Source organism: Acomys russatus, chromosome 19, assembly GCF_903995435.1.
Source record: "Acomys russatus chromosome 19, mAcoRus1.1, whole genome shotgun sequence".
Lineage (NCBI taxonomy): Eukaryota > Metazoa > Chordata > Mammalia > Rodentia > Muridae > Acomys > Acomys russatus.
The window spans coordinates 65,597,207-65,736,463 of NC_067155.1; the positions used below are offsets into that span (position 1 = coordinate 65,597,207).

At 47.8% G+C, this 139,257-nt stretch overlaps 7 protein-coding genes and 1 non-coding gene across 17 annotated transcripts in view; 5 read left to right on the forward strand and 3 right to left on the reverse strand.

The window, feature by feature from the left end:
- Fbrsl1 (fibrosin like 1) overlaps window positions 1–8,462 on the forward strand; it is a 77,190-nt gene extending 68,728 nt beyond the window's left edge. For all 5 annotated transcript variants that reach the window (XM_051161760.1, XM_051161756.1, XM_051161759.1 and 2 more), the window contains 4 exons: window positions 1,811–1,888; window positions 2,099–2,182; window positions 2,353–2,557; window positions 6,825–8,462. In XM_051161760.1, the coding sequence (XP_051017717.1) occupies window positions 1,811–1,888; window positions 2,099–2,182; window positions 2,353–2,557; window positions 6,825–7,674 (1,217 nt within the window). In that variant the 3' untranslated portion in view covers window positions 7,675–8,462. The remainder of the gene's footprint in view (window positions 1–1,810; window positions 1,889–2,098; window positions 2,183–2,352; window positions 2,558–6,824) is intronic.
- Window positions 8,463–15,508: 7,046 nt separating this feature from the next.
- Lrcol1 (leucine rich colipase like 1) lies at window positions 15,509–17,513 on the reverse strand. The gene is made up of 4 exons (XM_051162453.1): window positions 17,413–17,513; window positions 16,171–16,296; window positions 15,871–15,996; window positions 15,509–15,755 (listed from the first exon to the last, which is right to left on the reverse strand). Exons 1-4 carry the CDS (start codon window positions 17,494–17,496, stop codon window positions 15,516–15,518), a joined length of 576 nt encoding a protein of 191 aa, XP_051018410.1. The 5' UTR covers window positions 17,497–17,513; the 3' UTR covers window positions 15,509–15,515.
- Window positions 17,514–22,896: 5,383 nt separating this feature from the next.
- Window positions 22,897–25,982, forward strand: P2rx2 (purinergic receptor P2X 2). 2 transcript variants are annotated; one of them, XM_051161973.1, is made up of 10 exons: window positions 22,897–23,098; window positions 23,234–23,369; window positions 23,465–23,536; window positions 23,609–23,859; window positions 23,995–24,075; window positions 24,169–24,307; window positions 24,597–24,727; window positions 24,889–24,982; window positions 25,104–25,169; window positions 25,240–25,982. In XM_051161973.1, the coding sequence occupies exons 1-10, from the start codon at window positions 22,923–22,925 to the stop codon at window positions 25,627–25,629; spliced, it is 1,536 nt and encodes a 511-aa protein (XP_051017930.1). In that variant the 5' UTR covers window positions 22,897–22,922; the 3' UTR covers window positions 25,630–25,982. The 2 variants fall into 2 exon arrangements, with proteins under 2 accessions (XP_051017930.1, XP_051017931.1); XM_051161974.1 differs by lacking the exon at window positions 23,465–23,536 and having other exon boundaries at window positions 22,923–23,030; window positions 23,763–23,859.
- Window positions 25,983–28,338: 2,356 nt separating this feature from the next.
- Pole (DNA polymerase epsilon, catalytic subunit) lies at window positions 28,339–74,290 on the reverse strand. The gene is made up of 48 exons (XM_051161763.1): window positions 74,160–74,290; window positions 73,612–73,692; window positions 72,767–72,811; window positions 72,537–72,629; window positions 72,141–72,295; window positions 69,987–70,128; window positions 69,590–69,670; window positions 68,926–69,033; window positions 68,338–68,448; window positions 68,049–68,134; window positions 67,709–67,828; window positions 65,808–65,940; window positions 65,496–65,609; window positions 65,052–65,264; window positions 64,605–64,712; window positions 64,095–64,223; window positions 63,912–64,014; window positions 63,677–63,823; window positions 63,250–63,395; window positions 61,180–61,328; window positions 60,240–60,332; window positions 59,957–60,101; window positions 56,861–57,018; window positions 56,312–56,507; window positions 53,826–54,040; window positions 52,447–52,549; window positions 51,181–51,261; window positions 50,963–51,085; window positions 46,454–46,663; window positions 46,051–46,260; window positions 45,662–45,805; window positions 41,474–41,614; window positions 41,064–41,217; window positions 40,881–40,987; window positions 40,583–40,759; window positions 40,271–40,494; window positions 39,878–40,098; window positions 39,225–39,429; window positions 37,251–37,424; window positions 36,093–36,218; window positions 34,461–34,593; window positions 33,066–33,237; window positions 31,663–31,794; window positions 31,341–31,534; window positions 29,965–30,165; window positions 29,537–29,662; window positions 28,745–28,834; window positions 28,339–28,658 (listed from the first exon to the last, which is right to left on the reverse strand). The coding sequence occupies exons 1-48, from the start codon at window positions 74,232–74,234 to the stop codon at window positions 28,545–28,547; spliced, it is 6,708 nt and encodes a 2,235-aa protein (XP_051017720.1). The 5' UTR covers window positions 74,235–74,290; the 3' UTR covers window positions 28,339–28,544.
- A 4,179-nt stretch (window positions 74,291–78,469) lies between these two features.
- Pxmp2 (peroxisomal membrane protein 2) lies at window positions 78,470–92,582 on the forward strand. 3 transcript variants are annotated; one of them, XM_051161765.1, is made up of 5 exons: window positions 78,470–78,662; window positions 81,685–81,795; window positions 84,727–84,905; window positions 88,601–88,720; window positions 92,368–92,582. In XM_051161765.1, exons 2-5 carry the CDS (start codon window positions 81,792–81,794, stop codon window positions 92,434–92,436), a joined length of 372 nt encoding a protein of 123 aa, XP_051017722.1. In that variant the 5' UTR covers window positions 78,470–78,662; window positions 81,685–81,791; the 3' UTR covers window positions 92,437–92,582. The 3 variants fall into 3 exon arrangements, with proteins under 3 accessions (XP_051017722.1, XP_051017721.1, XP_051017723.1); XM_051161764.1 differs by having other exon boundaries at window positions 78,475–78,662; window positions 84,743–84,905; XM_051161766.1 differs by lacking the exon at window positions 78,470–78,662 and adding an exon at window positions 80,821–80,954.
- On the forward strand, window positions 81,077–81,140 carry LOC127204090 (U7 small nuclear RNA). Its single transcript, XR_007832442.1, has one exon. It is a non-coding gene; the product is annotated as a U7 small nuclear RNA (small nuclear RNA).
- Window positions 92,583–95,834: 3,252 nt separating the features above from the next.
- Pgam5 (PGAM family member 5, mitochondrial serine/threonine protein phosphatase) lies at window positions 95,835–104,566 on the forward strand. 2 transcript variants are annotated; one of them, XM_051161768.1, is made up of 6 exons: window positions 95,835–96,081; window positions 98,645–98,823; window positions 99,865–99,990; window positions 100,073–100,161; window positions 100,256–100,389; window positions 103,996–104,566. In XM_051161768.1, the coding sequence occupies exons 1-6, from the start codon at window positions 95,894–95,896 to the stop codon at window positions 104,144–104,146; spliced, it is 867 nt and encodes a 288-aa protein (XP_051017725.1). In that variant the 5' UTR covers window positions 95,835–95,893; the 3' UTR covers window positions 104,147–104,566. The 2 variants fall into 2 exon arrangements, with proteins under 2 accessions (XP_051017725.1, XP_051017726.1); XM_051161769.1 differs by having other exon boundaries at window positions 100,259–100,389.
- Window positions 104,567–109,824: 5,258 nt separating this feature from the next.
- Window positions 109,825–134,630, reverse strand: Ankle2 (ankyrin repeat and LEM domain containing 2). Of its 2 annotated transcripts, none has more exons than XM_051161771.1 (13): window positions 134,248–134,630; window positions 129,473–129,946; window positions 127,970–128,176; window positions 126,692–126,885; window positions 126,424–126,612; window positions 122,984–123,106; window positions 121,069–121,135; window positions 118,043–118,215; window positions 116,006–116,112; window positions 115,318–115,508; window positions 111,976–112,606; window positions 110,938–111,069; window positions 109,825–110,587 (listed from the first exon to the last, which is right to left on the reverse strand). In XM_051161771.1, exons 1-13 carry the CDS (start codon window positions 134,432–134,434, stop codon window positions 110,380–110,382), a joined length of 2,883 nt encoding a protein of 960 aa, XP_051017728.1. In that variant the 5' UTR covers window positions 134,435–134,630; the 3' UTR covers window positions 109,825–110,379. The 2 variants fall into 2 exon arrangements, with proteins under 2 accessions (XP_051017728.1, XP_051017727.1); XM_051161770.1 differs by having other exon boundaries at window positions 126,692–126,888; window positions 134,248–134,629.
- Window positions 134,631–139,257: the final 4,627 nt, after the last annotated feature.

Consider the following 139,257-nt stretch of genomic DNA (forward strand, 5'->3'; position numbering starts at 1 on the left):
CATGCACGTGTGTGCACAGACCCACACAGACGTCCCTCTGCAGGGTCCCTCTTCTTCCACATGCAGGTCTCAGGTCTGTCACCTCAGAGCCCCAGCTACCCCAGCACTCTTCCTGCTTGGTGCCCACTTGTAGATAGATGGATCAGGGCAAGTACGTTTTCACCTTTGTTCGTTAGTTCGCTAGGATGGCAAAGCTGGCCAGGTGGCCAGAACTGGCTTCAGTGTGGTGGCTTTTCCCCACCCCTGGCTTTGGCATCCTGATGGCCTCTGCACTGTGACCCCTCAGATCTAGACCCTCAACGCAGAGGTGTTCCTGTTATTTCACAGCCTAGCCCGAGCCCCAGACATGCTTGCTCTGCACAGTGTCGCCCAGCAGCTGGCCTGCCCTCTGTCCTTCAGGCCCTGACTTAATGGTCACTGCCTTCTCCCACTTTTCGAAGTTCTCCGTCTTTTTAAACCTTCTTAGTGTTTACCAGACACTGGATATTTTTACTGGGATTGAGTTGAAACTATGCAGGAAAGAAAATTTGCCTGGTGTGGTGGCACACGCCTTTAATCCCAGCACTTGGGAGGCAGAGGCAGGTGGATCACTGTGAGTTCGAGGCCTGTTTGGTCTACAAGTGAGTCCAGGATGGCCAAGGCTACACAGAGACCCTGTCTTGAAAAACCAAAAAAATAAAAAAAGAAAGAAATGTACTCCTTTCTGGTGTATATTATCTGTTCTGAACTCCATACTCTTGGTAAGTAATGCAAGGGCACTCAGCCCCCATGCCCTGTGCAACAGTGATAATGACTAATGGCTGGCCCTGTCTCCTTTCAGAGACAGAAGCCGCTCACACTGCCTAACCCTGCGTCTTTCTCTCCACTAATCTTTGCCAGAGAAAGGCCAGCTTCATCAAAATTCGAAAAAGGGCTCTCGGGCGTCTACTTCCCTGGCCTTCGTTTCTTTGCTGTCCTCCTTCTGACAGAGTTGGAGCGTAGAGGGTCAGAGTTCAGAGTTTTCCCTAATGCTTCAAACGCTGCCCATTTCCCTAGCTGTACCTTTAGCCCTGGTGCAGTGGCTTTCCATTGCTTTGAGGGGCTGGTTTTGTTTGTTTTTTGTTTTTGTTTTTGTTTTGTTGTTTTTTTGAGGGGCTGGTTTTGATTTCTATCCCCAGTTGAGAAGGCAGGTTGATTTGCTCGTTAGAGCCTCAGGGCAGACCTAGAGCTCTGATCCTGGAGTGGGTAGCTTGTTGTTATCCATCCACAGTGGGGGGGCCCTACGTCTTAGAATATGTGCCCGCCCCCCTGTCCCATGCTAATGGGTTCTTGACAGATGGCGGTGCTGGGTCTCCCTAGTCACGCTCCTCAGCAGCACCTGCAGCTGCGCACCACACTTGGTTCTGGATGTGGTTGTTGGAGATGCCAGGACAGGTACCCCGATGAGCCTGCAGCCTGGGCCCTGTGTTTAGAGACTCCAAGACCATTGCCTCCCTTGGGCCGTCGGCATCATCCTTAGCTGCAGTCTGAAACCCTGGGGTAGCATCACTTACTCGGGCTCCTCTGTCTCTGCTCACATCTTGGCTTCTTCCTCTGGGAGAGCTCTACCACAGTGGGTATCACAGCCCCTGCCCATCCTGGGCCCCCAAGATCTGGGGAGCAGACTGAACTCCAGCCTCATGATCTAGCCGTATACCTGCACAGTAATGTGGGAGAGAGAATGGGAGATTCGGGCTCCCATTGTAAACTAGGGTGCTCCACCTGCAACCCACCACTAGAGGAAGGAGGTCCCAGGTCTGTGGCTCTGTCAAACTGGCTACCGTCTACCCAGGTGCCACTCATCCAACCGCCAACCCATTTGGACCCTCAGCTCATCCTGGCAGCCTCCTGGCCGCTGGTCATCTGACAGGTAGGTGGCCCAGACGCCTGGGTGGCATCTTCCACAGACCTTAAGGCCAGAGAGATGTGAGTGGGTGGGAAGGCGGTCTCACAACCTCTCAGACCAGTGTGGGTGGCTCCTGCCCCGACTAGCAGTTCCTGGGCCACCCTGTAGGTCTGGGGCAGGGTAGGAGACTGGTAGATTCCTGACCCCTTTTTGCCCTCCCCTTGCCCCCTGCAGACCCTTTCAGCAGATCCAGCACCTTTGGAGGCCTGGGGAGCCTGGGCAGCCACGCTTTTGGAGGCCTGGGCAGCCATGCACTGAGTGAGTGACTGGCCACATCCATTCCACAGCTCCTCGCCTTCCTGTCTGTCTTGCGCCCTGATCTCCCTCTAGGCTAAAGCTTCTCACAGCCTCTTAGGATTAGGCAGTGCACAGTGTCAGCGGCGTCTTGCCCAGCTCACACTCTGGCCCTCTGTCCTCTCCCACTTCAGCTCCAGGGAGCAGCATCTTTACCCCCAAGGAGGGCACAGCTTTGCTTGGCCTGCCCAGCCCCCGAGAGGCCTGGAACCGACTACACCGGGTGCCACCTTCCTTTCCTACCCCACCCCCGTGGCCCAAGCCACTAGATGCAGAGCACCTCTCGGCCCTGACCAACCACGACCGGGAGCCTGACAAGGGCCAGGCAGAGCGTGAGCGGTGAGTTCATCTGGCCCGAGGCCTCCCCACCTGGTCTGGGCTCTCACCCATCCAATCTGTTAGGTCAGGACTGATCAAAGCAATGACATGAAAACAAAAGAGGCTGAGCTCTACAGAAGCAGATTGTCCTGAAGTCTCCACTGCGGGGTGGAGACTGCGCGGAGAGGGCAGGGGTGGCGCTTGGAGGTTTTATGGGACAGAAAAGGGAAGGTGTGGGGCAGAAGATTCAGTCTCACAGCTGTAAACACCTCGGAGGTTGGTCTGTTGACCTCGTCAGGAGCTTCCTGCAGATGTTCTCAGCTTGCTCTTCACTCCAGACCCCAAGAGCAGCTACCGGGTGGTGGACAGCATGTCCTCTGCAGATTTGGCAGTCTATATTGAATGATAGCTGATCTGAGAAGTAAGGTTTATGAGAGCTGGCCAAACAGAGAGGTCAGTTCATTAAAGAAGGGCGAGTTGGAAGGCCCATTCGTCCCCTTTCAGAGGTCACCTGACTGCTTCGTAGCTGGCAGCAGGCTCGATGTAAAAGGGACAGCAGTTACGGTGCCTCAGAGAAGCATCAGTCTAAGGGGCAACACAGGACAGCCATTTGCTGACAGCATGCATCCTTGCAGTGTATTATCTGAGGGAGCAGCATCTATAACAAACAAACAAAAAAAAAAACACTGAAGCTAGGCGTGGTGGCACAGGCCTTTAATCCCCGCACTCAGGAGGCACGTTGCTGTGAGTTTGAGGCCAGCTTGGTCTACAGAGCGAGTCCAGGACAGGCAAGACTAACACAGAGAGACCCTGTCTCGAAAAACAAAAAAACAAAACAAACACAAAAGTGAGACTACTAGGACTGTGTGATTCTTATTTCGAGGAAGAGAGCAGGCAAGAAAAGCATCTTTCTCACAGGTGCTCTTTGTCACTGTAGTCAGTTACAAGACGTGAGGCCACTGGGTCTGTGGAACGGCTTCAGACATTTGTCATTGGCCAGCATAAGTTCAGAATCAGCCATCAGAGAGGCAGTGGGACATCTGTGAGTTCAAGGCCAGCCTGCTCTACAAGGTGAGTCCAGGACAGCTAGGGCTACACAGAGAAACCTTGCCTCAAGAAACAAAAACAAAACAAAACCTTGGGAAACATTAGGAGACAAAGTGGAGTTTTTTTGTTTTGTTTTGTTTTTAGGAGACAAAGTTAATGACAAAATTTTTTAACGTAAGTTTTGCTTAGTAAGGTAAATGTAACTGTCTGAACCACGTACCAGGGCTCTGTAGAAGGGTAAGGCACCTGTAATCAGCTGCCTACTGCGTCAGACTCCAACATAAGGAAAAAGCACTTGGAACATGTGTAAGAGAAGGAAATTAAAGTCAGTATCAATTGTCAATTTATTGGGTCCCTTTAGTCAGGGTGGTTAGAGAAGAGATAATGTTCCATAGTTGGTAAACACAAATTTTAGATTTGACCTCAGTATTTAAGAAGATAGGCTGTAGTTGGTCTTTGCTACTTTGTGGTTTCTTCTTTTTCCCCACTCTTTATCCCCCCTTCAGCCTCTATCACCATTGTCCACGTTCCCACCATTGTCCACGTTCCCACCATTGTTCACGTTCCCACCACGTGGCCCAGGAAGTCCCACGTAAAGCATTCAACCACTTTTCTAGTCCAAAGTCCTAAAGGCTTCATACTTCTCGAACAAACGGCATGGTCAGGCCTGTTATGTCAGTACCCACTCCTGATACCAACTTCCATCATAGTCATTATCCTGTTGCTGTGAAGAGACACCGTGACTGTGGCAACTCTTATAAAAGAAAGCATTTCATTGAGGATTTGTCTGTGGCTTCACAGGGCCAGTCCATTGTCACGGCAGGGCGCTTGGTAGCAGGCATGGTAGGGAGAGGTGAGAACTGCATCTTGATCCACAAGCAGAGAGACAGACTGACAGACTGGGCCTGGCATGGGCTTTTCAAACCTCAAAGCCCAGCCCAATTACACTTCCTCCAACAAAGCCACATCTGTATGAGCTTATGGGGGGGTCATTCTTATTCAGACCACACTGTCAAAACTAAAACAAAACATTGTTATCATATATAATTGTGTATAACTATACATAATTTCTGTTTGTATATAGCTACATATTAAAATTATATGTGAATACATTATTGAACAGCTGATGTTAATACCAAAGATGAGAAAGACAAATGACCCAAATAATCATCATGGGCAAATTAATTAAATCAACCTTTTTTTCTAATTTGTATACACAGTCTGTCTCCAAGGTGGAGTTTGTAAGGTCAGCATTGGACATGGGCAAGATAAGGTTTTTACAGCTCAGGAGTTGGGGTTTCCAAATGGGTGATTTGGCCAGCAAAATAGAGATTTAGGGAAGCAGAACGCAGCAGGTGGCCGTAACAACCTTCATCCTAAAACAAATGCAGTACAGAACCACTTGCAGTCAAGGCTACAGGTGGGGCATGCGCAGTCTTTGAGAAGCAGTTTTGTTGTTGTTTTTTGAGACAGGGTTTCTCTGTGTATCCCTGGCTGTCCTGGACTCACTTTGTAGACCAGGCTGGCCTTGAACTCACAGCGATTCGCCTGCCTCTCCCTCCTGAGTGCTGGGATTGAAGGCGTGCGCCAGCACCCAGCTTGAGAAGCAGGTTTAATCATAAACAGGAATGAACCTACTTTGTCTTGATAGCTTTCAAGCCAAGATGGAAGCAGGCCGGTTCGTCAGTTACCTCTGTAGCTTATCATAAAAGAAGGGCACTGATCTCCATAGGACTCCGTAGTGCCAATGAGTTTTATGGACGCTGCTGTTTTTATTGATGCTATGTGGTTACATTCACCAAGATGGTGGCAAGGTCACATGGTTGCTTCCACCTTAATGAAGTCACCAGCTAAAATGGCAGCAAACTACATTTCTATTCAAGGTGAGCTCAGCTCCATGATAAAGTGAGCCACCCCCCCACACACACACACACACAAATCCCTATAGGAACCACCATCTCACAGGTCAAATCTGGATCATTACAGCCTTTACTTTAAGAGGACACTTGAGGGGCTGGAGAGAGAGCTCTTTGAAAGGACCCGAGTTCAATTCCCAGTACCCATATGGCAGCTCATAACTGTCTGTAACTCTAAGATCTGACACCCTCACACCAATGCACATAAATTAAAAAAAAAAAAAGACACTTGAGCCAGGCGTGGTGGCGCATGCCTTTAATCCCAGCACTTGGGAGGCAGAGGCAGGCAGATCTTTGTGAGTTTGAGGCCAGCCTGGTCTACAAAGTGAGTCCAAGACAGCCAGGGCCACACAGAGAAACCCTGTCTCTAAAAAACAAACAAACAAAAAAAGAGTTGGTGTGAATGGGTACAGGAGGCAATGGTACCTATGGCCTACACAGCAGGCCCAGAATAGCAAAACAAACAGGCAAGAGTGTCCTAGTCTCAGCTTGAGGAAGCAGGGCCCATAGGTAGCTAGGATCACATAAGGGCGAGAGGAGGGTGCCCCTTGGAATTGGGGCATAGCCCAGTGGCAGTGTGCTTGCCTGGCTGTGTGCTTGCCTGCTGTGTGCTTGCTTGCCTGGCTGTGTGCTTGCCTGCTGTGTGCTTGTACCACAAAAGTAAAGAGCCCCCCACCATTGAAGGTGAGGTGGAAGGTCCACAGGAGGCATTTCTAGTCTGATCTGATCCATGCTAGTCCTGCAGCAGGCACAACCCTTCTGAGGATGCTGTGGTCCCTTAGGGAGCGGGAGGCTCTGGCCTGACCCCAGGCCTAAGGAGCAGAGTCTGATGTCTAGTGAGAATAGAGCTGGCCCCCATGACAGACTCAGCTGGGTGAGAAGTGAGACCTGGGCCTGCTCCAGACAGACTTCCCCACAGAATTCGAGTCTGTCCCAGCCTCTCCTTAGCTGGACTCACAGGCCTGCATGTTAGGCTGGTGCTGAGGGAGGGGTTTTAGGCAGATGCCCATCTGTGGCTACACCAGAGGAAAGCAGCTGTATGCTCAGGGTTGCTAAGAATGCTCAAGTTCTGAGCTGGGGATTTCAGGGTCGGACACCCATTGCTGCCTTGTTTCCCAGCCGCTCACCCCATGTGGGAGAAAAAAAAAAACACCCAGTAAGTTGTCACAAGTGTGCCCACAGCTGGGGTGCTTCTAACACTGGACAAGCTCAGGATACAAAGAGGCTCCACACAGTATGAAGCTCGAGGTCACAGGAACTTGACACACAGCTTTCTGGGAGCCATAGCTGCTGTAGGTGATGATGGCTTTATCCTGTTGTTCTAGGGATGTCCTGGAGAAGACGCGCCTGCTGAGGCACGGCTCACCTGCGGCACCAGTGGGCCACCCCATCAGCAGCCTCCTGCCGCGGGGCCCCGGTGAGCTGGGCCGCCCTGGGCTTCTCACAGAGCGTGAGGCCGAGACCCGGGTCAAGGAGAGCAACTCACCCAGCAAAGAGGATGTCGCCAAACTGGCTGCGCGACCGCCATCGCCCTACTGCAAGGCAGCCCTGGGCGACTGCCTGCGCCTGGCGGGCCTGCTAGGTCGGGAGTCCGGGAAGCAGACGCCTGAGCGGCCCCAGGGCGACGTAAAGGTCAAAGAAGAGCGCAGGGAGGACGAGACACCACCGGAGTTCACAGGCGTCAGTGTGCACTCGGCAGCCACAAATCCGGGCCTGGGCACCTCCGGCTTCCTGTGGGATGCGCCGCGGGGCTTGGACACCTACCGGGGCCTGGAACTGCCGCGGCGCTCCTTCCCAGCCCCGCAGCCCGCCGCGGGCCCCGCTTCCTTCGAACTCTGTGAGCGCGCCTACCGCGAGCGCGAGCCTCACGACTACAGCCCGGAGCGCGCGCGGGAGGCGCGCCGGGAGGAGCAGGAGCGCGCGCGCGCGCCCGACGCGGACCCCGCGCCGCTACCCGCCCTGCACTACCCGCGCCTGGCCTCGGGCGCGCTGCACGGTGCGCTCCTGGCGCGTACCCCGCCGGCCGCCGCACTCGGGGCGCCTCCGCCGCTCGTGGCTGCAGGCGGGGTCCCCACGCCACCCGCGCGCCCCAGAACCACGCCGCTGGCACTCGCGCCCAGTGAGGCGCGCGACTACTCGCCCGTGTGCAACCCGCCCGAGGTGGAGGCGCGGTAGTCCCTGCATAGCGAACTGGCTCACTTAAATTCCTGGCACCTGAGCACAGTTCCCCAAGTCCGGAGGCAGCCAGCTCGCTCCACGCTGCAGCCTGCACAGTGGAGGATTTTTCTCTTTTCTGGGGGTGACTTCATTTTCCGAGTTTGCGATTAGATCACTGGGAAAACTTTTAACTTTGTACCTTTCTCCCCTGACACACACACAAGTGACAAGCATTTTTAATGGTTTTGTATTTTTCTTAATTTTGTGCTCTAACGACATTTTAAAGATTAAAAAAAAATTTTTTTTTCTAAATTGGGATTTGCAGTTTGACTTCTCAAATCCCATTTGAGCCCCAGGGTTTGTCTTATTTATGGAAAGAAACGGTCTTTCTGTCCAGCGCACTGTGAGGCTCTGCACTCAGGCCCGGCTCTGGCCTTCCCTTGGTACTTGGAACCGAAGTTACAGATATATATTAAAATAATAATTAATATAGTGTACAAAACTTTGGGTTTTCTGCCTTATTCTATTATGCATAGATGTAAGAGGATTTCTTTGGTTTGTTTTTTAGGGGAAATTGTAAATATTCTGTTGATATAATTATAAAAAATTATTAAATTCTTAACCTGGACAGTCGGTCTATAACAAGTTTCTAGAAACCGCTCTGTTTATTTGTGTACGCGGTCACAAAAACCACTGGGACTGTCAGTTGTGAACACACATGTTAGTTTTAATGCAGCAACTACCCTTCAACTATGCAAGCCTGGGAGGCAGGACAGATGCTTAGGGTAGAAGGCTATCTGAGCTTCCTGTCAGAGTAGGTGGGCTCCCAGACAGCCATATTTCTGGTGTCTGCTTCAGGGCTCGCTGCCTCTAGTCCCAAGGACAACCCTGCACCCATGTGCTAACGTTAGTGCAGTGTTCTCCGAGTGTGTGAGCCAGACCAAGTCTAAAGGCTGGTTACAAGGAAAAGGTTAGTTTCCTCGCCTGTCTGGGTGTCGTCCACCCCACCACTAGCCTCTCGCCCTTCTTTGACTTTGCTTTTGCGTCCCTGCCCTCCCCAGCGTTCCCCGTGTTGTCAGCTGTCTTTTTTGGTTCCCTGACCACCACTTTTGTGCTGAGTCAACATTCAGCTCCGCTGTCTGCTTTGCTCAGTTCCTTCCAGCCCTGTTTCCGCTGTGGACTCCGGTTATTTTAAAGTCTGTTTTCCTGTCAATCAACACAGATAAATACAGCCTTGATTTGGATGAAATGTGGTCCAGTGTCTTGTGTGGCCCTGAGGCAGGTAACTCACTCCCGCATCCCCCCCTGGGGTATGGGGCTCTGGGCTTCAGAGTACCTCAAGAACATCCAGAGAGAGAGAGAGGGGGGGGGGGATTGGCATGAGACCTTGCTGCTTACCTCTCCCTCCGTTTGTTTCTCTTGGGGCTGTGCTTTTGAGGCACCTCTGCCACACACACCCCCATCTGCATGGACCCTCGCCATACTGGCTGCATTGCCCATACTACCAGGGTCTGCCAGGTTTCCCGCATAAAACCCATTTGTCAAGTCCCCACTTTTTGTACGCGGGTCTTGCAGCTGGTAGGTTACCACAGGGGGTTGGTTTCGCCCTCACTGTGTTCAGCACCACACAGACTTAGGCTAACCCTTTGTCTGGCAAATGAAAACGTAGACCGCCTGAAGAGGCAGTTTCCCACCATTGTGCAGGATAGTGCCACCTGCCCATACCCTGGACTTGGGGCAGTTGTCACTGTGTCCTTCCTGGGGCTGGAAGTGGAGTCTTAAATCAGGTCACCTTGCTGAATGGCAGGCCTGGGTGATAGGACACCAATGACAAACCAAAGTAGTATTCTACCAGAGTCCAACTTGGGGAACCAATGAGTTTATTGGCCTTACAGGACATGGTAGCCCTAAAAGCAGCTGCATCACAAGAAAATCACCCCAACATGAATGAAGACCCAGACGAACAACTTAGAGCTACATAGATGGTCTTTCCCTGCCTGTTTACCCCAGCGCCTCCCTAAAACACTAGGCCATGTTCAACTAGGGCAGAATTACATGCAGACGACCAACAAATGCGAGAGGAAGCACCTAGCACTGAAGGTCAGTGCCCCTCCCTGCCTCCCTCCCTCTTTGAGAAAACGTCAGTAGTCAACAAAACAGTTGTGGCTGCGCTGCACTTAGTGCTTTGCAGCCACACTGCCACCCGAGCCCTGGGACGAAGGCATCATTCAGTGAGGCTATGGGATGTGGCGCAGAGGGGAGCAGTCCCCTGGGTCCCCAGAAAGTCATGATCCAAATTGGTCTTTTAGACAAATCCCAGTGTACCTGGATTAGCCAGTGTTTCCTTGCCCCTTCCTCATCTTCCCCCCCCTCCCTGGTTTTTCGAGAGTGGGTTTCTCTGTGTAGCCTTGGCTGTCCTGGACTCACCCTGTAGACCAGGCTGGCCTTGAACTCACAAAGATCCTCCTGCCTCTGTCTCCCAAGTGCAAGCTGTGATTCGAAGTGGGGTCCTCTATAGGACAAGTTAGTGTTCTTAACTGCTGAGCCACAGCTCCAGTGCTTTTTTTGGTATTTTGTTTTTGTTTTGTTTTTTCTGAGATAGGGTTTCTCTCTATAGCCTTGGCTGTCCTAGACTTGCTTTGCTTTAGCAGGAGGTATCATGACTCCTGCCCATCCAAGACCAGCATTCTCTGCACTCTAGAAGGTAGCACTGCACTCTAGAAATGTCATACCTGAGGGCCAACACCACACTAATGAGGTGTTGGTACCAGGCAAGGACCCACAAGGAGCTTGCATGAACTTGGAGCCACTGCTCCTTTGCTCAGGGCTGAGGCACTGTGTCCCATGGCTGTCAATTCAGTACTCATCGGCCTTAGTCAAAGGACACACTTGACCTCCTGCCCAGTCCTAATGCTAAGTTCTGTGGCTTCTTGAAGTGGTTCTTCTGTAAGACCCTGGCAGCCTGGCGGCATCTGAACACAGCCCTATGAGCAGTCTCCAGTTCCACCTCAGGGTTCTGGCAGAAGATGTAAAAACAAGTCCTAAGGGGGGGGGGGGGGGGCACGGGACAGAAAGCCAGGCGGTGGTAGTGCATGCCTGTAATCTCAGCACTCAGGGAGGCAGAGATAGGTGGGTCGCTGTGAGTTCGAGGCCAGCCTGGTCTACAAAGCAAGTCCAGGACAGCCAAGGCTACACAGAGAAACCTTGTCTTGAAAAAACAGAACAAAAATTGAAAACAAAAGATTGGAAGCCTCTCACCCGTGCTCCAGCTGGAGTGACCTGGGGCTACAGGCTCTACTCACCTGTGAGAGGCTATCAAGACTGAGTAACTTGGCCTTTCAGCAGCTTTCTCCTCAAGCATTCTGCCTCCGTGCACCTGGTAAACTCACACACTCCTTTCCACTGTTTTGTGTAATTCACTGCTGCCTGGGATAGTTCCTCTCTCATCTAGTCAGTAAGTAGATTGTTCGTCCTCAGTTCCACCCTAGGTGAAGCCCTGAGCTAGCAGGAGGAGCCCTGGGCCCCCGCAGCACCCTCACCAGCCTTGCCTTCTCGCGGCCTGGGCTCTTGTGGTAACCCCAGGAGGACAAGCCAATGGTCCTGCTAAGCTGTGGTCTGGGATGCTAATTGTAGGACCTCAGTCTTTCCTGACATGAATAAAACATGGGCTGAGCAGCAGCCACCCCCATTTTCCACCACCATATTATTAAAGCCATAAAGCACTTCTGAGCTGGAATTGCTCTGGACGGGCTCTCCAGGGATCAGCGTCACCCATCCCCCTGTATCTTGAAACAGCCCACTTGTTTTTCCTTTCCATAGCCCAAGTTCCCCAGCCACCTTCACCCTGATCTCTGACTCTGGAGATCCAATGCCTGTGGCGACTTTGTTTTCAGGGGCTTCCAGCCAGGGACTCTGCAGCACTTGCATTTCTTTTGTTTGGCTTAAGCTGAAGCTTTTCAGCATGGAAAACAAGTGTTACAGAGCACATCTTCACAGAAAAGACTGGGCACGAGGGGCATCTGCTCCACCATTGTCTGTTTTGTTGTTTTTTTTTTTTTCCCTCTGAATCAGGTGCCAGGCTCTTTCCTGCCAAGGCATTTCTGCTCTGCAAAGGCCATATCGCCATCTGGTGGCTGTGTTTGGAACAGCACAGAGTCTTGAACTGGCTAGCATACACTAGAGGTAATTTCTAAAGAAAATACCTTGGGGCTCAAAAGATGGCTCAGAGATTAAGAGCACTGGTTGCTCTTCCAGAGGTCCTGGGTTCAATTCCCAGCAACCACATGGTGGCCCACAACCATCTGTAATGAGATCTAGGGTCCTCTTCTGGTGTGCATGCAAGCAGAGCACTGTGTATATGATAAATAAATCAATCTTTAAAAAACAAAAAAAGAGCCGGGCGTGGTGGCGCACGCCTTTAATCCCAGCACTTGGGAGGCAGAGGCAGCCGGATCACTGTGAGTTCGAGGCCAGCCTGGTCTACAAAGTGAAGACTCCATCACCAGATGATTACTATCCACAGTCAGCACCAGAGGCCCAGCCTGCTGACGGATTCTGCTGTATACTGTCCTTGACTGATCCTCATGGAAATCTGAAGGAGAGATAAACATGTTTTTTTTGTTTAGATCACAAGTGGGGGATGAGAAAAAGACTTGCAAGAGAGCAGGTGATGTTTATCCCCTTAGAAGTCGAACCACCATGTGGGGGAGATTGGTTGTTAACCAGCTGAAAAACATCCTTGAACAAATGCTGAGAGGAGGTATAAATGTGAGCCAAAAACAGGAGGCGGGGCCTGTGGAGACTTCGGATAATTCTGGCTGTTCATCGTAGAGAGAACCACTGGGGGAGGGCTTCGGGCCTCCGGCTCCGGCGGAGGCTCTGGGTTCCCGTTGCTCCAGGTTCCAGCAGAAGAAATCCTGCCGATTATGCCAGGAGAATCGTTCCTCAGAACTGATATCCTTATGGTTACGTTTGTATTCTTTAATCTTCTTTTCCTATTGTTTAGGTTAGTCGGGTTATAAGTGAGGTACTCTCGGTTAATAAGTTTGGGTTTTGTTTTTTTTTAATTTTTTAAATTTTTTATTTGTTTTTTTCAAGACAGGGTTTCTCTGTGTAGCCTTGGCTGTCCTGGACTCGCTTTGTAGACCAGGCTGGCCTCGAACTCACAATGATCCGCCTGCCTCTGCCTCCTGAGTGCTGGGATTAAAGGCATGCGTCACCATGCCCAGCAGTTAATAAGTTTGTAACAAAATATATTTGTTAAGAAAATTGAAAGCCGGGCGTGGTGGCGCACGCCTTTAATCCCAGCACTCGGGAGGCAGAGGCAGGCGGATCGCTGTGAGTTCAAGACCAGCCTGGTCTACAAAGTGAGTCCAGGATGGCCAAGGCTACACAGAGAAACCCTGTCTCGAAAAACCAAAAAAAAAAAAAAAAAAAAAAAAAAAAAGAAAATTGAGCCTACAGAAACCCATAAAGTCCTGAAACACACTTAAGCCTACAGTTGGCCTCCCATTTGGGTTGCTGTCATTCCCAGAAAAACCTGCTTTTTCGCCCTAACATTTATCTCTGCTTTGTTGTTGTTTTCAAACAAGGTGTCATGTATCCAAAGCTGGCTTCAAACTTATGTACCCAAGGCTGGCCTTGAGTGTCCTCTTCTGTCACTCTCCATGCATGTAGTTTGGCTTTGCTGGCAGTGATTCTGTCCCTGCTCCCCACAGCACTGGTTACAGAAATACAGCAGCCTTCACCTGGCTCTCTATGGGTGCTGGGATTTGAATTAGGGACTGTATTAGTCAGAGTTCTTCAGAGGAAAAGAACACAAGGTTTGGTTTTGTTTTTTAGTTTTTTTTGTTTGTTTGTTTTATTTTCGAGACAGGGTTTCTCTGTAGCCTTGGCTGTCCTGGACTCAATTTGTAGACCAGGCTGGCCTCGAACTCACAGAGATCCACCTGCCTCTGCCTCCCCAAGTGCTGGGATTACAGGCCTGCGCCACCACGCCTAGCTAAAAGTTGTCGTCTTTTGTGGTACTGGGGTCTGAATTTACAGACTTGTGCAGGCCAGGCTGGGCCACATCCTGTCCTTGAATCCTTTTCTGAAAGAAGGACACCAACATCTCAAACCCTTCTGGTGACCCGGGACTAGCTTGTGTTATAGTATGGCTGACAATTTGTTCAAGGCCAGCTTTGCCTTTGGGATGGCCAACTTGTGCTTATCTCTAGTGACAAAACACACGATCACAGCTTTGTCATGACCACTGCTCCGGGAGGGTGGAGCTGGCGCAGTGGCGCCCCTGAAAGTTCTGCACTAGCCTGACTCTGCGGAGGTAACCCTGAACTGTCCGTGAGCCAGCACTGTACAGAGCTGAGCAGATCCCAATGTGTGTCTTCAGGGTTTCTAAAGATTTTCATGCTTTTGTTACTGAAAAAAAAAAAAGAAAACATGAACTAGACAAGGTACTCCTCATCAATCAATAGTTTTTATTATGTGTAGTAGTTGAGCAGCAATCCTGTGATTGGTCCTGAGATGCTTCACGCTGTTGGACCCGGGGAGTTCAAATTAACAACAGGCAGCAGGTGTGCAGTTCACTTACTAGAAGAAAAACAAGAGAGAGAAAAGTCACATGCACTTGACACCTCCCCTTCCCTCCCTCGAACTGTCCCTTGAGGTCAGTTGTCCCAAGCTCAAAGCACACCCGGCAGTCTGGACTATCCTGGCAGGTACCATATTCCTAACCTTAGGAGCCAAAGAGTCCTGTGCAACAGATGCTACTGTGGTGTCTAACAACAAAATATGTGCTTAGCCCCACATAGCACCCATAGCACACACAGCCCCTGCACACAGTGAGGCTGCTGACTCCCACAAGGCCCCATTCTCCACAGCCCTTGTTCTGTGAGCTTTTGTCCTCCGGCTCCACTAAGGGCTGGAAGAAAGTAAAGGAGTTGGGAAGGAGAGAAGTTGGGAGAAGCTTTTCTGCCTGGCAGTCGTAATGGTCCCTTTACTTGGTAGACACCACAGACAGACAAACACAGACAGAGTGACAGACACAGAGCTATAGGGTGGGGAGAGAAAGATTGAACAAAAAACAGATATAAAGCTGGGCGTGGTGGCACACGCCTTTAGTCCCAGCACTCGGGAGGCAGAGGCAGGCAGATTGCTGTGAGTTTGAAGCCAGCCTGGTCTACAAAGTGAGTCCAGGATGGCCAAGGCTACACAGAGAAACCCACTCTCGAAAAACCAAAATAAATAAATAAATAAATAAATAGAAAACAGATATAGACACACATTCTTAAGCTGGGCGTGGTAGTGGCACACACACCTTTAATCCCAGCACTTGGAAGGCAGAGGCAGGTGGATCTCTGTGAGTTTGAGGCCAGCCTGGTCCACAGAGCGAGTCCAGGACAGCCAAGGCTACAAAGAGAAACCCTGTCTCAAAAAACCAAAACCAACCAAAAGATAGAGACACAGGTTCTTGTAGGTCTGAAGATTGATTCTGCTCCAGCCCCTGGTAGCTTCAACCAGCTTCCTGGTTTGCAAGTTTTTTTTTTAAAGATTTATTTATTTATTATTATGTATACAGTGCTCTGCCTGCATGTACATCTGCAGGCAGAGGAGGGCATCAGATCACATTATAGATGGTCGTGAGCCACCATGTGGTTGCTAGGAATCGAACTCATGACCTCTGGAAGAGCAGACAGTGCTCTTAACCACTGAGCCATCTCTCCAGCCCTGGTTTGCAAGTTTTAGTCCTTCCAGGTGGCGTCAACAAGCCTTTATCATTGTGTCCTGTGACTTCATACCCAAAGGACTCAGTGCCTGACAAAGGAAGCCCACAGTCGGCTCCAGCTGCCTCCCATGCTTCATCAACTGCGTATGGTCACTAACGACAGGCAGTCACTGCGCCCTCTATTGGTGGGATTTGGTTTCACACAACCCCCCACCCCAACTTCAGTAGGTGGGGGTTGAGGCGAGCCACTCACCACGGGCAGGCAGAGGGATAGGAGCCCCGTTCGCTTTGTACAGTGGGGAGGGCTGCTCTCACTCAGGGGAAGGCAGCATATGCTCCAGCACTCTGAGTGGCTTTGGCATTTGTCCCCTTCTGGCTGGAGAGACGGTCAGATGTCATCGAGCCCCTAGGGAGATCCTTCTTCCCCCTCCCCCACCAGAGACCCTGCCCCATGGCGCGGCCTTCACCTGTTCCCTTTGCCCCATCCTCACCTTGCGCCAAGGCACACACTGCAAGAAGATGGACTTTGCTGAGCAGAACCTGTTCAGGCTGTAGCCAGTCCGGATGCAGCAGTTGCTGCGGCACTCGGAGTGCTCTTCACAGAGGTGCCCGTTTGGCTGAGAGGGAGCAGAGGACCCGCACACTCTGCGACCAGGGACCCCTTCCCCCTTTTCTCTTCCTCCCCAGGGGCCTACTTCTCTAGCTCATCCAAAAGCAGGCAGGAGTGGGGCCGGAAGGTGCCACCTGCTGGTTTCTTCCCCTCCCTAGGTGTCACTAAGGGCCCCAGTCACCTTCCTCCAGGGCACACATTGCAAGAACATGGTCTGGGAGGTGCAGAATTTCTGTGGGTCCAAGCTGTTGACGACACAGCAGTCGCTCTGGCACTCTGAGTTGTGTTCGCACATCTCGCCGATTCCCTGAAACGTGGGTTCTGTTCACCTGCCCCAGGCCAGTTCAGCAAACCGAGTTCCCAGAGTTCCCGGCCTCTTGTTTAAACAGACACTGCCTCCCTCCACTCCGGCTTCCCATGTTAACCTCCCTCCAACTCAGAATACGTTGTCTGACCGGGAGAAAGAGGAAGACAGAGAGGAGAAACGGTAGGTGCCAGGGGATGGATGAGGAGTGAGGAGAGAGTGGAGGAGAGAACCAGGCAGAGGCGGGCGGGTGGGCGGATCTCTGCGTTTGAGGCTAGCCTGGTCTGCGGAGTGAGTTTCAGGACAGCCAAGGGTTGCAGAGAAATCTTGGGGAAAAAGCAAAAAAATAAAAAAATAAATAAAAATAAAAAATAAAAAGGGGGGAAAAAAGCAGTAGGCCAGGTTCAAAGAAGGTAAGCTGGGACACAGAGGACAAAGACAGCAGACAGATCCTGCATGGTCTGGCTCAACACCTTTGATGCCAGGATCTACATCGGGAGCTAGAAAAGGAAAAACGGGGGTTGGGGGGTTGGGGGAGTGGATTTCTACCCAAGGAGATGTTGTCTTGCTTTTTAAGACAAAATAGCATATTGGCTATAAGTTAAAAAGCAGGGTAACTACTAAACAGACTGAAAGCAGAGGTCAGTGTGGAGCCACACAAGGGCACACAGGAGAGAAGGAATCACAGATCAGCAGGACATAGCACGGGGTGATTTGTGGTGCATGCAAAGGCAACCAGGATGTCACACTGCACAGTAAGGAGCCATGGGAGACCCTAGGAGAGTTCTTGTCCCCTGCCTTCTGAAGCATTACCCCAACCTTGGGTGTCCTTGGGGAGTCCCTGGGAATGGGGGTGCGTAAGGGTTAGGCGCAGCAGTGGGGCACAGATTATCCTTGTACACGGCTGTATTCTCAAGTTCCTCCTCACTGGGTATGCCCAGATTACCCAGGCCCCTGTCACCTCTGCTTCCCCACCTTGCCGAAGTCCTGTGCGGACCAGACTCCGGCAGTCTGTCTCGCACCCCGTCACCCCTGCTTTCCCACCTTGCCGTAGTCCTGTGCGGACTAGACTCCGGCAGTCTGTCTCACAGGCAATGGGAGGGCATGGCCTGAGCTCACCTTGTAGGCTGAAATCACCTTTAACTTCTCTTTCTGGAATGTGGGCACAGCCCAGAGCAGCAGCAACAGCAGTGTCCACGCCATGACAAGTATCACACGATAGGCCTGCCAGGGTTTTATGGAGTAGGCCCTCCCCTTAGCATACAGCAAAATGTCCCCTGCCTTCCCCACTATTTTCTCTTATAAAGTGGCTTTTATAAATAATTAAATTTATTTTTATGAGCAGGTTTGGGTTTACAGGAAAAAAATGTAAGGCCTGGGACTGTGTCTGTCTGTAGACCGACTGCCTAGCATATACCACACCATGGGTTCGAACCCCAGTGCTGCATAAACACGGCATGATGGTGCATGGCCGTACTCTCAGTATGATGATCAGGGTTAATTTTTAGCTAAATAGCAACTTTGAGGCCAGCATGGACTATGTGAGGCTCTCTCAAAAAAACAAAAGAAATGTGTGCCACAAAGCTTTGATTCCATCACCTGGGAGGTGGAAATAGGAGGATCTCTGTAAATTCCAGACCAACCAGAGCTACATAGTAAGACTCTGCCTCAAAAATAAGAGAGCCGGGCATGGTGGCGCACACCTTTAATCCCAGCACTCGGGAGGCAGAGGCAGGCGGATCGCTGTGAGTTCGAGGTCAGCCTGGTCTACAAGGTGAGTCCAGGACAGCCAAGGCTACACAGAGAGACCCTGTCTTGAAAAACCAAAAATAAATAAGAGGCTAGAGAGATGGCTTGGTGGTTAAGAGCACTTGTTTTTACAGAGGGCCCGGGGTCAATTCCCTGCACTCACGTGGTAGCTCACAATCATTTGTAAATCTAGTTCCAGGGAATCCAACACTCTTTACTGACCTCCTTGGCTAACAGCATATACATGGATTCTGGCACACATCAAATAAAAATAAATAGAATAACCCTCCCAAAATTGTGATGAAAATAGATTATTAGTTCTTACATAAATATTTTCTTCCTCAGTCCTGTTTTCTCGTTAGTGATATGTCACACTAGTGGGGGTGGGAGTGGGGTGGTTTCATCAATGAACATACAGGGACACATACAAATTCAAGGTTTATAATGAGCCTCACACACTTGTCAGTCACATGTTGAAACATTTGGACACACAGAACTGCCTGCTGTTTCTGCACATCTTCCCTGCTGCCCACCAAGGCAATGGCTGGTTTATCTCTTTTCCTGTTTCTGTTGTTCAGCTTTTCCCAGAAGGCACAAGCTGGGACTACATCTTATGTCTTTTCAGAATTGTTTCCTTCAATTAGGTTAAGGATCTTCTGTGCCTTTTCCTGATTTGATCGCTCCCCCGCCCCTTCTGTTTGTTGTTTGTTTTTGAGACAGGGTTTTTCTGCATAGTCCTAGCTGTCCTGGACTCACTCTATAGACCAGGCTGGCTTTGAACTCAGAGATCTGCCTGCTTCTGCCTTTCCAGTGCTGGGGTTAAAGGTGTGTACCACTACCACCCTGCCAGCTCACTTCCTTTTAATGCTGGACTTTATTTATTCCACCCCCCCCCCAACAGAGTCTCTCTGTGTAGCCCTGGCTGTCCTGAACTTGCTTTGTAGACCAGGCTGGCCTCGAACTCACAGCGATCCGCCTGCCTTTGCCTTCTGAGTGCTGGGATTAAAGGAGTGCGCCACCACGCCCTGTTTAACATTGGTTCTTATAACATGATCAACCTTGTTTTTTGAGACAGGATCTCTCACTGAAACCTGGGCTGTCTCTGTCTTCCCAGCACTGAGATTACAAAACAATGCTAGCATGCCAGGCATGATGGTGCACACCTTTAATCCCAGCATTGCAGAGGCAGGTGGATCGCTGTGAGTTCGAGGCCAGCCTGGTCTACAAAGTGAGTCCAGGACAAGCAAGACTACACAGAGAAACCCTGTCTTGAAAAACCAAAATAAAAAAAGAAAAAGAAAAACAGGACAATGCTACCACACTGGGCTTCTCTCTCTCTCTTGTTTTTGGTGTTTTTTTTTTTTTTGTTTTTGGTGTTTTTTTTTTTTTTGTTTTTGGTGTTTTTTTTTTTTTTTTGGTTCTTTTGAGACAGGGTCTTTCTGTGTAGCCCTAGTTGTCTGGGGAACTCGCTCTGTAGCTCAGACTCAGAGATCTTGCCTGCCTCTGCCTCCCGAGAGCTGGGATTACAGGGGTGCGCCACCACAGCTGGCGCCATTTGTACTTCCTGTTAGTAATGGGAGACACCTCCACATTCCTCATGCTGACCGCTGGCCCCCCCCCCCTTCTCCCGTTCCCAGTCACTGCTTGTTGTGGAGTCTGCCAACCACAGGAATGGGACCGACTGCTAGTTATGATCTCATTTGAATTTCCAGATATGATTTTGTTTTTAAGTACTTCAATTGAACCCATAGAAAGCTATGTCATCTTTGTAGACCTGTCTGCCCTGTACTCCTTTGTAGAAAAGAGTCATCAACTCCACCGAGACAGATGGTAGAATGGTGCCAGGGCCTAGAAAGGCAGTGTTTACTGAGGAGATATGTTCTGTGGGGATGGAGGGCTTAGTGATGCCTTGTTTGTTTTTGTTTTTTGAGACAGGGTTTCTTTGTGTAGCCCTGGCTGTCCTGTACTCACTTTGTAGTCCAGGCTGGCCTTGAACTCAGAGATCTGCCTACCTCTGGCCCCCTGAGTGTTGGGATTAAAGGCATGCACCACTATGCCTGGCTTAGTGGTGACTCTTGAGATCAGGCCATGCCTACTCTAACTTATTTCATATTGTACAAAACGGGTTTTTCAGGCTTGTGTTGCCCCAGAAGAAGCCATTTTACAATGAACTTTTCACTGTTCATTGTAAAATGAGGGAAAAGGGATGATTGCAGCCGCTTGGTAGACACAGACACTATACTACCCCCTGTTTCCTTGTCAGGTGCCGCCCATCCAGGACAGACAACTATGACTTATTCCTGGGAGTAGAAAGGTAGTTTTTAGTACTGCTGAGTCCCCAGTGGCCCCTACCTCCTTGCCTCAGGTCCACTTGCTCGGCTGTGCAGAGTGAGACCAGCCACACTGCAGTTTCCAGAAGAGACGTCAGCCTTGAAGCAGAGGGTTATAGGTTAGCCAAGGAAATAGCCCTCTGGTCTCTGAGCTGTCGCTCTTCCTCTTGCCCCGCCCTCGCACAGGACCTCTGTGCACGGACAGGCCTACCACCACCATCTCCCTATTTCTTTGCTTCTGTTCCAAGTCAGGACTAACCACTAATAGCCGCCGAATACACGCCTGGTGGGTCATGTAGGACACTGGCTCCTTGTGGGCCACCCCTCCCCAGGACAAGAACTCCTTAGGCACCTAGAGTCCCCCTTCCCTGACTCCCAGGGTTCTCCTGTCAGGTGCTTGTGCCTGGTGCTGACTACGCCTCTGAATAATGGTCTCAGCTTGTTCCCATTTGCTGACACTTCTGTCTGATCTAGAATGTGTGGGCTGTTCTTTCATCTGAGATGTTTGCTTCTGTGTGTATGTAGGAGGGTGGGGTAGGGACCGAGGCCAGGGGCTCACACAGACATTCGGCAAGTGCACCACCACAGAGCTATCCTAAAGTATGACTCCTGCACTCCCTGTTACCATCCTCCTGTCTCGGCCTCCCAAGTGGTGGGATTACTAATTATCATGTAATCACCATGCTCATCTAGCCTTAGGCAAGTTAAATCAGGGTTTAGCTAAGAAAGGAGGACTCAGCTGGGCGTGGTGGCGCACGCCTTTAATCCCAGCACTCGGGAGGCAGAGGCAGGTGGATCGCTGTGAGTTCGAGGCCAGCCTGGTCTACAAAGTGAGTCCAGGATGGCCAAGGCTACACAGAGAAACCCTGTCTCGAAAAAAAAAAAAAAAAAAAAAAGGACTCACAAATCACTGCACCAAGATCAGTGGAGGTCCTTGGTGGAAAACAGGAGGGATATAGTCAGCTGGGTGACTTCAGGTCCTGTCTGGAAGGGATCTGGGCAATTTGCAGTCTGAGATGGGCTAAGACTCAGCCTTTTGGCTGGGCAGTGGTGGCACACGCCTGTAATCCCAGCACTCGGGAGGCAGAGGCAGAGGCAGGCTGATCTCTGGGAGTTCGAGGCCAGCCTCATCTACAAAGTCAGTTCCAGGACAGCCAGATCTACACAGAGAAACCCTGTCTTGGCGGGGGTGGGGTGGGATGACTACGCTGGCGGCAGGGCGTGGGGAAACGGGGATGGGACAGCTTTTGTTACAAAATATTCTCTAAAATTATGCATTCAGTTGTTTGTTCTTTTTTTTTTTTTTTTTTTTTTTTGGGTTTTCGAGACAGGGTTTCTCTGTGTTGCCTGGTTGTCCTGGACTTGCTTTTGTAGACCAGGCTGGCTTCGAACTCAGAGAGATCTGCTTGCTTCTGCCTCCCCGAGCACTGGGATTAAAGACGTGTACTACCATGCCTGGCCCCTGGGTAGGTATAAGTGTTGTGTTTCACAGAAAACTCATTGAGACACAAAGACTACTATGGGATAGAGTTTAGGACGGGGAACAGGAATAGCTGCTTCATGGGTACTTTGTTTTTCCAAGATAGTATTTCTCTGTGTAGCTCTGGCTGTCCTGGACTCTTTGTAGACCAGGCTGGCCTTGAACTCCCAGAGATCTGCCTGCTCTGCCTCCTGAGTGCTAGGATTAAAGGCGTGTGCCCAGCGGGTAGGGGCTTTATTTTGGGGGGTGCGGAACGTGTTTTGTGTTGCCCAGTGAAGGGAACTGCACAACATTCAGCAGGTACGAGGCTCATAGGACGGCCTATATGCTAATTGCATCTTATTTCCATAAAAGCTTAAAATCATCTCTCTGTGACATACTAAGATGTTTGGTATTTGCTTCAAATAACCTGGGCGGAGAGACCTAATCAGTTACTAGGAAACAATTTGGTTTGCAAGGGGTATGAGAGTGGGAAACGGAATTACAACACAATGCTGGGCAGTTTCGTGGAGAACTCGTGCCCTTGTGCGTCCGGGTGTGTGTGTGTGTGTGTGTGTGTGTGTGTGTGTGTGTGTGTGTGTGTGTGTGTGTGTGTGTGTGTGTGTGTGTGTGTGTGTGTGTGTGTGTGTGTGTGTGTGTGTGTGTGTGTGTGTGTGTGTGTGTGTGTGTGTGTGTGTGTGTGTGTGTAGGGGGGCGTGGGCGTCAGCCTCTCAGCGGGGGTCCTGTCCTGAGCCGCCTCAAGTGTGGAGCAGTCAAGAGAAGGGCTGCACTCTTCCCAGTGTGGAGCTTCTCTTGGGGCTCTCTGGGCGCCCACCGTGGGCTGGCATGGCCTCTCCGCCCTCCTTGTTAGCAAGCTGGAGCTGCGGGCCACCCACCACCAGGCTGCGCTCTGAGCGGCACCGGACGGCACTTGCAGCCTTCAGGCGGCTGGTATATACAACTCCATCAGCTTTGAAAAGGGACTACTACTGTCACAATGGGCGGGGAGCGAGGCCACACCCCCAGCCCGCCCAAGAGAGCTGCGAGGGAGAGGCGCTCCCGCAGCTCTGGTGGACCGAGCTCCTTGGGCCATGGCCGCTGCTCAGCCCCGGCTTTCCGCGGGAGCGGCCATGGTCCGGCGCCTGGCCCGGGGCTGCTGGTCTGCGTTCTGGGACTATGAGACACCCAAAGTGATCGTGGTGCGGAACCGGCGCCTGGGATTCGTGCACCGCACGGTGCAGCTGCTCATTCTGCTTTACTTCGTGTGGTGCGCGGGGCCAGGGCGCTGTGGGCAACGGGGCGGAAGGGGATCCTCAGCTGGGGGCATGCGCGGGCACCCATAGGGCCCCAGGAGAGGGACGTCCAGGGTTGCCTCCGGAGCCGGCACCGCCCTGTCCCACAGGTACGTGTTCATCGTGCAGAAAAGCTACCAGGACAGCGAGACCGGTCCGGAGAGCTCCATCATCACCAAAGTGAAGGGGATCACCATGTCGGAAAACAAAGTGTGGGACGTGGAGGAATACGTAAAGCCCCCGGAGGTGCGGCGCTTGCTGCCCCAGGCCTGATGCTCCTCCGCGGTGTGACTAGTCCCAGTGTGCTGACCGGCCCGCTGCGCCTTTATTTCTGCACCTAGGGGGGCAGTGTGGTCAGCATTATCACCAGGATCGAGGTCACCCCTTCCCAGACCCTGGGAAAATGCCCAGAGGTGAGGCGGGTCGAGGGTGGTCTGGGCAAGCCTGGGCCAGCTACAGAATCTGACTTACAGTCTCCGCTCTAGAGCATGAGGGTTCAGAGTTCCTCCTGCCATTCGGATGACGACTGCGTGGCCGGGCAGCTGGACATGCAAGGCAACGGTCAGTGTCCACCAGGGACAGCGGGGGAAGATGGGGTTAGCACTGACCTCAGCCGATTGACCAGTGTCTGCCCCGCAGGGATTCGGACAGGACACTGCGTACCCTATTACCACGGGGACTCCAAGACCTGCGAGGTGTCAGCCTGGTGCCCCGTGGAGGATGGAACTTCTGACAAGTATGCAGGCCCCATTGCCCGTCTCTTTTCTCTTTACTGATGGTCAGATTAGCTGGGACGAGGAGAGAGACTGTGTCCCCCACCTCCCCTGGGCTTTGAGGGAAGAAAGACTGAACCCTGTCTGTACCTTTGCAGCCATTTTCTGGGTAAAATGGCCCCAAACTTCACCATCCTCATCAAGAACAGCATCCACTACCCCAAGTTCAAGTTCTCCAAGTGAGTGTGAGGTACAGTACCTGGCCAGCGTTTCGGCTTGGGTTGGGAGGCAGGTATTTAGAACACAGGTCCGGGCCCTCTGTCACTCCTCAGGGGCAACATTGCAAGTCAGAAGAGAGACTACCTGAAGCACTGCACATTTGATCAGGACTCTGACCCCTACTGCCCCATCTTCCGGCTGGGCTTCATTGTGGAGCAGGCAGGGGAGAACTTCACAGAACTGGCACACAAGGTGAGAGGGCGGCATGGGTCAGTGAAGCTGCTTGCCAGCATTTGCCAACCAGCAAGGGCGACAGATGCACCTTCTCTGTCGTGGCCGGCTTTAGGCAGAAATGTGATCACCGTCCGTGCACGCAGCTGCTCAATTATTGACACCTGGTCCCACGGTTGGTGCCAGGGCTTCACCATGCCAAGCCAGACACTCGCTTCTTCCCTGGACCTTTGGCTCTGAGCTGAACCCTAACGTCCTTGGGGTTTTTCTGCTCTATGCGTCTCAACCCTCCCTGCTCACTTCTCTTCAGGGCGGTGTCATTGGAGTCATCATCAACTGGAACTGTGACCTGGACTTGTCTGAGTCAGAATGCAACCCCAAATACTCTTTCCGGAGGCTTGACCCCAAGTATGACCCTGCCTCCTCAGGCTACAACTTCAGGTACCTTGTTCTCTGAATGTCTGGGTCCATAACATAGACAGTGGTGTCCGCTTTGACTATAGTTCCCCCAAAGTGGCCTGAAGAGAGGAGGGTGAGCGTGCACAAACACCAGAGTCCTTAGTCTGACAGCTTGCACACTGCTTTGGTTCACTCAACCCTAGGTTTGCCAAGTATTACAAGATTAATGGCACCACCACCACTCGAACTCTCATCAAAGCTTACGGGATTCGAATAGATGTTATCGTGCACGGACAGGTACGCACTGCTGAGGGGCTCCACTTCAGCCTGACCCAGCCTAGTCCCGTGTCCCTTATAGCGTGCAGCCACGAGCAGCCCGTGCTGAAGGTCTAACTACAGGCAAGCCTGTTCTCTGCAGGCAGGGAAGTTCAGTCTCATTCCCACCATCATCAACCTGGCGACGGCTCTGACCTCCATCGGGGTGGTAAGAATCCGCTTGGGGGTCTGGGAGGGGTCGGTGTGTCTGATGTGCGCTCACCCTCTGCTGTCTGCAGGGCTCCTTTCTCTGTGACTGGATTCTGTTAACGTTCATGAACAAAGACAAGCTCTACAGCCACAAGAAGTTCGACAAGGTGCGTACTCCACGGCGTCCCTCCAGTAGATGGCCTGTGACCCTTGCCCTGGTCTTGGGCCAGGCCCCTCCCCCACGTAGTCCCTGCTCCCAGGATCAGCCAGCTAGCCCTCCATCAGGTGGAAGGCCAACTTTGGGAGAAGGGGCAGAGCTACCACTTGCTGACCAGCCTCCTCGGCCTTGCTCCATCTCTGCTCTGACTGAGCAGGTGGTGGACACTCTTGACCAACATATGGGACAAAGGCCTCCTGTCCCTGAGCCTTCCCAACAGGACTCTACATCCACGGACCCCAAAGGTTTGGCCCAACTCTGATCTCATCCTCACTAAGCTACAGACCTGGATCTGGGAGGGCAGAGACAGCTTCGGCTGCTTTGGCAGCTCTAGGGAAGATGTGTGCTCTTCAGTAACCAAGCATGCCCATGTGACTGGGAAACGAGACACCTGTGCAAGGGACAAGAGCCTTGCTCTAGCCTAGGCTCACACTCTTCCTCTCCCTAAGGCTTACGGGGAGAAGTGGGTCCCTGCCATCTCCTTTCCTAGCTGACCTCCTTATAGGACCCCTTATCCTTCCCTGCCCCTCTTGTGCTCTCTTCTGGGAGCCAACATCAGAGCTAAACTCTCCTTCCTTTAGAAGTCACAGCATGCTGAGTCCAATAAACCAGTGAAGAGCTTTCTGGCCTTGATTCTCTGAGAGTAACTGAGGGCTCAGGACGGGTAAGGCAGGAGTCAGGAACAGGGGTCCTGCATTCTGAGTTTGCCTAGTTCTAGGTCTGTTAGCCAGCCTGGGTATAAGAGTGCAGTCCCACCTACCAAAGGGCCCAGGCTATGTTCTGAATGTGATGGGGTGGGGACGGTGAACAGGTGAAGCGTAAAGCCAGTGCTAACGTCAGCGCCTGGGGGAATCTGGTTACTGCATCTTTGCTCTTACTGGAGTGACTCTGGCCAGGCAATGGGAGCCTGGATCTCCGTTCTCTGGTAGGCATGGCTGTGCTGGGTGCCACCAGAAAGCGTTCTAGCTCAGACCAGCACACTAGCAGTGGCCAATGAACTAGGAAGGAAAGCCGGGTTTGGTGGTGCACACCTTTAATCCCAGCACTCAGGAGGCAGAGGCAGGTGGATCTCTGTGAGTTCGAGGCCAGCCTGGTCTACAAAGTGAGCCCAGGATAGCCAAGGCTACACAGAGAAACCGTCTCAAAAAAGAACTAGGAAGGAGACCCTTCAGCCTCTGCCCACATTACCTGAGGATGATATGCTGGTGTGTGCCCCTAGTTGTCACACCAAGTGTTTATAGGGTGGTTGGAGGAGCACTAGCCTTGATACCTCCAGAGCCTTTCCTTCCTTGTCATGGCCTCCACAGGCCACAAAATGTTTTAACTCCGTGTTTGGCTTGTAAGATGTCCAATTCTAGTTCTAGACAAACTGCCCTTTCCAGCTGGGTCTCCACCTACAGCTCAGAACTCAGGGGTAGAGATGCAGTTCCCCCCCACCCCCAGACAAGGTTTCTCTGTGTAGCCTTGACTGTCCTGGACTCACTTTGTAGACTAGGCTGGCCTTGAACTCACAGCGATCCGCCTGCCTCTGCCTCCCGAGTGCTGGGATTAAAGGCGTGTGCCACCACGCCCGGCTCGAGGTGCAGTTTTTTGAGTCGCTGAACTGGCCTTTGAGTGAACCCAGGCTGTGTGGCATCTGTGGCTTACCCTGTACTGCTGCAGACTGGCTCTGCTGGGAGACGAGCCAATGCCTCTTGGGCCCAGAAATCCAGGAAGCTAAGTTAACCAGCTCCCTCCTCCCCCATCTCTCTAATTTGATTTATCTCCATTCAGAAGGTCCCAGAACTGCCAGCTCAATCCACATTCCAAACGGGGAGATGAAGTAGGTTCATGTTTCTCCCTACAGGCAGCCTGACCTCATCAGGGCCCAGACAAGTGCCTGATGGACAGATGTGAGATACTGAGCTTTCCTTTAGACACTGAGGCTCCCTGTACAAACACAAAATAGTAAAACTAATAGGTAGAAACTATAGTGGGCTGGAGAGGTGGCTAAGCAGTTAAGAGCACTTGCAGCTCTTTCAGAGGATCAGAATTTGGTTCCCAGCACCCAGACGGTGGCTTCCATAACTTCAGTTCCAGGGGACCCAGTGCTTCCTGCTGACCCCTGTGGGCACCAGGCATATATGTGGGCACATACATGTAAGTTCAGTAGTTCACTTGGCTGCTGCTCTGGTAAACTGGCCTGGGCCAGAAAGAGGCCGTAGACAAGGGCTGCAGGTAGCTCAGTGAGATGCATGAGTTCTCGTATTTCCTGAGACCAGTGAAAGGTTCTGCTCATCTAGCAGATGGGCCAATGTCAGTACAGAGCAGGAAGTGAGAACAGCTACCCACGTCATCACTTGCAGTGCTGAAGGGCATCATTATTAAAAAGGCTGGCGCCTAAGGGAGCCAGCTTCAGTGCTTTGGGTCTGCTGTCCTGAGGAAAAAGTGGTGACTGAGTACAAGCCCTCAACAGGTCCCCCTGAACCCTCGCACTTACTGCTTCCCCTCAGTTCCCTGTTCCTTCAACAGTGGAGCCCTAAATCTTACATGTGAGAAGGCATTCTTCTAAAATCTAGGTTTTATACAGGGTGTTAAAGCCTAGTAAGTTTAAAAGACACTTAAAACCCTTTTGCTTGTGGGCCTCAGGTGTCCTGGTGGATGGAGTAGGTTTTCTGCATAGACTAGGTACGTCAGAGATGTTCTACCTTTCAGGCCTCAAGACACGGGGTGACAGATAGCCCTCCTTCAGACTTTGCTCTGAAGAAAAAACCCAGGGTCTCCACATGTTTAGGACCAGGGTTTCCCAGAAAGCTGCCCAAATCCTACTGCCACGAAGCTCAGGAAAAGGCCCACTTGTCTGAAAATAAGGAAAACTGTCATGGTTAGAGTTTGCATTGGCTTCTGCATCTCCCCTTGCCGCCCCCCAACCTATTTCATGCTCAGACAGGAAGTAGGAGAAAGAACTTGTATGGAAGCAGAGAGCAGGAGCTTCAAAAACCTGTTTTATTCAGCAGCTGCCTGCTGAGGACAGGGCAATCCCTGTCCCTGCTTGTTGATGCCACCCTGAAGCTCGCTGAAGTACTCTGTTCTTCCTAGACTATGGTCCTGAGTTTGGAAAAGCCAGGTGCTCAGTGTTCAGCCATTTGGAGCAGGCATTAGGGTGTAGGTTACCAAGGTGTCTTCAGCCTAGACTTGTTAACAGTTTGATAAAGGGCTTGTCTGTAGCAGCCATTCTATGGTCTCCTGGAGGTATGACATGCTGTAGTGCTTGGCAATGTTCTGGAATATTCTAATCTGTTCCATGAAGACCTGTAAGAACAAAGAGACACAACGACTCTGGGTTCTACTCAAAAACAGGAGGCACAAATGACGCACAGTCTCTGAGAATGGCCCACCTCAGTGTGGACAGTGAGACCGAAGTCCCCTGCACAGCTGCAGTACACAGGCATGTGAGTCTCTTTCACGCCGCGACACTTTAGGCAGACCTGAAACAAAGCAGTGTCACTGATCTTGGCTCTGCCATCATGCTGGGTCTTTCTTGTTTGGTTGGTTTTTTGAGACAGGATTTCTCTGTTGTAGCCTTGGCTGTCCTCAAACTCACAGCGATCCCCCTGCCTCTGTCTCCCGAGTGCTGGGATCACAGGCGTGCGCCACTGTGCCTGGCATCATACCGGATCTTATCTTACCCTTACCAGCCTGGCTAAGGAGGGCTGTCAACTATTGGCAAATTTGTTTCCCTGTTGCAGTCACATCAGGACTCAGTTCCTTGATGAAATCCAAGATTTACTCAGATCTTGCCAGCTCCTTCCCTAAGATGCCCACCTTGCTGTGGGTATCCCTGACCTGGACTCCCAAGGCCTGGAGGGTTCCATGTGCCAGTTGGCTGTCCCAGTAGTGGCCCAGGAACATACCAAGGACTCTGCTCAGGTACTCGTAAACCACTGCCCAAGCTTTCTCTCTGCTCTTGTACCTAGCACGGACACGGTTTACTGTCTACTTCCTGTCACTGGATGATGGATGTGCCCACAGACGGTACCAACAGATGATGGTAGAATGAGTGTGCTATGTGCACGGATGAGGACTGACTCCCAGGGCAGTCCCTTGGAGACGAGGACCCAGGAATGATCTTGGCTCCCCTGAATATGCTGATAGTGTTTGGAAACTCCTGTGTGGACGGGGGAGCTCACCAGGTCCTGAAGTGTGAAGGCCATCAGCTTCCTCTGCAAGGCTTCCACCAAGGCTGACTCAATGGCAGCTGAGTCGTAGGGCGCCTGACAATTGGAGCAGAGCCACTGAGGCAGGATGGCCCCATCCTGGGAGAGTTGGGAGGAAGACTGAGAAGTCAGTGTAAGTGGTAGCCATGGTCCACCTGGGCAACAGCATAGAGGGATGGTGGAAAGTGAAGATGTCAGAAAGGAGTGCATTCCACACAGCCTGAGCCTTTCATTTGTGCTGATCTGACCTTTTCAAAACAATGTGCTAGCATGCTGCATGGGTGGCCTATTTTAATCCGTAAATGGCTTACTGGGGCAGTATACTACAGTCTGTACTACAGGTTGGGCTACATGTCCCAACCACTGGACATTTAGAGGTTCTGATCATTAGCTGAGCTCACCTGAGAGAGAGAGGAATCTTTGCACAGGTCCAGATCTCGGCAGAAATTACAGTTGTGGCAGATCACCTCAGGGAGCACGTAAGAATGGCAGGGGTCTCTGAATTGGGCCTCCTCAGAGAATTCGCCAACATCTATCAGGCGAAGTAGGTCTCTGTTCAGCTTATTCACCTGATTTGTAATGTTTGCATCCAGAGACAGCACCTGTGGGGACCACAGCCCATCGTGAAGTATAGCCCCTAGGCCTCTCGGCCAAATACCTCTTTTTAGCCCATTTCCCAGCATCACCTTAGCCCTTCTTCCCGGATGGAAGCCTCAGGCTTTCTACAGTGGCAACTCAGTGAGTGGAAACTTCACTGATGACTATATCAAACATTTAAAATAACATTGATTCTACACAGTATCTTCCAGAAACCAAAGAGGGGGAAAACACCCTAACCTGTCCCAGGAGGTCAGCATAACCCAATACTGAAACCAGGCGCAGGCTGGTAACTACCCTGAGAATGGACACATACACCCTCTACAAGCCCATCAATATGCCTCCGAGTGCTGGGACCAAAGGCATGTGTGACCACGCCTGGCCCTAGTATTATGTTTTAAAGATGCAGTCTTACTCGATAGCCTTGAAGATACAGGCTATCCTCAAACTGTGATCCCCCTGCCTGCCTCAGCCTTCCCTAGTGCTGGGACTGCAGGTATGAGTCGTCATGCTCAGTCCAACTAAACTTTGAACAGGTGTAAACACACCCTGGAACGGACACCCTAGAACCTTGTGCATACACTGTAAAGATGACTGAAAGTGGACCACAGATCCAAGTGCAGCCCATCCCAGCTTGTTTTCCGGCAAAGGTGGGTCAGTGACTGTCTAAAGTGTATTTGTGGAGAAGAAACATTCCCAGCTCAATATGTTAAAGCCCAGGGTGCAGACACTTGATATTTAGGGTTCAGCCTCAGAGCGAAGCACTGGGATGCTCAGATAGCACAATGGACAATAAGTGCTTTGAGCGGTGACCTGACATGGTCACTGGTAACATCATCTCACCATGCTGGCCTGCCTTTCCCAGAAAACAAGCTCCGTCACCTCATTTGGTCTCAGAGATGTGTTCTGGCTTGTCAAGCCCACTAGTGGGAGGAAACCCATGAACTCCTCCCTCTTCCACCTGCTGGAACTTTCCCAGCACCCTGCTCTCCTGATAGTGCCTAGTGGTGGCACATGTCTGCACCGACCAGTATCTTAGCGTTTACTGCCAGGCTTGGGATCTATCAGAGTCGGGTTTCTCATGCAATACCAAAGCTCAAATGCCTCATCAACGGTTGCATTTTATAGGGACACAGCCAACTCTGATGGAACGACTGAAGGACTTATGCATGGCCCTCACCTTGCACACATACTTGATGAATTCCAATGCAGGATTATTGAGCAGCAAGTGTGAACCAGGGAGGACAGGGAACATCTCTGAGGGCTCAGTGGAGTTACGAGAACCTGTGACTTTCTTCTGAATTTTCTGAGTTATGGTGAAGAAGCTCTGAGTGAGCTCGTTTGCCACGTACTCTTGAGAGAAACTGACCATCCCTGGGAAAAAGAGAGTGCTGAGGCGCAGGTTCGGCTGGCACTGGGCATCTCCCACCCATCTGTGCCCTCTGAGGCGTACAGGTCAGGCATGGCACACAGCAGTGTCCTCTTGACCAAGCACTGCTCACCAGGAAGGGCTCCAGCTGCCCCTTCAGCCTCCTGGGAGAACTGGCTGGCTCCTTTCCTCTTCACAGGGGTACTGCCTGGGACACTGTGTCTCAACTCATCCTTCATGCTGTGGTATACAGCCACGATGTACGCTGCAGAGAGAGGCAGACACAGGTCATAGCACCTGAGGCAGTGACGTGTTGGAGCCCTGTGGCTGCTGAGATGGTCAGACATACTCATCTGAAATGTCCTTGTTAGGGATAACTTATCTGCTGGCCTTGGATGAGCCCAAAGCCAAGTAGAGAATTGAATATAAGAAGGGACCTTGCAGCAGGGTGGTGGTAGTGCAAGTCTTTAATCCCAGCACTCAGGAGGCAGAGGCAGGCTCTGAATTCGAGGGCAGCCTGGTCTACACAGAGAAACCTTGTCCTGGAAAGAAACAAACTTGCTAATGCCTGAATTTATCCTTAGAATAGTGACTAAATAGGACAGACAAGGATAGTGTGTGAAAACGGATCCTTAACAGCAGAAGGGGACAGTACCGTAAAACCTAAGTCCACATTCCTGGAATATTTCTTTTTTATTCTTTCCAAGACAGGGTTTCTCTGTGTATAGCCTTGGCTATCCTGGACTAACTTTGTAGACTTGGCTGGCCTCGAGCTCACAGAGATCTGTTTGCCTCTGCCTCCCAAATGCTGGGATTAAAGGCGTGTGCCACCAGTGCCCGGCTTTCCTGGCATATTTTCCTTCCTTTTTTTTTTTTTAAAAAAAGTCTTTCTTTTTTGAGACAGGGTTTCTCTGCGTCACCCTGGCTGTCCTGGGCTCACTTTGTAGACCAGGCTGGCCTCAAGTCAGAGAGTCACCTGCCTCTGTCTCCTGTGTGCTGGAATTAAAGGCATCTATCACCACCGCTTAGCTAATCTGGAATATTTGAGACAACTTGGAAAGGTAAAGATTCAAAAGATAGTAGACAAAGACGTAAGCAACCACAAATAAAACCACTTGGTACAGACTGTGAGGTACGTAACAAGTCCTGTCTATCTGCTGACAGTTTAATGACAATGCTCATCACCTGCTGTCCTATTTAATGAATGGCACTGAAATATAAGTCTAGTTTTTGTTTACTTGAGTAACAAAGACAATAACCAGGTCTACAAATACTTTCAAGGTGTAAGAGTTTCCTAGTTAATGAAGCTCAGAGGCCAGCCTCGCTACTGTGTGTACATGCACACGGCGTTCCCAGGGATGTTAGCCAGGAATCTACTAGAAACAGAACTGGGAAAATACCTTTGGGATACCCTCAGGGGCAGCTGCTCAGGGGCTTGGAGAGGAGACAGAATTCTTCCAGTATCTGTCCGCAGGTCCCTCTGCAGCAGCCCCACTAAGCTGGACTTTCCAACTGCCCAGCTTTGGCCTGGCTCACCTGACACAATCATGAGGAAGTAGCTCTGGCAAGAGGCTGCCTGTGGCAAGAACTGCAGGATGTTCCAGTTGTTCTCTAGTAAGTCCTCAACCTCAGGTTCCTCCACATCCTCTTCGTCCTCGTCCCTTTCCCTGTCCTCATCTTCTGTTTCCTCCCTTGGCTGGGAGGCCTGCTGTAACAGAGGCAACACACACAGTAACAAGACCTGGGAGACAAGACTCCTCTCGCCTGTGTCTCCTGGACTCTCGTACTGCAAGACCAGTGCTGCAAGGAACATGTCAGTTACCAGAGTGACTGGGAACTGTGTTTTCCATTCACTCTTCAGAGGGCACTTTAAATTTATCCAACTCCCCCTCCCAATAGGGCTAAGCAACCAGAAATTCCCAGTGATCAGCTTCTTCCTCTGAACTTAATAGTTTCTCCTTTGGCTGGAAGTGGTCCATGCTCCGATGCTAAGGCAGAAAGTCACTGGAGATGAGGGTTTCAAGGCTAGCCCAAGCTACAGTTAGAATCCATCTCACAGAGTAGAACCTCCTCTTGCGATGGTGACAGCTTTCCCACAGGCCCAAGCTGACTGTGTGCCTGTGTTCCTCCCAGAGTGAATTTACTTCCACATCAGCTTATAGGAAAGGTTGAGGCTGACACTCCGCCATTATCCTGAGGGCCACATTCCCTTTCCTCCCCGAGTAAAGTCTATCTTCTAACCCCAACTCTAACTAGAAGTGCCCCTGTCTAGACCTTTGAGCCATGGTGCCTTAGGAAGCCTTTACTTTGCCTCCAGCTTCCAGTCTTCCGTGAGGGCCCCACGGAGAACAAAGGTCCCTTGCCTACCCCCGGGTACTATTCTAGCACAAGGTGATCACCCACGCCCCTCCCCCACATGGCTCTCGGTGGAGACCTCTGTAACCCCCCAGTGTGTCTCATACCTGTGCATCACCAAATCTACCTGGCAGCGCCTGGACCCTCCTCTTCACAGCCCTGTACTGGCACCCTTCCCCGGACGGACATTGCCTGCTCTGTCCCCCTGTGGTTTATTAGTCTCAGAGGCAAAGCAGATGTCAGAATTTCCATCTCTGCTAGTGCTGAATCTCACCCTGGGCAAACAGTGGGCGATGCCAGCTCTCTGTGAGCACCTGAAGCTATTGCCCAGACACTGTGTGCCTCAGTTACTTCACCCCCCAGGGTGTCGTGCTCTCTTGCCATGTGCACCTTTGTCAGGGTTTCCACAGCTTTCCCTGTCCCTCTTTTCCATGAGTTTGCAAGTTTCTTTGCCCTCTAGGGCCAACACTGTGCTCCTAACTTTCCTATAAGGTGGAGTCAGCTGTTTGCTACTACTGACGAGAAGCCCCAGGAAAGCAGCCCCTGCCACAGGGGTGAATGTGGAGCCAACCTCACCTGTCCACAGTGAATACTAGATGGGACTTTTCCTTTGATTCCACCATAGTTGGTCGGATCCATCCAGAGAAGGAGTTCCCAGCATCGAGAGAAAGAGATTGTCAGGGAGTGGAAGATCTCTTTTGAGTGGATGCTGCAAGAAGCCAGACAGACACCCTGAGGTGGCACAGCAGCTTCCCTTCCTTCCCTTGTAGCTATGGACTCTCTTTACTTACAAGCAAACTTCAGCTGGACTCAGTTCCTCAAACTCTAGGACACTGAAAGAGCTGCCTGTAAACAGCCACCCTGAGAGTGAAGGTGGCCAAGAGGGGAGCCAGGGCCACCATCTCCCCCTTAGGTCGGAGGCTGGTCCCTAGCAGCACCACTTGTTCCCAGCACTCTAAATTTCTTCACCATCAGCACTGGCAGCTTAGTTGCCCTAACTCTAACCCTAACCCTAACTTCTAACCCTAACCCCTAAACCACATTGGTACCTACGAGGAAGGAAGGAGACTCTAAACAGACCACTCTTCTTCTTTCTCTCTTCCTTCCTTCCAAAGATTTATTTGGGCTGGAGAGATGCTCAGCGGTTAAGAGCTGTCTGCTCTTTCAGAGGTCCTGAGTTCAATTCCCAGCAACCACATTGTGGCTCACAACCATCTATACTGGGATCTGATGCCCTCTTCTGGCAGGCAGGTGTACATGCAGATAAAGTATTCATATTCATAAATAACTTTTGTTGTTGTTTTGAGACAGGGTTTCTCTGTGTAGCCTTGGCTGTCCTGGACTCACTTTGTAGACCAGGCTGGCCTCCAACTCACACCCATCTGCCTGCCTCCCGAGTGCTGGGATTAAAGGTGTGCGCCACCATGCCTGGCCAAAAAAAAAAAAAAAAGACTTGTTTATTTACCTTAATGTATATAAATGTTTACTGTTAAGAATATTTATTGCAGCCAGGTGTGGTGGTGTACATCTGTAACCCCAGCATTCGGGGAGGCAGGGGCAGAAGCAGAGGCAGGAGGATTGCTGTGAGTTCGAGGCCAGCCTGGTCTACAAAGCGAGTCCAGGACAGCCAAGGCTATACAGAGAAACCCTGTCTCAAAACACCAAAAACCAAGAATGTTTATTGCTCTATCAGAACTGAGAGTCCTGTGACTCTATCTAGCTCCAAAGGGATCTGACTGATATCCTCTTCTACTCTGGGCACCCACATACACAGGTGTACATATGTACACACATGCACACACACATACTCTCTTTCTCCCTTTCTCTCTCTCAAAAAGCCAAACCAAACCCAAACCCTCAAGACCTGTCTTATTTATATTGGTGCCTCTGGGCCCAGATAGACTTGGGAATATGATTCATTCAGGCAGGCATCACTGCAACTAAGAGCTCTGCATGGCTGACAGCCTGGAATCGGAACACTCCCATGTGCCCATGTCCACACCTGTGAAAAGCAACAGCACTTTACAGAACTTATAAACAGCAGGTGGTATTCCTTGAATACTTTAGACTTGAACAACATGCTTTATATCTGAGTTGTCCACCATAGGTAAACCATATGTGGTAGCCACTCTTTCATGACCACTGTACTTGCCCCTTGGTGTGTGCTGTACCCATGGCGGCGGCATTACCAGGATGCCCTCCACTAACCTGCTGGTAATATAGTGCACATAGGCAAGGGCATCCTCTAGCCGCCGCTTCTTAGTACACAGGATGATGCGGTTGAAGTTGGCGTAGATGACTGACGACCCTAGGCGCTTGAACTCGGCAATGAGCCTGTGGAGCAAGGTCGTAATTAATAGAGGAGGTGCCCTGGTGCAAAATACAAAGAGAAACCATGAAGACGTCCATGGTGCCATGAAAGAAGCAGTCCCTCACTACACTTGGGACGAGCAACAAGAGCAGATTCAGGACCCAAAAGTAACAAAGAAGAGATTTGTTTCTGTTTTGTAAGGTGAGGCTTAGGAGCTCTTCTAGAGGTCCTGAGTTTAATTCCCAGCAACCACATGGTGGCTCATGACCATCTATAAGGGGATCTGATGCCCTCTTCTGGCCTGCAGGTGTACATGCAGATAGAGTACTCCTACATTAAAACAAACAAAACACCCTATGAAGTCCAGACTAGCTCTGGACTGGACATCGGTCTCAGTTTCCTGAATGTGCCACTTGTCCAGGGGACAGGTCATGACTGGGGTGTATCTGAATTTACAGTCACCAGGAATAAGCTACTTCTCAGCAACCATGTCTTCAAATTAATTTGTATTAAACTTGATGAAGACCCACTTCTTTGAGATGAGGATCTTCTGGTGGTCAGGGCACTTGAACTAGGCTCTACAAAGAGTCTCAACCACATATTCCTTTCTCTGCAGCCTGGTTAGGGTGGACATGATGACCCGGCCAATGTGAACTCTGGCCACTGAGCCTTAGGGCTTCCCAACGGCACCAGGTTTGGAATCTAGACTTCGGACAGCAGTGAAATCAGAAATTTGAATAACTGCCAGAGAATTGTCTCCAAGGTCCCTATAGGCAACAAGCAGGTGTATGTGCTGCTAAGGAGGCCACTGTTTGCAACCACTGCACACCATGCCCTATGGGAAACTTCACTCAGGCTCTTGTTTGGTTTTTTTGAGTCAGGGTTTCTTTGTGTGGCCTTAGCTGTCCTGGACTTTGCTCTGTAGACCAGGCTGGGCTTGACCTCAGAGATCTGCCTGCCTCTGCCACACTAGCAGCTAACCTGTCCTGGGCTTTACACATCCCAAAGGCACTGGCTTGTGGCCCTCTGCGCACAGCCCAGGGTGGAACACTCACTGTAAGAAGAGCTTCTTCATCATATTGTGTAGTGTCCGGTGCAAGGCTGGGTCATGGAGCAGAGAGCGCGGAGCCTGGAGCCAGCGGTAGAAGTGCATTACCTGGTTGTCAGCATAGATGTTGTGGTACTGTGTGATTTCCTTCACCCAGCCAACCACCATGCTCTTTAGGATCCTGAAAGACGGCAAAAGAGGAGGGCCCACATCATCACGGTCCCCTCTCATAATCCCTAATTGCCACTGTCTAAGTTTTGTCCTTCTTAAGACTTATTTTTAACTTTTTAAAACTTCTGTGTAGCTGTGAGGGATGCAGTGAGTACAGGTGCTCACAGAAGCCAGAAGGTGCCTGATATATTGGAGCTAGACTTACAGGTAGTTGTGAACTACTCAGCATGGGTTCTGGGAGCTAAGCTCACGTGCCTTGCAGTAGCAGTGTTTTTTTTAGACAGGGTCTCACTGTCAGAAGAGCTGGAATGGAAAGTGCTTCCTTCCATGTAAGGAACCAGGGACTGGCCTGATTTCCTAGACACAGGGAGACAGACACACGGGAGCTTCCTGGGGCCAATGTAATGTTCAGGTAGAATACAAAGAACTTTGGTCACGAAAGAGCCAGAGTATCAGAGACTTGATGCTGAGGTCACTTTTATGGCTTCCTGTACAAATGTCACTTTCATCAACTGGCAGTCTCTGCCATCTGAGTCTGACCCTCACCTGCTGCCACAACTCTGCTCTCAGCCCTCCTAGTCCAGTTCTTACTTCAGCAAACTCCTTTCTCCCTTCATCTGGAGGGACCAAGGCTGAAGCGTGTGTTCTAGAATCACAGACATGAAATGTCTGCCTCCTACTCAGCCACAGCAACACGTCCTACCTTCAGCTCCTCTGACCTTGGCTCTGCCATGTCTAGCACCACTCTGGAGGGCTGTGGGAATGCGGGCGGAGTGAAAGTGCCCTGTGTTTCTGGCACAAAGGAACTACTTTATATTATACACTGTTCCATCACCAGGAGCCAAGGCTGACCATATCTCTGACAGATGATACTGGCTCCTATGACTCACTAGGCTGGGTGCCCTGGGAATTTCCTGCAGATACACTGTTGATTACACTGAAAGCAATTATGTATCAAAAAGTTCTTTGTGAGAATAGCCCCTGGCCTCAGAAAGGTCTGATGGTAGCACTTGTACTGCCTACTAATAACTAGGTAGTGATGTGGGGACCCTGGATAGCATTATGGAAAACTCAAGGAAGGCACATCCCAAGAGTGCTGACTCTAAGGCTGGAGAAGGTACAGCAGCTAAGAGCATGTGCTGCTCCTGCACAGGACTGACTGGAGCTTGATCCCCAACATCCACACCTGGTTTACAACCTGCTATAACTCTAGTTCTAGGGGATCTGAATCCTCTGGCCTTTGTGGGCACCCAAACTGAAATGTACATGTGCCCCTGCCCAAAATAAATAGGATCTATGCCGGGCATGGTGGTGTACACTTTTAATCCTAGCATTTGAAGGCAGAGGCAGGTGAGTTTGAGGCCAGCCTGTTCGACAAAGTGAGTCCAGGACAGCCAGGGCGACACAGAAACCCTGTCTCGAAAAACCAATAAAATAAATCCTGGCACCTGGAAGGCAAAGGTATGTGGATCTCTCCCTTCCCTCCCTCCCTCCCTCTCTGTTTCTCTGTGTAGCCTTGGCTGTCCTGGACTCACTCTGTAGACCAGGCTGGCCTCAGAACTCACAGAGATCCTCCTGCCTCTGCCTCCTGAGTGCTGGGATTAAAGGCGTGTGCCACCACAGCCCGGCTCTATAAATTTGAGGCCAGTCTAGTGTACACACAGTGAGTTTCAGGCCATCCAGAGCTACACAGACCCTGTCAAAATATAAATATATATTGCTGACTCCTGACTTTAGCATTCTAAAGTAGAGGTTACCTTCTTCCTGCTGTCTTGTCTAGGAAGCTAGCACATTATGTGAGGGTAGATACCTGAAGGTGCTAGAGCAGAGGGCCGTCTCATCATAGCTTGCTGGGGTACTGGCAGCTTGGTTGCCTGTAACCATGTCCTCTAAGGAGGCTTGCTGGATCACATCGAAGCTGATGCCTACGCTGCCAGCCCCTTCCATGTCATTGACATGGTGGGACTGAAGGATGGTGTTGACTGCCAGATTTTGAATGTCCAGCTCCACACACACTGCAGAGAAACACAGTTTGACAGTTTGACCATGTGCCCTGGAAAACACTAGGCCTGAACCAGTCATTGCCACTTACAGGGCAGTCAATGCTGCCTAGCAAGTCAGGCATGCATGGTACATGACCTCTGACCAACATCTAACTTGCTGGTACCTGTTTAAGATTTGCCTTCGGAGCCAGGCGGTGGTGGCCATGCCTTTAATCCCAGCACTTGGGGAGGCAGAGCTGGGTGGATCTCTGCGAGTTTGAGGCTAGCATGGTCTACAAAGCGAGTCCAAGACAGCCAAGGCTACACAGAGAAACTTGGTCTCCAAAAACAAAACAAAACAGAAACAAAAAAGACTTGCCTTTGGGCTTATTCCACGTGGTTGAGCACTGAGCTCCACGTGCTAAGAAGGAGTCATTAAATGGTGGGGCAGAAGTGACCATCTTTCCCTTCTCTCACTCACCAGTGGAATAACAGCCAGAATTATTGATCTCTACAGTGGCTCGGTCATCAAACTCCATGATAAGGCGGTTGTCATCAGCTTCCTTCCCACCCAGGTCAGGCCGAGAGGTAGGGGACAGCCAAAGCAGGTGGTTATGGCGCTGGAGGTGGCGGGCAAAAAAGAGGTCTGAGCCAAAGGTGGAGATGTCTTCTGGCAGGTTCCCAACAGGAATGTGGAAGTACCTGTGCAGGGGTACAGGCTCAGCCCCAAGTATTCCAGCGTCACTCAGGGAGCATCACAGGGCCACACACTGTAGGCACCCAGCCTATGGCCTCATCTGCTCTCTTCTTGTGTGTGGTATTAGACCACAGTTTCTAACTAACTTCTACCACTGAACTATACCCAATTCCTCACCTGCTCATCTCAAAGGCCTGTGAAAGGCAAGTGTCTAAGTTGAGGTAGTGCCGGATCATTCGGCGAGCTCCATGGCGCTGCCAATCCAGGATTCCATAGCTGATCTTGTCAGCCACTCGGACGGGCACTAGTGGGAACTCTTCTAAGACAGGAATCTCACTGGCCAGTCTACACAGCTCCCAGCTGGACTGGACAGCAATGAGTGTGGGCCCACGGCGCTCTTCCTGAGTTTAGCAGAAGGCAGAAGAAAGGGCTCAGTGGAGAAAGCCTTGGGATGGAAGATTCCCACCATTAAACCCCGACTTCTCTTACTTTGTAGGCAAGCAGGAAACGCTGGATGGCTCTGCAGATGGTCTTCAGGTTAGTTTCAGCACGGACTTCAAAGGTGTGTTTTGGGGGAGGCAGGAGCTTGGGGCCAACCTTCTCCAGCAGCAGGCTATGTTCTGCTGAGTACAGAGCACTGAGGCTTGGCATTTGGTTGCTGCGTACCTAGGCAAACACCAGGTGTTAGGCCTACTGTATGTGTGTGTCAAGTGGGGTGGTCATGTCTTTCTTCACCATATCCTGCCCAACCCACATATTCTCACATGCCCCCGGCCCAAGAACTTACAGTATCCAACACAAACACAGATGCTCTCCGCTGGGAGGGGATAAAGACCCCAAAGAGTGCCTTGTGGCCCTGTGAGTGGTGGTACAGGTAGATGTGACGGATACTCCCTGTAGAACAAAGAAAACCGTTGCCTGAGATGCAGGGGAGGCAGGACAGGTGGTAAGGTTGTTGTTAAGGCTATACCTGGTTCCAAGTAGCTGAACTGGGCCAGAGAACGCATTTCTAGGTGCTCAAGGGAAAAGGTTTCAGCCTCCCAGCCGGAAAGGTGCCGCACCAGATGTTTGTTGACCACACACACACAGCCCAGCTTCATGAGGGCCCGGAATAACAACGGGACCTGGGAGAGTGGGTAGTATGCTGAGTCAAATGAAGACTCTAGAACCACAGCTCAGTCTGTGACCACATACGCAGCACGGCCTGTCCTTACCCCAGACAGACACGCTGCTGAAAGCCACTTTCCTATGGGCTGTCCCAACCCATGCCTGCCACTATCTACTCTCGCTGTTAACCACTGCCCCTGCCCGATTCCCCGTGGGGGATCTTCTCACCCAACTTCATCTTCACCAAGTGGCCAGTGCCAGGGAGACAGTCACCTGAGTCTCATACACGCCTTCAATGTCTGGTGCCGACAGCTCCGTGTTGATCTCGTTGATGTGCTCTTGGTACATGTCCTCTGGCACCGAGTACTCATAGAGATGGTAGGCGATGTTGGATCGAGGAAGAGCCCGATTTACCTGGTAACAATGTGGTGATGAGCCTTCCACACCTCTATAATGGACCTCCGACCAACTCCTAGGGCTTTCAGTACCTAAGACAGCCAGTTCACTTGCTCCAAAAATTATAACAAAAAGATCAAAGCATAATATTTCTCTCTCTCTTTTTCCCCCGAGACATGGTTTCTCTGTGTAGCCTTGGCTGTTCTGGACTCACTTTGTAGACCAGGCTGGCCTTGAACTCACAACAATCTGCCTGCCTCTGCCTCCTGAGTGCTGGGATTAAAGGTGTGCGCTACCATGCCTGGCTCAAAGCATAATCCCAAACAGTAACCTGAGGCTTCTAGAAAACCATAAATGCTTTCTTTTTTTCCTTTTTTAAAGATTATTTATTTTATGTGCATTGGTGCTTTGCCTGTAGGTATGTCTATACGAGGGTGCTGGATCCCTGGAAATGGAGTTACAGACAACTGTCAGCCACCATGTGGGTGCTGGGAATTGAACCCAGGTCCTCTGGAGGAGCAGGCAGTGCTCCTAAGCGCTAAGCCATCACTCCAGTCCCAGAAATGCTTTCTAGCTGAGGCATCATGAACATTTGTCTGAAGAACAATTTCCTAGTTCATTTTTGTTAGACTGCTCAGTTTTATTAATTGGAGGTCGCAGGCACTAAATCCCACAGAGAAACCATACTTTTTTGGCCAGAGAACAAGAAAGGAGATGATGGGGGAACCCTTACATGTTTACTGGTTGCATGTGTGGGAGCACGGAGAGGAGACACGCTGTGCATTAATCTTCACAAAAACAAACTATAGTCTCACTCCAAGCTGCAAATGCACAGACATGCTTGGAGGACCACAAAGATTTGAAAATGGATCTGACAATTTCTTTATACAAAGAAGGCAAGACTGAACTTGAGGTCAGGGCTAACTGGATTGGCTGCCTCAACATTCTCTGAAGGATTAAACAATTTTTAAAAATCCGTTTATCTATTTTGCGGTGTGTCTGCACGTGCGGGCAGGCATATTGAGGTCAGAAAACAAGAACTTGAAGGAATCAGTTTTCTCCTAACATGTGGGCTCAGATCATTAGACTTATTTACTCATTCACAATCATTTCACCAGCATAAATATTTTTTTCATATAAATGCCCACAATCAAATGCAAAATGTCCTCTATGGAATGAGCTTCATGATATAACAACCAGGGGAAAGAGTAATTCTCAAGGGAGAAGAGAGCCATCAAATGCTAGCCCTGAGATGACACACATCACAATTCATAAAAGCTTCATGGCAGCTACAGTTGTACCCTACCGTGAGCCAGCCAGACTAGATGGCTCATATACCTGTAATCCCGGCAGGGAGGCTGAGGAAAGACAGACAGCTGAGAGTAAAGTTGGCCTATGACATAAAACTGTTTCAATAAAATAAATTCCTGTGGAAAAGTGCTCGCTGTGCTCACATGAGATCTTGGATCTGGATGCCTTACACCATGTGAAAAGCTTGGAGTGCGTGTCTATGACCCCATTGCAGAGAGGTAGATGCAGGAAACCCTGAGGGATGGCCAGTCAGGTGCTCTTATAGAAACAGTGAGCTCTGGTTCATGTGCAAAGTGATTGACAAAGATGCCTGATGCTGACTTTTGGTTCCCACAAGTGGCGTGGGCGCATGCACGTGTACCCCCCAAACCCTAACCTATCACAGTATCTGAGCTCAGTAAAAGAATGAAGACAAAAGAAAATTATCAGTAAATGTGAAGATAAAACTATAGAATTTATTCAGTCAAAAAACAAACAAAACCTCAAAACCAGAGAAAAGGTTTTTTTTTTACAACCAAGTAGCCACCATGTACTGTCTTTCCTACTAAACACATGCATGAGGCCTCAGAATAAACAAGGTGGTCAGGGACCAAGAGAGCTCACATAGCACCACCTGGCAGGCAGCTCCCTGGCTTCTGCTCTGGCAAATCCTAATGGGTTACCTCACATGAAAGTAGGCAGACTCAAACTTTAGAGTGCAGTATGATTTCATAAGAGGGCATTCTAGCCGGGCGTGGTGGTGCACGCCTTTCATCCCTGCACTCGGGAGACAGACCGAAAAAGGACATTCTAAAAAGGTGATGCTATGGGGACAGAGGAAGTGTCAAAGGACGGGGTGAAGAGAAACCAGAGCACAGCGAGTTAAGGATGACAGAAGTGGTTTGTATCTTGAATGTCATGCAACCCCAACTACCATCACCCAAGCAGCATTATGTTAAAAAGACTGTACTTAAATGAACAAAACAAAGTCCGGAAAAATAAATACCAATCGTGAGAGTTGTTTCTTCAATAGCTAACTGGAAAACGGAGAGGTAGGAAATACAATTCCCAGCGCATCCTGCAGATTCCTTGATGATGCTGACAAGGACTTTCTATGTATACACTGCATGTGTAGCTCTTATCTGTTTTTATTTATTTTTTATTTTTTGAGACAGGGTCTCTCTGTGTAGCCTTGGCTGTCCTGGACTCACTTTGTAGACCAGGCTGGCCTCAAACTCACAGCAATTCACTAGCCCTGCCTCCCAAGTGCTGGGATTAAAGGCGTGCACCACCACGCCCAGCCTAGTTCTTTATTCCTTCTTTCTTTCTTTTCTTTTCTTTCAGTTTTTTGAGACAGGGATTCTCTGTGTAGCCTTGGCTGTCCTGGACTCACTTTGTAGACCAGGCTGGCCTCGAACTCACAGAGATCCACCAGCCTCTGCCTTCCGAGTGCTGGGATTAAAGGCGTGCGCCACCACACCTGGCTCCACAGTAACGGTTTTTTGTTTGCTTTTGAAATTGCTTGTATGTAACCCAGACTGGCCTTGAATTTAAGATCCTCTTGCCTTGGCATCCTGAGTGCTGAGCTAAAAGGCAAGGCCCATTCCACCCAGCCTCATAAGAAGATGCCCCTTAGGGACAGAGTACGCCGATTTGATCTCTAGCTTTGACAAAAACACTGAGGGCAATAATGTACATCTCCCCAGAAGGGAACAGATAGCCACAAAGGAAAAAGGTTCTGCAGTACAGACGTGCTCCTACACAGATAATCACCATACACAGCTCCACATGTATGGAAACCCAGTAGTCTCATGTGCCCATTACTCTGATGACCCCTGCCCACTTTCTAGGTGCATACTCCATCAAGTCAATGGGCTGGAATCAGGCCTCACATTTTCCACCTCCAATTATGCACCTCCCCCAGGTATCCCTTGTCTATAGCTAATGTCCAACTGTGAACAGATAATACCATAACCAGCTTTGGCCTGAGTTACTGAGACAAATGAGATGTCACATAGAGCCTTCCTCAAAATCTTCTAAGAATCTCTACAAACAACCACCTACCTAAAGTATGACTCCATTTCTGAGATGTTCTGAATAGCAAGTCCTCAGGCAGAAAATGGGATAGTGGTTGGCTGCCTGGGGCTGCAGGGGAAGGACAGAGGCAGCTGAGAAGTATAGGCTCCTTTTGGGGATGCTGAAGTCTGAAATTGTGACTACAGTCCTATTACCACAAATTCACCAGAAGCCAGTCAACTGTACTCTTGCAACGAGTAGGCTATATGGTAGGTGCACTTGCATCCCAGTAGTGTTCGTTGCCACAGCAGCACTTACACAGCCTGCTTGCAACTTCTACCCAACTCTCCTCTGCTCATCAGCTTGGTGCAAAGCAGCAGGCCCTGGCCCTGAACATCCAAACTCAGGCTTCAAGCAACTGTTCACAAGAACTGTTCACAATATCAATAAGGTATTTGGAGCTGGGCGTGGTGGCGCACGCCTTTAATCCCAGCACCCGGGAGGCAGAGGCAGACGGATCTCTGTGAGTTTGAGTCCAGCCTGGTCTACAAAGTGAGCCCAGGACAGCCAGGGCTACACAGAGAGACCCTGTCTCAGAAACAAAACAGAAGAACAACAACCACCCCCCGCCCAATGCTTTTTGGGGAATGGAGACAAGGCCAGCTCACCAGCTCAGTCCTTGGGCCTGCAAAGTCAGTGCTCCTGACCAATTCTCTGAGACACCTCAGAGGTGACACACAATCCCAGTGGCTTCCCTACCTTGCGATATGAAGGCCCATCCTCTGCTTTGGCTACCCGCTGGTTCACATAGAACACTCGAGGGATGTTCAGCTTGATGCAGTGCAAGTCGCTGCCGATGACAGCCCACAGGCGGAACAGCCCAGCCTGGCTGGTCTCACTGATCTGAGAGCAAATGCAGAACACATAGTACATAGCCACAGACCATACTGACACCTCCAACTAGGCACCTCCCAAGGAGCCTCCAGCCTTGCCCACATCCTAGTCTGTGCAGAGCCCCTGTGATGGGCAGAAGCTGAAGGCTTTTCTTATCTTCCACCCTATACTGCAGACTGGCTGCACACGCCCTCCTCTAGGCCCGTGCAGGGCTGCTCTCAATATCATGTCACCCCATGGATGAAGGCCAATACCTGTATAATCTGCCATGGAAGGTCCAGAATGCTGCGGGCAGTCCGTCGCAAAAAGCTCCCCAGCCCTGCGGCAGGCCCCTCTCGTATAGCCCCATGCCTTGGTACAGCTTCTGTTGACTCTAGACGTTGCTTCTTCCTGCGGGCCAGGCGCTGTTGGGCCTGCAGTTGCCACTTTTTCTTGTGGAACTGGAGCCAGACCAACCACTCTTCCTGGGACAGATGGCAATGCATCAACACCTTCCTCAAACAGCCTGCTTTTTATTCTTAAGCGTCAGCAGCTCTCGAACGCTCAGGCGTTTCTACAGCCAGGTTGCTCAGGGTTAGGACTTGCCTTAGGATCCTTGTACTATATAGCAGACCCCTAAGAGACAGAGAGCCATAGCAACTTCCCCTGAATTCTTACCTGGGTGGTTCCGAGGGAGGGAGGCTTCCCCAAGACCTCTTGCCAGGGCACACTCAGTACAGTATCCTGAGACTCCTCTTGGCTCTCCCAGACTCGCTTTCTCTTAGTGGCAACTGGGACTGCAGAGTGGTGTGGCTTTGTGAGTCCAAAGTCCTCGATGTCTGGTGTGCAGACACTCAGATTGTTTTCTGAAGCCTGGGCCATCACAATCTGGAAACATACAACCAAGGAACTTTTTTTTTTTTTGGAGACAGGGTTTCTCTGTGTAGCCTTGTCTATCCTGGACTCACTTTGTAGACCAGGCTGGCCTCGAACTCACAGCGATCCGCCTGCCTCTGCCTTCCGAGTGCTGGGATTAAAGGTGTACGCCACCACCGCCAGGCCACAACCAAGGATCTCAATCTGGTAAACTCTATCATAGAATTCTAAAACAGCACATCTCCCAAAAAGGGCTATTAACAGATTATCATACATTAAAAAAAAAAAAAAATTATCTTTAGTTATGTGTATTTATATGAGTGCAGTACCCTCAGAGGCCATAAGAGGGCACTGGATCCCCCTGGAGCTGGAGTTACAGGCAGTTCCTAATACCTGATGTAGGTATTAGGAACTCAGCTCAGGTCCTCTGCAAGAGCAGTTTAAGCTCTTAGCTGCTGAGCTGTCCTCCAGCCTGTTCTCCAGCCCCTTTTGGAGACAGGGTCTCACTATGTAGCTCTCACTGGCCTGGAACTGTCTATATAGCCAAGGAGGTCTTGAACTCCCAGGGCTGTGCCCGTCTGTGTCTAGAAGCACTAGAATTAGATAATGTGTCTTCATTCTTCTATGGAGGCTGACCATTCTAAGTTTCCCAGTTATTTATCAGAGTACGGCAGTTATTTCAAAAAGATGTATTTGTGAGCCTTTGTTACCAGGCTGTTTGTTTTGAGTCAGAGCTCAGGTTTTCTTTTCAAAAGATTTATTTATTATGTATACAGTGCACATTAGACCACATTACAGATGGTTGTGAGCCACCATGTGGTTGCTGGGAATTGAACTCAGGACCTCTGGAAGAGCAGTCAGTGCTTTTATGGCTGAGCCATCTCTCCAGGCCCCAGAGCTCAGGTTTTGCAGAGACCTGAACTCTTTTTGTAGACTAGACTGGCCTGGAACTCAGAGATCTGCCTGTCCGAGTGCTGAGATTAAAGGTGTGCGGCACCATGCTGCAATCAATTTTATAACGTAAACTAATGCACAGCTGTAATCTTAAATCAGGTGCTGTTCCATGCCCCTGACACTGATAATGTGCATGTATCATTTGCTGAAAGCTACAAATATGGGAGTTGAATGCAACTTCCTATAATCTATCTCAAAGACTGGAAGCATCCATGCATATTTATGGATACTGGTTGATAAACAATATTTGAGCTGGGCATGGTGGTGCACACACTTGGGAGGCAGAAGCAGGTAGATCTCTGAGTTTGGGGCCAGCTTGGTCTACAAAGTGAGTTCCAGGACAGCCAGGGCTACACAGAGAGACCTTTGTCTAGAAAAAACCAAACCAAACCAAAACACAAACAAACAAACAAACAAAAGATTTCTACAAAGTACTCCACCCATCCCCCATGTGATGCTTTCTATGCTGTTCACTAAATACAGCAAAACGCTCTTTAGGGACAGGTACGTGTACACATACAGACAGATACCATCCACACATAGACTCACACAGCCAACAGAGAAAAACAGGCAGACACAGGAACAAAACAAATTCAAAAGACAGAACTTAGGCCGGCACTGATTCAGACTCATACAGCAGACAGAGGATGGAGACACACGGAATATGAAAGAGAATTTAAATATGAATTAGATCTTGGTTAAATGACTCCAAGGGGAAATGCTTTTAACTGGGAGTTAATCACTAATGCTACAGTCTGAGCAAGAGCCAATGTTCTTACGTAGTAAACCATCTCCATCTCTCTAGCCCCTAATTACTGAGCATAAGGTTTTATTTAGGTATTAATGTAGCTACTTAAAAACCTAGTTAGAAGGCTAGAGATGGCTCTTTGAACCTCTGTGGCACCAGGTATGCTCATCATGCCCACACAGGCATTCAGGCAAAATATTTATACATATCAATTTGATAGTTTTACTAATTTGTGGTCTGTTCATTTATCAGTTAGGTTTATGTCAAAAATTTCCAAAATGATTGTGAATTTTTCTTTTATTTCAGCATTTTTTTTTTAATTTCAATACAATTTTTATTGCGTTCAAGGCTACATTGCTATAATTATGTATTCCTAGTGATCCAGATTTGAAACAGGACAGATCAGTGTCGTTAGGTACTTGCCTCCAAGGCTGACAAGTGGGCTCGATGTCCTTAGGACCCACACAGTGCAAGGAAAATGATTCCCCTGACCTTCACAAACACACCACACATATATACAGAAACGTAATAATAATAATTTAAAAGAGTCCTGCCAATGACAGGATGACTAAGATTTGCTGCCAGGCATGGTGGCACACCCCTTTAACCCTAGCACTTAGGAGGCAGGAGCAGGCAGATACTGAGTTCAAGGCCAGTGAGGTGCTATATAGTGACACCTTGTTTTAAAACCAACAAACAAGATTCCATAATATTGTTTGTTTTGAGACAGAGTTTCTCTGTATAGCTCTGGCTGTCTTAAAACTTGCTCTGTAGACCAGGCTGGCCTCAAACTAAGAGATCCACCTGCTTCTGCCTCCAAATGTCAGCATAAAAAACATATACCACCACATTTGGCTCAGTTTTTAAAGTGTGTATTTGAGGGCTGGAGAGATGGCTCAGAGGTTAAGAGCACTATCTGCTCTTCCAGAGGTCCTGAGTTCAATTCCCAGCACCCACATGGTGGCTCACAACCATCTATACTGGGATATAATGCCCTCTTCTGGCCTGCAGGTGTAAATGCAGAAAAAGCACTTATGTAAAAAAAAAAAAAAAAAAAAAAAAGTGTGTATTTGAGTGTCCATGTGTATTGGGGATTGAATCCAAGACACAAGACGCACACACCCACACCCATTTTAGGTTATTATATCCTAATAAGCCTATGACACTCTGGCTTATAGCTTACCTTTATTCTGTTCTGAGACAGTGTATTACGTGCTCCAGCTTGGCCTGAGCTCATATCCACCTGTCTCTGCCTCCTAACTACCAGAATGAGACACACTTCAAATTTTCTTATTTTCATTTTTTGGTTTTTCGAGACAGGATTTTCCTGTGGAGCCCTGTTGTCTTGGACTCACTTTGTAGACCAGGCTGGCCTTGAACTCACACAGCTCTGCCTGCCTCTGCCTCCTGAGTGAGTGCTGGGATTAAAGGTGTATGACATCACACCTGGCTACACTTCAAATTTTCAACACTTGATGTTTTTCTAGGGGAGGATGGCTCAGCAGTTAAGAGTTGGCTTTCCAGAGGACCTGGGTTCAATTACCAGCACATACATGTCAGCTCACAACCACTTGTTAACTCCAGTTTCAAGGAATCCAACTCCCTTTTCTTGCCTGTGTGTACTAAGCATGTAAGTATCTCATAAACACATATGCAGGCAAACACCCATACACATAAAATCTTTTTGTTTGTTTGTTCTTTTTTATTTTATGAGACAGGGTATCTCTGTGTAGCCTTGGCTATCCTGGACTCACTTTGTAGACCAGGTGGGCCTCGAACTCACAGTGATCTGCCAGCCTCTAACCTCCCAAGTGCTGGGATTAAAGTTGTGCGCCATCACGCCCGGCTCGTACATAAAATCTTTTTAAAAATGCTTTTTCCTCCTCTAATTTTAGTTACTTTTTATTTTTGTGTGCATGCCTGTGTGTACGTCATGTATATGCAGGGTCTGCAGAATCAAGAAACGGGTCTTGGATTCCCTGGAGCTGGAGTTTCAGGCAGGTGTTAGGGACAGAACTTGTGTCCAGGAAGGGCTTTCTTGGTTTTTTGAGGCAAGGTTTTCCAGGCTGGCCTCGACCTCAGACGCACTTGCATCTGCCTCTCGAGTGTTGGGATTAAAGGCATGTGCCTCAGTGCCCATCAGGAAGGTCTCTTAACAGATGAGCACCTCCATCTTCTTATCCATACTTTTCATTGTGCAGTCTTCAGTGTGTCTCCAGGAAATATTGCCATTTTGTTGAGAAGGCGTCAATTTTCTACAGTAGTGATGCAGGTCAGGTGACTATGTCTAATTTACATACCTCATTACTTATATGCAAATGAACTCTTCATACTAACTTGATTTCCCCCCACAATCTGCTTCTTATCATACAAAATGACACTGGAGGGCACTAATTAGCATGGTACCACAATGTACACTTTTTGAGATAAAGTCTCTTTAGAGGTAGTATCAGGAAATTATGGGCCAGATGTAGTGCATACAGGGAGTTTGAGGCAAGCCTAGTTTATACAGAGTTTTAGGATAGTCAAGGCTACACTGTCTCAAAACAAAAGAAATAAAGTGCACGGCTGGCAGCTTGCACACGTCGGTGGCCTGCCCTGTGCGTTACCTGTCTCTTTCCCTCGAGGACAAAGAGCTCGCTGATCTTCTTCTGCTTGAGGACATCACTCTTCTCTAGCAGCCTCTTGTGCAGCCAGTCTGGGTGTTTGACACGGGGGACTGGGTTCTTCACCTGAGCGGGATGGCACGCACCAGGAAGAAGTCTTATGTGGGTGTGTGGGTCTGTGGGTGTATGTGGGGTGGGGGTACCCCTGGCTTTTGTCTCACCTGCTGCAGAGCTGCAGGGATGGTGATGATTTTCTGGATGGCACTCCCCAGCCGCTCTATGTAGTAGTCCCAGTCCAGAATCTGGAGGCACAGAATATGAGAAGCAGCAATTGTCTACGTTGTTACAAGTCAACAAGTCCTAAACCCTTGTGTCCACTTCATCTTCAAGAAACTCCGTGGTCATTTTAGAGGTAGAAACTTGGCACAGAGCTTAATGAGACTATTGGAACAAGAAACAGGAGATGGCCAGGTGCAGAAGCACTAAGGGAGGCAGAGGCAGGAGGATCACTATGAGTTCAAAGCCAGCCTGGTTTACAAAGTGAGTTCAGGACAGCCAAGGCTACACAGAGAAACCCTGTATTGAAAAACAAACCAAGGGGCTGGAGAGAAGGCTCAGAGGTTAAGAGCACGGCCTGCTCTTCCATAAGTCTTCAGTTTAATTCCGGCCTGCTCTTCCATAAGTCTTCAGTTTAATTCCAGCAACCACATGGTGTCTCAAACCATTTAGAATGAGATCTGGTGCCCTCTTCTGATGTGCAGGAGTGCATGCAGGCAAAAACAGTGTATACATAATAAATAAATCTTAAAAAAAGAAAGAAAAAAAAAGGGGGTGGGGTGGGGAGGAAAACAAGAAGAAACAGTAGATGGCCAAGACAGGGTCGCAGCCTTATCCCATCTGAGAAGAGCAGCTTAACGGCTTCCCTAACATGAGCTCCTGGGGCCCTAGAACAATGGTTCTCAGCCCTAATGCTGTGACCCTTTAACACAGGTCTTTATGTTGTGTTGATGCCACAACCATAGCATTTTTATTTCTACTTAATAACTGTGATTTTGCTGTTATGAATTGTAATATAAATATCTATATTTTCTGTCTCAGGCGAACCCTGTGAAAGGGTCATCCGACCCCTCGTGGGTTGCAACGCCCAGGTGGAGAACCCTTGTCCTATATATAGGGTCTGTTTCTCTCCCTATCACATATCAGAAAAGAGAAAGTCATAAGTAAAGTTCTAATTGAGTCAGATGAAGCCCAAGTCAGGTAGATTCTGAATAGCTTTTTTTATATACCTTTAATAGTATAAAAAACCCTAGCAGGTGGAAATACGGCTCAGTAGACAGACACACTTGTCTCATGACCTGAGTTAGATTTCTGGCACCCACATGATGGAAGAGAACCAATTCCTGTTAAGTTATTCTCTCATCTCCACATGTATGCCATGAGACAGACAGAAGACACAAGCACGCAAGCACACACACATTGACACTCACTGTCCGAATATCAAAGTCTTGAAGTGATGAACTCTTTAGCCATTTCCGGAGAAAATGTTTCCTCACTGTAGGCTCTGCTTGGAAAATGGCAAGTGGAATGGCCCTAGGGTAGGAGAACAAGCAGAACTGTAAGCAATGCAAATCCCACCACAGCTTTATCAAATGTATATGCGGTAAAGACTCTGGCCAGACATGATCTTCAGTGCCATCTACTTTTCTGTAAAGGATATAATTTCATTTTTTTGGCTGAGTAAAACAACAGAATGAGAATATAGGTGACGCTGTTTATACGTATGTTTCTCTTCGCCCTTCTCCTTCTCCTTTGCTCTGTTTGGTCTTGCTCTTACTATGTCAACATAAAAGTAACTAAGACAGGGACAAAAGGGGCAAGGGCTAGTTAACATGATCAAAGCACGCTAAATACATGAAAGCGTCATAATGAAATCTCCTAATAATACAAATCACCGAGTAAGAAAAGGGCTGGAGCTGGATGCTTATCTTTCCACACTGGCCAACTCTTGACTTGTGGATTGTCTGATCATGTCTGAGGCACTTTCCTTTGGGTCCTTTATATCACTGATGCATTGAAATCTATTATTTTACTCTCTGGCCTGCATATGCTTCTGTCAAATTGGTTTTAGACCAAATTTCTTCTTTTCTTGACACTGGCTATTTTTCTTTACAAAAATATTTGCTGTTTTCTATAGGAAGGTGGTGTCAACATTTATCATGCACCCATTGCTTGTAATGAACCACCCAATACTCAGTGGGCGGAGGTGACTGATGCTGAAGTGTCCTATGTGCTCTCCCCTGGGGCTGACCACTTGTGGAGAGATGAGTGGCCTCCTCACAAGGGGCAGTAGGCACTCTTGGCGAGGCCTCCTCATGCACATGCCCTCTCAGCTCCTAGGAGGAAGAGGGCAAACGTTCAACCTCGCAACCCTTCTTGCCTCGTGCCATATGTACCTATTCCACTGGCCACAGAAGCACGAGCTGCCTGGGGTCTTTGGAAGCAGGTCAGGTACAGCTCTCCACAGAGAGTTAAAGTGTGTCAGAAGTACCCTGAGGTCACTGCAGAGACCACCACACTGGCTTCAGCGCCCCTGAAGGAACCACAGACTGGGGTCACTGGTTCTCAAGACTCCCGTGGGGTCACTTTGGATTTGAGGTTCTGTAACCCAAGTGTGACAAACCCTTTCTTCAGTGTGCACCAACCAAAGGAAGCCACATTTCCTGTTTAATTCATAGTCTCCTGGTAGGGAACAGGAACCGACCTAAGGGCCAGCCTGGTCTACATAGCAAGTCCAGGACAGCCAAGATAACACAGAGAAACCCTGTCTCAAAAAACAAACAAACAAACAAACAAACGAGGCTTTTACCTCTCAGTGACAGGAGACCCCTCTGGCTTTCGGGAGATGATATAGCGACAGCTCAGCCCAGCATCCTTGACCATCTGGTCTCCCAGGAACTCAGCCAGGCGCTTTGCTGTGCTGATGGATGTAGACTTCTGCTCCCCATAGTCCTCTAGCTTCCGAGACATGGAGCGGTTCTCAGAAATCAGCTCAAACAACTCAGAGTCAGGCATGTTAGCAGCCTAGAGAAAGAAAGAAGATGCCAGGAAGATGAAGGCCTTCTTTACTTTGATTCTTTAGGATTGTACCTATTTCTGCCCTGAAAAGCTGAAGGAAGGCTTTGGATTTCTAAAGGTAGAGTAATGTCATTAAAAAAAGAAGAAATGCTACCCTAGTAACCTTGGCTAGAGCCTAGCACTGCATTTAAGTGTGTGGGATAGAGCAGTGGCAGATGGCTCAGTGAGGGGCTGGAGAGATGGCTCAGAGGTTAAGAGTGATGGCTGCTCTTCTAGAGGTCCTGAGTTCAATTCCCAGCAACCACATGGTGGCTCACAACCATCTATAGTCATCTGGTGCTCTCTTCTGGCATTCAGGTGTCCATGCAGACACAACATTGTGTACATAATAAATAAATGAATTAAAAAAAAAAGATGGCTCAGTGAGTAAAAGTACTTACCACCAAGGCTGACAACCTGAGTTTTTTAATTTAAAATTTGTGTTGAAGTGTTTTGTCTGAATGCATTTCTGTGCATCCTTTGTGTGCCTTGTGCCCATGGAAATCAGAAGACGGTGTCAGCTCCCTTGAAACTAAAATTACAGATGACTGTGAGCTACCATGTGGTCGCAGGACTCAAATCCTGGTCCGTTAAATCACTGAGCCATCTCTTCCACTCCTGATGACCTGAATTTATCCTCAGGGTCCATATGATGTAAGAAGAAAACCATCTATTACAAGCTGCCCTGACTTCCACATGCACACTGTTACCTGAGTGCTGCCTCAAAATAAGTGTCTTAAAAAAAAAAAAAAAAGCACACAAAACTCTACCTTTTATCTTATTAAGTTATGCACAAACTATTAAGAAATATGTTATGAGCACTAACTGCCAAAGCCACACTGTGTGGGGAATAATTATGCCCAAGATAGAATATAAGATGACAGCCATCCAAAAGGACTGCAGTTCATGTGACATTGCTGGAACAATGGGATTCTGAAACTTCCTCACAGAGGGAAACGTGCAAGCCGACGAACTGATAAATGGCTCATAACAGACAGCAACGCAGTCAAATATCCCAAGGCAGAACTAAAGGCATGTTCGTTCGTACTGGCCCGTATTCCTTCCTTTTCTTTCTTTTGTAATGATGCAGATGAATTATAAAGATGATGTGTACAGCTGGATGTGGTGTGCACACCTGCAGGTGGATCTCTGTGAGTTCAAGGCTAGCCTAGTCTACATACCAAATTCCAGGACAGCCAGGCTACCCAGTGAGACTCTTATCTTAAAAAACAAAAACAAAACACAAAATTATCTGCACATTAAAAGACTTAAAAAAAAAAAAAAAAAAAAAAAAAAAAAAAAACAGGGCCGGCAAGATGGCTCAGTAGATAAATGTACTTGCCATCAAGTCTGAAGGCTTGCTAGTTCAATTCCCAGCACCTACACAGAGGAAGGAAAGAACTGACTTCCATAAGTTTTCCTGTAACTTCTACACATGCACATGTGTGCAAACACACACACACACACTTTTTAAAAGGTTTTTTTTTTTTTTTTTTCCAGACAGGGTTTTTCTGTGTAGCCTTGGCTGACCTAGACTCGCATTGTAGACCAGGCTGGCCTCAAACTCACAGCCATCTGCCTGCCTCTGCCTCCTGAGTGCTGAGATTAAAGATGTGTGCCACCACGCCTGGCCTTTAAAAGTTTTTTAGAAGGGATTTGGAGACACAGCTCAATAGTTACAGTTAAGAGCACTTGTTGCTCTTATAGAGGACCTGGGCTCAATTCATAGCAGCTTACAACTGCCTTGTAATTTTATTTCCAGGGTCTCTCATGCTGTCTTCTATCCTCTGAGGGCAGCAGATACACACATAGTGCACACATGTGCAGTCAAAACATACAGGAAACCAATAAAAACAAAAAATCCCAAAGACTTAAAAAAATAATTGGTTTGATAATTGCTAAGTTTTACTCTGGTGACCCCTTTTATTATCAGGCTCGCCCTCCACAAAGCTAGGAATTTTAGGGTACTGGAGCTAAGGAAGTCAGGGTTCACTAAAGTGACCCAGGTTCACTTTTTTTTTTTTTGTTATTGGTTTTTGACACAGGGTATCTCTAGCCTTGGCTGCCCTTGAACTCACAGTGATCCATCTGCCTCTGCTGGGATTAAAGGCAAGAGCCACCATGCCTGGCTCCCAGGTTCACTTGGTAACCTGGTTCTCCAAGAGGCTAGTATGCAAGTGCAATTCCTTGGAAGATGCTCACCCTGAGAACCAGCTGAGGAGGCAGGTGGCCGCTTACCTTGCTATAGAGTACATCTAGCCAGTAGTCAGCCACTTTGGCCACGGAGCCATACACCTCCTCTAGTGTGCTGCCCTTGAGGAAGGCCTCAAACACTGAGGACTGGAAGATTTTAATCAGCTGTAACTCCCCTCGGCGTTTCACCTCAAAACCTTTCAGCTCAGCCAAGGAACCATCTTCATTGAATACAGCATATCTGAAAAACAAGGGAGGCACCAGAAAGAAACAAACTCCAGGATGCTGTGTGCTTTGTCTCCCCTCTGCCTTCCTTCTTCATCCCCTAACCCTCGGGTCATCTTTGAGGCAGCAGCACCCCTTACCCCTTAGGCTAATGCTTTAGCAAACTGAAATACATTAAAAGGCCAGTGCTCACAGAACAGAACAGAGAAGGCTGGCACACCAGCATTCAGGCGCCTTTCCCTACAAGTAAATACAACAAACTCCACCCAGCTTGTTTTCATTTTGGCTCCAGGTCCATTTTCTCTAAGTCTTTAAGTTTTGTTCATCTACTCTGTTTCCTCTCCGAAACACAAGATTCCAAGATTCTACCTTTTCTTCAGCTTCTTTCCTTCTTCCTTGGAGGCTGGAAGGATCATAGCAAGGTATGGTCCATCAACTTCAAAAAAGATGCTATTCTCAGAGCGCGTGACATAGGTGAGAGAGGAAGGCTCTGCTAGTTCCTGGTACTGGTGGTTGGTAAAGCCTTCCTAAAAACAAGTAACAAGAAAGACTGTTGGGGGGGGGGGGGGCGGAGGCGATGGTCTGATGTATTTTGATGCTAATTAGTGCTTACCGGCTCTGTGACCAACTTTTTGTTTAATAAAAAGCCATTCTACCTGGGTAGGGCAAAGGAGATAGGTGGGGATAGGAGAGGAATTCTGGGAAGAAGGACTGCCAGGAGGAAGGAGACCCGAAGGGAAGAGAGGAAGGCCGCCAAGGGTTAGATGGAGGAGAAACACGTGGCTGGCGTGGATGGAGAATCCAGCCTAGATGAAGAACATGAGCAAGTATTTGGGATTATAGATAAAGAGGCAGCTTGATAGAAGTAATTGGAAACAGATGGCGTGGGACTGAGGCAGGGATCCCATGCCTGCCCCACTACGGAAGGTAGTTTAGAGCATTGATATCTGCCCTGCCCCAGGTTGACTAAGACTATTTTAAAATATAACAATTGTCTGTGTCTTGATTGACTGCTAGTCGGGCCTACTGATAATACATGTAATTTTTAAAAACAATAACTCCTAAGAGCTCACCCAGGAGGTCTCTCCTCAGAGAGGGCGGGCCAGCAAACAAGCTCTACCACGTAATGGACACAACTGGCGGCAGAAAAGCAGAAGTGTCTGACATATACAGCAACACTCTGAGTCTCAATTGTAATTTACAAGGTCTGGGTTGCATGTTCTATGTTTCCATATATATAGTCTTCTGGTGAAGGCAAAAAGATAGCATAAAACACATCAAGAGTTTCTGTGGAGGAGAGAGGCCCCTTAAAGGAATGTTTCCACTCCAGAGGTAAGACAGGGAAAATACAGGGTAAGGCTGGAGTTATCTACAGCACGAATAAGACAATGTTCTAAACACCAGAACCCAAAAGGAAACTGTGTGTTCTTGTGGCCAGCTAGGAACAAACTGAGCAAGAAAAGACATAAGGCTCACCCTAGGCATAAAGGACATAAGGCTCACCCTAGGCATAAGGACATAAGGCTCACCCTAGGCATAAGGACACAAGGCTCACCCTAGGCATAAAGGACATAAGGTTCACCCTAGGCATAAAGGACATAAGGCTCACCCTAGGCATAAAGGACATAAGGCTCACCCTAGGCATAAAGGACATAAGGCTCACCCTAGGCATAAAGGACATAAGGCTCACCCTAGGCATAAAGGACATAAGGCTCACCCTAAGCATAAAGGACATAAGGCTCACCCTAGGCATAAAGGACATAAGGCTCACCCTAAGCATAAAGGACATAAGGCTCACCCTAGGCATAAGGACATAAGGCTCACCCTAGGCATAAAGGACATAAGGCTCACCCTAGGCATAAGGACATAAGGCTCACCCTAGGCATAAAGGACATAAGGCTCACCCTAGGCATAAAGGACATAAGGCTCACCCTAGGCATAAGGACATAAGGCTCACCCTAGGCATAAAGGACATAAGGCTCACCCTAGGCATAAAGGACATAAGGCTCACCCTAGGCATAAAGGACATAAGGCTCACCCTAGGCATAAAGGACATAAGGCTCACCCTAGGCATAAAGGATGCCATGATGCATGCTGCTGTAAGTCAGTCAGTGAACAAGTAGGGGATGTGAATCAGAGGGAACCCCAGTGAGCAAGCAGAAGGAATGGGACAAACAGTAAACTGCCAAGAAGAAACACCAGCACAGGAAACCGACAATGGCACAAGTGACACTACCGATACGTGCAGAAGTCAGGAGTTATAAAGTTTAAGAACATTTCAAAACATGCCTTCATATAGTTAGTAACTGTGGTGGCTAGTCATCCTTGGGTGTTAGCAACGAACAGCATGTGAACAGGGAGTTAGGGAACATCCCTGTGGAGATGCCTGGCTGATATGGACAACCTGGTGATGGAGCTAATATCCCCAAAGATGAGGAAGTAATGATCAGGGATCACTCCCATGATATCCCTCCAAGGGTACCCAAATAACAGCCACATAACGAGACCTCCAAATTGACAGCAGAAAACACAATTCCAGATTAGCAAAGACCACGGCTCTGTCTAGGCCAAAGAGGGCACAGTGTGGGAACCTGGAGACTGGGATTCCAAATATATGTAGTTTAGTTATAGGCTATGTCAACATGCATTTCTTCATTTTGAGGACTATACTTTAGGCAGATATTAACATTAGAGAAAGGAGTCTGAAAGGTATAAACAAATTTTCTGCACTATTTGTGTGTGGTATATATCTGTATGTGTGCATGCGGAGGCCAGGTTGACACTAGATGTTTGCCTCGATTGGTCCCCCCCCCCCTTTTTGGAGAGAGGGTCTCTCTGTGTAGCCTTGGCTATCCTAGACTCACTTTGTAAACCAGGCTGGACTCGAACTCACAGAGATCCACCTGCTTTTGCCTCCCAAGTGCTGGGATTAAAGGTGTGCACCACCACGCCCAGCTTCCCCCCCTTTAAAAAATAATTATTTACTTATTTATTTATTTATTCATTTTGCATACAGAACTCTACCAGCAGAACAGGGTCTCCCACTGAACCGGAAGCTCATCAATTTGGTTAGGCTTGGTGGCCAGTGAGCCCCAGGCATTCACCTTCCTGTGTCTCGCAGCCAGCACTGGGACGGAGTGTGCACTACCATGCCCACCCTCTGTAGTACTATCTTTGAGACACTATATAAGTTTAAAATTGTTTTAAAATGTAAGTAACAGCAAAAGTAGTATGGTTCTGTGGAAGAAACTTTCTTTGCAACCTGACTCTAACAGTCTGACAATAACAGCTGAGGAAATTAGGAAAAAGAGCACCACAGATGCGGAGCACCACAGATGCAGAGCACCACAGATGCACAGGTTTTGTAGGGGCCAAAGATATCACCAGCTGAGGTATTTCCAAGTATCCACACTGGAGAAAGGCCAGAGTCATGTATTTGTGCTTTCTTGCTGCACACCTACTCACCTTGACCATGATGTTCAACATGGCACCAGGATAGGAGATGGTCAGTTTGGGTTTCTTCGCATTGGTTGTCTTGATGACGAAGTTTTCAGGAAAGCTATTGGGTAGGACGCACCATATTCCATCTGTGTCCAATTCTAAGGGCCTCCTTCAAGGAAAGGAGTAAAGTTCATCGATACAGAGCCATGGTCCTTAGAAGTCAGGGGTTGAATACTTCAAACATGATAATATCAAACCCAGTTCTACCATCTCCTGAGCCTTGCACCCGACACCAGGCCACACCTACCCGATCTGCTCAATCAGCTCTCTAGCTTGGGTGATGATGTTGGCTCCTGTGAAGCAGACAATACCAGCCATCTCCATGGAATACCAGCGAGCTCTGAGAAGGACAAGCAGTCATGGTGAGCATTGCTGACAGAAGACCCCCTCCACAGGGTGTCAAAGGAGGGGAGAGAGCCCCAGGAGAGATAGTAGAAGCAGCCAAACCACCAAGGTGAGACACATCAGTCCATAATTTCAGGGCAGGAGGACTCTCAATCCCACTACTCCGCCCCAGGCTCTTTTCCTTCTTGTCACAGCTCTTTACAGATCCTACCCCTTCTCTCTGCCTCCAGAGACTCTACGCCCACATCTGGACAGCTGTCCTTGGCCTCCAGCCTGTCGTCTGCCTCCTTCTCTGGGCTTAGACCTCTTCCCTGTTCTCTTTTCATTCTGACCCAGCAGCACTTAGCACATCGACTCTCAAAAAATAGGGCCAGGCGTGGTGGCGCACGCCTTTAATCCCAGCACTTGGGAGGCAGAGGCAGGAGGATCTCTGTGAGTTTGAGGCCAGCGTGGTCTACAGAGTGATTCCACAGAGAAACCCTGTCTCAGGGGAAAAAGAAAAGTCAAAATAAGACAGTTTTATCTCCAGCCACTGTGCTTTTAAATCAAAGTATATGGTTTAAAACATCTTTCTCAACACCTAGACCCTGAGCCAGTGTGAACCCTACTACAGTCAAGCCTGTCACCATTTTGTGAGCAGGAAGAACATTCCCACTCCTACCCATTACATCTTGCTCAGTCATTCCCTGTTCATAAGGCACGTGGCCCACACCCTTTGTGCATGACATAGCCGTGTGGCCCATACCCTTTGTGCATGACATAGCCGTGGCCCACACCCTTTGTGCATGACACAGCCGTGTGGCCCATACCCTTTGCCCATGACACAGCCCTGTGGCCCATACCCTTTGCGCATGACATAGCCGTAGAAGGAATTCAGGATGCACTTGTGAGCCAGCTGCAGCGAATCATATAGGATCTCCATGTTCTTGCAGCGCTTCACCTCTGAGGCATCGCCCACCTCTATAGCTGCTGAGAGCTTCTTCTTCCACACCTGAAAGCACACCGCAAAGCCTGAGGACCCTACAGCTTCCTTAATTTTAGTCCACAAATGTCAACAGCCTAAATTTTCAATATTAAGAACTTTCAAATATGGGGCTAGAGGTGACTCAGTGAGTCTTGCAGAAGACCTGAGTTTACTTCCCAGCACCTACATGATGGCTCACAGCCATATGTAACTCTAGTTCTGGGGGATCTGTTGCCCTCTGCTGACTTCATAGGCATCAGGTACCTAGGCAGACATACATGCAAGCAAAACATTCAAACACATAAAATAAAAATTTATCAAACAAAAAACAAAAGAATAACTTTCAAACCCAGAGAACTTGAGAAAGGTTAATGAATACCACCACTCCGTTTTTGACTGGTCAACTGTAACACCTTAGCACATCTTCATTCCACGTGCCGCTATCTACCATGCCTCCCATCAAGACTGTCATCTTGATTTAGAAACAAAGCCAGCCGGGAGGCAATGGCGCACACCTCTAATCCCAGCACTCAGAAGGCAGAAGCAGGCGGATCTCAGTGAATTTGAGGCCAGTCTGGTCTACAGAGCTAGTTCTGGGACATCCAAGGCTACATAAGAAAACCGTCTCAAAAACAAAACAACAAAAAAGGGAACAAAGCCAGCTAACTATGGGCTGAGATCTATGAACTATGAGACAAAATAAATCTTAAGTGATGTTAAGTATTTGGTCACAGCAATGAAAGTCTGAATAATATGGAAGATAAAGAACTTTGAAGAGTAGTGGCAGCTGCATAACAAATGCCACCCAACTGTACACACACCAATGCTAAACTTCATGGTCTGTATACCTCAGGGTATAAAATGAGAATAATGGTGAGGACTGTATCTGACAGTGCAGAGCACCAGGAACCACACAGCAGGGATCTCAGCAAACTAGCATCAAGCAAAGGGCTCTCAGGGTTTAACCAGTGAGCATGATAAACATAAAACTTTTACTTGTTAGCAGGAGAATTTTCAGTGTCTATTCTGGTAATAGAAATCTTCCTTTCTTTTCTTTTCTTTTTTTTTTTTTTTTTGAGACAGGGTTTCTCTGTGTAGCCTTGGCTGTCCTGGATTCACTTTGTAGACCAGGCTGGCCTCAAACTCACTGCGATTCATCTGCTTCTGCCTCCCGAGTGCTAGGATTAAAGGCGTGCACCACCATGCCCAGCCCAGCAATATTTCTTGTAAGAAGCCATTTAAAGCTCTGTACGAAGGGATGCTTTTATACCAAGAGATGAAATATGTGTATGAAAACATTCCCCATGGGGTTAGAGACGGTTTAGTGGTTATCAGCACTGGCTGCTCTTCCATAGTACCCAGGTTTGATTCCCAGCAGCTGTATGGTGGCTCACAAACTTCTCTACCGGGAGATCAGACACCCTCTTCTGATCTCCACAGGTACCAAGCACACAGTGGTGCATAAACATACATTCAGGCAAAACACCCATACACATACAATAATAAAATTGTTAAAAAAGAGAAAGGGAGAAAAGAAAAACTCATTTCCCTCTTCTTTCTAAATCACAGGGTTAAATCCAGTGTTTACAGTGGCCTTAGAGTCCGTAAGGACTACTTACCTGCTATGCTGGGGAAGTAGTCAACTCATGGGTGGATCTAGTTCAGTCAGACTTTTTCAGTTCAGCTAGTGGCTTTTGTAGGTGCAGCTCTACATAATTACTTCTGAAGCAATTGCTCAGCACTGATCCCAAGGGCTCAGGCCATGACAAACAATCTGCATCCTTTCTGGCCACGGATTCTTTAAGCTTATAAGACCACTGCACACTTACTAGCCAGATGTATATGGCCGCTCAGAGTCACAGCTACATACTACAGCTACAGACCCAGGTGTTTTCACAGAGCCAAACCAAGAACCTCTCACTTCAGACGCCATTCTATTTTGACCCACCTTGTGCAGTCCTTTGAATTCATACCGCCTGTCTCTGAAGGCCCGCACTGTGTCCACATAAAATGAGTTCTCCCGCTGGCAGATGGTGGTCAGCCGTTCTTCTACCTTGGTCACATGGATCTTCTTATAGGCTTTCCGGCAATAATCTAAAACAATTCAGAGTGTTTGGATGGTAGCTGGTAACAGAAAAGCAAGATGGGACACAGGGGTGCTACAGAGCTCACTTTCATAAGGTAACATAAAGGAAGGGAAAACCCAGATACACTGCTAATTATCACTGTAAAGGAGACCAGCACCTAAGGACTGATGACCTGACTCTGAGACAGTGACAAAAGGTTACTTCCTGGGCTTTGTAAGGAAAAAATAAGAAATGAACCCCCAAAGAAAGAACACAGCTTATCATGCTATGGCCTTGCCAGGTGCTCACCTGCCAGCCTCCGCTTCTCGTATTTAGCCTGTTCCTCACGGGACAGCTCGTGAAAGGCTCGTGCTGGCCCCTCTGGGAACAAAGCGGGGAACTTCTCTGACTCTAGCTGATGCTGGATTCGATGGTACTCACTGCGACTGGCTGGCACTGGGAAGGAAGTGAGGGGACAGATTTGCAAGATCAGAATCTAGGTCTGCCCTGCCCTGCTGAGCACCCTTTAGGGCCTGGCACTCACTGAATTCTCCCCTCCACTGCCAGGCCATCTTCCTTTGACAATTTGCTCCAGGCTTATTGAAGTCACAGGCAGCACAGGTGGCCTCATCCACTATGGCTGAAGGCTACAAAAGGAGGGGACGGTCAGAAAAAAAACTTGGCTCTGCAAAGAGAGATAGTTACGATGTAGGAAGTGAGGTCTCACCTGCAGGCGGTTTGTGAGGATTATGTTGGGATACATGGCCCCCACATCTAGATGGTAGATCAGAGGGCACTCAATTCTGTTAGGAACATCTTTTAGGGAGGTGAGCTTGGTCTTAATCTGCTCACACACCTATAGAGAAGGGAAAAGCAAAGGAATGTTGGTGCCCAAGAACTAGGTACGCTGGGTGGTGGTGGTGCACGCCTTAAATCCTCGCACTCGGGAGGCAGAGGCAGATGGATCTCTCTCTGAATTAGAGGCCAGCCTGGTCTAAGTCTAGAGTGATTTCTAGGAGATCCAGGGCTACAAAGAGAAACCATGTTTTGAAAAACAAAAAGGAAAGCAAAAACAACCCGCCTCCCCAAAAGAACCAGGTACAGTAAAGATGATAGAGACAGAATGGCAGGAGCAGAGGAAGTCTCACAGACCCACATCAAGAGCCTGAGATGCTTTAGGCATCCAAGAAAGAGCAGAGCCAAATATAGGCCAACCCCCTGCTTCAGAGGCGCCTACCTCTTGAAAGTTGGTGGCTTGTTCCACAGGCACCTTCTCCTCTTCTTCAATGGCATGGCGCAGCGTCTTCTCAACTCGTTGCAGCAGGAAATCAAAGGCTGCAGGATTCTAGTACAAGACACAAAAGGGCACAGGTCACATCTTTCAATTGGCTGCCATTGACACATGGCAGGGTGTGCCAGAGAATGCCCTGCAAGTGTGCTGTGCCTTAGAAAACACCTAGTGGAGGCTCATCTTATGTGAGGGGGGATGGGAACGGTACTGAGCCAGAGAAATCACCCTGACAGAAGTGGGAGAGATGAAGATGTGACTGTTTGTTTCAGGCCGTGGCTTCTTGGGTTTCACAACAGTACAAGAATGGGAAGAAGCAGAACCCCAGAAAACCTAGGGAGGAGGCACAGCATCCTAAGCCGGCAGAACCCCAGAAAACCTAGGGAGGAGGCATACCATCCTAAACCGGCAGGGGATATCACTCCGGAAGACACCAGACTCTAGTGCCTCCACATGGCCCCCTACGTAGGTCTCCGAATCCAGCACATGGCCATCATCTGTCAGCTTGTTGAACTCCTGCTCTTGCTTATTGGGGAAGATGATGTTGGCGTGGAAGGCCTGCACCATCAGCAAGGCTTCACACAATGTTCCAGAGCCTTTCCGCAGCACCTGCAAGGAAGATGCAGCAGCTGTGCATGCCTACCCTGAGTCTGTCAGAAGCCCTGACTCCAAAGCAGAGTCCCAGACCATCAGAAAGGCATCTGAGGCTGCCTGCCATGGAAAGGAAAACTTTGTAGTCAGTAACAGAAGCCCCTGCCTCCTGGGTCTCCAGTGAAGCCATACACACGAGTTCACTGTCAGTCTCCAGGACCCCCCCCCCCATACATCAGTGCCACTCACCTCATCAGGCTCCATGGGAATAATAGTGCACAGGGCAAAAATAAAAGGATGGACGTACTTCATGTACAGGTAGTACGTGGCAACAGCATCTGACACCGAGTAAGTGGCCAGAGTCTGGGGAGAGCATCAGAGAGCAAGACCATTAAAAACCACGGGTCAAAAAAAAGTCATGAAATATAGCAAGTAGCATTCAGGGAGAGGCAAGGCTGGGCCAGAGTGTGCAAGGCATCCACATCTCAGGTAACCCAGCCTCTCCAGGTGACAATGTCTATGACTTCAGGGATGCACAGAAGAGCAAATGGGCTTACGTGCCTGGGGCTGCTCAGTGGCCATGCGACACATGTCCTCAGGGTCCAGCTCTACAGGGTCATAGCCAAGTTTGGCCTTGGCAGCTGCCTTGAGATTATGGCTGCCCACAGGAAGGTAGCTGTCCCTCTTCACCCACCTGGCAAGAGGACAAATTCTAGAGATGATGGTAACTGAAAGGATGGCAGAACCAGACCCAGCACATGAAAATGCAGGTTTTGGAGACATTCAAGGAGCCGATGCCAAGATTCCTCATAGAACCTGAATCTCAGATGCATTCACAACGCACATGTAAACATCAGGGAGCTCTTTGTGCCCCTCACCTTACCCTCGCTTTCAGAAAGAACTCAGTCTCATATAGAGAAATGAAAAGGCAACACAGCAAGAATCCCATGGCCTCTCAAACCTTATTTCATAAACTACCTGGCCATCTTTCCTTTTACATTGTCCTTTCAGTATGAGCTCTCTCAAGAGCACCCTCTTGAGAAGATGTCCTCTAGGGCTGGGAAGATGTCTCAACAGGTAAGCCGTCTGCCATACAAGCGTTAAGGCCCTGAGTTCAGAGCCCTGACACCCATTTAAGAGTGAGGCGTAGTGGTTTGAGTCTGCAATGCCAATGCCAAAGGAGCGGAGACAAATGGCTCCCAGAGTCAGTGGTGAGCTGGTCTAGCCCAGGGAGCAAGTTCTAGGTTCAATGACAGTTCCCCTTGCTCAAAACATAAATAGAGAGCAATGGAGAAAGACAGCTGACACCAACCTCTGGCCTCTCCATGGGCACACATATGCACCTTCCCTCAGAAGAACCCCAACATGGAACCTAGCCCCACTTCCTACTTCTGCCTCCAAAGTCCACCTAGCACTTGACCAACACCTTCCCCAGGACTAGTGTCCAATGGCCACACCCAGTCTCTCTCTCATGAGCTCTGTACTGGCAGCTGTCCAGCTCTATGCAGACTCTCCATGGCCCCTCCTCTGTAGACTCTCAGGCCTGCTCCTCTCATTATACTTGTAACCTTGATAGTTCACCATCCACTAAGACTTAGAGTAAGAGCCGGGCACGTGGCACACGCAGAGCAGGCAGATCACTATGAGTTCAGGCCAGCCTGGTCAAGTCCAGGACATCCAAGGCTACACAGAGAAACCTTGACTTGGGGGGTGGGGGGAGGACTTAGAATGAGCCCCTAATTTAGGATTCAAGTCTCAATCAAGCCTATGGCTATAGGTGACACCATCTAGTCCTGGGTCCTTCAAGTGCACAAAGGCTTCCACACCAGCATGACTGCAACAGAACCCTCCCTCTCTTACCTTAAAATTACTCTTTTCCATTCCAGGTCAGCTGAGCAGAGCCTCTAGGCACCCATCCATCCTAAAGGCCCAGCCCATACCAGCAAGCCTGCGTGTAGGTCTTTCTTCCCCCACTGGCTTCGGTGGAGCTGCCACCTGCTACTCTATGACCCAGTCTCAACCTTTTGGCCTCCATCTAACAAACAACTGGGGAGGCCAATGGAACGCCTCTCTTTGCATTTGAGTACTCACATGGACCTGTGCTCCAGACACCATGACTTCAACACCTCTGATACCTACCTGTTTTCAGTCAGCAAGAAGCATACTGAGCTCACCTGGAAACCATACAGCCTGTGGGACCAGCCTGGCGCTTCACTGTGAGCTCATCTACATAACTTACCTCAGAACCTGCTTCTTTTTAGGTCACCTTTTTTCCCCACTCTGCAGGGTAGTGTTTAACATTCTTGTTGACTAAATGGAACACGAGGAACAAGCAGACAGCAAATCCTATGACCCAAAGCTACTTCCTGGCGGCCAATCATCTCACAGTAGACATGTCAAGGGCCTATACAAAAGCCCTTTATATATCACTGATGGGGACGTACTACACGGTGCATACATACCTGAGGCAGTCCATGTGGATGCACTGTGGTGCCTTATATTCCCCCTGGCTATCCTTCTGGAAGCCTATCTCCTGGTACATGCTCAGGCCATGGATTGCTGCCCTAGTTTCCACAAATGGCCTAACAACAAAAGAGACAAACAAAGGGGAAACATGAGTCCCCAGTTCTTCCTGTGAGCCTCCTGAACACAGGCAGACTGCTCCCAGGAGGCACTGCAGTGATGTGGATCCTGGTCACATGCACTTCTCTGTGAAAAGGAGAAAACACTGACACCACCAGGCAGAGCTGCTCCTCTCCCACCGCCCTAACACAGCTACCCACAACAGGACGCTGGACTCACCAGTCAAAAAAATCCCCGTTGTAGGTGACCATAATGGTAGGTTTGGTCTCCTGGATATGCTCAAACCATCTCTGAATCAGATGGACCTAAGTTCAACAAATCACAGAAGTGAGTGGGACCCTTTTCTCTGCTTTCAGCAACTTGCAAGTACTTTGCTAAACACTTAGAAGCAGCAGGCTCATGTCAGCCCACACGCCAGGACCGGCCTGGCCATGGAAGAGGCGCTCACTGAGCAACAGGCCCAGACTCACCTCACACCAAACCCAGGCAGCTTCTATAGTTTCTTTACCTCATCGGGTTCATTGAAGACACAAAAGGGACCTTCATACTCTGGCTTGGGGGTGAACTCAAAGTCTTCAATATCTTCTGAAACAATCTCCCTGTTAGTGATGAGGTAGCCCTGGTAAACGTTCATGAGCGGACAATGCAAGTTAGCCACCGAAAAGCTGAGACAGACTCCCAGCCCATCCACAACTTTCTCAAGAAACTATTTCAGAAAACTCCACAAAAACATACAGGTGATATGGGCAGTGTACTGTTTGCCTATAATCCCAGAACTCAGAACGCTGAGGCAGGAGGATCATCTAAGATATGAGGTCAAGCTGAACCACATAGCGAGACTCTGCCTCAAAAACAGTAACAGGCCTGGCGTGGTGGTACACGCCTTTAATCTCAGGCAGAGGCAGGCGGATCTCTGTAAGTTCGAGGCCAGTCAAGTCTTCAAAGTGAGTCCAGGACAGCCAGGGCTGTACACAGGAACCCTGTCTTGAAAAACCAAAAACCAAACCAAACCAAACCAAAACCCAACAACAAAAACACCAAAAAAACCAAACCCCCCGAAAGCATCTTAAGTTTCGCAAAAAGAGATTCTATTCACCTGGCCATCAATCATATAGGAAATCATCATGATCTGGTCTGTCTCAGCGTCAGGAAATTTGAGAGGCAGCTTGGTTGTCTCAATGTCAAATGCCAAAACCACAGGGTCCTAGAAAGACCAAATATATCATGAAGTCAGGTCTGGGCACATCCTTGACACCCATATTCAATCTGCATTCAACTATCAGCACCACAAACAAAGTAACCACACACATCCCCAAACAATAACAAACCACATGGTGAAGTTTTTTGGGGGTAAGAAAATGAAACACACGAGGAATAAAGCTCCTGGCAGGCCACTCCAGTCTCAGATTTCTGTAACATGCACTGTCTCCCGTCAACTTTAGGACAGCACTGCCAAGTGACTGCTGGGGCTGACATTTTCAAGAAAACCGAAACAAAGATTTTCCTAAGGACTAAAAGTGATGCCTGAACTAATATCTTTTACTTAAATATCTACCTTTCATCAATCACTTGGCTACCAAGTACCTAAATGGGTTCAAACCCAACCTAGTTCAAATACCGATGTTTGAGATTGACACACAAGTGCAATAATATGCTTTTAGGTTAGAGACTGATGAAAAAAGAAATCTACTCCCTAATTATTCTCAGAAAGCATTTAAAGAGGAAATAGATTTTAAGACTGAGGAAATGTAACAACTTACAGGTCGTTCAACAAGATCATCTCGTCGGGCAATTTCCACAGGAAAAGCATTTCCTCGAAATTTAACATTGTACCAATGAGCCTACAGAATAATGAAGCATACATTAACTAAAGAGTTCTCTATCCAGAAATTATTTCTTTAACACAAGTTTTTCATTACATTTACTTGTGTGTGTTTGTGTGTGTACGCGCGCGCTGTATAAATCAGTGAACAACCAGTAGAAGTTGGTTCTCTCCTTTCACCATGGAGGGCCTGGGGATCAAACTCAGATCATTAGACTTGGCAGCCTTTACCCAGCAAGCCATCTGGCTGGCTCCAGAAAAATCAGTTTTTGTGCAGATTTATCCACAGTGCCCCTGGCTCTTAGGAATGTAAGCAACAGCCATCTTCCACTTACCACATGGATTTTGAGGTCAATGGAGAGGCGGATGTGGTAGGGGACGTCATACTCCCGCATGTCCACTATGTTGTCCAGTTGGTCAGCTGTCTTCTTAGAGATCTCCTCATCATCAGTAATTATGTTGCCTCCTTGCAGAATACTGGTAAGTGAGCACAGAAAGCCACTATCTTAGCTATGATCAGCTAGGTATGGGGGAGTGAAGACGAGAGTCCAGACTGAGTGAACACAAAGGCAGCTGAGGAGGCTGTAAGGCCAAGCTAGTCTCTCAAAACATGGCCTTGGATACCACTCAGTCTGAGCAACAGGTAACAGAGAAAAGAGTTAAGGTATCCTGGAGATGTCCACATTTCACATGACAGAAGCTAAACTTTGCACTCTGCACAGTAGTCAGGACACGCCAGTGTAGCCGTTCCCAACACATCCTCTCTACTGGCAGGTTGCTTTGTGTAAAGCTGAAGAGAGCAGAGTTGGCCCCACAGAGACTGTAGACAGCTGCAGTGTTAACAAATGTAGCACACCTTTGCAGAACACCCCTTTCTAATTTACTAAGAAAACGAGGATGATAATAACTAGATCACGCTATAGGACCGAAGTTTTAATGAGATGTCATAAAGCACCCAGCTTAATGTCCAGTGAAGAACCCAGACAATGTCAACAACTTCTAGAAGTCTTCTATTCAGGTAGAAAATCTGTCACTGGGATAGCCACTCAACATTCTAACAGCTGGGAAGCTAAGGCACTACAGCTTTAAATGTAAGGCTGGCCCAGTCTACACAGTGAGTTCCAAGCCAAACTAAGCTATAGTGTGACACCCTGATGTCAACCAGCCAACCAGTCAGTAGACTCACCAACCAATTAAAGGAAAGTGACAGAGGAAAGCTCAGTGGTATGTACAAGGCTTTAAGTTCAATCCTCAGTAAAACACACACACACACACACACACACACACACACACACACACACACACACACACACACAGAGGCTGGGAGCTGGCTCAGCGGTTTAGAGTATTTGTTGGGATTGCAGGAGCCTGGGTTCAATTCTTAGCATATACATGGCTGCTCACAACCATCTGTAACTACATTTTGGAGCAAGACATGCATACATATGTACATACCCACAGGCAAAACATCCATACCTATAAAATAAATTAACCTAAATTTAGAAAAAAAAAGAGAGAAAGATAAAATAGTAGTCATCAAAGACTGCTCACAAGCCCCTACAGATTCAGTCACTAACTACATCTTAAAATATGCCCAAAAGCAGAGACGATTGGAGTTGGGGCATAGAGTGCAGAAGTGTCCAAAGTCTCAGACTGATTTCTGAGGGGAGTAGGTTTTTAAAAAAGATTTATTTATTATGTATGCAGTGCACATTAGATGACATAATAGATGGTTGTGAGCCACCATGTGGTTGCTGGGAATTGAACTCAGGACCTCTGGAAGAGCAGTCAGTGTTCTTACAGCTGAGCCATCTCTTCAGCCCAGGAGTAGGTCTTATTTTGATTTTTTTTTCTTTTTAGTGTGTGTGTAAACCACAGTGCACATGTGGAAGACATGAGGCCAACACTGTGTGTTGGTTCTTGTTTGCCTCTTATTGAGACAAGGTCTCTTTGTTGCATTGTTGCTGCACACACCAAGCTAGCTGGCTTGTAAGCTTGGAGGAATTCTCCTGTCTCTGCCTCTGATAGAAACACTGGGATTACATACACATTAGCTTTATGTGGGTTCTGGAGATTCAAAACCAGCCCATCCCCCCACCCCCCAAACAGGGCCTCTCTACATAGACCTGCTGGCTTCAAATTCAGAGATCTGTCTGCCTCTACCTCCTGAGTGCTGGTACTAGAGGCATGTGCTACTACACCTGGCTCTAAAATTGATCCTTTATCAAACGGTTGTGATCAGTGTTTCTGAAATCATGCAAACTTAATTACCTAAGTCTTGTTTTGTTCTTACCTTGCTTTTCTGTTATTAATGTGCCTAAACATTTAATAATAGCACTTGGTGTTCTGCACTTAAATTTCTCTATACGCTAAAGCACAAACCAGAATACAACCTTGGGAAGCCAGTCTCTATTTAACAGAAAGAATATATAAACTGTTTACACACAGCCAAACATTAGGGAATGTCCCTGACGAGCTCCTGCTGTCACCTGGAGAGCATTGCTGTGTACTCGTCGCTGGCATGGTCCCGCTCACGGTTCTTCTTCACAGCAGGGGAGATTTCCTTCCTCACCTTGACAAGGTCCTCCACACTGTGGAAGGACAGCTTGATATAGCTCCGCTTCAAGCCCACCAGGTGATTTGGCTATTAAGTGAAAGGATAAGCTGATGAGTTAGTGAGAACCAGGACAGTAAAGACTGTTAGGTGACCCGTTCAAGCCAAGCCCCCAGCTCACCTTTGCATATGGTAGCTGCAAGACCACAAGGCTCCTTAAAGAAGCTTCGGGAGCAGTTATCATTCCATTCTCCAGGAAACGACCCAACCTTCCCCGTTCCCGCACTGTCGCTGCTGACAGTGTGCACCAGTCTCGCCTGGGGATACTTACCAAGTCCAGATCTTCTTTGGGAACATTCTCTAACTTTGCAATTTTGCCCTGAAACTTCTTGGATAGAAAAGATGAAACTTCTCGATCACAACCCTAAATCAGGATCAGAATTAATGTATTTTCCATTAGTAAGGCCTGTCTTCTTATTTACCCATTTCAGTTCTGAAACTTCAGTTTAGAACAAGGAACAGGTAGGTCATCTGACCAGTTTCTACCAAGCACAGACTTACCTTTCTGGTCGCAATGTAGAAATATGGCTTATAGGGCAAGGCCACCTATAAAAATCACCAAAAGGGTGTGACAACAAAGAAAAAAGGGAGAGAAAGTGAAAAGAGGATTTAGATTGTCAACCTATGAGCAACCTAGATACAAGGTATCTTGGACCTTGATGGCTTTTTTTTATCTTTTAAGATTTATTTATTTTTATTTTATGTATATGGGTGTTTTGCACATATGTATGTCTGTATACCAAGTACATGCCGGACGCCCACAGACAACCTAAGAAGGCACTGAATTTCCTGGAACTGAAGTTACAGATAGCTTTTATACACAGCCTTGTAAGTGCTGGGAACTGAACCTGGGTCCTCTGGAAAAGCAGCCAGTGCTCTTAAACACTGGGCCATCTCTCCTGTCCCTTCGACAGCTCTCTAAGGATACATGAGCCGGCTGGCAGAGGTGGAGTACACATGCCTTTAATCCCAGAACTCTGGAGGCAGAGGCAGGCAGATGGATCTTTGTGGGTTTGAGGCCAGCCTGCTCTACAGAATGAGTTCCAGGACAGTCAAGGCTACAGAGAAACCCTGCCCCCACCCCCAGCCCAAGATATTGCATACGTGAAATTTGGAACTGCACATCTCTCAGGGGCAAGAACCCAAGAAACAACATTGTTGAACCTCCAGAGCTACCGTCCCTCAGGGTATCTTAACTGTGGCTGATGAACTTTGCAAGCATGTTCTCGATGAGTTGCAGCCACATGCTACAGCCCCTATTTCCTCCCTGACACAATGAATGAACACCCTCATTTAGACACCCTACTTGTCACAAATAGGTTTTAGCTTCTGTGTCGAGGGCTTACCTTAAATCTGCCTCCGTCATCTTGAATGAAGTAGTAATCCACTGCACTGACCAAGCGCTTGTCTTCGTCCAACACCTCCGTCTGTGGGAGCCATCGAACACGCACATGTCATCCTCTACATGGCCCAAGAGCTCTTTCCAGGCTACTTTTTTAGAAATTGAACACTCAGCCGGGTGTGGTGGTGCACACCTGTGATCCCAGCACTCGGCAGGCAGGAGGATCACTGTGATTCCCTGGTCTACAAAGTGAGTCCAAGACAGCCAAGGCTACACAGAGAAACCCCAGGGGAACCCTCCCTAAAAAACCCCCAACCCTGAATACTCTAAAGAGGAAATCCTTATACCCAGCCCTTTACTTTGCCCCTATATAAACACCACTGGCCTCCTTCATAAGAACTGCACTGTAATGGCTCCCCAGGGGGGTTTCTGAATTTTCTTTCAGTGTCTCCCTTCTCCCCTATCACCCATGCGGTAAACAAGGTTGATGTTTATAGGCACAGGTGCAGCCGTCCCTTAGAAGCAAAGGCTGAGCAGTGTTCAGGTACATACAGAGTGCATGTTGATAAGCCAGCCAGTCCTTTCTCCAGGCTCTTTCAGCCTCTCAAAACCAAACCGTAAGTCCATCTTATCTGTCCACTGGCTCCGCTCCAGACGCTTGAGTGCTGAGGAAGGGGGACCATCATCCCTGAGTGAAAAGGAGAATCAGGCTTCACCATTCAGACCCTTAACTTTCATCTATGCGCTTTGTTGTTTTGTTTTGTTTTTGAGACAGGGTCTCACTATGTAGACCAGGCTGGCCTCCAACTCACAGCAATCCATCTGCTTGTTTCCCAAGTGCTGGGATTAAAGGTGTGAGCTACCACACTTGATGTCTATGTGTTCCTGATACGGCATGGCATATGCATTCCTGAAAAAGCACCAAGGCTGGCAGAAAGCTCCATAGAAAACCAAACAAAACAAAAAGCCATTTCTAGGAGGCAACCCCAACCCCAACCCTGCTGGTTAAGGTAGAAGCCTGGCCTTGTCCGGACAGCCAGTCTGCACTCAGCCTATCAAGAACAGACTCCCCTTTTCAGCAGGGGGCCTTACCCCACCTACTCTGGCAATTCCAGATTTTTATAAGAGGCATCACATAGTGCTAAAATAAAATACAGGCCTCATTTTTCCTGATTAGAAGCGCAGGAAATTCCACAAAGTACCCCACCCCATGCTGAGATCTTAGCCTTCAAAAAAAAAAAAAAAAGCCTTTAATTATAACTCTGGCACCATGCCCTCACACGTAGGATAATTAAGCACTGTCTTCCTTCCCCATGTTACTGAGGCACTGTATCACTGTATGTAGATGAGGTACCCTGAGCCCTAGCGAATCAGACACATTCACTCTCATTGCCAGGGGTTTATAAATCCCTAATTCACAAGTAAAGTTGGTTTGACTTCTCACTCCACCATGGCCAGATGAGACCCCATTTCCTGCGGGGGGGGGGGCACGAAATGACATGGGAAGGGGGCAGGTGCTACTGGATGCCAGGTGACAATGGCAGAACTGCCTTTGCAGGAGATGGGGCCTGCCCAATCACTGTGCTGGGCCCTGGGGAAGCACTTGCTGGGCCTGCGCTTCCCATCTGCCAGCAGGTTTCAGGCATCTGCCCCCTTCCCCTGCCATGCCAGGGGAATCAAAATGCTAACAGTGATACCAGGTATGGGAATTCACTTTCCATGCTCCCCCCCCCCCCCCCCCCGAGGCTGGGAACCTGGCTCTGTGCCTAAAAAGCTCCACCTCTGAGAGACTGGTGGGACCTCTGATCTCAAGGCCCACCCTTTCCCGTGCAGAAGCAAGCAGCAGCTGGACCAACCTGCAGAGACCCCATCCCGGGCCACAGGACAGGGAACAACCACACAACCTGTTGACTTTATCACCTGAACAGTAGCAAACACCAGTCACACCAGGGTACTGATGCTTCTTGGGATACTAAAAGTGCAAGAAGCCCAAGAGTGCACTGCTGGGCTTTATGCCAGAGAAAAGAGAGCTCATTTCCCAGGGTGTGAACCACTCATTATGCCCAGCTCTTCACTGCTCTTTGAGACAGTCTCAGGCTGGCCTTGAACTCATGATCTTCTTGCCCTTGCCTCCTATAGGTGTGGGCAGGGACTACCACATGCTGCTTGGGTTAACCGCCGATTAAAAACACAAACCTTTTCTGACTTTGCTAGGGAAAAATAGCTTTAGTCTGCACCCAGACCTTTTTCAAAAGGAGGCTGAAGAGCCACTTTTGAGGTATTCCTATTTTTGGAGCACAGAACTCCCTGTCCATTAGACACCATTCTAGTGAGTGAGTTGGTGAAGACTAGAAAACCGTTCACTCAGACCCCATCTCCTAATATAGGACCCTCTAAGCTGTCTACTTTGCTTTTTATTCAGCCATAGTACAAAAATCTAAAAACAAAGGTGAAAGTAACAAAGAAAACTGTTTACATATTACCTCAGACAGTGTCAAAAGCACTGAGCATGCTTCTCAGTTCATTTCCATGACAGCACCTGTGAAGAGGGCCCTCCGCTTCCCCACTCAATGAAAAAGGAGACAGTTCTATCCAAAGTTCACACACTACCACCACAGGTACCTCCACATGCGTACCTCACAGGACTGATGCACCAATTAAGTGAACATACAGGACATATAGGATAAGCTAAGAACTATTACTTATCCTCACATCTAGGAGTGCATAGGCAGCAGAGATTGCGTTATTTTAAAAAACGAGGTCTTCGCTGGGCGTGGTGGCGCACGCCTTTAATCCCAGCACTCGGGAGGCAGAGGCAGGCGGATCACTGTGAGTTTGAGGCCAGCCTGGTCTACAAAGTGAGTCCAAGACAGCCAAGGCTACACAGAGAAACCTTGTCTCAAAAAAACTAAAAACAAAACAAAAAAACAAAAACAACAACAACAAAAAAGAGGTCTTCAAGTTGAAGTGGGATATATCTAGGAAGAATTAAGGAGAGGAGTAGGGGGTGAATGTTACCAAAGTCTTAAAAATTAACAAAAAAGTTATTTATTTATTACAACAACAGCTGTCCATCTGCTCTCCCTAGAGCATCATCAAGTACATGGCAAAGCTGAATGATTAAAGGCACATCCTTGGTTGGTAGAGTATGTGTTTGTCATATGTAAGGGTCTGTGTTACACTTACACACACACACACACACACACACACACCCCATCCCTAAATTGAAGTACAGCATGGATATAACAGTATAAGAGTACTGGCCACTTCCTGTGCCTTTTCATGGCATTACGGACATGAAGAAGTCAGCACAGTACATTATCACTGTTGAGAGTTACACTGAGGCTTTCCACGAGGCCCTAATGTATGGGAAAGGGATGGCTGCTTTTCTAAACCAGGAACGAGATTGACAGAACAAGCAATAGGCCAGCCCTGGGGGAGCTGTGGCTCCAGATCCTGAGAAATCAACTCTTTGCATTCTATGGCATAATGGTTACCAGAACCAAGGCTGCTATGTGCTCTGTCTGTGACACTCTGCTCCATTCCCCTCCCCGCAAACCTCTATGTAAGCCGCTGTACTTCAGGGCTTGAAGAAATGGCTCAGTGCTTAAGACCACTGGTTGCTCTTGCAGTGAACCTAGGTGTGATCCTCAGCACTTACAAGTAGCTCACGATCATCTGCACTCAAAGTCCCAGGAGAGCTGATGCCCTTTCCTGGCCTTCATGGCCTCTAGGCACACAGGTGGTACAGAATCTTAGAGACAAGCAAAGAGTTATGCACATAAAATAAAAAATTTTTAATGCTGTACTTCTTAATAAACCTGCGTGCATGAGCCAGCAGCTTGTGTGAGACTTCCTGATCTCGCACTTTCTTAATCTCATCCCCTGGTCACCAATATCTCAGGAACCTGTCACTGAAGAATTACCTGCTGCCCCAGGTCAATTACCACAGCAGCTATGCAGGTGCTGTACAGCAAACCCAGGGCTTCACATGCGAAAGGAAACCACTGTCACTGCTCAGCTCTGAAAGGGTCTCTGCTCAGTTAGTGCCCACACTCTGATACCTCTGACTTACAGCACATGCAACTGTGTCTGTCACTAGGCAGCGTTATCCATTTCATATATGATACACATACCAGTTTCCTTTGTCACTATAATCACTTGCTGATGCATGAGGGTTGGGGGCTTTCAGTGGGGCATTAAGTGATGCTTCTTTAATCCCAATAAATTGATTGAACTAGACAGAATCTTTGTCTGGTTCGCCCGTTCCCTCCTTCTTTATTGAGAACAGACATTCTCCCCTGGTAAAGTCACACAACAACAGGCACAAATATGTCTAGAGAAGCAGACTGGGCTACCGAGTGAGTTAGCGTCTCAATACAAGCACAGAAACACACAAGGGGAAGATGGGAGCCCGCCCGCCCGCCATAGCCACCGCACCGCGCGCAGGGCCCGCCACGGCTCCCGCCCAAGCTTGTCCCGGCCAGCGCCTTCGCCGCAGGACACCATGTCTCACCGGCTGCCTTCGCCGTCCGCGCCCGGCTCGGCGTGCCTCCTGCCACTGTTCCTGAGGACCATCGCGCCGGTCACAAGCCTCCTCGGGCTCCGGGGAGAATTTGGCGCGCTCTCACCTGCTCTCGCGAGACCTGAGCTCCAGCCAATGAGGAGGCGTGGCGTCCATGGCTGACGTAGACAGGGCCCGCCCCCGCCGCTGTCCAATCCTCCGCAGAGCGCGGAGGGTGGGTCTCAGGGACCGAGGGGAAATAATGTGGCGGGCGGCCACGCGCACGGAGGGACGGCCCGGCGCGCTGAGGGGCCTTGGCTGGGCAGGAAATGTCAGGCTGTCCCCGCCCTGGGCCGGGAGCCCTGGGCCCGGTGCCCCACTGGCTAGATGTTGGGTGGGCGCCCGGGGCGACTCCGAACCTGCACCGCGATGGCACCTGCCGCGTCAAGGCTGCGGGCGGAATCCGAGCTTGGGTCGCTTCCGAGGCGAGCGCTCGCCCAATACTTGCTGTTTCTAAAACTTTATCCGGTGCTCACCAAGGCAGTCAGCAGGTGGGCGCATACTGGGAAGAGGCGTGGAAATGAGGGGCGCTGACAGGGGACAGTAAGGGAGGGGGCGCCGGCAAGACCATGCTGCACCGTCGCAGCCTTATGGAGCAGCGGCTCTCCAATCCGCGGGGGTCGAGAACACTTGGAGGGGCCGAACGACCGTTTCACAGGGGTCGCATATCAGATGTTCTGTATACCAGATATTTACGTTACAGTTCATAACAGTAACAAAATGGCAGTTTAGAAGTAGCAATGAAAATAGTTTTATGGGGCTGGAGAGATGGCTCAGAGGTTAAGAGCACTGTCTGCCCTTCCAGAGGTCCTGAGTTCAATTCCAGCAACCACATGGTGGCTCACTGCCATCTATAATGAGATCTGGTGCCCTATTCTGGTGTAAATGCAGGCAAAACACTGTATACTTAATAAATAAATAAATAAATCTTTTTAAAAAATAGTTTTATGGTTGTGGTACCACAGCATGAGAAACTATATTAAAGGGTCGCAGCATTAAGATTAAGAACCACTGTTGTGGAGGAATATGGGTACCAAAGGCAGAGTCCTGCATTAAGGTGCGCCCAGTTCTGGTTAGCCGGTAAGTGCTGTTTGTGTGTTGGGTCCCAAGCATTAGCCCTCGCAGTCTGAATGTTGTGAAGACCAGGGAGTCAGGGACACGCTCCAACCCGGGCTGGTTAGCTCTGTTGCTGGTGAGCTCTGCCCTTTGAGCTACATCGTTCGATTTCTTAATGAGGTAGTCTGTTTGTGTAATTATTACTTATTTATTTGGTTTTTCGAGATAGGGTTTCTCTGTGTAGCCTTGGTTGTCCTGGACTCACTTTGTAGAACAGGCTGGCCTCGAACTCACAGCGATCCACCTGTCTCTGCCTCCCAGTGCTGGGATTACTGCAGTGCACTTCTATGCCTAGCTTTGTTTCTGTAATTTTTTTTTTTAAGGTTTATTTATTATTATGTATGCAGTGCTCTGCCTGCGTGTACACCTGCAGGCCAGAAGAGGGCATCAGATCACATTATAGAAGGCTGTGAGCCACCATGTGGTTGCTGGGAATTGAACTCAGGACCTCAGTCAGTCAGTCAGTCAGTCAGCCAGCCAGTCAGGAACTCAGTCAGTACTCTTAACCTCTGAGCCATCTCTCTAGCCCATGTTTCTGTAATTTTTATTAGCAAATTTTATAGGTGTGTTCTCTATTAACTTAGCCTTTCATAAGTATATACAGAGTGCTTCCTCTGTGTTGGGCATACACTTGGGGACAAAATAGGTGCGCATGCCTTTTCATGGAGCAGAGAAGAACTAAACAAACAAAAAAGGCAGGTAAATATATAACCTAGAGCGGTCAGGGAAATTTCTCCTGTGTTGTTGATATTGATCAAAAACACAGAAGAGAAGCAATAGTTCACAGGGCACATTAAGTGCAGAAGTTCTGAGGGAGGAGTGTAGGGCGTGTGCAGGGGTGAGGAGGACTAGGTGGGGAAGATGGAGAGAGGGAGGAGTGCAGGGCGTGTGCAGGGGTGAGGAGGACTAGGTGGGGAAGATGGAGAGAGGGAGGAGTGTAGGGCGTGTGCAGGGGTGAGGAGGACTAGGTGGGGAAGATGGAGAGAGGGAGGAGTGCAGGGCGTGTGCAGGGGTGAGGAGGACTAGGTGGGGAAGATGGAGAGAGGGAGGAGTGCAGGGTGTGTGCAGGGGTGAGGAGGAGGACTAGGTGGGTGGGGAAAATGGAGAGAGGGAGAGTAGATGTAACCAAGGGCCAGGTGAAGAGGGCCTTGTGATCCCTACTGAACAGTTTGGATTTTATAGCTTTTAGAAGATACTTTTAAGCTGGGTGGTGGTGGCACACGCCTTTAATCCCAGCACTCGGGAGGCAGAGGCTGGCGGGGATCTGTGAGTTTGAGGCCAGCCTGGTCTACAAAGCAAGTCCAGAACAAGCCAAGGCTACACAGAGAAACCCTGTCTTGAAACCATCCCTCCCCCGCAAAAAAAGATAGTTTTTATACCTGTCATGGTTAAAGCTGATGGTCAACTTGATGCACCTGTAGGGCTTGTCTCGAGTGCCGTAACTGAGCTGGGGAGACCTGCCCGTAAAGGCCCTAGTTGGGATCCTTGACTGTAGTGGAGAAAGAGAGCTAGCCCAGCAGGGTACATTTTCTCTGTTTCTTGACTGTGGCTGTGCTGTGACCAGATGCTTCAACCTCCTGTTTCCCTGACTTCCCTGCGTGGTGGACTGTCCCTTCACCTGTGAGCTGAACCAAACAAACCATTGCTGTCGTCAGTTCCTTTGTTAGGTGAGAAACAGTAGCAGAAGAGGAGACTGAGGCAAGACCTGCTCTTCCAAAGAAGCAACGGGCCCTGTCTTCTCACTGAGAATTTTACTCCAGGAGTGTAAATTCACACACAAATACTATAGAAGTGTGTTATAGCTCTTTTACAATCTGTCTAGCAGACGTTCTGACTTTTTCTTGAACACCCCTCTTCCCCCACACCCCCGAAAAAGAAAGGAAAATCCCTGTTGACTTCTGCCCCATTTCATTTTTTCTTTTTCTATTTATTTATTTATTTATTTCGAGACAGGGTTTCTCTGTGTAGCCCTGGCTGTCCTGGACTTGCATTGTGGTCCAGGCTGGCCTGGAACTCACAGTGATCCACCTGCCTCTGCCTCCTGAGTGCTGGGATTAAAGGCGTGTGCCACCATGCCTGGCTCAAATGTTTTTTTTTTTTAAACTACAGTGTAGTATCACATACAGGTATCAGCATGAATGCAGCCCACAGTCAACTACAGAGTGTCCTCATGAGTGTCCCTCCTGTTGCTTTCTGTACTCCTGCCTTCAGTGGAGCAGCCATAGGGATGTCAGAGGCGTGCAGTCCAGCAGGTCGGGACGCACTGTGCTCACGGTGGGGCTGCCTTAATGAGGACTCCGCCCCCCCCCACAATCCACACAGTAGCCCCACTGTTGCCATGAGGGGAGGCATGCCTTTGTGTCTGTGCTCATGTTCTGATTGCCTTTTCCTCCACAGTGGCATTTTGTCAGCCGTTGGGAACCTTCTGGCCCAGGTGATTGAGAAGAAGCGGAAAAAAGACTCTCAAAGCCTGGATGTCAGTGGGCTTCTCAGATACTTAGTCTATGGGTAAGTGCCACAGAGAATTGCCCCACCTCTGCAGACTGACCACGGCAGAGCTGGCAGCCAGCACAAAGGCTTTGGAATACTTTGATTTGAAAACCTAATTCTGAGGCTGGAGAGACTGTTAAGACCGCTGACTGTTCTTATGGAGGACCCAGGTTTGATTCCCAGCTCCCCCATAGCAGCTCACAACTGTCAGTAACTCCAGTTCCAGGAGATCGATAAAATCTTCTGATCTCATAAATCACTAGTTACATACGTGCTGTACAAACATACCTGAAAGCAAAACATCCATGCACCAAAAATAGAAAATAAAAAATAAAATTAAACAAAAGAAAAACTAATTCTTTTTTTTTTTAAAAACAGAGTTAATTCACTTTATTCTTTTTGTATAAAAACCCGTATTTGGTAGCCACAGCTGGAGCCTGGGTCCTCTGAACAGAGACTCTGGTGTGGGTTTTCACAAGATGATCAGTAAATTCCTGGTAAGGAGACTTTGTGAACACAGGAAAAACTAATTCTTTAAGAAGCAGCAGAGAGCCTGGTGTACTGGTGCTTGTCTTTAATCCCAGCACTGGGGAGGCAGAGGCAGATGGATCTCTCTGAGTTTGAGGCCAGCCTGGTCTACATAGTGAGTTCTAGGACAGCCAGAGCCACATAGTGAGACCCTGTCTCAAACAAAACAAAACAACAAAGAAGCATCAGAGGCTGGATATAACGACACAGACTTGCAGTTTAGTGTAGCCCTTTGGAGGCAGAGGCAGCAGGATTGCCATAGGTTCCAGGCCTATGCTTGCTATGTATGGAGATCTGCCTTTAAAAGAAAACCTGGACTCGGGGCTGGAGAGATGGCTCAGTGGTTAAAGAGCACTGACTGTTTTTCCAGAGGACGCAGGTCCAGCCAGCACCCACACGGCAGCTCCCAATTCTCTGTAACTCCAGGGTCCAACACCATCACTTGGACACACATGCAAGCAAAAAACACCAATGCACGCACACACACACCCCAAAACAAAACCCTGATGAGATGGCTACATGATTTGGAAGTCTTTCCAATCGAAGTGATTTAAAAAAGAAAGAAAGGAAGCTGGGTAGTTATCGTGCTCACCTTTAATCCCAGCGCTTGGGAGATGAAGCAGGCGAGTCTCTGAGTTTGAGGAGAGCCTGAGCTACAGATCCTAGCACAGCCAGACCACACAGAGAAACAAACAAACGCACTTTGTGTGGCTCAGCGTGGCACCCATGGCTTCATGTATGCTGCTGCTGATCTCACGCATCTTCATCATTTAGTCCCAGTGTTTGGGAGCCAACCTGGTCTACATAGTGAATTGAGTTTCAGGTCAGCCAGAGCTACATAGTGAAGCCCTGTCTTGAGCCAAAATATAAATAAAAGTAAATAATGCTATTCCTGTGTGTGTGTGTGTGTGTGTGTGTGTGTGTGTGTGTGTAAATGAAAGAGAGAAACTGAGGCTGTTTCATACATCCTTTGAACCCTGATCCACCTGCCTCTGCCTCCTGAGAGCTGGGATTATAGGTGTGTACCACCACATCTGTTTTTTGTATGATTTTTGCAATGCTAGGAAGCAAACCCAGTTTGTTGTTGGTTTTTTAAAATTTTGTTTAGTGTTTATTTTGTTTTACATGCTTGGAAAGTATTCTACCAACTGAAATTCAATCCTAACTTCACAAAAAACTTCCAAGAATAATAATTTGGGTCAAAGGGCTGTGTGTGGTGGCGCACACCTTTAATCCTAGCACTCAGGAGGCAGAGGCGGGCAGATCGCTGTTAGAGGCCAGCCTGGTCTACAAAGTGAGTCTAGGACAGCCAAGGCTACACAAAGAAACCCTCTCTCGAAAAACCAAAACCAACCAACCAAATGAGTAATTTGGATCATTTAATACAATGTTTATAAAGCCATATCCTCCATACTTTGGCAGGTCACAAGATCAGCTTAGTTACCTTAACCCCTCTCACATAGCCTTTGCCTCCCAAAGACTTCAGTTGTTTGCCCTGATATAGCCTACAGCAGTGCAGGGAAGTCCAATTGAAAACCTTGTTAACAGACTTTGGTTGTTGGAATTGAAAGACCCTGGTTCTTTCTCCTTCCTGTATTAATGTGCTTTGTGAAACTCAGTCCTGCTGGTCTTGGCTCACTTGGGAGTGAGCCAGGTCTGGACTAGAGATCAGCAATTTAGAGACATCAGAGGGTAATACCAGGTTTTCTTTTGCCTGTTTCTCCCAAGAGCTTAATGAAGATCTCTAGGAAGTGAGGTGTGTCTGTCTGTTTCTCAGAGCCTGGGAAACATGAGGGCGCAGATGTAGCCAGACAGTGGAATGGCCTGGAACACAGGGCTCAGGTAGGCGTGCGCCTTACCAGGGCCATCATTGTGACTCCCCCAGCTGACCCTGGAGGAGAAGAACTGCCACAAGTAACTTCAGTCTTTTCAGACAAAAACACTGCCTGAAACTGACTGAAAGAAAATTGTTTTATAGACAATCTATACAAATTTATGTGGTAAGCCAGGCAGTGGTGGCACACACCTTTAATCCCAGCACTTGGGAGGCAGAGGCAGGTGGATTTCTGTGAGTTCGAGGCCAGCCTGGTCTACAAAGTGAGTCCAGGACAGCCAAGGCTACACAGAGAAACCCTGTCTCAAAACAACAACAACAAAAACAAAACAAAACTCCCAGTCCTAGCACTTGGGAGGCAGAGGAAGGCAATCTCTGTGGGTTTGAGGCCAGCCTGGTCTATTAAGCAAGTTCCAAGACAGCCAAGGTTACACACAGAAACCCTGTCTCCAAATATAAAAAACAAGACAAAACAAAGACAAATTTGTGTGGTCAGTCACTACTTTGGGGAAAGAACAGAGGGCTTAGGCCTGAGGTGGATCCTGGTGTGAGGCAGGCCCAGAGACAGCAAAGAGGACTTCTCACAGCCCTGTGGCACTCTAGGTTCTCTGTCACAGGCCCACTGAGTCACTACCTCTACATCTTCATGGAGTACTGGGTCCCTCCTGAGGTTCCCTGGGCCAGTGTCAAGAGGCTCCTGCTGGACCGCCTGCTCTTTGCTCCAGCCTTTCTGCTGCTGTTCTTCTTCATCATGAACTTGCTGGAGGTGGGTGTTCGTCCTGGCGCTTGCTGTGTGTCCAGTGAAAGGCGGATTGGTAGCCTGGCTTCCTAGAGTGGGCCTCAGGTCTGAACTTCTACTACTCTCAACTTTCATCCCCCCCCAACCCCTGTTCCCTCCTTTGTCTTTCTTCTTCTAAACTATTTGAGAATCTCATATGTGCATCTGATGTGTCCACTCCTATCCTCACACTTTTCTTTCCCAGCATCATATTCTTCTTTTAAACCTACTGAGGTCACCTTGTGCTGCCTGTGTGTGCATGGGGGTAAGCCTCTCAGGGGCTGCATCCCGGGAAATCACTGACTTTCCTTCCCAGAAGCCATTAGTGTCCAGTAGCTCCTCGGCTACCCATACTGGGATTTCCTGCTTTGATTTAGTTTGGGTCTTAGGCATATAGTCAAAGCTGCTTTGCGTTCATGTGTACAATAATGCTGTCATGCCCAGCAAATAGTGTTTCCCTGATCTCTCTGTATGTATATGTATCAGCATTCATGTACTGCAGGGTGTGTGTAGTGATCAGAGGACAACCTGTAGGAGTTGGTTCTTTCCTTCCACTGTGTGGGTCTCGGGGATTGAACCCAGGTTTAACAGCAAGTACCATCACCTGCTGAGCCATCTTGCTAGCCCTCACCTGTCCATCACCTGCTGAGCCACCTTGCTGGCCCTCTCCTGTCCACTCCCTGCTGAGCCATCTTGCTGGCCCTCACCTGTCCATCACCTGCTGAGCCATATTGCTAGCCCTCAACTGTCCATTTTCATGTTTTCCATTTTTCCTTGTGAAAGTAGAAAACAGACCACAGGCCTAGTAGAGGCCGTAAGCCTCACAACCCACCCGTGTGGCAGTTGTCACATGTGTGTGGGCCTGCCCTTCGGTCCTGTCACCACCTCTGTTGTCGAAGAGGCATGTACACTACTCTATTACAGAATTGGTTTCCAAATATCTTGATAACTTTTAGTATAGTTTTTTTTTACTTGTATGTTTTATATACTAATATGATTCTAAGCCAAGCTTGGTAGCTCATGCCTGTAATTGCCATACTCCGGAGGCTGAGAAAGGAAGATTGCCACAAGTTCAAGGTCATCTTAGACTGCAAGGCGAGATCCTGTCTCCAAAATCTAAAAAATAAAAGTAAAAACCATAAACTAACACCTGATTCTGGGAAGGGATGCCTAGAGGTTTTACTAAGGAGATCTGTGCTACAAAAATCTTAAGGTTGCTTGATGTTGGAAAACCCTTTACAAAAAGTTTGTAACTATCAAGTGAAAAGCTTTTAATTCCTATGCCTTCACAAGGTCAGATACTTTATATGCCAAATACTGTATATCCCATGAACTTTGCTGCTTTTAATGTTTTTCTTCCTTTTTTTTTTTTTTTTTTTTTTTTTTTTTTTTTTTTTTTTTTGTGGAAGGATATGTTTTGAGACAGGGTTTCATGTAGCCCAGACTGGCCTTAAACTTTGTATGCAGCCAAAGATGACCTTAAACTCCCAATCATCCTGTCTCTACCTCCCAAGTACTGAGATAACAGATGTGCACCATTGTGCTATTTTTTCTTATACTGACTTGTATATTTGGATATATTAAAAATAATACTTCTTTTTCACAAATATAAATAGCAAATAATTTTACCATTTTTAGGCATTTCAAACTTTCACATACATTAAATGTCTATATAAAAGTAACATGTAAACTTGTATAAATAAAGCTTGTATGTGTGTATATATATGTGTGTGTGTTTCCACACAGAAGTTTTAAAACTTCATATTCAACTCTGGTACTCTCTTCCCTTTGGATTTTCGGATAGAAAGACAATATAAATATTCCTAATACTTTCTAGCGATTGTGTGGTGCATCTTATTTTTTTCAGTCTTTAAGTTTTTGTTTGTATTTTATGTGTATTGGTGTTTTGCCTGCATGTATGTCTGTGCGGCATGTGCTTGCTTGGTACCCATAAAAGCCAGAAAAGGGCATTGGATCATTTGGAACTGAGTTACAGAGAGGTGTGAGCCTCCATATGGGTGCTGGGAATCAAAATGCGGTTCTGTGGGAGAGAGCCAGTGCTCTTAACCACTGGGCCACCTCGTCAGTGACCTGGACCAGCAGGTTGTTCTTCAGAAACAGGGTCCTAATGGGAGAAATGGGGGTACGAAATAAAGAAGATAGGAAAACTGGGCCCAGAGGTCCTTCATAAACTGATGGCTCATGCAAGTAAGCTTATTAAGAAGTACAGCATTGGGCTGAAGAGATGGCTCAGAGGTTAAGAGCACTGTCTGCTCTTCCAAAGGTCCTGAGTTCAATTCCCAACAACTACATGGTGGTTCACAACCATCTATAATGAGATCTGATGCCCTCTTCTTTCCTGCAGGTGTACATGCAGGCAGAGCACTGTATACATAATAAATAAATCTTATTAAAAAAAAAAAAGGACAGCAATGCTGGGCGTGGTGGCACACACCTTTAATCCCAGCACTCGGGAGGTAGAGGCAGGAGGATCACTGTGAGTTTGAGGCCAGGCTGGTCTACAAAGCAAGTTCAGGACAGCCGAGGCTACACAGAGAAACCCTGTCTTGAAAAAACCAAAAAGAAGTACAGTATCTTACATGCAGGTTTTGAGGGGTGGGATGGGACAGAGCATCACAAACAGAGCTCACAGAAGCTTTGGTACTGATAACCATAGCCCTTGTAGGTGGAAAGAGTTGGTTCCTCGGGCTCTAGAGCCACAGGTGCCCCAAGGCCCTGGCCATTACTGGTTCTGTTGAGCTTATTCCTGATTTTAGAGAAGGAACTGTGTCCCTTCTCCATACTTGAGGGCCTCAGGGAAAGCCAGTCGTTCTGGCTCTCAGCACTCCAGCTCCTGTTTGAATCATCTTGATAAGACTCCAAGAAAACAATTTATGCTTTTCTCTTCTGTCTTCTGAGTTTTATTTTTGTTTACAGGGGAAGGTAGACTTGTTTCCGTATTCCCATTAATTTCATATATTGTCTCCTACTTACTGAAATCCTCTGTTTCAAAATAACTGTCAGGTTTTTATTTCCATACATACAGGCCATTATTTAGACTCAGTTCTTTTTCTGGATTTTCACTTTCATTGCATGTTGTTTTACTTTTTGTATTACTCTCATTTTGTTTTGTTTTTGACTATTGCTTATAGATTATCTTACTTACCATAATTTTACAGTTTTTTAAAAAATAACTGTGGCAAGGCAGGTGCTTCTATTGTCTTTTAGTGTGCTCTCTCTTAATAATGTATTTTTCCAGATAATATTTATTGGGCTTGTTTCTTAAAAGTTGATAAATTTTGACTGGAAAGTAATCGTCTTCCACAGTTAATGTGGGAAGCATTGATAACCAAACCCTCAGTCTGGCCACAGCACAAGTCATCATCAAATTGCTGTAAGGAGCTGATGGAGACAGACACCACTCAGTGTGAGAGGCAACGTGCCACTGAAGTGTTGTCACTGATGTGCTGCCACTGAAGTGATGCCACTGAAGTGATGCCACTGAAGTGCTGCCACTGAAGATTTTTCATGGGTAGTTGGCTCCTTTAGCTGCAGGGTAGTAAGTGCAGGTGTGTTTTAAAATATAATACAAGTTTTACAATCCATTGTCAAGATCAAGGTACCACATTACAAGTTGCTATGGATGGAGGGACTGCTCACAGCTTCCCTTCCCTTCCCTGCAGGGGAAAGATGTCAATACCTTTGTTGCCAAGATGAGAAGTGGCTTCTGGCCTGCACTGCAAATGAACTGGAGGATGTGGACGCCCTTGCAGTTCATTAACGTCAACTATGTGCCCCTGCAGGTGAGGCTTGCCTTGTCTCCACTGAAGGTCTTTGTCACTTTTCCTAGCAAATGGTTGTACTCTGTGTTTTCACCTGTCCTTGGAGGTCTGGTCCATCCATCCCTGGTCATTGTGAGCTCTGGATTCATAGCTGCAAAGCTGCCCAGCGACTCCTAAGCAGCTGCTCAGCCTAATGTTGTCTAGGAACTGGAACAGTCTGGGTTGCTGGGGCTCAGGAGCTGCAGCTGAGCAGGCAGATGCAGGGCAACAGGCAAGTACAGTGGATCAGGGAAGTAGGGAAGACCCTGGCCTGGAGCAAGGTCTTCAAGGGGCTGGCTGGTCAAAGAGAAAGCCGCTAGTAGGCACAAAGGCCTGCTGACCCTGTTGGCTTTGAGCAGTGGAGAGCACAGGAGGGTGGTCAGTATCCGTTGGTTCAGTGTTTGTAGATGTTATCACGTGTGTACTGCTTCCGGTTGCTCTGTACCACTGTCCTTGTGCCAGGCCCATCCCCCATGCTTCCCTCAGACCCCCCTGCACCTGGAAGGGCTCACAGGTCCAGTACGTCTACACAGTGGGTGGCAGGATCCTGCTGAACCTTCAGGGGGAAGGGCCATTAGAGATGCAGATTTTCCCTTCTCCAAGATCTTCCTCTGGTTCTAGGTCTGGTTCCACCCAGGGAACCAGCAAGGTTCTTCCAAGAACTGGTACTTGGGTTCTGCCAAGTCCCAAACCCAGGAGCTAGGTCTGTACACACCGAAGAAGGAAAAGGTGGGAGCCTTGACACATAAGTTGCCAACCTGGGCCATTCTTCCAAACAGGCCTCGCTTGGGCAGCAACCTGACTCTGTACCAGGAACTCAGCCCTCTTCTGTGCTCTGTTAAAAGCATCTTTGCTATAGGGAGCTCACAGAGTAGGGTCAGCATAGGACTCCCATTGGGTAGATGAGAGAGCTTGCCCAGTGTGCACACACTTACAGCATATGTACTATAAACATACATACCGTGTAGACTACGCTCTGCACAGACACACACACACACACGCACACACACAGACACACACGCACACACAGACACACACGCACGCACACACACACAGATACACACGCACACAGACACACACATGCACTCACACACACAGACACACACACACACAGATACACACACACAGACACACACACAGATACACACACAGACACACACACGCACGCACACAGACGCACACGCACAGACACACACACACATGCACACACACAGATACACACACACATGCACACACACAGATACACACACAGACACACACACGCACACACAGACACACACACAGATACACACACGCACACACAGACACACACACACACACACACACACACACAGATACGCACACACACAGACACACACACACACAGACACACACACACAGATACACACACACGCACACACACACACAGATACACACACACGCACGCACACAGACACACACACACGCACGCACACAGACACACACACACACACAGACACACACACACGCACACACACACACAGATACACACACACGCACGCACACAGACACACACACATGCACACACACAGATACGCACACACACAGACACACGCACGCACACACACACATGCACACAGACACACACGCACACAGACACACACACACATGCACACACACAGATACACACACACATGCACACACACACACACACACACAGACACACGCACACAGATACACACACACATACACACACACAGATACACACACACAGACACACACACACGCACACACATGCACACACACAGACACACACGCACACACACAGACACACACACACACACACACACACGCATGCACACAGAGAGGGAGAGAGGGAGTGAATGAGAGCACACTATACACGTGAACAAGTCCATGCCGTCCCATACACAGGCCTCACTTATACCACACATCCAAGTACAGGGTCTACCCATGCCTCGTTTCATAACTATTTATCTATATATGTATTACTTAACAAGCACACACAGAGACCACACACATCTGTGTATGTGTACATCCATCATACAGACCACAAAGCAGGAGAAACCAACAAGCATTTATGATATAACAAAGGACTGGTCAACCACAGCAGAAATAGTAGGAAATTAAAGCCCCCTCCCTGCCCCCCCAAACCCAACAGGTTGAAATAACCTTATCAGGGACTTTCCTAAGAGCTATATTGGGATGCATTAGGAGCTAAAACCGGATTGCTTTGACTTGAAGAGTGACTAGGAAGCAGACAGATCACACTCAAGCCAGGCCGCCAGCGCCTTTAACCCATCACTCTGGAGGCAGAAGTAGGAGGACCAGGAATTCCAGGCCAGCCTGGGAAAGGAGACGGGACAAATCACAAGGTAGAAAATGTTCCTGAGAAGTTAGAACATGGGAAGAAAGCCGGGCATTGTGGAGGATCGCTGTGAGTTCCAGGCCAGCCTGGTCTACAAGGCAAGTCTAGGATAGCCAAGGCTACACAGAGAGAAACCCTGTCTTGAAAGACCAAAGGAAGAGGAGGAGGAGGAGGAGGAGGAGGAGGAGGAAGAGAAGTGGTCAGGAAGTTAGGATGGTAGAGAGGTCTTGAGGTCAGAGAAATAACATCACATTTACAAAACTATATTATGAATCTGGGTGTGATGGTACACCGCTTTAATCCCAGCATTTGGGAGGCAGAAGCAGATGGATCTCTGTAAGTTCAAAGCTAGCCTGGTGAACAGGGAAAGTTCTAAGACAGCCAAAGCTACACAGAGAAACTGTCTGAAAAAAACCAAAAACCAAAGCTGTTATGTACAGATATAGCTGCCTCTGGGATCAATGGACATTCAAGTCCAAAAAGAGGGTCCCCTAGAGCCATCTTAGGAGGGGAAGAGAGTGGGGTTCCCTGGATGAGTGCAGAGAGCTATCATGAATGGTCACAACCCCTTGGCCTCTCCCCATTGAGTCTGAGCAGAAAAGGGGGGGGGGGAGTAAAGAAAGCTTCTGTGTAGAAACCAAACCCTCTTAGTTACGGTCCTGGGATAGTTTGCTCACAGCAGTGGAACCTACACTCAGAGTCCCAAGGAGACAGGGGTGACAGACTTTGGACCCTAAGGCACCCTGGAAGATGTAGAGGGATTGGTGGGTTGAGAAATGAAAAGGCCAGAAACTGCTTCCAAGCAGGGATGTGAGGTTAGGGTTAGGGCTTTAATTTTAGATGGTTACAAAGGGATGCTCGAGGGACAAGGAAGTTACACAAGAAGTGTTGTTCAACACTCCTTCATGCTCCAGTGCCAAAGCCTGAATTAGCAAGGCCCGGACAGATTGTTACTGTCACAGAGTTGTCTGCTTGGAAGAGACAGCAACTGACTGAAGGTGCTTTCAGGGAGGCACATCCAGGTGATTAGATCAGGAATGGGCCTGTGGTGGGCTGGGCTGAGGCCGAGTGACAGAGAACATGGTGGGGAAAGGATGGTTTGTACTCCTACCTCGGCTGGGCCCTAGCCGGCCTTGTTACACACCAAAGGCTCCAGGCGTTCGATAGTGGGAAGGTAAGATAGATCGTACAGCTGGAGGGATGAGTTCCATCTTGGGTGACTGACGTGGGAGGGGTGCAGTCAGGGCCCCCACTCACCATGGCCTGATGATTGTTCTTTTGGCAGTTCCGGGTGCTCTTTGCCAACATGGCAGCTCTGTTCTGGTATGCCTACCTGGCCTCTCTGAGGAAGTGATGTCAGAGACACCGTGGATGAGGTCTGGGGGAATCCACCCACCAGCAGGAGACACAGAATTCATCGTTCAGGACATCTTATGTGATTCAAAATGCCTTAACATTTCAGAGAGAGGAAATGGTTAGCGTCAGAATCTTGTGCCTCAGACTCAGTGAGGATCACCTTAGTTGTTACTGTAAACCAGGCGGAGGCCAATAAACGGTGGTGCAGCTGTTTCTGTGATCGTTGTGATTTCTCAGTTGTGATTTCTCAAAGCAGTTACTGTTGCTTGGAAAGAAATCTGGCATAGATAGTCAGATCTCTTTAAATTCTTTTATGATGTGCCAAGGTCTGCACAACACTTACCATTTAAGCCCTGAAGCATTAAGTGTGATCACGGCGCTATGCAGACTTTGCCAGCATCCGTTTCTAGGTGTTTTTCATTTTAAAGTGGAAGTGTTCCTATTAATCACCAGCTCCCCGTTCTTCTCATTCTTTCCAGCCCAATGACCACCATCTGCACAGTGTCCTGAGTGTGAGCCTACATAGTGCATAGGGTTTGTTGATGCTGTCTTTTTAGGACTGGGTTAGTCACCCAGCACAACAGCCGCATTTGGTTAATCTTGATCACCAGCTGGATGGGATGTAGAGTCTCCATGGAAACACACCTCTGGGTGTGTCTATGAGTATGCTTCCAAAAGGTTTAACTGGGGTTGGAGAGCCAGTGGTGGAGAGCACTGGCTGCCCTTGCAGAGGACCCAGGTTTGAGTCCCAGCACCCACATGGCAGCTCATAACCACCCGTAATTCCAGTTCCAGGGAATCTGGTGCCTTCTTATGGCCTCTACAGGCACCAGGCACTCATGTCGTACACAGATATACATGGAGGCAAACGCTCCTTCATATAAAAGCAAATTAAGAAAAAAGAAGTTTAACCAAGGAGGGGCATCTCTTCCATGTGAACAGTACCATGCCATGGACTGGGGTACCAGGCTGAATGAAAAGGGAGAACCTGTGACTCCCCTACTTCCATGTCTCAAGTGTTGGGATTACAGGTGTGCCCCACTCTACCTGATTTATACAGTTCTGAGGATGGAGTCGAGGGTTTTGCCTAAGCTAAACAAGCGCCTACCAACTGAGCTGTGTACCCAATCCACCAATATTTATTTTAATTCTAATTTTTTGTTTTGTTTTTCGAGACAGGGTTTCTCTGTGTAGCCTTGGCTGTCTTGGACTCTCTCTGTATACCAGGCTGGCCTTGAACTCACAGTGATCCGCCTGCCTCCGCCTCTCCAGTGCCAGGATAACAGGCGTGCGCCACGGAGGCCAGCTTCTACCAATATTTACATATAAATATATAAGATGGTCTTTAAAACTGCACTGTGAGGCTGGAGAGATGGCTCAGCGGTTAAGGGCACTGACTACTCTTCCAGAGGTCCTGAGTTCGATTCCCAGCACCACATGGTGGCTCACAGCCATCTATGATGTGATCTGGTGCATACTCTTTATGCATCTTTAAATCTTTAAAAAAAAAACCTGCACTGTCCCATGGCCTTACAATTCACTGTGCCACTCTCCGCTTACTCTCTCCAGTGTGCCCCTGCCCCACCCTGAGTGACATGTAAAAGAGGGACAGCGACAAAACAGAAGCAGCTTCTTGAGATGAAGAAACATATTTATTTCTTTAAAAATTTAATGCTCAGAATAGTCACATAATCCAGGCTTGTTGGCATGAGTCTTTACTCCCATTACTCAGGAGGCAGAGGCAAGTATGTAATTCTCTGAGCTTGAGGCCAGCCTGGTATATATAGCATGCTCCAAGCCAGCCAAGGCTACACAGTATGATGGGACCCTATCTCAGAAGAGAAAGGAAGAAAGGAAGGGAGAGAGAGAAAGGAAGGGACACCAAGTCACAAAACGACAGATTGTTAGAGTTCAAATAATTGGAGAGACCCAGAACAGATCAGAGGGACCTACCTCCCCATGGGCAAACGAGGCAGTAAGTAAGCACTGTTAAATATGAGCTGTGCTGTAAACGCTAGTACATTCAGTGTTGAGGTTTTGTTAGGCTTATATTGTTCACACCCTATTGATACTTCCTGTGAAAGATTAAAGCATTTTACCAGTCCTGCATCCTGCTCTGGTGCCTTGCTGAGATCCTGTCAGGAAATCAGTCTCTTACGGGTAGCTAGCTGTTCAGATGCTGGGGCCCACTGTGCAGACTGCCATGGACCACCACAACCTCAGCTGAAGACTTGCTTTAGTCAGGGTCATTCCAGACAGACACCACAGACACTGGAAAGTAGTACTGGAAGCAAGACACCATGGTGGTGAACTCTGATGACCTTGCAAAAATTTCATCCAGGCCAGACAGGGAGCACTTCCTGGATGGATCGGCAGAAAGCCTGTGATTGGTGCAAACGTGCATGAAGTACTGCCAGGATTGGTGCTAGGACCCATGCCACACCCATTTTCTCTCTATGTAAGTGGACTGAGGCTCATTTTTCCAGTTAGTAGAAATGCATGCTCCTGTGTCCTGTTTTTTTGATATTACGTTATCAGGTCTTAAAGTTTTTTGTTTTTGTTTGTGTGGTTTTTGTTTTGTTTTGTTTTGTTTTTTTAGTGGTAAGGAGTGAGCTGGGGCTGTAGAGGCAGAGGCCAGCCTGGTCTACAAAGTGAATCCAGGAGGGCCAAGGCTCATAGAGAAACCCTGTCTCTAACAACTCCCTGACCACCTCCCTCAAAAAAAAGTTTTAGGGAGCTGTCATGCCAAAAGGGCCCTTTCGGCCAGAGAGCTGTAGTATTAGCCATTGTCAAAGGCAAAGGTCCTAAGAATGTCTGAGGTTCGAGGTTCATTCAGGATCAGTAATTACCAAACGCCTGCTGCTGCTCACTACTGCTCAAAGCCGAAAAGTGTGATAGCTACCACGTGGTGACAACTACCTAGCGCCCAAGGCAACAAGCCCAAGCCTGGAGCGGTGAGTTTCCGGGCCTGCCAGTCTAGTCCCTAAGCCGAGGTCCGACAGGGCCTGAAAGTGCCAGCCCTGGAAGGACCTAATCAGTGGATAGGTAGCAACCACGGCAGTAAAACTGGGAGGTAGGATGGTGGGTGCCAGGGGCTAGCTGACGGTTAAACGCAGAAGGCGGGGGTCGGGGTGGGGGTGGAATGGAAAGAATTCTGGAGGTGAAAGCTGATAGTTGAACAGTTTGCATACACGTAAGGATTACAAAAGAAAACATAAAAACTCTAGGTCTAGAGCAAGAGTCAAACCTGAGGGCTTTCGGTTCAATCTTCTGGGGACTCGCACCCACCAAAGGAAGGGCGTCTGCAGCCGCCACCCTGAGCCCACCGGCAGGTGGCACCCAGGCCGCGTTTCCTGTTCTGTCTCAGGAAAGAGGCGGAACTTCCACCAACCGGAAGCGGGCGCGCACGGAAGCGTGTCCCTGGCGTCCTGCCGTCGGGCTGCGAGATTTGCGGCATGGCTTTCCGGCAGGCGCTTCAGCTGGCGGCTTGCGGTCTGGCCGGTGGCTCGGCCGCTGTTCTCTTCTCGGCGGTAGCGGTGGGGAAGCCGCGAGGCGGTGGGGATGCCGACACGCGCGCCGCCGAGCCGCCGGCCTGGACAGCCGCGCGTCCGGGTCCCGGCGTCTGGGACTCCAACTGGGACAGGTGCGGGCACGGGAGGGTGGGGCTCAGGCCCGGTTCCTCATGTCCATCGCGCTACGGCGGATGTCGGCGTGTGCTGGTGGGTCCGGGCGGCCTGCCCTTGAGGGTCCCCGTACCAGGATGGCGCGTCTTCCAAGGGTCTCGGTACCTGTACCCGGCCGGACGGTTCCTAGGAGAGTCCTTGTGTAGAGGCAGCCTACCCGAATGTCTGTGTCCCAGGACCATTATCCTCCAGAGGGTCTGAAGTTATAAAGGAATTTTATTTATTTATAGTCAGGTATTTGACATATAGCCTAGGTTGGCCTCACAGATTCTTTTGCTGCAGCCTGCAGAAAATTGGGATTACAATAAAAGCATGCTGTTCTTGCAGAGGTCAGAGAACCTGTGTTTGAAGTGGAACTAAGGTTACCCGTGGAAGCCGGGTATAGTGTCACATGCCTTTAATCCCAGCACAGAGTCGAAGGCAGGCACATCTGTGCCGTGTCTGCATGTGTGCATGGGCCGGTACAGGGATGAGATCTTTGTTAGGTGGAGGGTGCATGACAGGTGGATAAACAGCTGCAGAAAGAGACTAGGAAGAGGGCTTCTCAGCTTGGCTTCTTTCTGCTGTGCCTTCCTCTTTGACACTAGTCTCCAAATTTTGTCTGGTCAGGCCCCACACATCCCTGCATCTGCAAGGAGCCTTTGATTTGGTCGTGTATGGGACCAACATCCCAGGTTATCCTGTGCAGATACTGCTTGAGTCACCACCACTCTCCAGACCTTACTCCATTGTGGCAATTTTGGCAGGTTTGGCTTGTCCTCCTGTTCCTGTCCGTTTCTGCAGCCCTCAACCATTGTGATGGTCACTACCCCAGTGACTGCTGAAGATTTTAAATGTGCTTAGTGTGACTCTGAAGAGATCTCTATTTTTATTTAATTTTAACTTATAGTAATCGTTCTGTATCCTGGGGGATTGGTTCCAGGATCTCTGAACATACCAAGTGCTGTGCATGTCCAAGATGGCGCAGGCTTGCAGAGAGCGCAGGCACCTAATGTCCCTAGATCGTTTATCATACTCACCATACAATAAAATTGCTAAGTAGGTGTTAAATTATACAGCTTCAGGTAAAAAACTTTTAAAGGCCTGTTTAGTTCAGATGTATATTATTTTGTAATATTTTTGATACATGATGGATTGAATTTTTTTTTTTTTTTTAAGATTTATTTGTTGCATATGAGTGCTTTACAGAAGAGGGCAGCAGATCTCATTATAGATGGTTGTGAGCCACCATGTGGTTGCTGGGAATTGAACTCAGAACCTCTTAAAGAGCAGGTGGCGCTCTTAACCACTGAGCCATCTCTCCAGCCCCTTATTTATTTATTTATTTATTTATTTATTTGGTTTTTCGAAACAGGGTTTCTCTCTGTAGCCTTGGCTTCCCAGGACTCACTTTGTAGACCAGTCTGGCCTCGAACTCACAGGGATCCACCTACCTCGAGTGCTGGGACTAAAGGTGTGCGCCACCACTGCCTGGCCTGATGATGGATTGAATTGTTGCCTCCTCAGCTACAAAGAATTTCAGGATATTTTGGTTTACTTATTCAAACTGGCCTTTTGTGATCCTTCTGTCTCAGCTCCCCATGTGTGACAAGTACAGAGTTGAACTATGAGAAAATACAGCTAAGGGCCCGTGTCTAGTATTTTTAAGTTAGCAGTGTTGGTGCCTGTTTGTAACCCTGGTTGCTGACGTAGGCTTGCTGTGACCTCAGCCTGAGCTACACCGAGAGACCCTGTGTCCTAACCAACAAAACAAGTGAGTGAATGAGACAGTTATAGGCTCTGCTGCAGTGCAGCTATCCATTCTTACAACCTGTCCTTGTCAACTGGGTGCGTATTTGAAGCATTAGTGAGTTTCTTGGGTTTTTTTTCCTTTTCATGTGCACATGCATGAGATCACGTGTGTGTCTCTGTGAAAGCTTGAGATAGATATACTCTTCCTTGATTGTGCTTTTATTTTTTTTATTTTTGTTTGTTTGTTTGTTTGTTTGTTTTCGAGACAGGGTTTCTCTGTGTAGCCTTGGCTGTCCTGGACTCACTTTGTAGACCAGGCTGGCCTCGAACTCACAGCGATCCGCCTGCCTCTGCCTCCCGAGCGCTGGGATTAAAGGTGTGCGCCACCACGCCCGGTTGATTGTGCTTTTAGATTATCCTTTAAGGCATGGTCTCACAGTCAAGCCCAGAACTTGCTAATATGAGTAGTCTGACTAGATAGCTTCCTCCAGGGACCCTGTGTCCACTGTGAGGCTAGAATTAGAGGTGGGCCACTACGCCTACCCAGTATTTACATGGCTTCTGAACCCCCAGTCTTCCTGCTTGTATAACAAGCACCCTGACCTCTGAACCATCTCTCCGTCCTGTTTTCACTGAGAGCAAGAACGCAGGCTTCACATGTCTGTTGTGCCCACTTAGAGTAACCCTGGCCCTCATGTGAAGAGTGAAGGTGTGTCCTGTGAGGCTGGCCTCTCCGGAGTTGGCTTTCCCCCAAGTACTAAAAGGTGTCATAAGACATACTTTCACAATTAGGCGAGAGCCACTGTCCCTCATTAACCTGAAGAAAAGGAACGTGGAATCGGGAGAAGAAGAACTGGCATCCAGGCTGGACCACTACAAGGCAAAAGCTACAAGGCACATATTCCTCATCCGGCATTCCCAGTACAATGTGGATGGCTCCCTGGAAAAGGACCGCACTCTGACCCCGTTAGGTAAGAGACTCCTCGATTGGGCCTGAAGCTATCACTGGGACTTGGTATTTAGGCCGCCTTCCTGTTCTTTTTCCTTCTCCTCCCTGCCCCTTCCCGGCCCCCTCCCCCCCACCGCACCCCTGCCAGCGTGCCAGCGTGGTGTGATGGAGACAGAGTCTCACTGTGTCATCTAAGCAGATCTGAATTCCTGATCCCTCTGCCTTGCTTCCCAAGTAGGTAGGAACATGAATACATGGCAGTGTGCCTTTACGTTTTAAACAGCTTGCTTGGATGATGCATAGTCACAGTTGGATGATAATATGTCTCCAGGATTGTTGTCTAGCAGATTGTTCCACCAACCTGAAGAGTTGCTTTGTTGCTTTTGACACCTGGGCATACACAGGAAAATCAGGTCACCACTGTGGTGATGCTGGTTACCATATCCAGCAGAAAATGATTTTCAAAACAAAAGAAAATGATTTCTTGGAATGTTTTCAGCTTAAGTACATTTGAGGGAAAGCATCTATATTTAACACAAGTGTCTCCTTGTGTCCCCTGAGAATTAGTTTATAGTTTGTGTGTTTTATGAGGCAGGCCTTGAACTCATGGCAATCTTCCTGCCTCAGCCTCCTGAGTGCTTGGATTATGAGGCCCAGTTCACTTTTTCTGTGTGTTGTCATGTTGTGTCTATTGTCAGGAGGCAGCGGGACACTGTGATGCTGAGATTTGATTTTGCTCTTCCTTTATCAGTCCTGGGATTGAATCCAGGGTCCCAGTGAGCTAACTATTACCTTCCCACTTTGAACTTAATTTTGAATATTTGAGTACAAATAGGAGGAATAGCAAAAGGTCCGCATTCTACTGCTGGCAAGTTTACTTGTTGCTAACTGCAGCAGGTGCACTTTCCTTGGGTTGAGGACAGCTGATTGTTTCTGTGCTGAGGCCCCAGCTCTAGGTAAATGAGGGTAACATCTTCCTTAGTGCTTCATGGCACCTCACTGTTAACACAGTAAGTGGGGGAGGGTCCTGGTGTATGACATTCACAGGTGTTTTCCTTTCAAGGTCGGGAACAGGCTGAACTCACGGGGCTCCGACTTGCAAGCCTGGGATTAAAGTTTAATAAAATTGTCCATTCCTCCATGACCCGTGCAGTAGAGACCACAGACATCATTAGTAAGCACTTGCCAGGTGAGTGCTGGTTGTCTAATACCCTGGGAGTGTAGATTCGCTCTTGGGATACGTCGCTGAACAGGGGGCTGCTCTTTTCCAGGAGTCTCCAGAGTCAGCACAGACCTGCTGCGGGAAGGTGCCCCTATTGAACCGGACCCACCTGTCTCTCACTGGAAGCCAGAGGCTGTGGTAAAAATGCCATCCCTTTTGCCACTGGATTAGGGCAAGGCCTGCTCTTAGCCTTGACTGCTTCCACACTGACAACTCCTTGCTCTGCTCCTAGCAGTATTATGAAGACGGAGCTCGGATTGAGGCTGCCTTCAGGAATTACATCCACCGAGCTGATGCCAAGCAGGAGGAGGACAGCTATGAGATCTTCATATGCCACGCCAATGTCATCCGCTATATCGTTTGCAGGTAAGTGCCATCAGAAGCGCCTGTCTAGTTCACTGTCCCTGCCACCACCCTTCCTGGCCTTGCGTTTCTTCAGCCTAGGAGTTTCCTCAGTCTTGGCTCAGAGAAAAACGAGCCTCAGTGAAGCCTCGTCAGTTGTCTATAGAATGCTTTTCTGTTTTGCCTTCCTCTGCTGTATCAGTCAGCAATAGGCCCCCGATGAAAATGGCCACGACAGTATAGATGCATGTGCACAGTCAACGAGCCGTGCTCTGGTCTCCGTTTCTCCATTACCTTAGGAGAACGGTGAATGTCTAAGGACCGTTCAAAGTCCTGTTTTTGCTTGGTTTTTCTAGACAGGGCTTCTCTGTGTAGCCTTGGCTGTCCTGGAACTCACTCTGTAGAGCAGGCTGGCTTTGAACTTAGAGATCTGCCTGCCTCTGCCTCCCATGTGCAGGGATTAAAGGCGTGCGCCACAAGCTCCTGGCCAAAGTCCTGTGCTTTACATACTTGTCCCAATTGTCCGTTGGTGGATGCTGCTGGTAGCAAGCAGTCAACACTGGACTTGCTCTGAGATTTTGTTGCCTTCGTCCTGTTGGTAATTGGATTTCTCTGTGTTTGTGAACAGTGTGGGCACCTTGGGATGCAGGACAGTACCTACTGGCCCTGCACACCTGACCTGGGATTGTTGGCATTCTGCTCCGTCAGCCTTGTGTTGGGGGTTTCTTTTACTTCCTGTACAGTAGAATGCCCCAGGCTTGTGCCCCTACTCTTAGGCTGTCACGCAGGCCATGGTGTATGTTCCCATCACACCTGACCCGATGCCCAGAGATGGCTAGAGGACCTCATGGCCAAGAGGTGAGCATCAGGTTCAAGAAAATATCAGGTTGTTGGGGAGCTGGGAATCCCTGCTGGGCTCCTGGAGCTCCATATCAGACTGAGAACTGGTAGGAGAAGGGTGGGGTGGTGGGCAAGTGTGTAGTTTATACTCTGCCGTAAGAGCAAATGCTTCGAGGATGAGGATGATGAGGATGTCCCAGCTGCTCGTCAGAATCCACCCCATATACTCCTCTCATGTGAAAACCCAGCAGTGCCCTGTTAATTTTGCACCTCATTGTCTTATACTCTATAGAAGTCCCTGGTAACTGTTGAAAATGCAGAAAGAAGTAATCAGGAGCCTGGGAGGAGTACTTACACTGTGAGGAAAGAAGTAGTTCCTAGTCCCGTTCAGGAGTGAGCATCCTGAGTTGTGAAGGGTAACACTAAGACTGCACAGCTGCCGTGGGCTGGGGTTGGCATGTACAGGAGCCTGGGTTTTATCCTCAACACCAAGAAACAAAGACTTTAATTTTAAAAAGTTGTTATTATTTTATGTGTGCCATAGAGCTTGTGTGGAGGTCAAGGACAATTTTGTGGAGTCACTTCTCTCCTTCCTTCTAACTTTATGTGGGTTTCAGGGACTGAACTCAAGTTGCCAGGCTTATATAGCAAGGGCTTTTACCCAAGTTGAGCCATCTCACAGGCTCACTTTATTGTTTAAAAATATACTTTATGCCAGGTGTGGTAGCACACACCTTTAATCCCAGCACTTAGAAGGCAGAGGCAGGTGGGTTTCTGTGAGTTCTAGGCCAGACTCTTCTATATAGCAAGTTTGAGGTGAGACAGGGATTGCACAATATGACTGTCTCAAATAAAACAAAACAATTGAAGCCTGTGTAGGCGAATATCTGTGTAGCCCCAGAGGGTCCAAAAGCTTTTTTCTTTCTTTCTTTCTTTCTTTCTTTTTTGGTTTTTCGAGACAGAGTTTCTCTGTGTAGCCTTGGCTGTCCTAGCCTCACTTTGTAGACCAGGCTGGTCTCAAACTCACAGTGATCTGCCTGCCTCTGCTGTTGGGAGTGCGCCACCACTGCCCAGCCCCAAAAGCTTTTCTGAGCAGCAGTCCACAACAGTGACCCTGTTCCAGCAGACTGGGCTGGAACTGGAGCTTCACTGGCAGAGTGCTTGCCCGGCATGTGTAGAGACTCAGGCTTGTCTCCAGCAGCATGCCTGTCATCCTGGCACTTAGGAGGTGGAGGTGGGAGGATCAGAAATTCAAAGTCATGTATAACTGCATATTGAGTTTGAGCCCAAGCTTGAGCTACGTAAAACACTTAAAAAAGAAAAAGTGCTCTGTGTGTGTGTGTGTGTGTGTGTGTGTGTAGCAAATATCATGTCCCTTTTTCAGTATTAGCTAGGATACTTCACAGGGCTTTTACAGTATTTACACTTTTCAACTGACAAACCCCGCAGCAGGCAATGTCACATGTGTTGGTAAGCTAAGTGGCATACAGTGATTAGACAATGGGAGAAATGACACCAGACTGTCCAGGAAATAATTGTGTATGTTACGCCTGCATGTAGGTGCTCTTAGAGGCCAGAAAAAGAGGATTCCCTGGAGCTGGAGGTATGAGAAGTTGTGAGCTGCACAAAACTCTGGCCCTGGAGCCGGGTGTGTTGGCGCACACCTTTAATCCCAGCACTCAGGAGGCAGAGGCAGAGGCAGGTGGATCGCTGTGAGTTCGAGGCCAGCCTGGTCTACAAAGTGAGTCCAGGACAGCCAAGGCTACATAGAGAAACCCTGTCTCGAAAAACAAAAAAAAAAAAAAAAAAAAAAACACCTCTGGTCCTGTAGAAGAGCAACAAGCTGATCAATTTCTTCAACTCCAATACTTGGGATTTTTATTTTTGTTTTATTTTTTTTGTTTTTCGAGACAGGGTTTCTCTGTGTAGCCTTGGCTGTCCTAGACGTGCATTGTAGACCAGGCTGTCCTCAAACTCACAGGGATCTCCCTGCCTCTGCCTCCCAAGTGCTGGGATTAAAGGCGTGCGCCACCACTGCCCAGCTACTTGTGCTTTTTAAAAAGAGCATGGGGCTGGAGAGATGGCTCAGAGGGTAAGAGTACTGTCTCCTTTTCCAAAGGTCCTGAGTTCAATTCCCAGCAACCACACGGTGGCTCACAACCATTTATAATGAGATCTGGTGCCCTCTTCTGGTGTACATGCAGGGAAAACACTGTGTATGTAATAAATAAATAAATCTTTTTAAAAAGATACAAATAAAATAAAGAGCATGGAAGCCCAGCACTCAGGAGGCAGAGGAAGACAGATCCCTAAGTTTGAGCCCAGCCTGGTCTACAGAGTGAGTTCCAGGACAGCCAGGGCTACACAGAGAAACCCTGTCTCAAAAACAAACAAACCAGGGAGAGAGAGATGTTGCGTGGCATAGAAACCTTGCAGGGGTCATGGATTATACGTCTATCCTGGAGACCAGCCACATCTTGTCAGAAATACTTCTAGCACAGATTTAGGTGCTTCTTGTTACAGTGGAAAACATTAAATGTAGGCCTAAGCATGTTTCTGACTTAGTTGAGTTGAGGCTTTGTCCCCATAGATTGGATCCCTTATTTAGAGCTATTGAGACGTTTCCCCTGAGAATCCTTTCTCTGAAGACAGCAGCCCCTCAGTTACTGGCCCGGCTAAATGTATCTACTCCAAAAGGCTGTCAACTCTGCCTGGCCTCAGCCTCGGCCCTGAACAAAGCAGCTCTGTGCCAGCGAGAGCATTCTGCTAGCATTGTCTTTCTCTCCGCAGAGCACTGCAGTTTCCCCCGGAAGGTTGGCTCCGCCTGTCCCTCAACAATGGCAGTATCACTCACTTGGTGATCCGACCCAATGGCCGTGTCGCACTCAGGACCCTTGGGGACACAGGGTTCATGCCCCCAGACAAGATTACCCGTTCCTGAGGCCGACTGCAGGGCTGCACCCTCTCCTCTGCGGGTGGCCTGGCTGCAGCCTTCCCTTCCTCATCTTCCCTGTGGCTTCACGTTGTCTCCTGGAAGAAGGTGTCTCAAATGGTGCATCTGGGTGCTTCTCTCTGGCCCAGGCTGAGGAAGGCAGTGAGTGGGTTAGACGGCCTTTCTGAAAGCTTCTACTTGACCACTATCACAGCCCTGTGAGGTGTGACAGGAACCTTCGCAGACAGAAGGCAGGTTTGTCACGGGTACTGAACTGGTCTGGCTGTGCTGTATCAGGCGATTACAGCAATCGACTGAACAACTCATAAACCTCTGGCAGAAATCTGCCGGGTAGTAGGGTGGTTGTTTACACTTGATGATTTCATATACTCCAATCTAGGAACTTTTGTTGTTTAAATATTTATCAAAGATTTTTTTCCTCATGTGGGTTCTTGCTTTGGAAACCAACTTGTCAGATCTTTTGTCTGCTGCATCTAAACGAATTGAAGGGCAAAGGGACTAGCTTCCTGTAAGGCAGATATAAGTCACGAAAGAGGTGGAACTGCAAAAAGGCTGTAGCCTCAATATGACAGGCAGGTGACAGCCCTGTGAGAGGTTCTTTGGAGGACTGACCAGAGGAGGTGGCATACGCTTGTAACTCTAGCGCTTGGGAGGCAAAGGCAGGATCATGAGTGTCTAGCCAGCCTGAGCTTATCGGAGAAGAACTCAGAAAGATATCCCGGACTGACAGACAGTTCCATTTTAGCTTTCCTCTGGCTACTGTTAACCTTTGGGCTTGTAGGCTATTTAGAAATGTGTTTTTGCCAGATGTTCTGATAACTTACGAAAAAAAAAAAATGGTTTGTGTATATGTGGTCTTTTGTTTTTTGAGACAAAATCTTAACTGTGGCCCAGGCTGGCTTCAAAATTGAGATGTTGGGATTGCAGGCATGCACTACCACACCTGGCCAAAAAAACAAAAACAAAAAAAACCAGCACAGTTTCTAAGAAGTAGTTGTGAGCATTTTTTGTAATCAGTACAATGAATCTGAACATTTAACCCATCTCTCTGCCCTTTTTGGAAATAAGTATGTAATAAAAATTTTACTTTTTTGTTGTTTGTTTTAAAGGGGAAACAAAGTGGTATAATTAGAAACCCTTTCTCAGTGTCTTCTGTCTCAGGGCTGGACCCAGGTACCCTGCTTGGAGGACTACCTCCCACTACCAGAAGGCACATTGCTTCCTGTCCAGCAGTGAGCCTGAGAGGTGTCACTTGGAGGTAACTTTGGCTACCCACAGGCCACTTTCTAGAGGTTGCCGAAGCAGTCACGGTAGGCTATCAGCTTCTGAACACAAGGCTCAAGGCGCCTCACCAGACCTGATGGGAAGGCAAAAGCATTTCACAGGAGACAGTGACTTGCTCAGGGTATCCCATAATAGTGCAGCCTCCCCAGCAGACCTTTAAGGACTAGCAGCATTTCAGGAACAAGCCTTAGCTTTGGGGTGAGGCCAGTGCCTTGTTAGTGAAATGGATTATCTTTCTTGGAGGCTGACGGTCATTTGCAAGAGATAGTGATCACTTGTGACAGCAATGATCCTGCAGGCTGACGGCCTGATGCCTAGTCAGTTCTCCTGACCCTTCAGACTCTATCACCAGTTTAAAAACAAAAACAAGCAAACAAGAAACCCAGTCATACTGGAAAGTGGTGTCTGAGAATGACAGAAGACACGTAAGTAGGGACAAGAGAGCAAGGCCGGCCAAAGTTTGTTGGTTATGGTACCAGTGATAGAGTTCAAAAAATGCCCCTGAGTTAGGCCTTGCTTGCTGGGCTTTTGATATACATACTTGCTATGTCAAAATTTGTGATCCAGTAGGTTTCAAACGCTCCTGGGTCAGACCTTTCTTGCCAGGCTGTTAAAACACATAATGCTATGTCAAGATCTAATCATTTTCTGACTTTAAAATTACACTGTTAAAAAAATAAATAAAAAATAAAATTACACTGTTAAGCTTGGCATGGTGGCACATGCCTGTGATCCTAGCACCTGGGAGGCAGAGGCAGGCAGATCTCTGTGAGTTCGAGGCCAGCCTGATTTACAGAGCGAGTCCAGGACAGCCAAGACTACACAGGGAAACCTTGTCTCAAAAAACAAACAAACAAAAATTACGCTGTTGTTTCTCATTTGCCTCATAGGAAAATACTGGACTGAAATATAACAACTCCCAAAATAACTATACCAGTTGCTACATTTGAAGCCAACCATGTGAAACTAGATCTCTAAATTGTGTAAAGTTACAACCAGAATGGAGCCTTTGGCTCAACTTAAGAGCTAAGGTGTTTTTTTTTTTTTTTTTAAAGATACATATTTATTTATTATTCATATAGTATTTGGCCTGCATATATGCCAGCATGCCAGAAGAGGCCAGATCTCATTATAGATGGTTATGAGCCACCATGTGGTTGCTCTGAATTGAACTCAGGACCTTTAGAAGAAAAGCCAGTGTTTTGTTTCTTTTTGGTTTTCGAGACAGGGACTCACTTTGTAGACCAGGCTGGCCTTGAACTCACAGCAATCCACCTGCCTCTGCCTCCCGAGTGCTGGGATTAAAGGCGTCCACCATGCCTGGCCCGCCAGTATTCTTTACCTCTGGGCCATCTCTCCAGCCCCAAGCTAAGTAAGTTCTGGGAGTAGTGTGTTTTCTTTTCTTTCTTCTTTATTTATTTTCTGTGCATCTATGTTTTGCCTGTATGTATGTGTGATGGTGTGGGATCCCCTGAACTGGAGTTATAGACAATTTTAAGAGCAGCCAGTGTCCCTAAGCACTGAGGCATCTCTCCAGCCCTCTTTTTTAAAAATTTTAACTATTTGTATGTACAGGTGTTACAGACTAGACAATTGTGAGCTGTCGTGTGGGTGCTGGGAATTGAACCAGGGACCTCTAGAAGAGCAACCAATGCTCTTAACCACTGAGCCATCTCTCCAGCCCCATAATGTGTTTTCTTAAATATCAAATGCCTCCTAATTTTTAAGTTGCCTTGTGGTCTATGCCTACACATGCTATGAATACTTGGCACATATTAGGGAGGCGTCTATCTGTCCAGGGTGTCTTTTGTTTGTTTTTTTGAGACAGGGTTTCTCTGTGTGGTTTTGGCTGTCCTGGACTCACTTTGTAGACCAGGCTGGCCTCAAACTTGCAATGATCCACCTGCCTCTGACTCGAGTGCTGGGATTAAAGGTATGCGCCACCACACCCTGCTTGTTTGGCTTTTTGAGACAAGGGTTTCTCTGTATAGCTCTAGCAGTCCCTCACTCGCTTTTCAGACCAGGCTGGCCTCGAACTCATTGATCCGCCTGCCTCTGCCCCTGAGTGCTGGGACTACAGGCCTGCGCCACCACACCCAGCTGGCCAGGGTGTCTTAAGAGGCCCAATGACATTGTGATGAAGAAAATGTTTTTGTTTTGTGGTGCTCGATAATGAAACCACAGTCCTTGGTTTAGGACAAATGTTTAAAGACTTCAGAAACACTGTAACATTATTGGAAAGTCTTGCCACAACAAAGGTTACACACTTGTCTAACTTGAGGACTCTGAATGGAAACGGTGAGAATGGGATGCCACTAAGTGGTACTGATTCTTTTTGACTATTTGGCTTCCTTTATTCCAGTGTTTTTCTATGAGACAAACAAGAAATACTAATAAAATTTTAAAAGTCAGAAAATGGCAGGATCTTGACATAAAAAGTATGGGTCAATAGCCCAGCAGGTAAGGCCCAATTCAGGAAGACAAAATCCTAAGCACTGATTTCCTCTGAAAGCAGCAACTAGTCAATAGTATCTGGCGTCGTTCCTACCACAGTGCAGCAAGCACTGATTTTCAACATCACACCCTGTTCTTCTCTAGAAATGAGCACCTGGGATGTTGGTTGTCTCTACAATTTCATCCGTGCCATGCCACTGCAGTAAGGATGCCTTACATGCCCCGACCACACTTGAAAAACTCAGGATTGTTAATAAAAAGAGGCGTTGCACATAATTAAATGACATCAACTATGTTAGAATAAGCCAGAACCCAGCAAGTAAACTGGTCCTGTTCAAGGCCATCCGGGAACAAAGTAAGACTCTCAAAAACATCAATGCAATACTTAATGTCCTTTACCATGAATTCTGCTTCAAGTCTTACTAAAACAGGGATCCTGCCCAGATAACTGTTAAGTGATCTTTCTGAAAGCATTGTGTAGAAATGATTCATTAGACAGTGTCTATGACATAGAACCACCAGGTGTGACTAACAGGTATCATACCCTTCACACTAGTGGAAAACAGTCCAAAGATGGCTTAAAGTTAAAATGGGCTAGCAGAGTGGCTCAGTAGGTAAAACTGTCAAGTCCAACGACCTGAGTTGGATCCCTGAGACCTAAAGAACTGACTCCTACAAGTTTTCTTAAAAACAAACAAGAACAAGAATAAACCCCACAAGTGTGAAGCTAGGGTGAGACTGGTACTCTGACTTTTGTTTGAGTATGGACAAAACAACACCCAAATCCCCCCCACAAAAAAACAGCCAAAAACACCCCCTCCAAAAACAAAACAAAAAAACCAAAATACCAAAAACAAACGAACAGACAAACACAGAACAACATTAAAAACCCACAGGTCAAAATGCTAAGACTTTAGAGAAAACAAGACCACAACTGAATATAAGGTATAGACACTGGTTTTTTTGAGAGCAAAGATAGTACCTTTGGAACTGTTTGCAGGTCACTATATTGGCTTTCTTGTACAAAGATCTCATCTGCTTACATGGGAAATGAAAACACTTCACATAATAAACTTTGAATCCAAAGTTCTAAATCTCAGTTCTAATATTTCTGACCCATTTCTTACTGTATTAAAATAAGCTTTAAAAACAAACCAAACCAAAAAAAAAAAAAAAAAAAAAAAACCAAACCAAAAAAAACCAAAAACACCAAAACATTTGAACTCAGAATTTTTATCCTATTATTTTGGAGACAAGGTTGCTCTATGTAGTTCTGGCTAGCCTGGACTATGTAGACCAGGCTGGCCTCAAACTCACAAAGATCCCCCTGCTTCTGCCACCTGGGTGCTGGGATAAAAGGCATGCAACCATGCCCAGTCAATATTTTTATGAACAAAAGAGAATGTAGCACCCACCTAGCACTGTACTATCTCAAAAATCTGAATGCAGGAAAATTAAAAATGACTCAAAACAGCACCGGAGTTGGCAAAAATCAGCGATATATTTTTCCATTGGGATGAAGCACTACAAATGTCTACAGAATACTACTGACTTTGTGCAAGCAGCTATGCCAGAGGCCCAGGACCCACCTTCACCTAGGTGGTTTTCTCTTGGTACCTTAGGGTGTGCAGTGACACTCTGTATACAATCCATTGGGGTTAGTGCCAAGGGATAGGTGAAAGTGATGAACTCAAATCTAAACTGTTCTAAATTGCAGTGTAATGCCCTTTAAATGAAATCTAATCATCTGTCATGTAATCATGCTCAATGAAGTCTCTGGATAAATTAATACTATGGCGCAACTTTTAGATTATCATTACAACAACAACAAAGTAAAAGCACATGGAAGCACTGAGAAGTAGTGGGGTTTTGTTGTTGCTGGTGAATTTTCTACTACTGGCATGATTCCCATACTTTTTTTTTTTTTTTTTTTTTGGTTTAATCTGGCAGTGTTTTGAGCATTGTTACTCAAGTCTGAGATAGTCAAGCCATTTACTCTGCCACCTGCTTTCTCACTGTTGGAACAACTAGGAAGTAACACACACATTTTTGCCATTGCATATTAGAAAGCTGCTCCTCCCCCCAAAAAGAAGAGAAGCGACAACACACAGCACACCTGCTTCAGGAACAGCGGTGTGCATGCAGGAACTGGAGAGCTGCTGTTCGCACCTCACTTGTCTGTCAACTGCCTTTGCTCCACTCCAAAACTAGGTGTTTCCACCAGAAAAGTCTGAATCATTACTGCAGCCACACGTTTCAAACAACTTGTATCTGAGTTGGCTTTCAGTAACTTCCTCCAAGATAGCAGACATTTAAATTATACTCAGAACACTGTATTTTTTAAAATTCTGGTACCCTCAAAGTGAGGATTAAGAAGTTATTTAGAATACATTCTTTCATGGAACTTTTACCAATTAACCTATTACCCTTCTTTTAAAAACAAAGAAGTTAATGAACCCCAGGACCAAGCAAACTGGCTGGCTCTACAGAGCTGCAAGTCGGGCCATGTGTGCCACCCTTTGGAAGTGGCTCCCATGAGCTGGACTGTAGCGTCTGGGGCTGTGCAGGCCAGAGGAGGAGGTGTGGCCAGGCTTACTGGGGCTGCTACCAGCTGGACTGCATCGTCCTGAGCAGCAGCCATGATCCAACAGCTCACTTGTGAACTTCTCTTTCAGTGCAGGACTTGGCCAACTACAGAAACCGAAAAGAAATCTGTTACCACAGAAAGGCACATCTAATGAGCAGAGATTTAAGAACAGAACAAAGGATGTAGGCATGACACCTATCTTACAGTGGGGAGATACTTATGTATCTCAAATCTGAAGACTTCACACACAACATATGTTGCTCCGGCTACACTGCCACCCCCGGTATGGTTTGCCAGGAGCAAGCCTGCCCTACTTTTGCACTCAATGAACACCTGCCTTTGTGATCACAATTACCTGGACACACAGCCAGGCTTGCACAGGTTAGCTTTGTCACTATGAGAACGCATGATAACCCTGTCAGTCTCTGCACTCTGATGTTCTCATAGCACGTACCTCTGTCTGTCTAAGGATGAGTAGCACAGGACAGTACTTTTCCACCTGTGGACAGCTGGGTACAGACCAGGGTCAACATCCACACACTCAAGAGCTGCTAAGACATCTCGATCTAGTTTTGATGGTTCCTCGCTAAAATGTAGAACAGAAGAGATTAAGAAAAGGCAGAAACACTGAATAAAAATAAACAAAGACTTTTAAGGTATTGTACGTTTAATTCAAGAACCAATCTGGAGGGATTAGAGAGATGGCTTAGCAGCTAAGGGGTGCTTCCTGGTCTAAGACTGGAGTTTGGTTTGTAGCATCCATGTTGGGAACTTACATGCACCAAATAAAATAAATGAAGTAAACAAACAAAACTAATCTGGGCTGAGCATATCAGCCACTAAACCATCCAAGTTTCAGAAAGCCTAAACTGGAGGGGCCAAAGCTGGTATGTAGGGCCAGTCAGGGTAAGTACAGTAGGGGAGTTTAAAGAACTTTAAAAGATGCCAGTTCAGTCTTCCATGGCAGTATCATGTGCCCTTATGGTTTTGAGTCTTAAACATAGGACGGATTAAATCATTGTGTTGGCACATCATTATTGACACTGGATTAGCACAGTTCAGAAAGAAGGCCTCAAGGACTTTAAAAAAACTACACACTCGGGGGCTGGAGAGATGCCTCAGAGGTTAAGAGCACTGACTGCTCTTCCAGAGGTCCTAAGTTCAATACCCAGCAACCACATGGCTCACAACCATCCATAATGTGATGTGACACCCTCTTCTGACCGGAAGGTGTACATGCAGGCAGAGCTCTGTATACATAATAATAAATAAATAAATCTTTTAAAAAAACAAAAAGCTACACACTCAGCTAGGTGCCTTAGGCGCACACCTGTAATCCCAGCACTCTAGGAGGCAGAGGCAGGTGGATCTCTGAGTTTGAGGCCAGCCTGGTCTACAAAGTGTGTCCAGGACAGCTAGAGCTACACAGAGAAACCATGTCTACAAACAAACAAACAACCACTCCTACCCTTGTTACAGTGCTGTAACTTACCCAGAAAGGAAGAGCCTCCTGTTGGAATCTCCTGTGGTAGATGAGGACACAGGTTCCTGACCAGCCTGAATCCCAAGTTGGGGGCTGCTGGAGCCCAAAGACATTTCAGCCATTGCCTCTGACACCTCATTGTTGGACCTGATTTGGTTGTTTTCAAGTCTTGTTACTGCAGGAGGAGGTGACAGCAAGTCACTTCCTGCTGCATCCTTTCTTGAAGCCAGTATCTTATCCTCTGGGTTCCTATTTTTATTTGGTGTCTCAAAAGGGCTCTCTCCTGGACTCTGCAAATTCAGTTTATCAAACTCAAGAGTCAAACTAGAAACAGGCGGTGGATGGGCCTCCTCCCCACTGGTTGCCTCTAGTCTTCTTCCACCTGTGGTCCTGTTGTTCAGAGGATGACAAAACCCATTTCTGCTGTTATGGGGACAAGATCCAGCGGAGGCTTCGTCAGGGTCCACCTTCTGGCCCAAGGAAAGGGAACTGTAGTCAGAGTTTTGGGATTTATCGATTGTGGGCCGACTCTGACTTGGAACTGTATTTTGCTGATTTTTTATTTCTTCCAAGCTGATGTCATCGTCCCCATCTAGAAATGCTCCTACAGAGATGGAATTGCTGTACTTCTTCCCACTGCCTGTGAGGACAGCAAAGCAGCATGTTAGTGTACAGGGTGGAGCTGGAGGGAGCCTTTACCCAATGGAAACCCTGCAACTCAAGCAAGAAAGGACCAATTCAAAAACAGATCAGGTTGGGTTTGTTTGTTTGTTTTTTTCGAGACAGGGTTTCTCTGTGTAGCCTTGGCTGTCCTGGACTGGCTTTGTGGACCAGTCTGGCCTTGAATTTACAGCGATCCGCCTGCCTCTGTTTCCTGAGTGCTGGGATTAAAGGTGTGCACCACCACGCCCGGCTGCAGATCAGGTTTTAAGACAAGGGACTTGTGGCCAGTTTCCCACAAACTGACTTGATAAGGTTCTAGGAATACTGTGTAAAAGGAGCCCATGAAAAACTGCTTCATGTCTCTATTCTGCAAATGAAAGACACCAACAACCTGAGAGGACACTGTATAACTGCATCCATGGTCCTCTTGAATATTAAGTGCATACAGTGTCATTAAACAACAGGTTCAGAGCATATAAAGACACATCCTGGCACTAACGCATTTTTAACCTTCATTCCAGCATCAGTCTCCATATTCAAGGCTGCTTCTCAGAGTTGCTTTTTATTTAGTATTATGTATGTATATGTACACAGTGTGGGTCAACAGGCTTCTGTGCCAAGTGCCTCTATCTCTACGCCATCTCAAAGAACCAATCTGTTTCTCTTTACATGGTGTTTATATTTTCCCTCCTTCCCCACACTGTTCCAGGGAATTTAATTTGCAGAGTAAATACTTTATAGGTCAATGGTTCAATTTTCATTTAGAAAGCTTTAAATTATACTTAATTTTAATTTCTATTTTGGGAGACCCAAAGCTCTGGTCATTATAAAGTTTATACTTGGCTTTAAATTTTCTGATCTCCCTTCTCCACCTCTCAAATGTTAACATTTTAGGCACTACTATACTTAGCTAAAATTATCTTTAGTTTGATCCATCTAAACACTTAGTTTTATTTCTGATTTAATGAAAGCTTTTCTAAGAGTAAAGTGGTGCTAGAGCAACAGCAGCCCGAGCCGCTTCTCCAGGGAGGGCGGTGGTCTGTGTGGAAGACCAGAAGCTCAAGGAGAGGCTATGGCGAAGCCCCCAGCTCTTAATCCAGTGTGCGTTCAAATTTACTAGTTTTTTTGTTTCACTTTAGAGTTTTTTTTTTTTTTTTTTTTTTTTTTTTTTTTTTGGTTTTTCGAGACAGGGTTTCTCTGTGTAGCCTTGGCCATCCTGGACTCACTTTGTAGACCAGGCTGGCCTCGAACTCACAGTGATCCGCCTGCCTCTGCCTCCCGAGTGCTGGGATTAAAGGCGTGCGCCACCACGCCCGGCCACTTTAGAGTTTTTGTTTGTTTTGGTTTTGGTTTTTTGAAACAAGGTTTCTCTATGTTATCTTGGCCATCCTGGACTCTCTTTGGAGACCAGGCTGGCCTCAGAACTCACAGAGAACCACCTGCCTCTGCTCCCCCAAGTGCTGGGATTAAGGGAGTGCAGCACCACGCCCGGCTCACTTTCGTTTTTTTTTTTTAATTACAAAAATGACATATGCTAGTTGTAAAACATCTGGAAAACTTTCAAATGAGATGCAACTCTAATGTCACCATAACCATCTTAGTATTTTGAAAATGAATATTATGCAAATATACTTAAAATCAATGATACACTTTTCTTCCCCCCAACTGTTCACATTGTTTCACATCACTCACCATAACTGTTTACATCACTCACTACTGTTTAAAGCATGATTTTTCCGTGTAAGGATGGACCATTTCCTCAGCCTTGCTTAAACACCTGCACAGACACTGAGTTATGCAAATTGCCAGCCAGTGCCTGGATAGCACACTTACTTCCTGGGGACCTCACCACACTGAGATCTTACAATCATGGCTTAGGTACTTTTAAGGTGTTTCTCTAAAAAAATTTTTTTGCCGGGCAGTGGTGGCGCACGCCTTTAATCCCAGCACTTGGGAGGCAGAGACAGGTGGATCCCTGTGAGTTTGAGGACAGCCTGGTTTCCAACGCCAGTCCAAGACAGCCAGGGCTACACAGAGAAACCCTGTCTTAAAAAACAACAAAACAAAACTTTAAATTCTATTTTATTTATGTGCATGTTTTGCCTGCTTGTGTGTTATGTGCAGTTCGTGTGTGCCCAATGCCAGCAGAGGTAGAAAGAGGGTGTGGTATCCTCTGGAGCCGGAGATACAGATGGTAGTCATCAATTACCATGTATGTGAGTGCTAGGAACTGATTTTGGGTCCTCTCCAAGAGCGGTATTTTTAGCCATTACAGGCATTTCTTTCATTCTAGTGAGATACATGTGGGGTTTTTTGTTGTTTTTCAGGACAGGGTTTCTCTGTGTAGTCTTGGCTGTCCTGGACTCACTTTATAGACCAGGATGGCCTTGAACTCACAGCGATCTGCTGACCTCTGCCTCTCAGAGTGCTGTGATAACAGGCATGCGCCACCATGCCCAGCTGTGATTCTGAATTTTTATACACTACCCCATGCATACAATACAGCTCATATACCTGCATATACATATGGGTGTTCAGACACAGAGCCTGCTGTGATGCCCTGTTTTCGTTTAACACAACTATATGCACATTTTGGACACCAGTTTAAGATAAAGATGTTTTTATAGTTAAAGCACATAAAAAAAAAAAAGAGAAACTCACAGACAACTCATACCTACACTTGCTTACCAAAAACCGAGGCTGTGTCCTGAAGGCAGCCTTCGTTTTCTGCTGTTTCCTGCTGAGCCTTTTTGCTTATCTCATGCTGGACAAGGTACTCCTCTAGTCTTTGCAAGCCTTCCTGGGAAGACAGATCAACAAAACATCCCAGAAATTCCCAGTATTCAACCCAGGGATACCCCAGCTCATGAGCTAGCTCCCTGTAAGAAATAAAACACAAGTAACCAATTGAGAGAATAGAAACAAAGCCAAACCCCCCAAAACCTGAATACATAAAAAATAGCACTTACGTGCCAAAACTAATTTTGGCTATTTTACTTTACCCCAAACTTGGACATTTTCTAATGCTCCCCTAATGGTTAGACCCTGCAGTGTCCTTTGAGAAGTTACTCTGTAACATAACAAGTGACTCACTCATCAAACAAGCCCAGTGGTACAATCGTACCAACTTCACAGCAAAAAAGTCACACACAAATCTCCCTAATACATGCCCTTGTTTTGGCCAAGTACATAAAACTTTAGAGGTCTGTGGCAGGTTCAAATTGGCACATACTTTGAAAAAAAGGCTGTAAGAGCTCCTAGTAATTCCTTCGGGGAACTATTATGCTTCAGTATTCAGACTTAACTTTAAAAAATCATCTATCCACAACCACACAGCACCCTTTGCTCAGCCTGTCAGTCATGGTCCTACGAATACCTTCCCACTCTCTCGATGCCTCGCTCTGCGTCAGACTTTCTGATGCTGTGGAAGAAGCCTGCTTTCTTTCGAGGTGGAGTTTTCCAGAGCTTTCTAAAATCTTCTGCCTGGAAGAAAAAGTTTCAAAATAGGCTGTGCTTCATGCAGCTCACTTAAGACTTAGAACCACCAACAGCACAGATCCAATGGCTTTCTACCATCTTACAGATTCTGCAGCCATTTCTACATACAGCCAAGAGAGAGCATGACCTCATGGGATCTGGGGAAGGTGGAATTGGTTGTGTGACTTTTCCTAGGTAGCTGTTTGTTTATAACTCTTCAAGAAAAGTGATACAAGGAAGAGCTACCTTTCTGTACTGGCTCATGTTGATGGTCAGATCTGGTCCAGGATGGCCCAAGTATGAGGCCTCCCCCTAAGGACAACAGGTACTGCCCACCTGTCAACTCACTGGTACATATATCCCATTTTCCTTTACCTATAAAAAGAAAGCTGAGAGCTGGACGGTTGTGGCGCATGCCTTTAATCCCAGCACTTGGGAGACAGAGGCAGGTGGATCTCTGTGAGTCCGAGGCCAGCCTGATCTACAAAGTGAGTCTAGGACAGGCAAGGCTACACAGAGAAACCCTGTCTCAAAACAAAAAAAAAGATAAAGAAAGCTTACGTCAGTCCCTCCTGAGTAATTTGCACTTGAATTTCATGTTTGCTGTAACTCATTTGTCAGAGTGACGAATCACCTACCATGCTAACAAGGCACATGAAGCAGCTCATTGGATCCCAACTATCTCACGTCATTTTGGAAACATTTCCATTCTTTTCTTGGGGTGGGGAGAAGGGGTTTGGTTTTTTGGTTTTTAGAGACAGGGTTTCTATGTGTAGCCTTGGTTGTCCTGGACTCGCTGTGTAGACCAGGCTGGCCTCGAACTCACAGCGATCCACCTGCCTCTGCTTCCCTGAGTGCTGGGATTACAGGGTGTGCTCAGCGCCGGGCAGCATTTCCATTCTTTTTGTTTGTTTGTTTTTCGAGACAGGGTTTCTCTGTGTAGCCTTGGCCATCCTGGACTCACTTTGTAGACCAGGCTGGCCTCCAACTCACAGCGATCCGCCTGCCTCTGCCTCCTGAGTGCTGGGATTAAAGGCGTGCGCCACCACGCCCAGCAGCATTTCCATTCTTACGAATTATTTAGAAAGTTGTTTTGTGGTAAGATCACACTTATGTATATAGCCCAGGCTGGTTTTCAAATTGTGATACTCCTGCCTCAGCCTCCTAAGATGCTGGAATTACAGCATGTGCCACCATGACCAGCTTATTTAGAAAGTTTTAAATAATAGCTTACGCACATCAGTGAGATATTTTGCTGTGGAAAGCTGTCAATTGTAAATCTGGGATAAAAGCGTGTAGAATCTGTGATCCAGCAACTCCATCATTATAAATGTACTGACCATCTCATGTGTGAGCAGAGCTCAACTGGATTTTGCCTCAAAAAGTGGTGACAGGAGCTCAGGAACATGAGGGAAGCTGTAGGAGCTCCAGGTATAAAAAGTTTAGGGGCTGGAGAGATGGCTCAGAGGTTAAGAGCACTGTCGGTTCTTCCAAACATCCTGAGTTCAATTCCCAGCAACCACATGGTAGCTCACAACCATCTTCAATGAGATCTGGTGCCCTCTTCTGGGGGGCAGGAGTACATGCAGTCAAAATACTGTATATGTAATAAATAAATAAATCTTAAAAAAAAAAAAGTTTAGTGTGGAATTTGAATTTGCAAATGTGGAGCTCCTCCCTAAGCACAAAGGGTGGTAAGGGACAGAAAAGGCTTGCCCAGGAAAACAGTACTGCATCGGGAGGCCTGGGCTTCCAATACACCTTCCCTGGGCACATCAACAACAAAACAAACACTCCAAGGCCTTAATACCACTTCATCAGAGGTGCTCTCAGTTCAAGATGACCTTAGGCTTCTATGAGAACAGGTCGGAGCACCAAACCCTAACATGTAGAGATAGCTAGGGCAGTTTCTGAAACGCACTTCCTGACCTCTCACCTTGGATGGGCTCAGAGGCCCCACAAAAGCTCTCAGTGTCATCACAGGGTCTCGGGGGCTACTCCGACAGTGGTCAGCATTAGAGGCCTCAGCTCTCTGGTCTGAGGACCACAGCTCCCCAATGACAGGAGAAGAAGTGTCTTCTGCTCTCAGAAGTGGCACATAGTAATGACCTGAAGAGATAAATGTTAGCACAAGCTTCTACTTACCTGGTCTGAGTCAGGGTCTAGGAGAACATCAAGGAAAACAGTGACAGAAGGGACCAAGACTGATTTGTGCCAGCAACTAAGTGAGCCTCATCTCTATTCTCTACTTAAGCAGGGTTTTTGTTTGTTTTTTCTGCTCTTCCAGAGGTCCTGAGTTCAATTCCAGGCAACCACATGGTGGCTCACAACCATTTATAATGTGATCTGATGCCCTCTTCTGGACTGCAGGTGTACATGTGGGCAGAGTACTCATACACATAAAATAAATAAATAAATCTTTAAAAAAAAAAAAAAAAAGAAATTAAATCAAGGTCATCCTAAGCTTAGTCAGTTTGAGACCAGCTTGGGCTACAGAGATTCTATATTAAAAACAAAAAACCAAACAAAGGGGGTGATGGAGTTAGAGCTTAGCAGTTAAGAGAATTTGCTGTGTTGGCAAAGTACCAGGGTTTGGTTCCCCAACATCCACATGAAGACTCACATATGTCTAAATCTAATTACCTACTTTGTGGTAGTCCAGTTGTACACTGAATCCAACACCCTCTTCTCTTTGTGGGTTTCAGGTATGTACATCTCACACACACACACACACACACACACACACACACACACCATTCATGCACAAACAATAAGTTTTTTTTTTTTAAACAGGAAACTGGTTGGGCATGGTAGCATACGCCTTTAACCCCAGGACTCTGGAGGCAAAGGCAGGCCAATCTCGGTGAGTTTGAGGCCAGCAGGTCTACAGAGTGAGTCCTGTGACAACCGGCCTACATAGTGTGACCTTGTCTCTAAACAAATCAACCAGGGAAATGTATTTCAGTATCTGAGATTGTGACTGATTTCATGTATGTGGAGGTTTTCCTAAATGGCAGATTTTGATCCCCTCCCCACTTCCTGGACTTTGAAATAATGGCTATCTTCTGGAAAGTATACAACAAGACTCACATATAACCTACCTATTCATAAAGTAAGGTTTACTTTCTTTTGAATAGTCAAGTCCTTTAAATTTATAGAGTGTATGGGAGCTGGAGAGATGGCTCAGTGGTTCAGAACATTCACTGGCTGCTCTTCCAGAGGACACGGGTTCAGTTCCCAACACTCACATGGCAGCTCACAATGTCTATAACTCCAGTGTCAGGGGATATGCCATGCTCACACAGACATACATTTAGTCAAAAGACCAATGCATATAAAATAAAGTTAAAAAAAATTTTTGGATGTGTGTGTGTGTGTATGTGTGTGTGTGTGTGTGTGTGTGTCTTTGTATACTAAAATGTCCCAGGAAAATACTTTACCACTGAACGATGTTAAGCTTGTACATAAAGGGCTGTGAGGTAGATCAGAGGTGGAGGAGTCCAGCATGTTTGAGGCCCTGAGTTCAGTCCTCAGTACAACACTGCATAAACAAAATTGGACCCAACCCTCAGTGGTCTTGTGTCCACCTTTTTTATCGTATTCATTTATGCCAAGTTTGGTCTCTTCTGTATGACGGGCAGCGTGCAGCAGTGCCGTCAGTTCTGCAATGTGCTCCCTGAAGCAGTAAGTCTACATGCACACGTGAGAGCCTCTCCAAGGCGAACACTGAAGCTCTGGTCTGGGTTTTAATGACCCTCAGCAGGAAACAGGGAAGGTGTGCAAAACTCCACAAGGCTGAGTAACAAAAAGGAACACGGATGCAGAAGTACCATGTTTACTCCAGGAAAAAGCTAGGTGACCACATCTTAGTAGTGATCAAATTATATGATCACAAATAAAAGAAGTACCGCCACAAAGTGTAACCAATTACATATTGAGGTATTTCTGGCAATTTAGTTTAATTGTGTTTAGTAACACAACTGGAGCCTCCAACAAATGCCAGATAGCCCAAGAGATACCTCTGCCACCTCTACCACACACTGGGATCAGAGTACAATAAAGAAGCCAGATAATCTTAGATTGGGAGTTAGTGCCCATTTCTACAAAATGTCAGATATCTAGGCTACAGGGACTCTGACCTGAGAAAATGCCCAGAGAACTGCTAGGCCATGACCATGACTATACACAGCTAAGAAGGAAAAGAAGACAAAACAGGTCAGAGAACTCCAGTTTTACTCAGTCAGCAGAAGAAACAAACTGGGTAGAGACAGTGGGAAAAGTGCTCATGCATCTTCTGAGATGCACTGAAAACAAGACAGTAGGACAGTCCCTCCCGAAACTAACCATTTCCCCACAGCTGAAAGGAAAGAAGCATGACAGGCTCCCAGGCCTTAGCACAACTGATGGAATACCATTCAGGCCATAAAACTCAGCACACAGCCAGCACCACCTGCCAAGACGAAAGACCAGTTCAGACCAGTCCATCTAAGTCTGCAGTTCTGAGAAAGTTTCTAAATATACTAATTTATTTTTATTTTTTTACTATCTGTAGTTCTGCCTTTAGCTAACTGTACTGGTTAACCGAAATATGTCAACCAAGGATATGGTTTTTGTGCTTCAAAGCTCACCCCGAGAAAGGCGTGGGGCTACACTGGGTTTCAGCCCTCTCTAGTGAGAAGGGTTCAGAGAAACAGCCTCAGAGATGGAGGAGTCGCTGAGCAGCAATCAAGGAAAAGAGACCCTAAGACCAGAACAAGAACGAGTGGCATGAAATCAGGCAAGGAGGTGTAGTAATCAGGAAAAACAATGGATGGTTTCCAAAGGTTCCGAGGGAAGTTCACAGCACCATTTTTTCAGAACCTGGGAAAGCAGATAACCCTCGGCTGTGCTCCCCAGGGGCAGTCATCAGGCAGGGCCTCCTGCAAAGGGCCTGCCGTGCCAGGCCCTGAACCCACAACTCACCCATTAAGTGTTCTCTAATCCTCTCTTTCAGCTCTACAGACTTGTTTTTGCTTCTTTCACAAATTACCTATTTAAACAAAACAGACAAAGTGAGCATTCTAAATATTACTATATTACACTTCCTACCAAATAGAATAGTATCTTTAAAAAATGGTGTTGTTTATTTTATGCATGTTTATATGCTGTGTGTGTGTGTGGGGGGGTTAGGTACAGATGCCCCAGAGGTCAGATGAGGGTGTTAGAGCTGGGGTTCTGCAAGAACAGTAAGTGTTGTTGTTGTTGTTGTTTTTAAAGACAAGGTTTCTCTGTGTAGCCCTTCCTCGCTGTCCTCAAACTCAGAGATCCACCTGCTTCAGCCTCTTGAGTGCTAGGATTAAAGGCATGAGCCCCACCTTGGTACCACCCCGCCTCAGCAAACTTCTTAACCACTGAGCTTCTCTCTCTAGCCCTAGGATTATCTTAGTGCTCAAGATGTCACAAAACTCACACTCAGAAAACCCACGCTAGGGGGGCTAGAAAGACGGTTTAGTGGCCAAGAGCAGTGGATGATCTTTCAGAGGACCTGGCTTTAAATTCCAGCACTGACATAGCAGTTCACAGCTCTTTGCAGTCCCAGTTTCAGGGGGTCTTACAGTCTCTTTTAGCCTCCATAGGTACAGGCATGCATGTAGTGCAGACATATATACAGGCAAAACACATAAAAATAAATAAGATCCTGGGTAATTACAACAGTACTAATATGTTAGAAAGAAGAGAAAATCAGTTACTTTCCAACAAAAACAGAACAAAACGACAACAGAAATTCCCATAAATTACCACCTTGTGAAATAAACTAAAACTGTGGACTCGGTTTCAGGAGGCTTACTTGTGTATCTGAGACAAGAGGAGCTGTTCTCAACGTGGCACATTATGCATACACATTAGTCATGAGTTTAGAATGGTTATCAAAAATCATTTTATAAAATGGAGAGATGGCTCAGAGGTTAAGAGCACAGGCTGCTGCTCTTCCAGAGGTCCTGAGTTCAATTCCTAGAAACCACATGGTGTGGCTCCCAACCATCTATAGTGTGATTTAATGCCCTCTTCTGGCCTGCAGGTATACATGCAGGCAGATCACTGTATATATAATAAATAAAGATATCTTTAAAAAATAAAAATAAAAAACAGAGAAAACTATATTTCTCTGTAGTAAATTTTTTTATTTTTATTTTTTTCTTCTTTCCTCCATTCCCCAATACCAAGGGGTTATGCATGTTAGGCAAGTTGTCTACCAACTGGGCCATGGGAGTGCTACTAAATGTAATGGTCGCCAAGGAAGGGGCCTGACACACATTCCCACCAAAAAAAGAAAAGACAAAAAGAAAAAAGAAATGTCCTTTAGGTTTTATTTCTCGAAAACAATAGATCTAGGTCAGCTAGCAGTATACAATGCCTGATCCTTACATTAGCATTTTGGTTCGTATTAGATCCCAGTGTGTCTTTATGTCACAGGCACAGCATGCCCTGCAGCTGCACGAGCCCTGACTGGAACAGTGTGGATGTGGCTACCTCCTGACCCGCTACAGGGTGAGCTGGACATATCAGCCATTTCAGCGTCACACTCATGTCATTGCCACCACTAAAGCACTAATTTCCGTCAGGGTCTCTGCCACTTTCACCACCCGTGACCACCCACTCACTCCTTTGACTGTGATTGGCTATTGCTGATGGCCACTTTCAGAGAAATCAACTGACCAAGGCTAGGTTAGCTCATTCCCTCTGCGCTCTACAAATACACAGCTTTCACAAAGTACATCACGCTCAGCAGTCAGCACTCGACATGTGCCCCACAAGGCACTGCTACAGTCACAGAATGCAAATTTACATATTTCAGTTTCTAACACAAGACAATGATTGCAATTTAAAAATTACTTACATCTTCAGGTGTTTTACCATATTTGTTCTTTGGGTTTTTCACAATCAAAGGGTGCGAAGAAAGCACACTGACTACATCCACATGTCCAAACTTACAAGCAAAATGTAATGGTGTCTCAAAGCCCTAAAAAGGGCAAGAAGCACAATTAGTCACTCACATTACTAACGTGGTTGTTCTACAGTAAAAGCAGCTATTCACTTAAAACAGTGGTTTTCACGCTTCCTAACCCTGTGACCCTCTGATACAGTTCTTCATGTGATGACCCCAACCATTAATTACTTTAATTGCTACTGTTATGAACTATCATGTAAATATCTGTTTTCCAATGGTCTTCCATGACCCCTGAAAAAGGGTCATTCAACCCCCCAGAGAGTTGTGACCCACAGGTTGAGAAGCATTGATTTAAAAGAAACTCACCAGGCTGGCCACCAAGCCTGACAACCTGAGTTCAATCCCTGGTGGGAAAAAGAGAACTGTATCCTGTGACATATACCCCCACCCCAGCACACACACTAAATAAATTAATACGTAGCAAGAAACGTGTTTTGAACTAGGGTCTCACTATGTAGCCCGAGCTGGCTTGGAACTCCATATGCAGACCTTGCTAGCCTTAAACTGAGTTCCTGCCAGCCTCTGCCATCTGAGTGCTGGAATTAAAGTTTGAGACTATCTCAAACCATATCTGGCAGTAAGTTTTGTTTTATTTTGTTTTAACAGAAAGTAATAAAGCCTCAGACCTGTGTGACGACATTTGACCAGTGAAAGCAGAAGGATCAGGAAATGAAAGTCATCCTTAGCTAGGGAGTTAGTTGAGACCAGCTTCAGTTACATAAGGCCCTATGGCAAAGGCTGAAGAGACAGCTCAGCAGTTAAGAGTACTGGCTGCTCTTCCAGAGGACCCAGGCTAATTCTCAGCACCCACCCTGTTCCAGGGGATCTAACAGGGCTGCAGGCACAAGCTCCTTTCCCTGTTCAGCCACCTTACCAAGATTTTTTTTCTTTCTTAGTGGTACTAAGGATCAAACAGAGCCTTATACATGCTAGGTAAACACTTTTTTTTTTCTTTCTTTTTCAAGACAGGGTTTCTCTGCGTAGCTTTGGCTGTCCTGGACTCATTTTGTAGATCAGGCTGGCCTTGAGTGAACTCACAGTGATCTGCCAGCTTCTGCCTTCCAAGTGCTGGGATTAAAGGTGTGCGCCACCACGCCTGGCTTAGGTAAACACTTAACAAAAGTCTCTGCTCTGTCTATGCTTTATGGTATTCTTCCCAGCCACGCCCTAACTGGCCCCTTTCTTGACAGAACCCAGCCACTGCCTAGAGTACTCCATCTAGTTATTAGTCATAACCCTTGGAGAAAGCTGAGCAAGGAAAAATACAAAATGCACAGTTTAAAGAGAAAAAGAGCACCAGGAAGTGCCAACTCTAGTGCTCAAGGAGATAAAAAATCTTAAACAACAACAACACCTGATCCTAAGTGGAATAAAGGGCAAGAGCCCCCCACCCTCACCCCCACAGTTAAGTTCCCAATTTGTGAAAAGAAATTAAGGAAAAACTTTAATTCCAGTACCATTCAGGAGGCAGAAGCAGGCAGATCTCTTAAGTTTGAGGCCAGCCTGGTCTAAAGAGCAAGTTCCTGGACAGCTAAGCTTAGGCAGTAAGGAGACCATCAAAACCAGAAACCCTGTCTTGAGAAACCAAAAACAAGCGGCTGGAGAGATGGCTCAGAGGTTAAGAGCACTGGCTGCTCTTCCAGAGGTCCTGAGTTCAATTCCCAGCAGCCACATGGTGGCTCATAACCATCTATGTAATCTGAGGCCCTCTTTTGGCCTGCAGGTGCACATGCCAATAGAGCACGCATAGACATAAAATAAATAAGGAAAAGAAAAACCAACCAACAAACAAAACTACAAAGCTGGTGCAAATGTATTTGAATGAGGGCCATGTTCCAGGCCCAGCAAGCAGAAGAACCTGGTAGGTTTGGCTACGTGGCTCTGGCTCTAGAGTGAGGAGTGGTTGTGGGATCTTGCTCTGCTGCTCTGCTGCTGAGGCCAGGCATATGGCAGGAGTGTCCCTGCATGGAGGCGCAAAGAAGCCATTTCATCAAACTGTGAAAATGAAGCCGGGATTACCTTGGAGACCCCAAGATTTCAGAGCTTCCAGAGTCCTGGGATACCTGCCAAGGAGAGCTGCAGAGCAGGTGTGGAACCAGCCCGGGAAAGAGACCAGTGTGCTGGAGTCAACAAAGCTGAATGGAACTGGAGATTGTAAGAACGCTCTGATATCAGACATGGAGTTGCAGAGCTTGGAGTTTGCCCTGCTGTTTTGTTTTTTTAAGGTTTATTTATTATTATGTATACACATATACAGCGTTCTGCCTAAATGTATGCCAGTGGGCCAGAAGAGGGCATCAGACCACATTATGTTACAGACTATGGGGGCTTCTAGAGTTGGGCTAGATGAACTTTTGCATTATGGCCAGAGTGGACTGTGGTGGTTTGAATAAGAGAGACCCCCATAGGCTCACAGATTTGAATGTGTGGTTGGAGGGAGCTGCACAGTAGGCGGCGTAGCCTTGTTGGAAGAAATGTGTTACTGGGGGTGGGCTTTGGAGTTTTAAGATAACTCAAGCCAGCCAGTGTGGATCCTGAGGGAGAGCTCTCAGTGGCTCTCCAGCAGCAGGTCTGCGTGCCTGCCACCATGCTGACAGTGAGTCCCAGTTAAACTATCAGAGTTGCTGTGCTCGCGGCATCTGTTCACAGCAATAGGATGTTAAGATGGACCAGCTGTCTGGAAGAAGCTTAGGCCAACTGAGGCACCTTGAAAGGACACTCTCTAGTATGCTGAGCTGCTTGCAGGTTCCCAGCTCTTTTTTGTTTGTTTGTTTTGTTTGTTTTTTGTTTTGTTTTTCGAGACAGGGTTTCTCTGGGTAGCCTTGGCCATCCTGGACTCACTTTGTAGACCAGGCTGGCCTCGAACTCACAGCGATCCGCCTGCCTCTGCCTCCCGAGTGCTGGGATTAAAGGCGTGCGCCACCACGCCCGGCCTAGGTTCCCAGCTCTTTGTAAGCTGTTACCCATGCCGGGGTGGGCCTTGGTGATGCAACTGTCTTTGAGTCATTTATTTCTGCTCCTGTAAGTAACCCCCTCACCCATATTTCTAAAAGTAACCCCAATAAAACCCATTGTTTTTCACCAAGTTCGATGGTGGTGGTATCTACTTTGGTCTGTCATGATTCCCTATCTGGAGTTGCCAACATGTTACATCTCCCCAAGAAAAGTTTAGTTATGTAACATCCCATAACCATCTTTCTAAGTCAGTCTGATCTTCGTGCTTTTCCACAAGCCTTGCACGCTGATGCAGCAAAGGAACACAAGAAGTACTCCCACATATGAGAAACCCAAGCCTGCATCACACCAACTCAGGAGGCATGCACGCTCACCGCTTTGTCAGGAGTGTTCAGGTAGAGGTCGACAATGTACAGCATGCGCTTTTGCAGCATGTCCACGCTGTCATCTGGGTACATCAGACGCATAAACTCGGGGTTCTCCAGAGTCTCTAACGTCAGCTGGCACACAGAAGCCTGGTTCTCTTTGGCAGCAACATGCATGACATTGTACCTACAGCCTTCCTGAAAGAAGAACGCATGCTGAGCTCTGTGTGTGTGAAAGGAGCTCAGCGAGCAGGAGTGGTGCTGGAAGCCTACTTACTTGTACAATGGTTGGGTTGTCTCCAGAACCAATTAGATACCGAGGATTACTCCAGATGAGATCAGAGAAGGCGCGTTCTTCCCCTTTCTCAACGGCTTTCCGCAGCTTGGCAGTGAGGTCCTGGGTACGGGGACTTTTATAACTGTTTGCTCGTTCTTTGTTTACTGTTTCTGATTCAGCCAGGCACAAAGCATCTGCTATCAAGAGAAAGAATTAAGAACACTTAATCTCACAAACATATCCTTCTCACTTAGCCTGCTGTGGTGAAGGTCGAAGCCTCTCTACAGAGGATCAGCAGGTCTGGGAGTGACAGGTAGAAATGACAATGGTAAAAGCACACCACAGTGCCAACGCAGTGCAGAGTCCAATCAGATGGCCGAAGACTGAGTGAGACTAAGACAGCATTTTGTGCACTTTAAAAAAAAAAAAAGAAAGTCTCACTCAGGGGTAGTTCAGGCTGACCCCAAACTTCCAAAAAAACCAACCAACCAACTGCAATACTCCCTTCGAGAAAAAGAGCAGCACATACAGCTTTTAAGGTTTAGTCAAAACCTGAGAGCTCCTTAAAATGATTTCCTGCAGGGACACTTTCCCAAGATGAAAGAGAAACATGAGTCAGGGAAAGGTAGGAGGCACAGACAGGCCCTCAACTGAAGGTCTACCTCAAACAACTGCGGGGAAACGGGATGTGAGTCAAAGCCAAGCGTCTCCAAACAGAGACTGATTCTTGCAGGTCCCAGAAGTAGGTGTACCTTCAGGTTGGGCTGTAGAATGTTATCAGCATCAAAATATCCACACTCGCACAAGCCACAGGCAAAAAAACAAAAACAAAAAACCAAATAGCCAGGCATGGTGGCGCACGCCTTTAATCCCAGCACTTGGGAGGCAGAGGCAGGTGGATGGATCTCTGGGAGCTCGAGGCCAGCCTGGTGTACAAACAGTTATAGGACAGCCAAGCCTACACAGAGAAACCATGACTCGAAAAACAAAAACAAACAAAGCTAGATACCCAGGAAGACAGAGAGTATTCCCTTTGCTGCTTCTGTGGTCCATAGCTAGGACTTGGCTCATCAGCTTCAGGGCCTACTAGCACCAGGCCCATCGTCCCTTACGCCCTCAAACCTTCCCAGGGTGGCCCCAGCCCCCTTCTCTTTGGTTGTTCCATTGTAGGGCACCTCAAATCTCTACCTCTTCTTACACCAGATTTATCTCACGGATGAAGAGACCGAGGTGCCGTATATCAGGAACGGGGTAACTGACAAGTACAGCATGGCTTACCTTTCAGCCCATCACTGCCCAACAGTGGCCCTGCCTTCACAGGAGACAGTGAGGATGTAATTTTGTTGGGAGAAGGGAAATAATCACATATTCCTCTAGCAAATTTTTCAGCATCTTCTCTTGTTGGAAAAGCTTTAAACCGGGACCCTTTGATCAATCTGACGGCTTGCAATGCTTCCTTTTTATCTTCGTAAACATGGATCCTCTCTGGGTACGAGAGTAACAAGGGAAGGGAAGAGGTGAGTAGCTTGAGCCCTGTTTTAACTGTTAACAAGTCTCTTGGTTTCAACCCTCACGTTCACAGTTCACATTTTCTTTTTCTTGTTTCCTTTTTTGGAAACAGGGTTTCTCTTCTAGACCAGGCTGGCCTTAAACTCACAGAGATCCAACTGCCTCTGTTTCCCCAGTGCTGGGATTAAAGGCATGCACCATGACACCCGGCTCAGATTTTCAAGCTTGTGTAAAAAATATTTTTTTAGGATTAAAAGAAGTGTATATGTGTAAGTGTGTTTTTGTGACTGTAAGCATATAATGTATGTGTGAGTGCCCTTGGAGGCCTAAAGAGGATCAGATCCCATGGAGCTGGAGTTATAGGTAGGCTATAAACCATCTAACATGTGAGTTGGGATATGCAGGCAGATTATCAAGTGCTCTTAATCATTGAGCCATCACTCTGCTCACCTGCCACTGTTTATCATAAAGAAGTCCTTGGCTATGCAAAAATGTCAAGTGAATACACTTGACACCGTATGTGTGTGCATATAAGCAACGATATCATATATTACCTATATGTTAATTCATATTCCAAGGTACTAATAAAAATGAATTTTAAAGTGAGTAAAGATCTTAATAAAAAGAATTCAAACTTAAATTGGATCCAACTTAAGTCGGGTGAGATATAATGGTGTATAGCTATTATTCCAACAGTCACAAGGACAAATCAGAAGGGTTGAGGTTTGAAGCCCACCCTAGGCCATACAGCAAGATCCAGGCCTAAGCACACAGCATAATCCTGGCTAAAACAAAATATTTTTTCCTTTCATTCTCTTTTTTAGAAACGGGGTTTTTTTATTTCCCAGGCTAGCATCCAAGTGCTAGGGTAATTGTTATGTGCCACCACACCAGGCTTACATGGCACTGGGGATTAAACACAGGGCTCCTGCATGCTAGGCAAATGCTCTACCAACTAAAACAAATCTCTAGCCCCAAATTATAGTTCCTTGAGACTGAAAAATCATTTATTCAGTCATTGGTACTTTTATATTTATTAACCTAAAAGCTGTTCGGTTGTAATGAATTTAAGAGGGAGAAGGAAGATAATTACTAACAAATAAAAGAGAGCCAATCATTCGAAAGTCTTATTTAGATGACAGGTCCAGTTCTCCTAGTAATTTCAAAAAGTATTCCTTAGATTAAAAACAAACAAACAATCAGGAGGTAACAAATACAAGTAATAGGATTATAGTTCCCTACTGTGTGAGGAGACGCTGCACGGCACATTACCATTTCTCACAAGGCCATCCTCAGAGACTGGACATACACCATAGAATAGAAGTGGCTCTTTAGCAGCTGTCACTCCAGACCCGCTGTAGTCATTCCTGGCAGAGGCACTGAAGGTTGTCAGGGGGACATCAGACGTTACAGTTTCCTCTTCTGGAGGGTTCAAGCCCACACTATAGCCAAAATCTTTGTCTTCAGGAGAGCTGGACTGTTGACTTGGTTTCCCTTCCACAGATGCAGGAGTCCTTGGGGTGCCCTGGGTCAGGGCCACGGCAGTCACCTCACTGTGCTTGGGAAGAGAGGAAGCCAGCAATCCACCCTGCTCTAGTAAAGCCTGAGCTAATCTCTTCTCAAAAATAAATCTTGTTGTTGATGTAATGGGTCCACATTTCAATCCAGCTTTCATAACTTCTTTTCTTAGGTCATCTGGATCCAGGAGTTTCAATCGAGCCAACATGGCATCCATTGTCACTTCACCTAAGTTCAAGAAAGCACATGCTTAAGTGAGTGCTTTATTTCCTTACAGGATCCCACCTTAGATACAAGTGTGTGTGTGTGTGTGTGTGTGTGTGTGTGTATGTGTGTGTATTCACCCCACCCACCCACACAGGGTTTCTTTTGTAGTCCTGACTGTCCTATACTGGCTTAATAGACCAGGCTGGCCTTGAACTCACAGAGATCCGCCTGCCTCTGCCTCCCAAGTGCTGGGATTACAGGCGTGCACCACCACCCCATCACAATCTGTATTCTTAGTCTAAAGTCTAAAGTCTAAAGCCCTTTTAACTTTATTCAAGGAAGGTTTTTTTGTTTGTTTTTTAGGTTTATTTATTTATTATGTATACAGTGCTCTGCCGGCATGTACACCTGCAGGCCAGAAGAGGGAACCAGATTTCATTATAGATGGCTGTGAGCCGCCATGTGGTTGCTGGGAATTGAAATCAGGACCTCTGCAAGAGCAGACAGCGCTCTTAACCTGAGCCATCTCTCCAGCCCCCAAGTAAGGTTTTGTCCCTGCAGCTTAACAAACATAAACAGAGCTTCATATGTCGCTAACTTCGATCCTTAGGGTAATTACTGAAACCCGAAGCCTCAGTTTCCTTACCTACAAAACAGATGTAATAGAACCACTTGGGTCCTAATGAGAAGTGGGTAAAGTAATGGACATAAACTGTACCACTGAGTGTGATGCTGATAAACCCTGGGGCAGCTGTTGAGACTTGTGGAACACAGGGTTATTAATCTTCAGAATGACCAACAGCACACTGAAAAGTCAACTGAAATAAAGACAAACACCTGCAACTCTCTCTCACCCCCTCACACTCAAGGGCAGGCAACTCTGACACATAAAGAGGCCACAGCTGCTCTCCAAAAAGCCTCTGCGAACAGGACAAGTAAAGGCCTTAGCTCACTAACTGCATTGGAAGTGGAGGTATTAACACAACCTTTACAGTCTTAGAAAAATGGACAGATTGGTAGAGACATGAGAAACTGAGTTAGGTCTGCAGATTGGACAACAGTGCTCTGTCGCTGCTCATTTCCCCATCATGCTTGTGGTGTGACTATGTAGCACAGTAAGTCTAGCGTATTTAAGTCAATAATATTTAGCTTTCCTTCATCTCTTTATCTTGAAATGATTTGTAGACTCAAAATATTGTGAGCTCTGTATAGTTCCAATGGGCCCGTCACCCAACTTTCCCTAAAGGTTGGCACATTTTATTTATTTGTTTTTATTTACTTATTTATTTATTTTAAAGATTTGTTTATATATTATGTATGCAGTGTTCTGTCTGCATGTACACCTGCAGGCCAGAAGAGGGCACTAGATCTCATTATAGATGGTTGTGAGCCACCATGTGGTTGCTGGGAATTGAACTCAGGACCTCTGGAAGAACAGCCAGTGCTATTAACCTCTGAGCCATCTCTCCAGCCCCGACACTTTTAATAATGATAGTACATCACCAAAAATAGGAAACTGGCTTGCTACAACAACTCAGTGTGCAGACTTGGACTTTGGAAAGCTATGTAGGTTGTTCTTTTTTGAGTCTTGGTGTACAGGACTGTAGCAGCACACTACACCTATCGTCCATCCATCTATCCCATCTATCCATCTATCTATCAATCACCTATCATGTGTGAGAGACAATGCATTTCCAAAGCCAGGCATATCGGCATGTTCCTGTAACCCTGACCCTTAAGGCAAAGGCAGGAGGACCATGAGTTTAAGGCCAGCCTAGGCTACATAGCAAGGACATTTAAAAAAGTAGTGGTTTCATTTCCCTAGGACAAAGTTTATGGGTACAAGACAGACTCAACTCCCTTGAGACACTTCTGGATTAATCTCCAGAGCGTCTACACCATTAATAGACTCACAAACAATGCACAAGAACCATCTTTTCAGCATTTCCCAACTTCTGGGAACATCTTTTTTTGTTTGTTTGTTTGTTTTGTTTTTTAAATCTTAGTTAACCTAATAGGTTATGTATTGATACCTCAACTTTAAGTTGTCTCTTTTTTCCCCCAACTAGCTGGTAAGGTCTTTGTACATGAGTTAAACTGTTCTGAACTGTTTTTAGTAATCCTTTATACACCTCAAATGATTTCAAAATGAAAAACTAAAAACTGAAAAGAAAGTTTTAGGGAAACAAGATGCTGCAAGCCAGACGTGGTGGCGCATGCCTTTAATCCCAGCACTCGGGAGGCAGGGGCAGGCGGATCTCTGTGATTTCAAGGCCAGCCTGGTCTACAAAGTGAGTCCAGGACCGCCAAGGCTACACAGAGAGACCCTTTCTCGAAAAACAAAAACAACACAACAACAACAAAAATCCCAGTCCTAGCACTTGGGAGGCAGAGAAGGCAATCTCTTTGAGTTCGAGGCCAGCCTGGTCTACAGAGCAAGTTCCCAGACAGCCAGAGCTACACAGAGAAACTATGCCTCAAAAAACAAAACGAAACAAACCTGCTGCAAACATTGGTGTTTTGGCTCTATATTCCACTAGCTACATACGCTGCTGTACTTCAGTGTCTGGATGATTCCCACTGTGACTGTCTCTTGAGTTTTTGGTACAATGTTCACAGAGCAGATGGACTAGTGGGCATTGTACTCATTAAAGACGCCCTTACGCTATGCGTGTTTCTATACATGCATGTCCAGGTGCACGTGTGTGCACGTGAAGTCAGAGAAGAGCCTCAGGGGTTATTCTTTAGGTGCTACTTTTTTATTCAAATGCTCCTTTGTTTCGCATTATTGAGAATACAGCTTCCCCTCTCCCTCTCCTCCCAGGGCCCCTTCTCATCCACACCACCCAGCCACGGCGTATCAAGCTGCAGTAAGGCTAGGTTAGGTGCCACCTAAGGGGACAAGAGAGTGTAAAACCCAAAGGACAGGGTGTTAGACCTGTTGCCATGACAGGTCATCTCCACAGCCATGTGCAACAACAAGCACAACCTGGACCTTCCTAACCCTGTTTCTCCAGCAAAAAACTGGATAAAATTAACGACTACTAAGGAAGGACTGAGATGCACGGCGGTGGCAGAACACTGCCAGTGAATGCCAGGCTTTGTGTTTTGTTGTTTGTTTGTTTGGTTTTCGAGACAGAGTTTTTCTGTGTAGCCTTAGCTGTCCTGGACTTGATTTGTAGACCAGGCTGGCCTCGAACTCACAGAGATCCAGCTGCCTCTGCCTCCCTGAGTGCTGGAATTACAGGCGGTGCGCCACCATACCCTGCTTCAGGACTTGTGTTTTATCCCCAGCACTAAAAAAAAAAAAAAAGAAAAGAAAAGACGTTCAAGTTCTAAGTAGCAAACGAAGCCTCAGTTAGCACTAAGATGTTAGGATTGGGTTAGCCCTAAGGTTCTATGGTGCACTCAATTTCATCTTCCTCCTAGAATAGTTGGAGTAAGGACAAAACACAGCTTCCGAAGAACACAGACTGAGCACACACCTGGTAAGCATGGATTTATAGTGCAGGGAGGTGGAGGGCTAAGACAAAAAGAGCTAAGGCCAAGGGTGTGGCCTCACATCAGGAGTTCCCAAAACAACCAAAAGGACCACAGGATCCGACGAAAACCTGCCATCCTTACTGTGTATCCATGAACTCTGCTTAAGATTCCCAGGCTTTATCTCCCGGACCTTTCCCCAGACCTGAGACACACATCACCTCCGCTGCTCTTACATGGATGATGACAGCAGGTACTAGGGCTCAGTTTTCAACACTGAACTCATTACTCTCAAAAAAAAAAAAAAAAAGCTATTATTATCTGTATTCTGCTAATGGCGAGGCTTAAAAATTGTGGCTGAATGGCCTGCCCAATACCGAGAAGTACCACAGCAGTAATGGTAGCGCCAGAAGCAGATGTGACACGATTTTGCACTCCAGACACCAGGCTGCTGCCTAACAGTCACCTCAGTCTTAAAGTGACCAGCAACCATCCCCACATCTCTCCTCACCGAGACCTGACAGTCCGGCCGAAAGCAATAAACCAGAACGGCATCCCTACACTTTCCATGCCCCTAAAACAAGCGTCACAGCTAACTTCACTGTCTCATCGTGTCACACCCAAACCACCGCCAGAACCAACTTCCCCCTCTCTTCGGAGAGTGTTCTCTAATCTCCGCTCTCCCTCCCGCGGCCCTCGCAAGGCCGCGCCGCCCCAGCAGCCGGGTCCCTGGATCTCATCCACAGCGGCAGCAACGCTCCTACCGCGGGGCAAAAGTTCCGCTGCCCAGTCAGTCGGATGCCGGCCAGCGGCTTCCCTCCCACTCGCCGACGCTGCCTTACCTGGCCGAGCGGCCGCAGCTTCAGACGCGCCGGGCGGAGGGCGGGGTGTCCCGCTACGGCTCGGGCTGCGCGGCCGCCGCTCCAGCCGCCGGACCAGCCAGCGCACGGCGATGAGCAGCACCGAGGCGCCCAGGAGCTCCCAGGCCAGCGCCGCCCACTCAACCACCGCCAACCGCTGCCACAGCATCGCCGCCACCACGACGGCGAGGCGAGAGACCGCGCCGCTCGCGCCTCAGGCCCTGACGGGGCCGCTCGCTTCACTTCCGGAGCCGCGCCTGCCGCCTCAGGCCTCCGCCCGGCCGCGGGGCGATACCGGAGCCTCCCGCTCTGTTCCCCAACGCTCCCGCCGGAGCTTCGCGGGCAGGACCTCAGCTCAGGCGGCTGCGGAGGCAACCCGGGTCCTAATTCAAGCGGGACGCAGCCCGGCAGTAGCGCGGGCAGCACCTCGGGGTCCTGAGTCGGACTCGGCGCGCGGGCTGGGCGGGGGCGGCGGTTCTGTGCTGTGGGCGCTCCGCCCCGAGTCGTTTCTTCGCCGCTGGTCTCGGCTCCGGAGAGCGAGAGCTGCTCCTAGGCCGTCTCGAGACCAGAGGAGCCGGGGCAGAGTCCTTGCCTGGGAAGGGGCTCGGAAGGAACACGGGGCCACGCCTAGAAAACCTACTCTGAAGCGCTGCCTCCTATTGTAACTGGAGCTGTTTCTCTACAGTACAACGGGCCCTCCCGGCGAGACGTCCGCGACATTCTGACTGACAACGCCAAAGTCTCCCCAGCACTGGGATTAAAAAATGTGTGCCACCATGCCTGCAGCTAAGTGTAACTTTAAAAAATAAAATTATTTATTATATACAGTGTTCTGTCTGCATGTACACCTGCAGGCCAGAAGAGGGCACCAGATCTCATTATAGATGGCTGTGAGCCACCGTGTGGCTGCTGGGAATTGAACTCAGGACCTCTGGAAGAGCAGCCAGCGCTCTTAACCTCTGAGCCATCTCTCCAGCCCTAATTGTAATTTTTTGAAGTCCTTTTCTAGCTGATGGGTTATCTCCACCAACAAAATAAGCCAACACAAGCCAGACTAAAAGTATAAAAAAGGGGGCTAGAGAGATGCGATGCTGACTACTCAAGACTGGAAGCTCATGGGTGTAGAGCCTTCATACATGTACTTTGGGTTTTCAGCAAGACGGGTGCAGGCTGCTTGTTTGGAGAGGGCAGAGTGGAGGGTTGATGCTGGTTGCCTGGTCTGTTCAAATGTATACCCTGCCTTCCTGCCAATGAGAACTGGATAAGAACAATTCTCAGTATCCGAAGAGGGCGGCCTGAGGAATGTCCTGGAAAGGCCTGAGTGGAGGCTGGCAGGTTATGGCAGAATCAATTTACAGGCTGGCCAAGAGTTGGATATACACCCTTTAGGCGGTGTCTTCAGTTAAAGATGTTACTCCTCAGGATAGACTTAGAGAAGCCTGCCGAACTAGATAGAAAGCAAAAAACCAACCAGATGACTGAGAAATGCTAAGATGAATTTCCAATGATCTTTACAGCGCAGGATTTATATCAGATGTAAATATATTTCTTGCTGCGGTTAATTTATCAGTATGGCCTAATAGTGTTTATTATCAGGCCTATAATTACTATTACAACGGTATTTTTTAACCCGTCAGCAATCAATGAAACACAGACGCCTGTTATTTTATTTTTATTTTTTTGGTTTTTCGAGACAGGGTTTCTCTGTGTAGCCTTGGCTGTCCTGGACTCATTTTGTAGACCAGGCTGGCCTCGAACACACAGCAATCCACCTCCCTCTGCCTCCTGATTAAAGGTGTGCCCCACCACGCCCAGGTTAAAATAGCCTTAGTTAACCTGGGGCAGGGCAGATAGTAACCCCGAAACTACCTCCCATATTGGGGCAGGTATGCCATACCTTGCCCCAACCTCACGCTATCTGCTTCTATCAAATACTATTTGTGGAGAGCCCCCACGGACCGCACCCTAAGATGGCGCCTGGCACACTGCCAGAGCTGCCTCTGTAGAGAACAGACAAGTCCTTATTTGGACATAGCCCATTGCCTGCGGTAGTTCCACCTTCATGGACCAATGAGGGTGCGAGACGCAGTGTGAGTTGATTGGATGACAGTATGCTTTATTAGTGCGTGATGGGTGTGGTTCGGGGGAGTTGCTTGCATGAAGGGCTTGAATAAACTGCTTGGAGAAGAACTTGGTGGTTGCGTCTTTCTTGCTGGCTGAGCGAGACACGACACTATTGAGCTACCTTCCATCCATAATCCCAAATACTTGCTAATTATCATCATCTGGGCCAAATCTCCATCCATGACGGCCATGTGCTTCTCCACCTAACCCATGGCGCAGCCTCCTCCTTCCTAACATTCTTTGTCTCTCAAAGCCCCAAACAACTACACCTTTCCCATTTGCCCTGCCCAGGAACACTGACCTTTACTGGTCAGACAGGAGCAGGTTCTTAGGCAATGTTACATAGCAATCTTGGGGCACAGAGGCGGCAAGCAGTAGTTAGCATCAAAGTACACCAGACCAACCTCCAACAAGTTCTGTTGAGAGTCAAGCAGCTGAGGTACCCATTTAACCAAGTCGGACATGACCTCCAGGTTCTCTCAGCATCCCTGAGTCCCTATGGCGTGACTAGCATACCCTGTCCTTTACCCTGTTTCTAGCCCAAGGTTGGGGCTTCCCCTCCCCCAGAGGCTCTTCCCTATATGATCCAGATATTTTGGTCCCTTTTCTCTTTCTGCATTCATTTCCCCTACCCTTTTGAGCTAGCGCTCTCTCTCTCTCTCTCTCTCTCTCTCTCTCTCTCTCTCTCTCACACACACACACACACACACACACACACACACACACACATGCACCTGTTTCCCTCTTCATGGTGACCTCCCTGGTTCATTCCATGGGACTGGTGAACTCACCCAATAGCTGATCCCAATAAACTTGCATTTATATACTCTAATTTGGCTTGAATTGGCTCACTTCCTCTGTGGAGAATGCCTGTCAATTTCAATTTAGGCAGACATGGTGGTGCACATCTTTAATCCCAGCACTCAGGAGGCAGAGGCAGGCAGATCTCTTGAATTTAAGGCCAGCCTGCTCTACAGAGCAAGTTCAAGGGCAGCCAGGACTACACAAAGAAACCTTGTCTCCAAACACACACACCAACCAACCCCCCCCAACACACCAAAAACCAAAAAACCATAAACAAAAAATCAATTTAATTGTAGACAGAGGCAGATGGGTAAAGTAGTATTAATTTCTTCAAAAACACTGGCCCAGCAATATGTCCTAGGGCAGTGGAGAACAACTTTTGATGTCTTGCCTTTCACTTCATTATTGTGTTGGAGGATAATCTTGAGTTCAAGGCTAGCCTGTTTCAAAAACCAAAGACCAGGAATGTACTATCCTTTCGGAGATCCCGCCATATGTGGTATACACAGTTGGTCTCAGCCCGTGACAGAGAATTCAGTAGAGAGAGTTGGGAATTGCAACAATCAGGAGCCTGAGATCCTTGGGTGGAGACAAGCTAGCTCATGTAACTAAGCTGGGAAAGCAGCAGGCCAGGCAGCTATGGGTTGTAGCAGGGCCAATAGCAGGCTGGCAGGGAGCTCTGGACTTACTTTCAGAATGACGAGGTAGGGGAGTGTTGAGAAAGAACACTTTGGTCTTCCTGATGGAGATAGTGAAGTTGCTGGGGATGGCTTTGTGCACTGTGTATTCAAATGCTTACTTCTGTGCCCAGAGGTCTGGCTGCAGACAACGATGTTGGCATTGTCATTATTGAAGCATTTCCTGTCTCAATGTTGTGTTAAAATTGTTTTCTATCATCTGATTAGTTAATAATGAGCTGAAGAGCCAATAGCTGGGCAGGAGAGTTGAGGAGGCACTTGCAATACCAGGAAGAGGGTCCCAGGTGGAAAGGGGGAAGAGTCACCACAAAGACAAGGATAACACGGAGCAGGCAGGGAGAGACTAAGATGGCACAGACATATGGCTGGGAACGAGGCCAGGCTAACATAATTGGGCTAGAATAGCCAAGCACCTGTCCAGCTATATGGCCTAAAACTTTTATTAATAAATATAAAGGTCTGTGTGTCATTTGGGAGCTAGAGCAGGTATTAAAAAAACAACAACCCTATTTTTAACGTTACATGAAGTTATACAGAAGTGGACAAAAGGTAGTGGAATGTATATGGAGATGCTGACTTAATGTTCAGAAAACATCATGTGAGGCGTGTAGCCTGCCCCTCCATAGAGTTCCACCACCTTAGGGTGTGCATACAGAAGACACAAGGCTATTTGACTGTAATAACCTGACCCAGAAAGTCTACAAATCACCTCCTGCAGATACCCACCTGAGGAGGGAATAAAAGATGTGTATCCATGGTGCCACCCAGAGAGCTCCCCCATCCTTGGAGCTGCTGGAGTTAACTCCAGGAAGAGTAGGTACTGCTTTTTTGTTGTTGTTTGCTTTTTTCAGACAGGGTTTCTCTTGTAGCCTTGGCTGTCTTGGACTCACTCTGTAGACCAGGCTGGACTTGAACTCACAGAGATCAGCCTGTCCCTGCCTCTCGAGTGCTGGGATTAAAGGCGTGCACCACCATCCGTGGCTGAGTACGTTGTTCTTTCTCTGGGATGCTACAACTGCAGCCTAGTAGGTGCCATCTTCAACTCTGACTCGAATTCAACTCTGGAAAGTGGGTGGTATGAGTGACTGTCCTCTGAGTCAAGCAACCACTGTTTTTGGAGTTCAGCTGTGCCCTTGAAAAAGGATTATCCAGATGGATTTCCTGACTCTTGTATCCCCTCATGAGAACCTTACCAGAGTATACAGGGGCTCCCTACCATCTGCTATATTTGGAGAGGCTAGAGTAAAGATGGTAGGGGAGGGGTGCTCTGTTTGTGCTGCTACGGGGAAGCCCTCCTTGCGGGGCAGAGGCTTTCCAGGTGCACCCACATACCCTCTCATTTATGCTCTATAAAGAACCCAAATAA

What these genes read in the sequence shown, in the direction of transcription:
- Pgam5 (XM_051161768.1), top strand. Translation starts at nt 95,894, where the DNA reads ATGGCTTTCCGGCAGGCGCTTCAGCTGGCGGCTTGCGGTCTGGCCGGT. An exon ending in TGGGACTCCAACTGGGACAG is followed by an intron (nt 96,082 to 98,644) that starts GTGCGGGCACGG and finishes TTTCACAATTAG; the next exon opens with GCGAGAGCCACTGTCCCTCA. An exon ending in CCGCACTCTGACCCCGTTAG is followed by an intron (nt 98,824 to 99,864) that starts GTAAGAGACTCC and finishes TTTCCTTTCAAG; the next exon opens with GTCGGGAACAGGCTGAACTC.
- Pole (XM_051161763.1), bottom strand. Translation starts at nt 74,234, where the DNA reads ATGGACTTACGGTTTGGTTTTGAGAGGCTGAAAGAGCCTGGAGAAAGG. An exon ending in GGCAGCTGGAGCCCTTCCTG is followed by an intron (nt 31,535 to 31,662) that starts GTGAGCAGTGCT and finishes TCTTTTTCCCAG; the next exon opens with GGATGGTCAGTTTCTCTCAA. An exon ending in GTCTCACTGTCCACACTGAG is followed by an intron (nt 28,659 to 28,744) that starts GTGGGCCATTCT and finishes TTGTTCTTACAG; the next exon opens with GTCTTCATGGAACAGATTAG.
- P2rx2 (XM_051161973.1), top strand. Translation starts at nt 22,923, where the DNA reads ATGGCCGCTGCTCAGCCCCGGCTTTCCGCGGGAGCGGCCATGGTCCGG. An exon ending in GAGGATGGAACTTCTGACAA is followed by an intron (nt 23,860 to 23,994) that starts GTATGCAGGCCC and finishes GTACCTTTGCAG; the next exon opens with CCATTTTCTGGGTAAAATGG. An exon ending in TCCTCAGGCTACAACTTCAG is followed by an intron (nt 24,728 to 24,888) that starts GTACCTTGTTCT and finishes ACTCAACCCTAG; the next exon opens with GTTTGCCAAGTATTACAAGA.
- Pxmp2 (XM_051161764.1), top strand. Translation starts at nt 78,499, where the DNA reads ATGTTGGGTGGGCGCCCGGGGCGACTCCGAACCTGCACCGCGATGGCA. An exon ending in CTCACCAAGGCAGTCAGCAG is followed by an intron (nt 78,663 to 81,684) that starts GTGGGCGCATAC and finishes TTTCCTCCACAG; the next exon opens with TGGCATTTTGTCAGCCGTTG. An exon ending in TCATCATGAACTTGCTGGAG is followed by an intron (nt 84,906 to 88,600) that starts GTGGGTGTTCGT and finishes CCTTCCCTGCAG; the next exon opens with GGGAAAGATGTCAATACCTT.
- Ankle2 (XM_051161770.1), bottom strand. Translation starts at nt 134,434, where the DNA reads ATGCTGTGGCAGCGGTTGGCGGTGGTTGAGTGGGCGGCGCTGGCCTGG. An exon ending in GGATGGCCTTGTGAGAAATG is followed by an intron (nt 128,177 to 129,472) that starts GTAATGTGCCGT and finishes TCTCGTACCCAG; the next exon opens with AGAGGATCCATGTTTACGAA. An exon ending in TCATCCTTAGACAGACAGAG is followed by an intron (nt 110,588 to 110,937) that starts GTACGTGCTATG and finishes CGGTTTCTGTAG; the next exon opens with TTGGCCAAGTCCTGCACTGA.
- Lrcol1 (XM_051162453.1), bottom strand. Translation starts at nt 17,496, where the DNA reads ATGGCGTGGACACTGCTGTTGCTGCTGCTCTGGGCTGTGCCCACATTC. An exon ending in AGGTGATTTCAGCCTACAAG is followed by an intron (nt 16,297 to 17,412) that starts GTGAGCTCAGGC and finishes CCCACGTTTCAG; the next exon opens with GGAATCGGCGAGATGTGCGA. An exon ending in AATGTGTGCCCTGGAGGAAG is followed by an intron (nt 15,997 to 16,170) that starts GTGACTGGGGCC and finishes GCTCCCTCTCAG; the next exon opens with CCAAACGGGCACCTCTGTGA.